Source organism: Somniosus microcephalus, chromosome 14 (assembly GCF_052327205.1).
Source record: "Somniosus microcephalus isolate GS21.2 chromosome 14, FLI_Smic_1.0, whole genome shotgun sequence".
Classification (NCBI taxonomy): Eukaryota; Metazoa; Chordata; class Chondrichthyes; order Squaliformes; family Somniosidae; genus Somniosus; species Somniosus microcephalus.
The window spans coordinates 92,957,352-93,100,248 of NC_141000.1; the positions used below are offsets into that span (position 1 = coordinate 92,957,352).

General features: G+C 49.3%; 1 protein-coding gene across 1 annotated transcript; it reads right to left on the reverse strand.

The window, feature by feature from the left end:
* Positions 1 to 1,680: 1,680 nt before the first annotated feature.
* LOC147107704 (NXPE family member 3-like) lies at positions 1,681 to 59,470 on the reverse strand. Its single transcript, XM_086006929.1, has 5 exons — positions 59,312 to 59,470; positions 31,136 to 31,923; positions 30,644 to 30,717; positions 15,575 to 15,784; positions 1,681 to 5,097 (listed from the first exon to the last, which is right to left on the reverse strand). The coding sequence occupies exons 1-5, from the start codon at positions 59,423 to 59,425 to the stop codon at positions 4,547 to 4,549; spliced, it is 1,737 nt and encodes a 578-aa protein (XP_085863055.1). The 5' UTR covers positions 59,426 to 59,470; the 3' UTR covers positions 1,681 to 4,546.
* Positions 59,471 to 142,897: the final 83,427 nt, after the last annotated feature.

Here is a 142,897-nt window from a genome sequence, read left to right on the forward strand (position 1 = left end):
TATGTGTGGTGGCCGGGAATCGATAAACAAATCGAGGACCTGACCATGAGCTGCTCAGGATGCCAGAAAGTCCAAAATGCACCACCACAGGCCCCTCTACACCCATGGGAGTGGCCCTCATCTCCATGGCAATAGGTGCATATTGATTTTGCTGGTCCATTCATGGACTCAATGTTTTTAATAGCCGTGGATGCGTACTCAAAAAGGCCTGAGGTCATCAAAATGTCCTCCACCACCACGGAGCAAACTATTGCAGTCCCACGGACCATTTTTGCCAGGAATGGCTTGCCAGAACAGATTTGCTCCGACAACGGACCACAGTTTGTGTCCGAAGTGTTCCGGAGGTTCTTGAAAAAGAATGGGGTAAGGCATTACACATCCGCCCCGTATCATCCAGCCACAAATGGATTGGCTGAGAGGTTCATACAAACCTTTAAGAAGGCAATAAAGGCTATGTACAATGACAACATTCCGCTGCAGCACAAGGTGGACAATTTCCTGTTCGCCTACCGGAATGCGACACAAGCAGTCACCAACCAGGCCCCAGCCATGATGTTCTTTAACCGAAGGTTAAGATCTCGCCTGGATTTGCTCTGACCAAACGTACGAAGAGATGTTGAGAGTAAGCAATTCCAGCACATCCATGAGAAGCCAACAAGGAGCTTCAATGTAGGGCAACCAGTCTTGGCCCGCGACTACCAAACAGAAAAATGGCAGCCAGGAACGATATGCACACGGCAGGGCCCACTAATGTACACAGTGGATGTTGGGGAGAGCATCATGAGACGCTATGCTTACCAGATCCTAGAGTCACAGGAACAAGTCAACCCCATGCCTCGCCCATACGTACCTGGTGATGAACCCGACGTACAGGTAGCATCTACCCCAGAAACAGTAGCATCGGAAGCTGATAAACCAACCGACGACAGGGGGCCAGAATCACCTCCTCACCAAGAACAAGACACTCGGGAAAGGCGCTATCCAGAAAGGATCAGGAAGCCTCCCCAAAGACTGAATTTATAAATAGACTATTTTCAGCTAATGTTGCATGTGAAAAGTGTTAATTGTAATTAGTTTGATATTTAATTGTTAAATGAGTGTTATGGTACTGTTAACCTAAAAGGGGAGGAATTGTAATGTATGCACCTTTAAGGGGGGCGAACTACTTTTTACAGCTCATGTATACTGTAGTACCGGCTGTGACCACACCTGTATATAACGTTGAGTAGTAATCTGTACAGTTCAGCTGCAGTCTGAGCCACGTTGAGTAAACACCGTTTGTACCATTCTCCGCAGTCTGTGTCTGATTATACACGGACGTAACAATTATTACTACTCCTAGTCCCATTAGGGCTACACCAGATCAGGCGTATTCCGCAGACGTTCACTTTCAACTAAAGTTTGAGATAGCTGAATCCTAAAGACGCCTGATTGGGTCTAAAGGTCCAGATTATCTCTCCCTAAAGGAAAGGAACAACTTGAAGATGTTACCGTCCTCCAGATAGCACTTTCAATAAGTTTAGCTAGACTGTAACCCTCCGGATATTATGAGGGTCTGGAAAACTCACCCAGAATTCTGCAACTCCTCTCTAAGCAGCGTACAGAGATTAGTTTGCGAGTTTGATACAGAAGTATTGTGAGACATTTCTAAAAATATATAGATTTATTAATGAACTGGCATGTAATTACAGTAGGTGTTTCAATCGCAACATTAACAGTTCCAAAAACAGAAAGCTTACAATTCTATTATCAGAGGTCCTTATTTTCAAATCTTAACTTCGCTACTTTTTACAGTTCATAGTCTTTATTCCAGGATATCCACCAAAATCAAATACCTTTGATACCCAAGGTACAAAGAGGTGTAGACTTACAGAGCCTGCCTCTGAAGCCGAGAATCGGTTTGCCCCTTTACAGCGAATCTATCGTCCCATTTGAAAGTTCAATATTTATATCCTTTCTCGGTGGTATTTCCATTGAAGTTTTCTGCTGATGTAAGCTAATTATCTCTAGTCATTTTTCTGCTGAGCCCTGCTATTCTTACAGTTAGATCAGCTGGTAGCATTAAGAATTACATCTCTACCCTAGGTGTTCGAAGCTTATCATAAAAAAATGGTGTAACCAGCAGGTGCATCTATTTGATGTCATTTTTACCAAGGTCTTCTGTTTCTGTCTTTTTACATCATGTAAATTAAAACACCTCAACCAGGGTGATCTATGCAATTCTTATTTACCTCAGCTAGTTGCAACACAGAAACATGTCTCCTGTGTTTCATTTGACGTCATTTTTATGAAGGCATATGTTTCTTAATTTTCTGTGTTTCTTTCCGAAGTGTAATTTAGGACACCTTAACAGGGACTACCATTATCTTTTTTCCAATGCTGCAGACTTCAGGAGCCTCCAACCTCCTGTTTCAATAAGGCTATTGATTCAGTGTCAACAACTTATCTTATCTCAATAGCCTTATGCTGTTTACAGCTTTAGATTGTTGAGGCTTCCAGATTTCCAGACCTAGTATGTCATGTTTCAATAAGGCTAGAATTCTTTCATAGAATAGTGTACTTTTCTGAAAATGGCTTATTCCTTCACAAACTCAGTTTCTCTCTCCACAGATGCTGCCTGGCCTGTTGAGTATTTCCAGCATTTTCTGTTTTTATTTCAGATTTCCAGCATCCGCAATATTTTGCTTTTATGTTCCTTCCTCATTCTCCGTATCCTGAGCTTTCAATTAGCTTTCGTCATTTATCTGAGGCAAAGCTTCATTGATAATAAGGGAGGTGGAGTTTGCCACACTCCCAGCACCACAAAAGAGTGTTCTACTCCACCTTGCTTTGGGAAAAGCCCCTCTGCAATACAGTAAATAACCATGTACAGCAGTTCCTTTAAAAAGACAAACTGCATTACACTTGCTCCAGTCATAATGAATCATTTGTACACGACAAAAAGCCAAACCTTATTTAATTACGAGCCCAATGAGTAGTCCCACACTTGAATAATGCAAAATTTATCATTTGTTTTTTTTTTTTAAATTGACATCTATGTTTTTTAAAAATGCACATTAATTCTAGGCAGTTACAGAAACCTAAGAGTTCTGATGGCATTGTTTAGATTTTGATTCATATGATCAGCAAAACCTGCTTGGATCAAGTTTAATACTGTCGGGGTGAAATTCGATAACGCCCGAAAATGGGCAGGGGCATCACGGGGTGGGATTTGCTTGCGCCTGTTTAGAAATCGCAGGCAGCAAGTCAATTTGGTGTTGCCTGCTAATTGGAATGATTATAGCACACTGCCCAGCAATGAACACGTTGCTTCAGGCTGTGCGCTCAGCAGGAGGCCTATTGTCACATCGCAGTAGCGACGCTGAGTTCTCTTAAAGCAAGGCTGACATTTTTTAACGCAGTCTTGAGCCCTTAAAGGTGAACTGCCTTCTGAAAAAACATTGAAAATCATTCAAAAATAGGCAGTCTCTAGCCCTTAAAGCTCAACTGCCTTCTGAAATAAGAACATTAAAAATCATTCCAAACTGGACAGTCTTCATTTCTTAAAACTGTACTGCCTTCTGCACGTAAAAATTGGTAAAAGTGCTTCAGCACTAACACAAATGGCTCAACAGGCCCGGGAAAGGGCACCCAAGGTCTCAGATGCAGCACTCCAGCTTTGTGCAGGAGGCCAACACTGGAAGAGAGGTCCTCTACCAGGAGCACCTCCAGAAAGAAGGATGTGGGACCAGATCCGCCCGAGGCTGTCACTGTCAGCAGTGTCACCCCCAGGACCTGGCTCCAGTGTCCAAAGAAGATTCATGAGCTCAGACCAGTGCTAAAGTTCAGTGAATGCATCTTCTAAAGCCATCTCCTACCAATTGCATCATTAGACTCACACTCTGCTTTCAAGTAGTAAAATATCCTAAAGCACTTCCCAGGAATGTTATCAAACAAAGTTTGACACAGAGCCACATACGGAGATATTAGGACAGGTGACAAAAATCTTGGTCAAAGAGGTAGGTTTTAAGGAGCGCCTTAAGGGAGGAGAGAGAGGAAATGGCGGATAGTTTTATGGAGGGAATTGCAGAGCACAGGCAGCTGAAGGCACGACCGCCAATGGTGGAATGATGAAAACCGGGATCTGCAAGAGGCCAGAACTGGAGGATCTCAAAGAGCTCGGAGGGCTGTAGGGCTGGAGAAGGTTGCAGAGACAGGGAGGGCCGAGGCCATGGAGGGATTTGACAACAAGGATGAGAATTTTAAAATCGAGGCACTGCTGGACTGGGAGCCAATGTAGATCAGAGAGCATGGGATGATCGGTATGAGCACGGAACTTGGTGCAAGTTAGGATACAGGCAGCAGAGTTTTGGATAAGCTCAAGTTTGCAGAGGGTGCAAGGTGGGAGGATGGCCAGGACAGCATTATAATAGTTGAGTCTAGAGCAAGCAAAGGCATGGATCAGGTTTTCAGCAGCAGATGAGATGAGGCAACTGCAGAGACGGGCGATGTTCTGGAGGTGGAAGTGAACAGTCTTGGTGATGGAGCTGGTAGCTCAGCTCAGGAATCACTTTTGAAAAGGGCAGACATATGAAAGAAACACATCTATTTGATTCTTTATAATGACTCTCTGCGGGTGCAGCTTATGTGGCAGGTAATGTGCTATTGTCATTTCCCACGCATCCACAAATGCCACGTTGATGCCTGTGAACATCTTTCTCAACACTAAATCAAGCTGATAGGAGTACCAGTCACTGTTGTAGAAACTGACTTCTTGTGGAAGGGCCTGGACATTGGCAGTCTTTATCACAACCAGTGTATCCGGATTCCTTCCTAGCAACTGTAGAATTGACCTCCGGATATTCTGTAGTCTTCGGATATACACTTCCACTGGAAAAGTGCTGAAATGGGACCATAAGGTGATGGCTATAACTGTGTTTTTTCCGCCTTTAATTTCATCCAGTTCATTGGAAATGTAGTGCAGGTCCTGGCTCGAAACGGTGTTGAATCGGATTGGTGGGCCGTGAGGATGAAATTCCACCATGATGCTGTTTTCCAAGTCCACAGCAAGGTGAGGGCCAATATTTTTAGGATTGCCAAGATCAAATGTTTTGAGACCTAAAACAGAAAATATAACATTATTTAACAGACTAAGCCACAATATTGCTGATGTTAACAGATATAAAACTAGGTAGAGGACATCATTTCACACATCAGAGCACCAAAATGGAGCCACAGATTTACCACCGTGTCAATGTAATAGATGAGGAAAGAGATAAAAATCTTACAGTGGAAACTTGCAGTAAGTACAGACTGACAAACTGGCAAATAAGAGTATACCACATATATTATATTAGTTTGTTTCCATCTATTTTGTAAATTATTTAATCTCCTGTTAAGTTTCTTCCTTGTAAACTAGTGGACCATTCTCCAATTGAGTGGTAAGCAGACTGGTGGCCTGTTCCCAGGGCTCTGCCAATGCTGGTCTATTTGACCTCAAAGTAAGACTGGTGAGAGTTAACTGTGTCAGATTTTCTCTTCCTCCCTCTGAGAAATACTTCTATCCAACTGGGCGAATGGAGATTCGAAGCTCACTCTGTGCAAACACTGAGAGGAATACACACTGGTGAACTTCACTGTTAACTGGGCAATGCTCAATAAGAATTTATTTTGAGTCAACTCAGTAAATTAATAAATTGCTAACGGGGCGCTACTGCGGGGGTGCTAACGGGGCGCTACTGCGGGGGCGCTACTGCGGGGGCGCTACTGCGGGGGTGCTAACGGGGGTGCTAACGGGCTGCTAACGGGGGTGCTAATGGGGCGCTACTGCGGGGGTGCTAACGGGGCGCTACTACGGGGGTGCTAACGGGGCGCTACTGCGGGGGTGCTAACGGGGCGCTACTGCGGGGGTGCTAACGGGGCGCTACTGCGGGGGTGCTAACGGGGCGCTACTGCGGGGGTGCTAACGGGGCGCTACTGCGGGGGTGCTAACGGGGCCTTAGCGCCTGGCCTGAACAATGGCAGGAAGGGGAGGCGTGATGCATTCGGACGGCCGCTGTAGGAGCAGTATTTAAAGGGATCAACATTCGCTCTCATTTTAGTGGCCAATCAATGTTGCCTTCTCAGTTTCACATTGCAACACAGCTGTTTTCAGTGAGTTAAACGTTTTTTACTTTCAGGAGCGTTCTGGCTGATAAAAATTTGTTACTTTCATTCTGCTAAGGTTTCAAAGTCCTACACTTGGTTACATTAATGGGGGCTGTACTGGCACTTGACCTCGCCCTCCAGCATCAACGTCGGAGGCAGCGGAGGCAGAGACAAAGATTGGAAAATGTGGCCAGAGGGAGGAGGACCAACAGGGCTCTCAACAGGAGGCCTTACCCTCTCAGGGTATTCCGGGAGCACTTCACCTGCATAAATTTAACTGAGGAGCAGTGTCTAAGAAGGCTCTGCTTCAGCAAGGAGCTGGTCACAGAGCTCTGCCACCTCCTGCGGCCAGACCTCGAGCCTCAGATCAGGACAACCACGGCTCTCCCAGTGGCAGTCAAGGTCACCATCGCCCTCAATTTCTACACCAGCAGTTCCTTCCAGTCTGCAACAGGAGACATAACTAACATCTCGCCGTCCGTCGTCCATTGCTGCATCCGGGAGTTCACAGAGGCCCTCTACAGGAGGAGAAGGGACTACATTTCCTTCCCCCATCACCAGAGAGAAGCAGGACGAGTGTGCTTGTGGCTTTGCCAGGATAGTGGGCTTCCCCATGGTGCAGGGCGCCATTGACTGCACCCACATGGTTTTGCAGGCACCCCATAACAATCCTGAGGTCTTCCGTAACCGCAAAGGCTACCACTCACGTAATGTGCAGTTGGTGTGCGACCACAGATAGCAAATCTTCAATGTCAATGCCCACTATCCTGGCAGCAGCCACGATGCCTTCATCCTGCGCCAGACCGGGGTGCCAGCAGTCTTCCTGCCACCATGTCAAGCTCGCGGCTGGCTGCTCGGAGATAAGGGCTATCCGATTTCCACCTGGCTCATGACTCCCCTCCGCAACCCCAACACTCCTGCCCAGCATTCATATAATGAGAGCCATGCTGCCACCAGGAACATCATCGAGCAGGCCATCGGAGTGCTCAAGCAATGGTTCCACTGCCTTGACCACTCGGGAAGAGCCCTCCAGTGTTCCGCTGAGCTGGTGTCCCTTTTCGTCATGGCGTACTGCATGCTGCACAACTTGGCCATCATGAGGGCCCAGCCCTTGCCACCAGGCATAGCGGGGCCACCTCAGGAGGAGGACGAGGAGGAGTCGGAGGAGGAGGAACAGGAGGAGTAATAGCACCTCAGCATCCCTACCAATCTGCTGGAGCACAGATTGCTGGCCTGCTGCGACACCGTGAAATCCCCAGTGGACTGTGGTGGACCCAGCGATGATGGCAGCAGTCAGAGCTTGCATGGCATCAAGCTGAGACTGCATGAGCGCAGTCTGAGACTCGATGGCAGCAACCCTACATTACAACACTAAGACATTGCATGGCTTCCGCCTATGCTGCAATGGATGCTGCCACATCACCCATGACACGAGGCATGAGGTCTGGGCCCCCACAGTCTCTCAGGGAGTCCACCATCCTTTGCAGACTGCCAAGGATGGGCTCGATGGTGTGCGTAGAGCTCTGTGCAATGTTGGAGGTGGACTCCTCCACGCTCCTTACCATTGCCAACAGGCTCTCAGGCACCCTTGTCATTGCACCTATCATCTCGGTGTGCATGCCCATTACCCTTCTTGTGAACGCCTCCCCATCAAGGTCCTCATCTGAGTCTTATGCAGCAGAACTCACCGTCCCAGGAGCTGGCTCCCAAGCTACCCTTTCCCCCTGGCCTTGCTACAGCCTGTTCATCCCTGGTGCATCACCCAGTGCAGACCCCTCTACTAAACTTGCCTCTAAAGATCACATAGTGCCAGTATCTGAGGTGGTGCCTGCGGGTGAGAGATGCAGTGACGCGGTGCTTTCTTCCTCCTCCTCTTCCCCCACCTCACGCTCACTGGGAGGCTCTGGGACATGCTGGTCAGCTGGTTGCTGATTATCTGAAAGCATAAAGGCACAAGACTTGCGTTAAGGTGAGGGAAGGGGGGCATCAAGGGAGCAAGGAATGCAGACAGTATAATTAGCTGGAAAGTGGGAAAGCCTTGTGGTGTGAGGTGAAAGTGGGATGAAAGAAGGAAAGGGGATGAACATACCGTTGTTGCCCCCAAGGAGGTCCACCACCAAGGAGGCCCAATGACTCTCAGCACTCGCTCCTCCAGATCTGTAAGCTGTTGGATGTCCGCTTCGCTCCCGCCTGTTTGTTCCTGCTCCCTCCTATTGTAGCCCAGCTTGGCCTGCAAGAGGAAGCAAAGTGTGTGAGTGAATGTGCAGTTATGTGTTTGGGAGATGTGCCTGCCATAGTTGAACAGCTGTGATTCTAGGCAAGGCATGAGATGTGGATGTGAGTTTTAGTAGGTGGAGATGCTTGGTGGATGAGTGGTGGAGTGGTGGTTTGTGCAGTGTGTACAGACTGAGGTTCAGATGCTGGTATGTAGGACTTGTTGAAGCATGTACTCACCCTGACCACCCGAGTGAGGTCTTTGAAACTTTTACGGTACTGTGTGAGGGTCCTGAGGACCACACTGCTGGCTAAGATGTCCTGGGCTACTTCCTTCCATATTGCCCTGAAGACCTGGGGCAATGGCCTCCTACCAGTGGCTGGGAACAGCACTGCCCTCCTTTCAACTGCCGCGACCAATGCCTCCAATGCCTGGTCGCTGAAATGCGGAGCTCTCTCCCTGGGACAGGGATCAGCCATGAGGATAAGAGGTGTAGCTGTTGAGTTGCCTTCAGAGCCAGCAATGTTGAGAATGAGGTTGTGCAGAATGATGGAACCTCCCCTTTAAGAACTGGAAGGAGCCAATGTGATAGATGAGTCCTGATTGGAGTGCACCTGAAATTGGTTATCGCTCTGCGTGTAGCGCCCCGCTCTCTCTGGGTGTAGCACCCCACTCTCTCTGGGTGCAGCGCCCCACTCTCTCTGGGTGTAGCGCCCCGCTCTCTCTGTGTGTAGCGCCCCGCTCTCTGTGTGCAGCGCACCGCTCTCTGTGTGTAGCGCCCCGCTCTCTGTGTGTAGCGCCCCGCTCTCTGTGTGTAGTCCCTCGCTCTCTGTGTGTAGCGCCCCGCTCTCTGTGTGTAGCGCCCCGCTCTCTCTGTGTGTTGCTCCCCCTCTCTGTGTGTAGCGCCCCGCTCTCTGTGTGTAGCGCCCCGCTCTGTGTGTGTAGCGCCCCGCTCTCTGTGTGTAGCGCCCCGCTCTCTGTGTGTAGCCCCGCTCTCTGTGTGTAGCCCCGCTCTCTGTGTGTAGCGCCCCCGCTCTCTGTGTGTAGCGCCCCGCTCTCTGTGTGTAGCGCCCCGCTCTCTGTGTGTAGCCCCGCTCTCTGTGTGTAGCCCCGCTCTCTGTGTGTAGCGCCCCGCTCTCTGTGTGTAGCGCCCCGCTCTCTGTGTGTAGCGCCCCGCTCTCTGTGTGTAGCCCCGCTCTCTGTGTGTAGCGCCGCTCTCTGTGTGTAGCGCCCCGCTCTCTGTGTGTAGCGCCCCGCTCTCTGTGTGTAGCCCCGCTCTCTGTGTGTAGCGCCCCGCTCTCTGTGTGTAGCCCCGCTCTCTGTGTGTAGCGCCCCGCTCGCTGTGTGTAGCGCCCCACTCTCTGTGTGCAGCGCCCCGCTCTCTGTGTGTAGCGCCCCACTCTCTGTGTGTAGCGCCCCGCTCTCTGTGTGTAGTGCCCCGCTCTCTGTGTGTAGCGCCCCGCTCTCTGTGTGTAGCCCCGCTCTCTGTGTGTAGTGCCCCGCTCTCTGTGTGTAGCCCCGCTCTCTGTATGTAGCACCCCGCTCTCTGTGTGTAGCGCCCCGCTCACTCCGTGTGTTGCTCCCCGCTCTCTGTGTGTAGCGGCCCGCTCTGTGTGTGTAGCACCTCGCTCTCTGTGTGTAGCCCCGCTCTCTGTGTGTAGCGCCCCGCTCTCTCTGGGTGTAGCGCCCTGCTCTCTCTGGGTGTAGCACCCCACTCTCTCTGGGTGTAGCGCCCCGCTCTCTCTGGGTGTAGTGCCCCGCTCTCTCTGTCTGTAGCGCCCCGCTCTCTCTGTGCGTAGCGCCCCACTCTCTTTGTGTGTAGCGCCCCGCTCTCTCTGTGTGTAGCGCCCCGCTCTCTGTGTGTAGCCCCTCGCTCTCTGTGTGTAGCGCCCCCGCTCTCTGTGTGTAGCGCCCCGCTCGCTGTGTGTAGCGCCCCGCTCTGTGTGTGTAGCGCTCCGCTCTCTGTGTGTAGCGCCCCGCTCTCTGTGTGTAGCCCCGCTCTCTGTGTGCAGCGCCCCGCTCTCTGTGTGTAGCTCCCCGCTCTCTGTGTGTAGCGCCCCGCTCTCTGTGTGTAGCCCCGCTCTCTGTGTGTAGCCCCGCTCGCTGTGTGTAGCGCTCCGCTCTCTGTGTGTAGCCCCGCTCGCTGTGTGTAGCGCCCCGCTCTCTGTGTGCAGCGCCCCGCTCTCTGTGTGTAGCGCCCCACTCTCTGTGTGTAGCGCCCCGCTCTCTGTGTGTAGCGCCCCGCTCTCTGTGTGTAGCACCCCGCTCTCTGTGTGTAGCGCCCCGCTCACTCTGTGTGTTGCTCCCCGCTCTCTGTGTGTAGCCCCGCTCTGTGTGTGTAGCGCCTCGCTCTCTGTGTGTAGCCCCGCTCTCTGTGTGTAGCGCCCCGCTCTCTGTGTGTAGCCCCTTGCTCTCTCTGTGTAGCGCCCCGCTCTCTGTGTGTAGCGCCCCGCTCTCTGTGTGTAGCGCCCCGCTCTCTCTGTGTGTAGCGCCCCGCTCTCTGTGTGTAGCGCCCCGCTCTCTCTGTGTGTAGCACCCTGCTCTCTGTGTGTAGCTCCCCACTTTCTGTGTGTAGCGCTCCGCTCTCTGTGTGTAGCGCCCCGCTCTCTGTGTGTAGCGCCCCCGCTCTCTGTGTGTAGCGCCCCGCTCGCTGTGTGTAGCGCCCCGCTCTCTGTGTGTAGCGGCCCGCTCTCTGTGTGTAGCCCCTCGCTCTCTGTGTGTAGCGCCCCGCTCTCTGTGTGTAGCGCCCCGCTCTCTGTGTGTAGCCCCGCTCACTGTGTGTAGCCCCGCTCTCTGTGTGTAGCGCCCCGCTCTCTGTGTGTAGCCCCGCTCGCTGTGTGTAGCCCCGCTCACTGTGTGTAGCGCCCCGCTCTCTGTGTGTAGCGCCCCGCTCTCTCTCTGTGTAGCCCCGCTCTCTGCGTGTAGCGCCCCGCTCTCTGTGTGTAGCCCCGCTCTCTGTGTGTAGCCCCGCTCTCTGTGTGTAGCGCCCCGCTCTCTGTGTGTAGCGCCCCGCTCTCTGTGTGTAGCACCCCGCTCTCTGTGTGTAGCGCCCCGCTCTCTGTGTGTAGCGCCCCGCTCTCTGTGTGTAGCGCCCCACTCTCTGTGTGTAGCGCCCCGCTCTCTGGGTGCACCGCCCCGCTCTCTGTGTGTAGCGCCCCGCTCTGTGTGTAGCGCCCCACTCTCTGGGTGCACCGCCCCGCTCTCTGTGTGTAGCGCCCCGCTCTGTGTGTAGCGCCGCGCTCTCTGTGTGTAGCCCCGCTCTCTGTGTGTAGCGCCCCGCTCTCTGTGTGTATCCCCGCTCTCTGTGTGTAGCGCCCCGCTCTCTGTGTGTAGCGCCCCGCTCTCTGTGTGTAGCGCCCCGCTCTCTCTGGGTGTAGCGCCCCATTCTCTGTGTGTAGCCCCGCTCTCTGTGTGTAGCGCCCCGCTCTCTGTGTATAGTGCCCCGCACTCTGTGTGTAGCGCCCCGCTCTCTGTGTGTAGTCCCTCGCTCTCTGTGTGTAGCGCCCCGCTCTCTGTGTGTAGCGCCCCGCTCTCTGTGTGTAGCGCCCTGCTCTCTGTCTGTAGCGCCCCGCTCTCTGTGTGTAGCGCCCCGCTCTCTGTGTGTAGCCCCGCTCTCTGTGTGTAGCACCCCGCTCTCTGTGTGTAGCCCCGCTCTCTGTGTGTAGCCCCGCTCTCTGTGTGTAGCGCCCCACTCTCTGTGTGTAGCGCCCCGCTCTCTATGTGTAGCCCCGCTCTGTGTGTGTAGCGCCCCGCTCTCTCTGTGTGTAGCCCCCTGCTCTCTGTGTGTAGCCCCGCTCTGTGTGTGTAGCGCCCCGCTCTCTGTGTGTAGCCCCGCTCTGTGTGTGTAGTGCCCCGCTCTCTGTGTGTAGCGCCCCGCTCTCTGTGTGTAGCCCCGCTCTCTCTGTGTGTGTAGCGCCCCGCTCTCTGTGTGTAGCTCCCCGCTTTCTGTGTGTAGCGCCCCGCTCTCTGTGTGTAGCGCCCCGCTCTCTGTGTGTAGCGCCCCGCTCTCTGTGTGTAGCGCCCCGCTCTCTGTGTGTAGCGCCCAGCTCTCTGTGTGTAGCGCCCCGCTCTCTCTGTGTGTAGCCCCCCGCTCTCTGTGTGTAGCGCCCCGCTCTCTCTGTGTGTAGCGCCCTGCTCGCTGTGTGTAGCCCCCCGCTCTCTGTGTGTAGCCCCCCGCTCTCTGTGTGTAGCGCCCCGCTCTCTGTGTGTAGCCCCGCTCTCTGTGTGTAGCGCCCCGCTCTCTGTGTGTAGCCCCGCTCTCTGTGTGTAGCGCCCCGTTCTCTGCGTGTAGCGCCCTGCTCTCTGTGTGTAGCGCCCCGTTCTCTGTGTGTAGCGCCCCGCTCTCTGTGTGTAGCCCCGCTCTCTGTGTGTAGCGCCCCGTTCTCTGCGTGTAGCGCCCCGCTCTCTCTGTGTGCAGCGCCCCGCTCTCTCTGTGTGTAGCGCCCCGCTCTCTCTGTGTGTAGCGCCCCACTCTGTGTGTAGCCCCGCTCTCTCTGTGTATAGCCCCCACTCTCTGTGTGTAGCCCCGCTCTCTGTGTGTCGCGCCCTGCTCTCTGTGTGTAGTGCCCCGCTCTCTGAGTGTAGCGCCCCGCTCTCTGTGTGTAGCCCCGCTCTCTGTGTGTAGTGCCCCGCTCTCTGTGTGTAGCCCCGCTCTCTGTGTGTAGCACCCCGCTCTCTGTGTGTAGCCCCGCTCTCTGTGTGTAGCCCCGCTCTCTGTGTGTAGCGCCCCACTCTCTGTGTGTAGCGCCCCGCTCTCTATGTGTAGCCCCGCTCTGTGTGTGTAGCGCCCCGCTCTCTCTGTGTGTAGCCCCCTGCTCTCTGTGTGTAGCCCCGCTCTGTGTGTGTAGCGCCCCGCTCTCTGTGTGTAGCCCCGCTCTGTGTGTGTAGTGCCCCGCTCTCTGTGTGTAGCGCCCCGCTCTCTGTGTGTAGCCCCGCTCTCTCTGTGTGTGTAGCGCCCCGCTCTCTGTGTGTAGCTCCCCGCTTTCTGTGTGTAGCGCCCCGCTCTCTGTGTGTAGCGCCCCGCTCTCTGTGTGTAGCGCCCCGCTCTCTGTGTGTAGCGCCCTGCTCTCTGTGTGTAGCGCCCAGCTCTCTGTGTGTAGCGCCCCGCTCTCTCTGTGTGTAGCCCCCCGCTCTCTGTGTGTAGCGCCCCGCTCTCTCTCTGTGTAGCGCCCTGCTCGCTGTGTGTAGCCCCCCGCTCTCTGTGTGTAGCCCCCCGCTCTCTGTGTGTAGCGCCCCGCTCTCTGTGTGTAGCCCCGCTCTCTGTGTGTAGCGCCCCGCTCTCTCTGTGTGTAGCGCCCTGCTCGCTGTGTGTAGCCCCTCTCTCTGTGTGTAGCGCCCCGCTCTCTGTGTGTAGCCCCGCTCTCTGTGTGTAGCGCCCCGTTCTCTGCGTGTAGCGCCCTGCTCTCTGTGTGTAGCGCCCCGTTCTCTGTGTGTAGCGCCCCGCTCTCTGTGTGTAGCCCCGCTCTCTGTGTGTAGCGCCCCGTTCTCTGCGTGTAGCGCCCCGCTCTCTCTGTGTGCAGCGCCCCGCTCTCTCTGTGTGTAGCGCCCCGCTCTCTCTGTGTGTAGCGCCCCACTCTGTGTGTAGCCCCGCTCTCTCTGTGTATAGCCCCCACTCTCTGTGTGTAGCCCCGCTCTCTGTGTGTCGCGCCCTGCTCTCTGTGTGTAGTGCCCCGCTCTCTGAGTGTAGCGCCCCGCTCTCTGTGTGTAGCCCCGCTCTCTGTGTGTAGTGCCCCGCTCTCTGTGTGTAGCGCCCCGCTCTCTGTGTGTAGCCCCGCTCTCTGTGTGTAGCGCCCCACTCTCAGTGCGTAGCGCCGCTCTCTGTGTGTAGCGCCCTAAGTTAGGTGATTAGTGCTTGATTTAGCGATCCATTTCTTTCTTGGAGCGCTAACAAACAATTTAGCTTGAGGTCAGAAGGATTAGCGCCTGGCGGTAGGTCTCTATCTTTTTAAAAGTTAGCACCCCAACCGAATTTCTAGCCCATATATAGGACTAGGGGGCATATCCTAAAAGTTAGAGTGAAATTAGGAAACATTTCTACACACAAAGGGCGGTAGAAGTTTGGAACTCTCTTCCATAAACAGCAATTGATGCTAGATCAATTGTTAATTTTAAATCTGTGATTGATAGATTTTTGTTAACCAAAGGCATTAAGGGTTTTTGGGAAAAGGCGGGTATATCGACTTAGGTCGCAGATCAGCCATGATCTCATTGAATGGCGGAACAGGCTCGAAGAGCTAAATGGCCTACTCCTGCTCCTATGTTCTTATTCACGGGACATGGGCGTCGCTGGCAAGGCCAGCATTTATTGCCCATCCCTAATTTCCCTTGAGAAGGTGGTGGTGAGCCGCCTTCTTGAACCACTGTATTCCGTGTGGTGAAGGTGCTCCCACAGTTCTGTTAGGAAGGGAGTTCCAGGATTTTGACCCAGTGACGATGAAGGAACGGTGACATATTGCCAAGTCAAGATGGTATATGACTTGGAGTGGAACTTGCAGGTGGTGGTATTCCCAACTACCTGCTGCCCTTGTCCTTCTAGGTGGTAGAGTTGGGAGGTATGTCGAAGAAGCCTTGGCAAGTTGCTGCAGTGCATCTTGTAAATGGCACACACTGCAGACACAGTGTGCTGGTGGTGGAGGGAGTGAATGTTTAAGGTGGTGGATGGGCTGCCAATCAAATGGGCTGCTTTGTCCTGGATGGTGTCAAGCTTCTTGAGCTTCTTGGAGCACCACTCATCCAGGCAAGTGGAGAATATTCCATCACACTCCTGACTTGTGCTTTGTAGATGGCAGAAAGGCTTTGAGGAGTCAGGAGGTGAAAACTCGCCGCAGAATACCCAGCCTCTGACCTGCTCTTGCAGCCACAGCATTTATGTGGCTGGTCCAGTTAAGTTTCTGGTCAATGGTGACCACCAGAATATTGATGGTGGGGGATTCACCGATGGTAATGCCACTGAATGTTAAGGGGCAGTGGTTAGACTCTCACTTGTTGGAGATGGTCATTGCCTGGCAATTGTTTGGCGCAAATGTTACTTGCCACTTAGATGAGTCATTTAAGATTGGTTGTTTTCATAAGTTCAGCCATTTCTCATCAGTAGTTTTCTAACTAATTTTCTTGGTTCAACTTTGTACTTGAGCCAATTATAAAAGCATAATTGACAAATTTCAAGTGTCACATGTGCATTTAATGTGTGATCCATGCTACATGCAAAATGATAGACCGACTAACCAACCTAACCTGGAATAAATTCAGTCAAATATTCAAACCACTGACGTATAGTGGAATCTCCAAACAGATAAACTATTTTTCTACGAAGACAGTCTGTAATTCTTGCAGGAGTGTCAAAGCGGCGAATGTTGCAGGTTGTTGACATCCACTGGTCCTTATAATAAAAGCCAGATGGTGATACCATAGGCTTTCCCCGGACACAGTCTCCCAGAACTGCGGCTGAAAATAAAGAGATCGAAGATACAGGAATCGTGATGCATTATACCTTAGGTTATCAATACATTTTCATTTGGCAAATCACAGTTTCCATGGCTATGACAAATCCCAGCATGACCATTAGCTGTTACCACAGAACGTATTACATAGCATTACATAGAATATACAGCACAGAAGCAGGCCATTCGGCCCAACCAGTCCATGCTCCACTCGAGCCTCCTCCCATCTTTGCTCATTTAACTCTGTCAGCATAACCCCTATTTCCTTCTCTCTCGTACGATTATCTAGCCTCCCCTTTAATGCATCTATTGTAGGAACGTGGGTTCCTAACTAAAAGACTGAGTTCTACTCAGGCGATCAAACAAAACGAACTTTAATGAAACAAACAGGCTTTAACAAGAAACTGCAGGATAACATCGAATGCAGGTCTGCTCTCTCTGGAGGCTCCACGAGGACTGCCCCTGCAGTCCCGTGGCTGACATCATCACGTCATCACGTTTTCCCGCCAGTGGGGGATCACGTGATGAACGGCGTGACATCATCACGTTTTAGCTGCGCTGTTAAAGTAACCAAACTCTGTACAGTTAAACAGCATAAATAAAGATACAGACTCAGACTGTAGCTAACATGTTGTTAAAGGAATTATATACAAACGATCTGAGTCCTTTGGTGGCTCTGCCACACTATACTATTTGCCTCAACCGCTCGCTGTGGTAGCGAGTTCCACATTCTCACCACTCTCTGGGTAAAGAATTTTCTTCTGAATTCCCTATTTGATTTCTTGGTGTCTATCTTATATTGATGGCCTCTATTTTTTGTTCTTCCCCAAAAGGGGGAATACTCTCTCTGTGTCTACTCTATCAAAACCTTTCATAATTTTAAATACATTTAGGTCACCCCTCAGCCTTCTCTTTTCAAGAGGAAAGAGACCCAGGCTGTTCATCCTTTCCTGATAGGTATACCCTCACATTTCTGGTATCATCCTTGTAAATTTTTTGTACCCTCTCCACTGCCTCTAATATGGTGACCAGGACTGTACACAGTACTCCAAGTGTGGTCTAACCAAAGTTCGATACAAGTTTAACATAACTTCTCTATTTTTCAATTCTATCCCTCTAGAATTAAACCCTAGAAATACACATACACAAAAAAAATTATCCAAGCAGTATGCTGAACAATGTTGTGCCAATGGGTAAATGCACTCCTGGTGTGGCACTGATCTATCTAGGTAAGGAGGTCCCACTTTTGATCTCCTGCTCCCTCGAACTACTGCTCGTGCCACATCCTGAGATCCACGCTCAACGCCATGCACCTCCACATGACCAATCTCGACCTCCGTCTTCAGCAGCACCGACGCACTCTATCTCAAAGCTGTCCTGGTCCACTGTTCCATTTCATCCTTCGCCTCATCAGGCGTTTCAACAGAAAACTTTTTCTCTTCCTTTCAGATGTCAAGGATCGCAAGCTTCAACAACTCTTGGACACCACACCCCTCCGGAACCACCTTCCCCTTCACTTTCCTCAGAACCAAATCCCTTCTTCCAATCTCACACCCGGCCATGTTTTCACCATCCCCTCTGACCTTCCCCTCTCTGACCCCACAAAGGCGTGAGCTTCATCCCCTTATGCCTCAATCTCAATGAATTTCGAGCTCGGCACAACATTGAGCTCTTTTGCTGTCGCCTTCATCTCCATGCCCACTTCTTTGGCCAGGAGCCTTCCCCCTGCACAGTGGACCCTTTCTACTGCTTTCAGATTTCTCATTCTACCTGGACCCCTCCCTCTGGCCTTTTACCCTCTCTAGATTTTTTCATTGCTAACTGCCGGCGTGACATCGGCCGTCTGCATTTCTCTGCTCCCCTCACTCACTCCAACCTACCTCCCTCTGAACTTGCAGCATTCCATTCTCTCAAATCCCACCCCGATATTGTCATTAAACCTGCTGACAAAGGTGGTGCTGTTGTTGTTTGGTGAACCAACCTCTACCTTGCAGAGGCTGAACGCCAACTCTGACACATCTTCCTTCCTCCCCAAGGACCATGACCCCACTTCCGAACATCAAGCTATCATTTCCAAGACTGTCACTGACCTCATCTCCTCTGGAGATCTTCCCTCCATGGTTGTCAACCTCATAGTCCACCAAACCCACACAGCCTGCTTCTACCTCCTTCCCAAGATCCATAAACAGGGCTGCCCTGGTAGACCCATCGTTTCAGCCTTTACTTGCCCCAGGAACTGATTTCTTTCCATTTCGAATCTACTTTTTCTCCCCTTGTCCAGTCTCTTACCACCTGCATTCACGACTCTTCCGACGCCCTCCTCCACTTTAACAGTTTCCAATTTCCTGCCTCCAACTGTCTCCTTTTCACTATGAATGTCCAATCCCTCTACATCTCCATCCACCGCCAGGATGGCATGAGGACGCTCCGCTTCTTCCTTGAACAAAGGCCCAACCAGTCTCCATCCACCACCACCCTCCTCCACCTGGCTGAACTTGTTCTCACATTGAGCAAGTTCTCCTTTGACTCCACTCACTTCCTTCAAATTAAAGGTGTTGCTATGGGAACCTGCATGGGCCCTAGCTATGCCTGCCTGTTCATGGGATATGTGGAACATTCTTTGTTCCAGTCCTACTCAGGTCCCCTCCCTCACCTCTTTTGCTGGTATATTGAAGATTGTATTGGTGCTGTTTCCTGTTCTCGCACTGAACTAGAAAATTTCATCCACTTTGCTTCCAATTTCCACCCTTCCCTCACCTTCACATGGTCCATCTCCGACACTTCACTTCCCTTCCTCGACTTCTCTCTCTCCATTTCTGGAGATGGACTGTCGACAAACATCCACTATAAGCCCACTGACTCCCACAGCTACCTGGAATACACTTCCTCCCACACCGCTTCCTGTAAGGATCCTATTCCATTCTCCCAGTTCCTCCGTCTCCACTGCATCTGTTCTGACGATGCCACCTTCCATACTAGTGCTTCCACATGTCTTCCTTTTTCCTCAACCAAGGATTCCCCTCTACTGTGGTTGACACGGCCCTCGACCATGTCCGTTCTATTTCCCGCACTTCTGCTCCCATCCCTTTCCCTCCCTCCCGGAACCACGATAGGGTTCCCCTTGTCCTCACCTTTCACCCCACCATTCTCTACATTCAACGGATCATCCTCCACCATTTCCACCACCTCCAGCATGATCCCACCACGAAACCCAACTTCCCCTCCCCGCCTTCAGCATTCTGAAGGGACCACTCCCTCCGCGACACCCTGGTCCACTCCTCTATCACCCCCAACACCCCTTCCACTTCCCACGGCACCTTCCTGTGCAAGTGCAGGAGATGCAACACCTGCCCTTTTACCTCCTCCCTTCCCACTGTTCCAGGTGAAACAGCGAATTACTTGTACTTCTCACAATTTAGTATTCTGTATTCGCTGCTCACGAGGCGGTCTCCTCTACATTGGGGAGACCAAACACAGATTGGGTGACTGCTTTGTGGAACACCTCCGTTCAGTCCGTAAGCATGACCATGAGCTTCCGGTCACCTGTCACTTTAATTCTCCGCTCCAATCCCACTCTGATCTCTCCGTCCTCAGCCTTTTACACTGTTCCAATGAAGCTCAACATAAGCTCGAGGAACAGCACCTCATCTTTCAATTAGGCACTTTACAACCTTCTGGACTCCTCTCTGGCCACAGGGGAGGTGCCAGAGGACTGGAGGACAGCTAACATAGTACCATTATTCAAGAAGGGTAGTAGGGATAAACCAGTGAATTACAGGCCAGTGAGCCTAACATCAGTGGTAGGGAAATTATTGGAAAATATTCTAAGGGACAGAATTAGTCTCCACTTGGAGAGGCAAGGATTAATCAAGGATAGTCAGCATGGTTTTGTCAGGGGGAGATCATGTCTAACCAATTTGACTGAATTTTTTGAGGGGGTGACTAGGTGTGTGGATAAGGGTAGTGCAGTTGATGTAGCCTACATGGACTTCAGTAAGGCTTTTGGCAAAGCCCCGCATGGGAAACTGGTCAAGAAGGTAAGAGCCCATGGGATCCAGGGCAATTTGGCACATTGGATCCAAAATTGGCTTAGTGGCAGGAAGCAGAGGGTGATGGTCGAAGGTTGTTTTTGTGACTGGAAGCCTGTGTCCAGTGGTGTACCGCAGGGATCGGTGCTGGGTCCTTTGCTGTTTGTAGGGTACATTAATAATTTAGATATGAATGTAGGAGGGATGATCAGTAAGTTTGCAGATGACACAAAAATTGGTGGAGTGGTAAATAGCGAGGAGGGAAGCCTCAGGCTACAGAACGATACAGACGGGTTGGTCAGATGGGCAGAACAGTGGCAAATGGAATTTAACCCTGAAAAGTGTGAGGTGATGCATTTTGGGAGGACTAACAAGGCAAGGGAATGCACAATGAATGGTAGGACCCTAGGAAGGACAGAGGATCAGAGGGACCTTGGTGTGCATGTACATAGATCCCTGAAGGCAGCAGGACAGGTAGATAAGGTGGTTAAAAAGGCATATGGGATACTTGTCTTCATTAGCCGAGGCATAGAATATAAGAGCAGGGAGGTTATGATGAGCTGTACAAAATGCTAGTTAGGCCACAGCTGGAATATTGTGTGCAGCTATGGTCGCCACACTATAGGAAGGATGTGATTGCATTGGAGAGGGTGCAGAGGAGATTCACCAGGATGTTACCTGGGCTGGAGCGCTTCAGCTATGAAGAGAGACTGGACAGGCTGGGGTTGTTTTCCTTAGAGCAGAGAAGGCTGAGGGGGGACCTGATTGAGGTGTACAAAATTATGAAGGGCATAGATGGGGTACAGGAAACTTTCGATTAACCGGCCACTAAATAACCGGAAATGTCGGTTAACCGGCAAAATTCAGGAGTCGGTTCAGATAACTTTTTTACTTTTAGTTACTTTTTTTTACTCATTTCTGGCTGTGTAAGCGTCTAACTGAAGCTGTTGCTAAGCTACAGAGACGCTTGCAAGCTGTGCTGATTGTTTTGAAGCTGTTGCTAAGCAACAGGGTTTGTTGCTAGACACGGAGCTCAGAAGCTCCGTATGTTTTAACTATAGTGCTCGATTCTCCGGCAATGTTGATAGACCGGCATCAGCTCGGTCCCGTCCGTGCCGGATACCAGAAAGTTTCCTGTAGATAGAAAGGAACTTTTCCCCTTAGTAGAGGGGTCAGTAACCAGGGGGCATAGTTTCAAGGTAAGGGGCAGGAGGTTTAGAGGGGATTTGAGGAAAAGCTTTTTCACCCAGAGGGTGGTTGGAATTTGGAACTCACTGCCTGAAAGGGTGGTAGAGGCAGGAACCCTCACAACATTCAAGAAGCATTTAGATGAGCACTTGAAATGCCATAGCATACAAGGCTATGGGCCAAATTCTGGAAAATGGGATTAGAATAGACAGGGCTTGATGGCCAGCGCAGACACGATGGGCCAAAGGGCCTCTTTCTGTGCTGTAAAACTCTATGGGGGGAAAATTCAGTTGGTTGCGCCACCTGTTAGCGCCTTAAGAGGGCACTAAGTGGGGTGCAAACCAACTAGCGCCCGGGCGTGGCACTGCCCACACCTCCCTCCAAATTCAGCGGGAGGTCAGTGGTGGCGCTAACCGGTAGCGTTGCACCGCTGGCAATGATGTAATTGGTGTGCGCAGTGCCCCGCTCACGCCCCGGCCGTGATCTTCGGGAGCGCCCCCCTGATTTACCGCTGGACGCTATGTCCGACAGGGTCAGGGGGGCGTACCTGCGGCCGGGGAGGCGCAATTTAAAGGCGAGGTGCGGGGCGGCCATTTTTGTTGCTGGCCGCCTGCCAGCGCCTGCCTGCGCTCCCGTCCCCGGCCTCCTGAACCCCCCACCCCCCGCGGAGTGTCGGCTGCGCTCCAAGAGCACGGCACTTCTCTTGGGTGCCGGGCTCTTTTGCCTGCACTCCCGATCCCCGGGGGCCCAGCTGGGCCCCAGGTCATGCTGCACAAGGCCCTCCCCTTTAAGAAGGGGAGGAAGGCCTGCAATACCGCAGCGCGACGTGCCGCAGTGTGCCGTAGCACCACGATATTCACTTGCAGCACCCCAAGAGGGAGGCAGGGCGTTTCCAGTAGCGCCCCGCTTCCTTCTTGGGGCGCAGCCACTCAATTTCCGGTGCGGGGGCGCTAATTTTTCCGGGTTAGCGCCCCCGCGAAGTTAGCGCCTTAATTGGGGCGCTACTCAATTTTTAGCCTTATGACTCTATGGGCTCGATTTTCAGTGTGCCGTGGTGTCGGGTTTGGAGGCATGCGGGGGGTTAAATCCCTGAAATCGGGGGTCCCGACCTCATCCCACCCCCAACCCGCATCCATGCCAGTTTCAAAGGAGGCGGGTACCCGCCCCGCACTGGGACCTGCCTGCCCAAGGCGGGAAGGGATCAGTGCCAATTAACTGCCTGTTAACAGGTAGTTAACAGGCAGTTTTTAGCCTAATCCCTATTTTTAAGCTTGAACTGTGGGATTCCCGACGGCTCCAAGCCACGCCAAGTTGGAGGAGTCGGGCCGTCGTGTTGAAGGGCTTGGAGGGGTCGAGATGTCGGTGTTCAGGTGAGTGATGGGTGCATGAGTGCAAAGGTAAGTGTGTTTGGTGTGTCTAAAGTGATTAAATAAGTTTTACATACATTTTCTTACCTTTTCAGCCTTCCTTCCTTTAGGTTCGGGGAGTCCCTCATCTCACCGGCACAGAAAGCAGAATGGCTGCGATCTCTCAAAAGTGACAGCCTGCAGCTTTCTGTGCAGGAGAGATTTCTAACTGAGTCTGTGGAAAAGGACTCATGTTAGAAGTAAGACTGTCAGTGTTTGACAGCTTCAAACAGCTGTGAAACACTGATATTTCATCTGTCAAAACGTCGTGACAGATGAAATTTCAGTCTGTGACGTCACCTGTTGCCGGGTGGCCCTTAATTGGCCTGCTGAGCCCGCTGGGCAGGCTCAACAAGGTCAATCAAGTTAAAATCACGTGGATTGGCCGCATCTCGGTGGAGGCGGGACTACAACCCCGAAAGTTGTAGTCCCGCCTCCAACCCGACTTCTGAATGAAAATCCAGCCCTATGACTCTATCAAGTTCAACAATTTCAGACTATAACCTCGGCCCCTATATTTTTTTCCTTTTTTTTCATTTTTCTCCTTTTTCCTCTCACATGGCAGCTGTTGATGATTCTGCCATTGGCATTTAGACCTCATCTAGGATCATATTTTGTTTCTTAACTTGTCCCATTACCATCACCTTTTGTCTTGCACCATCATCCCTTTTGTCTTTAAATCTCTCCTGTCTTCCAGCCTAACACAAACATTCCCTTAGTTCTTCCTCCCCTCCTCCCTTTCCCTGCCCCACTCAGAGGGTTATATATCTTTGGAATTCTCTACCCCAGAGGGTTGCGGATGCTCAGTTATTGAGTATATTCAAGGATGGGCTCGATAGATTTTTGAACTCTAGGGGAATCAAGGGCTCTGGGGATCGGGCAGGAGAGTGGCGTTGAGGTCGAATATCAGCCATGATCTTATTGAATGGCGGAGCAGGTTCGAGGGGCGGTATGGCGTGCTCCTGTTCCTATTTCTTATGTTCTTATATCTTCCTTTCATTCTATTTTTGAGTAACGAATAATGGGCTAGATTTTCAGTTGATAGCGCCAGCAGTTAGCGCCTTAAGAGAAGTGATTTTCGGGCGCTATGCGTGTAGCGCCTGTGCGCAGCGCAGATTGCGCCCCGCCCCAAATTAAGTTGCCCGTTAGCGCCGGCGCAAAGTTTAGCGCCCGCCCGGATGCGCGCGCAGAAAATGACGTCACATCCTCGTGCAACGCCCTTTGTGCGCCCCGATTCCAAACTTCAGTCGGACCGCCCCATTGTGCGGCTGGCGGCCGGAGCGTTTGGAAAAAGGAACGCAACACAACCAGCGCGGGCCCCGGGGGGCGCAAATTAAAGGGGACATGCTCTCCAGTATAAAGGCCAGCCTTTTTTCAGAAAACACTCTTGTGCAACGCATTTCTGGAGACACAACAAGGAGGATAGCTAACTGGTTTCAAGCAGCAAGAGCTCAGGTATTTTTGGACTCAGGCCAGAGCGCTGCAAGTGGCCTTTTGGAAATTTGAGTGTTTGCCAGGATTTGATGGGGGTCGCATGGGGTGCCAACGCGGAGCTGCAGCTCCATGTCCGTAGGGCTCGCAGACGCATTGTGAGAGGGGCAGCCCTGGCTAGAGGCAGAGGGGGCTACAGGCGTCGGCCACGTAGGCCTTACCCAGTCAGGCTATGCCGCCAGCAGCGCTCCTACCTAAACATGAGTGCCGCGCGATGTGTTAATAGGCTCCGATTCCGAAAGGAGGTGATTGCAGAGATCTGCCACCTGCTTCGCCGAGATCTGCGGCCAAAGCTCAGGTGCAGGACGTCTCTGTCGGTGGAAGTGAAGGTGACGGTGGCATTGAACTTCTATGCCACCGGCTCCTTCCAATACGCTGCTGGGGACATAGCAAACATCTCCCAGTACGGCGCGCATCGCTGCATCCGCCAGGTGACCGAAGCACTGTTCAGAAGGAGAAGCCAATTCATCTCCTTCCCCATGGCCCTGAGAGCCAGCATCAGCGCGCATTGGGATTTTCCAGACTCGGGGAATTCCCCTTGGTGCAGGGCGCCATTGACTGTACGCATGTGGCTTTGCGGGCCCCTCTGGAGCATGGCGAGCAGTATCGCAACAGGAAGGGCTACCATTCTCTGAATGTGCAGCTGGTCTGTGACCACAAGCAGCGCATCATGGCAGTCAATGCCAGCTTCCCAGGCAGCAGCCACGATGCCTTTATCCTGCGGCAGAGTACTGTGCATGACATGTTCCAGGCACAGCCTCCCCCAAGAGGATGGCTACTCGGGGACAAAGGCTATCCTTTGTGCACCTGGCTCATGACCCCGCTCCGCGCGCCCAGGACCGCTGCTGAAGAGGCCTACAACGAGAGCCATCAAACCACCCGCAACATCATCGAGCTAACTATTGGGGTCCTCAAGCAGCGGTTCCGCTGCCTTGATCGCTCCGGAGGAGCTCTCCAGTATTCGCCGGACCGGGTCTCCCAATTTGTGGTGGTTTGCTGCATGCTACACAACCTGGCTATCCGCAGGACTCAGGCACTGCCACCTGACGTTGGACCAGCACCTCAGGAGGAGGAGCAGGAGGAGCATGAGGAGGAGGAGGAGGAGGAGCAGGAGTACGTTCCCAGGAGGGAGCGACCAGGGCCAAGGGCCGCACGACGCCACCTTATTACACGGTACTTCTAAGCCCCCTGTCAGGGAATGGCCAGGGGCCATGAGGGAAGATGAATGCAGCCGCTCCGCAAGCCCTCAGCCGGCGAAGCCAACAAACACTAAGAAGAACAACCATGGAGACTGCATGAATAAAGATAATTTTTTATTACACAAAAATGAAAAGCCCTTCCCACATGAATCCCCAAAAACAATAAACGGGCCCCACAAAAAGCCCAACAAATGACTCACTCCCACAAACTGGGGAGGAGTCACTCCACCTTTCTTCAAACCGGGCCTCAACGTCGGCCTAACGCAAAAAATAAGCCCTCCAACAACACAACCATGGGCAAAATAAAGATGGCCACCGCCATATAAAAGGAAAGCTGGCCACACCCTCTACTGAGTGGCCCGCGAGGGCGAGACCTTGCCCAGCCTTTTGCCTCCCCTGCCCGGCCTGCTGCTCCTTCGCAAGCTCTGCCCAGTGGCTGCTGCGAGGCTGGGGGAAGGTGCCTGAGGCTCAGATGCCCTTCCGCCAGATGCCGCTGGGGGGCGGCCTACACGGCGTTTGGGCCTCGAGGGGCCGTCTGCTGAGTGGCGCACCTGAGCCTGGCCACCATCAGCTGCAGCCGCTTGCCCTTGACGCTCCAGTGGGGGAATGGCGGCGACGGATGGCGCAATGTGGGCCAGCTGGCGTCTGGGATGCGCTGGCTGGTGCTGTGGCGCGGTGGCACTCGGCCGGGCCCGCACTGCAGGATCCGCAACAATCAGCCGAGGGGCGGCTTGCTGGGATGGTCCAGCGCGGCGGCTGCCCTGGCGATGCCTGCCTGAGACAGCGCGTGTGGCAGCAGTGAGTGCCCCTGTTGTCCTGGTGTGCGCGCGCATCACATCCGCCAGGGTCTTGATGGCATCAGTCAGCATGCGGCCACTCACGGCAGTTGCTGCCCCGAACTCGCGCACACTGGTCGCCAGCGACTCGATGGCCTCAGGCATGCGCCCCACCACGCTCATGAGCTCCGTGTGGCGCCGGTCCGAATCCTCGGCCATCTTATCCAGCTTCCGCACCTCCTCCGAGGTGAAGGTGTCCGGACTGGAGTCGTGACTCTCCCGCTGGGGAGGAGGGGGCCGAACTAAGGGACCCTTGCCACGTTGGTGGCGGCGAGTGTGCCGATCAGCAGCACTCCCCTCTGATCCTTCCCCCCTTTGGGGGGAAGGCCGCGGGCCACGCGCACGGCTCCTGGGTGGCTGGACGCCACTGGTCCCAGAAGCTGCATTGCCCTGCGACAGTTCCTCCAGGCACTCGTCCAGTGAGGAGGTGTCAAGCATTTCCTCCTCTCCTGCGGGACGTGACTGTTCCCCCGATGGTCCGGCTTGCTCCTCCTCCTCCTCCTGCTCGGAGGTGCTGTCACTGGCAGCTTCAGGGTCCTGGTCGTCACCAGCTGAAAGCAGGAATGCACAAGAGTAGCTTCAGAGTGAGGAGACGGCGTCAGCGAGGGAGTTAGGACTGGTGGCATTCAGTGCATTGGTGGGACAGTGGCAAAGGAGGTAGCTCGGATGGGCCAGTGTGACGCGAGAGGGCCAAAAGGCGAGGTCCTTACCATTGCCGGGCAGCGGAGGGTCAGATACTCCGCACGCTGTGGGGACGATCACACGGGCTCCCATGAGCACACACACGCGCTCCTCCAGCCGAGTGAGCTTCTGCAGCTTGGCGCGGCCACCCCTGGCACGGGCCTGGCGATTAAAGGCTACTTTAGCCTGCAAGAGAAAGGACGGGCTGTAAGTGCGCAGTGTAGCCCTGATGTAGTTTGCACTGCCTCCCATGGTGGAATAGCTTGGCCAGAGTGAAGCCCTGATGTAGTGTGCACTGCCTCCCATGGTGGAATAGCTTGGCCAAAGTGTAGAGTGCCGAATGGCCATTTGATGCTCATGACTGTCCCAATGCTGCTGGCTGAGGGCTGGCCAATAGGACTTTCAGCTCCCTTTGCCCATCATGTCAGGTGTACATGCAAGAATGAGGAGGAGACTGGAAAGGCTACTCACCTTGACAATCCTGGTCAGGTCGTTGTATTTTTTACGACATTGTTTGTGGGTCCTGGGGGCATCGCCGGTGAACGTCACCCTCTGGGCGATCTGCTTCCAGGCTTTGGTGTAGTCGTGGTGGGTTGGATTCCTCCCACTCTCTGGGAACAAGATCTTGCGCCTCACCTCCAGAGCTGTGACCATTATGTCCAGATCACCCTCTGAGAAGCGCAGGGCATGCTGACGGGCCTTCTCTGGCGTTGCCATGACTCCCTGGGGCTGAGCAGCAGTGTTGAGGCCTCTTTGCAAGGCTGCAGTGTGCAGGGCGTGGCAGCAGACCAATTCGTCCCTTCCCCCTTTAAGAGCTGGTCGGCGCCACGGGGTCTGCTGTCAGTCCAAAAATGACCGCACCCGCGCTGCGCCCCGCCTGGGCGCTATCCCTCTGGACCGCCGGCTTAGCGCCTAAAGATAGTAGTGGAACGCCTCTTTTAGCGCTCCACCAACCTCTTAGGGCGAAGCCACTGAATTCCCGGCAACGGGGCGCTACTTTGGGGCGGGCGCTAACTTCGGGCGGGCGCTAAGGTTAGCGCCCCAAAACTGCCTATACTGAAAATCTAGCCCTAGATGTAATATCTCCAAGTTTGCAGATGACACAAAGCTGGGTGGGCGCGTGTGCTGTGAGGAGGATGCCGAGAAACTCCAGTATGATTTGGACAGGTTGGGTGATTGGGCAGATGCATGGCAGATGCAGTATAATGTGGATAAATGCGAGGTTATCCACTTTGGTGGCAAAAACAGAAAGGCAGATTATTATCTGAAAGGCAATAGATTGGGAGAAGGGGAAGTGCAACGAGACCTGGGTGTCCTTGTGCACCAGTCGCTGAAGGTAAGCATGCAGGTGCAGCAGGCGGTTAAGAAGGCAAATGGTATGTTGGCCTTCGTAGCGAGAGGGTTTGAGTACAGGAACAAGGATGTCTTGCTGCAGTTGTACAGGGCCTTGGTGAGTCCACACCTTGAGTATTGTGTGCAGTTTTGGTTGCCTTATCTGAGGAAGGATGTTCTTGCCATGGAGGGAGTGCAGCGAAGATTCACCAGGCTGATACCTGGGATGGCAGGAATAACGTATGAGGAGAGATTGGGTCGATTGCGCTTATACTCGCTGGAGTTTAGAAGAATGAGAGGGGATCTCATTGAAACTTATAAAATTCTAACAGGACGAGACAGGCTAGATGCAGGAAGGATGTTCCCGATGACGGGTGAGTCCAGAACCAGGGGTCACAGTCTAAGGATAAGGGGTAAGCCATTTAGGACAGAGCTAAGGAGGAATTTCTTCACCCAGAGAGTGGTGAACCTGTGAAATTCTCTACCACAGAAGGCAGTTGAGGCCAATTCATTAAATAATATATTCAAGAAGGAGTTAGGTATATTTCTTAAGGCTAAAGGGATCAAGGGATATGGGGAGAAGGCAGGGACAGGGTACTGAGTTTGGATGATCAGCCATGATCTCATTGAATGGCGGAGCAGGCACGAGGGGCCGAATGGCCTACTCCTGCTCCTGCTCCTATCTTCTATGTTTCTATGTTTCTATGAATACACGTACCCAGATCTCAGTAGAAACAACAGCAACAAATTCCAAGTGTGAAGCAAAATGCCGAACTGAAGTTGCAGTCTATGATTTATTTTCAATGTAACATTCTCCCAGAACTAAAGAGGGACAACTGGCATAAACTTTGGTGCTCTCTTGCTGATGTCCCACATACCTGCTCCCCAGAAACAGACTCCTTGGGGATGATTTTCACTTTCAGCTGCAGCAGAAAACAGGTAGCAGTGGATCGGTCACCCATTATAGACCTCGCCTAATGTCCCTTTCCATTACATCGTAACCAGAGAATCACCTGCAATGGCTTCTCTTCCCGCTCCCGCACTGTTACATCTGGCGTTCCCCAAGGATCTATCCTTTGCCCCCTCCTATTTCTCATCTACATGGTGCCCCTTGGCGACATCATCCGAAAACAGTGTCAGTTTCCACATGTACGCTGATGACACCCAGCTCTACCTCACCACCTCGTCTCTCGACCCCTCCACGGTGTCTAAATTGTCAGACTGCTTGTCCGACATACATTTCTGGATGAGCAAAAGTTTTCTCCAATTAAATATTGGGAAGACCGAAGCCATTGTTTTCGGTTCCCGCCACAAACTCATTCCCTAGCCATTGACTCTCTCCCTCTCCCTAACATCTGTCTGAGGCTGAACCACACTGTTCGCAACCTTGGTGTCATATTTGACCCTGAAATGAGCTTCCGACCACATATCTGCAGCATAACAAAGACCGCCTACTTCCACCTCTGTATCATCGCCCGTCTCCGCCCTTGCCTCAGCTCATCCACTGCTGAAACCCTCATCCATGCCTTTGTTACCTCTAGACTTGATTATTCCAATGCACTCCTGGCTGGCCTCCCACATTCCACCCTACGTAAACTAGAGGTCATCCAAAACTCGGCTGCCCGTGTCCTAACTCACACCAAGTCCCGTTCGCCCATCACCCCTGTGCTCGCCGACCTACATTGGCTCCCAGTTAAGCAGCGCCTCGATTTCAAAATTCTCATCCTTGTTTTCAAATCCCTCCATGGCCTCGCCCCTCCCTATCTGTGTAATCTCCTTCAGCCCCACAACCCCCCAGAGATATCTGCGCTCCTCTAATTCTGCCCTCTTGAGCATCCCTGATTATAATCGCTCAACCTTTGGTGGCCGTGCCTTCTGTTACCTAGGCCCCAAGCTCTGGAATTCCCTGCCTAAACCTCTCTGCCTCTCTACCTCACTTTTCTCCTTTAAGACACTCCTTAAAACCTACCTCTTTGACCAAGCTTTTGGTCATCCTGCCCTAATTTATCCTTATGTGGATCGGTGTCAAAATTTTTTGTCTTAAAATACTCTTGTGCAGCACCTTGGGACGTTTTACTATGTTAAAGGCGCTGTATAAATACATGTTGTTGTTGTTGACATTGTTAACAGGTCCACAACCAGCAGTTTTTCACCTGTGCCCAAGGTGAAAATTACCCCCAATAATCTTCTAAATATTGCAGTAGTATTACTGCACCAAATGGAAAGTAAAACCAGATTTATATTTATTTCTTCAGGGATGTGGTTAGGAACATTATATAATTTCATTAATTTCTCTGATTATAACGTGTAATATCCCACTTTATAAAGTTTAAGGTTGGATTTGCTACACTGCAGGAAATGCAAGTTATATTTTGAAAACCCTAAACATTATTCACACCACATCAGAGCAATTTGATAAAAATGTGTCCATTTACAGGTAGAAAACATGAATTTTCAGTTGAATGTTCTTCCAATGAATGAGTTTTTTTTAAAATAGCAGTGCATAAATCCTACTTGCTCTAAATAATGTTGTACCCAGAACGATAATCTAATTCAGTAAACCACTAAATGGGTCATTTCAAAAAGAGCCCCCAATTCCTGAGAATTTTCAGCAAAGAATTACTCCACTATTCTGCTTAATCATACTCCCTCTAAGATACCAAACCTTCAACTTACTTATCACGAACTTAAATCTATCTTACCTGCCCGAGGTGAAGGCTCTATGGTTATATAACCTTTGGCACTGGGTAATATGGGCTTCTTGATGTTAACTTCACTGAAAATGCAAACATATTGTAGATGAAGCCATTGTATCAATGTAAAAATGAATACACACAGCAGATAGCCCAAAGCTAATTCCAACTATCCTATTCCTCAAACATTTATCTGAAATTTATTTCAACAGATTAGATTTATTACTGTCATTCTTTCCATGTATAACCAGTGTCAGTTTCATTCATAAAGTTAACCTTGAAATGACAAAGTACATTTATCTCTCTCTCCGTAATCTATGCTTTCTATGGATTGAACTTATGATTAAGGAATGAATAGAACTGATCTTTGTTCTTATAATGTTCAAGTTTTTAATTGACATTCCAGTATTGGGAAGTCTGGTTCTAGACCTCGTACATATATCACAATCAAAATAGGAGAAGGAAAATCAAAATATGAATAAAAGAATGCAAGTGACATACCTTTGGAAATAACGACCTTCTTCTCCAATTAAGAGGACTTTCTCATATCCTCTTTTAGCATGGTTAATACGAGCAGTGCAGGGGAGCTTCGTTGGTTTGTAACAGAACCAGGGCTCCCCAGTCCTGACATCAGTAAAGTTACAGAGTGGTTTAGTTTGAGGCAAACAAAGATTACACACAGTGGTCTCTGAAGTGCCCCCAGATTTGAAGGCACTTTGAAAAGACACTCTATCTGGCTGTTCCTCACGTAGTCTTTCAAGTGCTTGGATCCCTTCACTGGGATGAACTAAGGAAACAGACACTTCAACTTTCCCTGGCCAAGATAAATTAAAACTTAGATAGTAAAATCCATTTTGGTTATCTATAACTGTTCCTGCTGAACCGGCTTTTAAAGCTGGGGTGTGGATCCGGCCTTGGAGATAGTCACCCCCATATTGCTTTGGGTTTCCTTCAAAATCATTCATACGCAGCATCACTTGTAAATGATCTCCAACATAGAAAGTCTTTCCAGAATTTAAAATAACAAAGCGAGCATGTGATGGGTCGCTGCTTTTCACAAAGGGTACAGCAGACTTGGGTGGTTTTGGCCATTCAATCATTTTCATAAGGATTGTCCCCTCTGACCTTTCTTCAGGGGTGAAGCTCTGATTCTGGTAACCACACTGCACCAATTTGTGTGTCCAAGGGGTCTTCCTTGTTTCCTCTTTCTGCCTCATTGCGTGATAAAACTTTGGAGTTGGATATCTCCTCCATTTGGACTCTGATCCAGAAATTGAATCTTTAGCAAACTATGAAAAGGAACAACATTTTTAATGAATATGTTTTCTATTGTAGGGTTCGAAAATCCACAACCACGTTTTACCAAAAATTAGATTGCCCTATACAGTTTAAAACCAACATTTTCGGCCAAGGCAGAGGTCCCGACAAGCAGGCTGGGATATGTCTGGGACATCCGAATACAGGGGACTGTGGCTCAGAGGTGAGCCATAGATGTCGGCCAATCGAAGCAGAGTGCATTCTCAAAGGCCAATCAGGGGACCGAGTCAGACCTGAAGCGAGGAAACCCCCGGCCAATGGGGACCACCGGTCCGGGTTTGAATATGTGACTCACCCCTAATCGGGTTATGAATACAAGCCATCATCACCTTAATCAACTCTGACTAGGGACAATAGTCTTATGATCACTACAGTTAAGAGGTGGCCCAAACTAATCAAGTCCCAGGACTGACACAATGGGGCAGCAGACTTGGAGGAGCCGATGTGCACTCAAAACAATACCCCTGTCCTCACACCTACCTGTATAAATATGGAACACAAGAAGGACCAATGCTGAGAGAGAACTATTACCAGAAGAACAAACAGGAGAGCGAGTTAAGACGCTGAGGGAAAAGACGAGCCCGGGAGGGACGAGCTGGGGCGAACTAACATCTAAAGAACTCCAACCGCGCTGAGGAGAAGATCCACCATCAGGCCCCAGGCTCAATCGGTATACTGAAGGTTTACTCCGCTACCAGACGGCGCAACATCGCCGCAAGAAGCCGTACCGTATACCAACTCCCGTTCCGGGGACCTCGACAAGAAGACACCAACAACCGAAGTGGCTGTGGAAGACGGCATTCACTCCAGTCATTTCGGGAACCTTTTCCATCAAGCACAAACCAACCAACGACAACCGACCGAAAGCGCAATCAACAAAACCAAACTTCGAGAAACCCAACCAGACGCAGCAAGGTCCTCTCTGAGGTTCGGGGTACGGCGAACCCCGAGGCACAGGTCGAATTCCGACGACGACAGCAACAACAACAACCCAACAGCCGCACTCAAAATTCCATCTGTCAAGGGAGGAGGCTGTGAGTATAATCCAAGGGCCTGCAACTGTCAGTCTAGTTTAGGTAGGAAAGTGGGTTGGTGGGATTGGACTTGGTAAAGATAAAACTGTGTAAACATTCTCGTTGTGTCCGTTCTCTCTCATATTTTATTTATATAGTTATAAATGTGTGTGTGTGCTTATTACGTTTGTGGTAGAACTCACCTTGGCAAATAAAATTGGTTGTCACCTGTTCTTTTCCAAGGACTACTTGTCTCCGAGTGTCTATTTAAAGTGCATCGTTCTCCACCCAAATTCTGGAGTTAGAACCAGATAGGGGCATTAGGGTGCTTTGAACCCGCCAAACAAGGGAACAGCAGACTAGGGAAAAGAGAAAGGACTCCAGGAGCACTTGGGCTCAGGAGTACCCCACAGATTAGGTATAAACTGTGCGGGTTGCTGTTGGATCCGTGGTTCAGTGGATAAATAATCACACGGGTGCTGTACATTAACAAATAACAGGTCTTTACTGGAGGAGGGTAATCTCTAGACTGGGGTACAGAGGCATGCGCAAAGCTTATATACCGGTGTGGTCACTGCCGGTACTACAGTATACAGGAGCTGTAAAAAGTAGTTCTGACTTAAAGGCACATACACTACAATTCCTCCCCTTTTAGATTAATAATAACCCCCTTAATATTCAAATAACAATTACATTTTTACATGTACATTAAATAACAAATGTCCATTTATAGATTCAGTCTTTGGGGCGGCTTCCTGACCCTTTCGGGATAGCGCCTTTCCAGAGGTTCTTGTTCTTGGTGCAGTGGCGATTCTGACCCCTTTTCATCGGGTAGTTCATCGGGTTCCACTGCTACTGGGTCTGAAGTAGATGCTACCGGTATGTCGGGTTCATACCCAGGTACTCGAGACATGGGGTTGACGCGTTCCTGTGACGCTAAGATCTGATCGACGTGGCGTCTCACAATGTTCTCCCCGACACCCACTGTGTACATTAATGGCCCCTGCCTTGTACACATCATTCCGGGATTCCACTTCTCTGTTCGATAGTCACGGGCCAAGACTGGTTGCCCTACATTGAAGCTCCTTGTCAGCTTCTCATTGATGTGCTGGAATTGTTTGTCCTCAACATTTCTTCGCACATTTGGTCTGAGCAAGTCCAGACGAGATCTCAACCTTCGGTTAAAGAACATCATGGCCGGGGTCTGGTTGGTAACTGCATGTGTCGCGTTTCAGTAGGCTAATAAGAAATTGTCCATCTTATGCTGTAGTGGAATTTCCTCGTCGCACATGACCTTTATCGCCTTCTTAAAGGTTTGTACGAACCTCTCAGCCAATCCATTGGTGGCTGGATGATACGGAGCGGATGTGTAATGCCTTACCCCGTTCCTTTTCATGAATTTTTGGAACTCGTCGGACACAAACTGTGGTCCATTATCAGAGCAGATCTGCTCTGGCAAACCGTTTCTGGCAAATATGGTCCGTAGGACTGCAATCATTTTCTCTGTAGTGGTTGAAGACATCTTTATCACCTCAGGCCACTTTGAATGAGCATCCACTGCTATTAAGAACATTGAGTCCATGAATGGACCAGCAAAATCAATGTGCACCCGTTGTCATGGAGAGGAGGGCCACTCCCATGGGTGTAGAGGGGCATGTGGTGGTGCATTTTGGACCTTCTGGCATCCTAAGCAGCTCTTAGTTAGGTCTTCGATTTGTTGATCGATTCCCGGCCACCACACATAAGCCCTAGCAAGGCTTTTCATTTTCACTCCCCCCAGATGACCATCATGTAGCTCATTGAGCACTCTCTCCCTTAACTTGGGTGGAATCACCACTCTGGATCCACACATCACTGTCCCCTGGCATACTGACAGCTGTTCTCTTCTGGATGAGAATGCTGGCAACAGTGAGTCGCCATGTGTTGGCCATCCCCTCACCGTCAATTCATATACCCGTGACAGCGTCGGATTATTGCGGGTCTCCTTCTCTATATCCGCGTTTGTTACTGGCAATCGTTCAATTATCGACGAATAAAATATCTCGATAGGGTCCACTGCTAGTGCTTCCTCCACAGTGGGCAGTGGCAGGCGCGATAGCCCATCAGCGTTCCCATGCTGATTCGTGCCTTTATATTCTATTTCATATTGATTCGCCCCTAGAAACAGGGACCATCTTTGTAACCGCTGTGCAGTCATTACTGGCACGCCCTTCTTAGGATTAAACATGGAGATAAGTGGTTGGTGGTCAGTCAGCAAGGTGAACTTCTGCCCGTGCAGATAGTGGTTGAATTTTTTTACTCCCCATACTAGGCTGAGGGCCTCCCTGTCAATCTGGGCATAGTTGCGCTCGGCTGAGGTTAGTGACCGAGACGCAAAGGCTACTGGCCTCTACAACACGTCTGGGAATTTGTGCGACAGCACCGCTCCAATGCCGTAGGGTGATGCATCACATGCCAAACGAATTGGTAGTGCTGGGTTGAAATGGGCCAACACCTCTTTTGATGTGATCAATTCTTTACACTTCTGGAAATCTCGTCTCCGTTCGTCATCCCACTTCCATGGTACCCCTGTTTGCAGTAGGGTGTTCAGCGGGTGTAATACCGTAGACAAATTTGGTAAGAACTTGTGGTAATAGTTTACCAGCCTGAGGAACGACCTCAGTTGTGACACATTTTCCGGTGCTGGAGCCTTGACTACTGCCTCAATCTTCTCAGGGGACTTATGTAACCCCTCTTCATCGATGACGTGGCCGCAATACGAGATCTGTTTCTGGAAAAACTCGCACTTGTGGCGATTAGCTCGTAGCCCATACTCCTTTAATCTGGTGAGCACCTTCTCCAAGTTAGCGAGGTGATCACCGTCATTTTCGCCCGTGACCAAGATGTCGTCCAAATAACACTGGGTCCCTGGAATCCCTTGCAGGACCTGATCCATCGCCCTTTGCCAGATAGCCGGAGCCGAGGCTACTCCAAACACCAGCCGGTTGTATTGATAGAGACATTTATGAGTGTTGATCGTAAGGTAATGTTTCGAAGCTTCTTCTACCTCCATTTGCAAGTACGCCTGAGCTAGATCAATTTTGGTAAAGTGTTTACCACCAGATCTTCCGGATCCATTCACGTCCTAGCAGTGGTGGTCCTCCATTTGGCAATACATATATATCCATTTTAGCTATTTCCTGGCCTTTACATGTCACTTTAACCCTTATTTTTCCTTTGGGGTAGACTTTTTGCCCCGTATATGTCTTCAAGACAATCTCTGTAGCTTTCAAGGGTATGTGTGAAAATAGCCGCTTGTAGTCTCTTTGATTTATGACTGTTAGAGCTGACACTGTGTCCAATTCCATTTCCACTTGGACTCCGTCTATCTTGAGTGTAACCCAGATAGTCTGGTGATCCTCCATTTCGGTTACATTATGTAGTTTCAGGCAACCCAGCTCCTTGCTTCCGGAGTCTGTGTCACTTTTCTGTTCGTCTGAACCACTGTCCATCACCTGGTGTACCTTTTTGTACTTCTCCTGTGGAGATTTCTTACTGTTGGTTTTCTTCCCAGACCTGCAGACTCTTGCTATGTGTCCTGTTTTCCCACACTGTCTGCACACTTGGTCCTTGAACCAACAATCTTTCTGGTCATGTGTTGTTCTGCCGCAGCGATAGCACTTCCCTGTTCCATAGGTCATTTCGTTGGTGCCATATTCTTGCGGTCTCCGTTGTATCTCTGCAGCGCCCCTTGCGGCTGCTTCGTATGATACTGCCATACTGAAAGCTTTGTCCAGCGTAAGGTCCTTTTCTGATAGAAGCCGTTTCTGGGTTCCTTCACTTTGTAGCCCACACACAAACTTGTTCCTTAACGTGTCTGCTAGTCCCGCTCCAAACTGGCAGTATTTCGATAGCTTGCGCAGTTCCGTTAGGTACTCAGCATTGCTTTCGTCTTTGTGTTGGTCCCTTTTATGGAACTTAAATCGTTCTGCTATCAGCAGCGGTGTGGGGTTTAAGTGGTCCTGTAGGATTTCTATTATGCTTTCAAAATTCTTGTTTACCGGCTTCTCTGGGGTTATTAGATTTCGCAGTAACCCATAAGTTTTTGCACCCATGCAATTTAACAGAACCAGTGCTTTATTAGCATCTGGCACTTCATTCGCCCTGCAGTACACCTCAATACGTTCCACATATGTCGCCCAATCTTCGACTTCATTGTCGAACGTAGAGATACTGCCACTCTTCGGCATCCTTGGTTGTGCGTTAACTATCACCAATGGTGCCTCCCGCGCTTCCCCTTCTTCTCCGCTAGCACAAAATGGCGTCTCCCGCGCTTTCCTTCCTTCCCGCGCTCGCCCTTCTTCTCCGCTGCAGCTTCTCAAAATGGCATCTCCCGCGCTCTCCCTTATTCTCCGCGGCTCAATGGCGTCTCCCGCGCTCTCCCTGCTTCTCCGCGGCTCAATGGCGTCTCCCCTTGCTTCGCCCCGCAGACCCTGATGAGCCCGTGATCCCTGGCTGTGCTCTGCGCGTTCTTCTTTTGATATTTTTCGACGCCGCTCAGTCTAGAACCCGGCTGTTTCTTACCCTCTCTCTCTCCGGTTGCTTTATTTTTCCTCAACGCCGCTCGGTGTTCAACCCCCGGCTGCGCCCTGTGCTCTTCACCCTCTGTCTTACCCCGTCGACGCTGCTCGGCTCTCTCTCTGCCGTCGGTCGGCTCCAGCCGCCGCTGCTCGGGAAGGGTCTGCTCCGGACCTGTCGTCCGTCTCTTACTGCTCGTTGTGGCTGGGGAATCAAGCCCGGCTCTCCACAACCTCCCCAGTGAAGTTGGATCTCTGCCTGACTGCTGGGCGGTTGCTCGTGGTCGACGCCCGTGTTCCTGGCCTTGACTACTTTTTCTTTTTTTTCTTTTATGTTGCAGGTAGATTCGAATCGACACTTGTCGCCACTGTTGGATCCATGGTTCAGTGGATAAATAATCACACGGATGCTGTACATTAACAAATAACAGGTCTTTACTGGAGGAGGGTAATCTCTAGACTGGGGTACAGAGGCATGCGCAAAGCTTGTATACCGGTGTGGTCACTGCCAGTACTACAGTATACAGGAGCTGTAAAAAGTAGTTCTGACTTAAAGGCACATACACTACAGTCGCCACCATATTTTAGTCCTCCTCTATAAGCTGTTGTTCTCTATCTCCTTAGAGGGTGTTTAGTGACACCCGACCTGCAGGCTAACATAAGCTGCAAGGATATAAAGGAGACCGAGGCCCAATACATCAACAGGCACTAAAGACCCCTGCAATTGGGCAGAGCAGAGCCCCATCCCCTTATACAATGGCGAGCCAGGTAGGAGTCCAGTGGGAGAATGAATGCACGACCTCGGAAACAGTGGTTTTTGGTAAATCTAAGATGGAGAAGAGAATCTCCGCCTACGCTATTTCCAAGGTAGACTTCACAAAAGAGTGGGTACAGAACCTAAGCAGGGCACCACGTCCCGTGGACGCGGCGGCCCAGTGGACGGCAGGATCAAAGCATAATAGGAAGATAGAAAAGGCAATCTGGCTCATATGCCTGACAAGGCAGGTCCGGGCATCGGACTGCGAGATAGCCAGGATTAGCAAGGAGCTGCGAGAGGCGCTGCTCACCTCAGAAGCTAGGGAAGCCACAGGTCAGAGGATCATGTTAGAGCTGTTTGAGGAAAGGGAAAAAAAGGCCAAAGAGGAGGAAGCCTCCCGCAGCCAGCAACAATACCTGCAGGGGCAGGTGACCGAGGCTAAGGCTGGGGAGCGCAAGGTTATGAAGTTGAACGTTACTTATGTGCAGAAAATTGAAGAGCTGGAAGGCCAGCTGAAAGATTTGCAGGCGGCATATAGAGTTAACTGCAAGGAGGGTTTCGAGAAAACAGATCACGGGCCTTGCAGAGAACGGGTTCAGTCACTGCTCTAATCTCTTGCCCAGGCGAAGGGCACGATCTGTTTGTTAGAGCCAAAGAGGGCTGACAACAGATCGGAGCATTGGGGAATAGTAGAGGACCCGGCTGCGAAGGACAGCCAACCGCCTCCCGAAGCACCGGTAGGTCCGGTCGAGCCACGGGGGGAACCAAGGGTGTAGACCAGGGAGCCCACAGGGCGGGGGACCGAACAGGGAGGCCGGCCCAACCAAAAGGGTATGGGACCGGACAGGTAGATCCGGTCCAGCCCAAGGGGTATGGGTCACCCACGGAAGGAGTTGGGTCTGTAGGATCGGAATCCGAGGCAGAGGAAGAGGTGGTAGAGGAAATAGAGACCCCAGCTACGGAGTCTGCAGTGGGACCTATGTGTCCAGTGGTCCAGAAAAAGTACGGGCCTCCACAAGGTGCACAGGCCCGTGGGCCACTGGACAGTGAGTTTGTAGTCCTGCACGCAGCTCCAGCTCTGAAGGCCATGATTGCACATATCCCCACGCTCACCAGAGGGGGGGTAGATCCATCTGTACATTTCTCTAACATCGCACAGGCGGTACAAATGAACAATTGTGATGACCAAGAAGCAGTAAAGATGCTGCTATTCTCAATAGAGGGGAGGGTGTACCAGGCCCTCCCAACAGCCTGTAGAAAGGGGCAGGTCACCCCAGAGCGGTTACAACGGGCCATCTTAGAAGCCCTGGGGTGTAACGATGGGAACCCCCTTGACAGGCTCAACAAGACCAGCCGGTTACCTGGGGAAGCCCCGCAGGTATACATGGACAGGCTGTGGACGGTGTACCGTGCAGCCTGTGGCAATATCCTGGATAGAGAGGCTCTTACAGCGGACCAGCGTGAAGTGTGGTTCCGGATGATTATCGCAAACAGTGTGCCCTGTATTAAGACCTGGGCAGATCTCTGGTTCAACCCCAGAGACCCTAACCTCACCGAAGAGGCGGTGGCGGAAAGGATGTCGGTTACCCAGCGTAACGGGGAAACCCCAGATGAAAAGCTGGATAAACCCACAAAGGGGCGAGTGCACGAAGTGCACTCAAACCCTAATCCAAAAAGGGAATGGTATCAGGAGGGCAAGCACCCGTCCGATAAGAGGGGAGTGTGTTACGGGTGTGGGAAGCCCGGCCACTACCGAAGTAGTTGTAGGAGCAATCCACCCCAGGCACAGGGAGGAAGGAACCCTCCCGCGACTGCCCCGTCCGGAGGAAAGGACAGGCAAACGAAGTTTTTGAAAATGCAGTGGTAGCACTCCGACAGCTGATGGCAGGGATGGGACGCATAAATGTAGCCGTAGGAAGGGAAATCCCCACGGCTCCACAACCACGGGAACAATGACTACAGCCCACGCAGCCTGCTTACTTGTGCCCACTAGATTATGACTCATGGGGTAGACCGTGGGTGAAGATGGAGGTGGAGGGAGCACGGGGAACCTACCTGTTGGACACGGGTGCTTCCAACACCATCGTCCATGCGGAGGATCCAGGGGCTTCGCCTCTATCCAGCGGGGTGCCCCATGAACCAGTGGGATTCACGGGGAATGAGAAGACAGGGTACTTCTCACTCCCGCTTACGCTTCAGTTAGGCGCACTTACTGCGAAGTGGAAGTGTGTCCTGATGAAGTGGGAGCAGGCTGACAAGGGGATACTGGGGGTTGACTTTGTAATCGCCCACCAGATCCTGGTGGACTTGCGGAACCATTGTCTGTGGGGAACCGTAGACCCGGGGACCAAGAAGGGAGTTATGATGATTGACAAGGTGCAGGATAAGGGGACTCTCTGTACAGTGAAGCCAAAGGGAGTCTACGACCTGGAGCTTCTGGCCAGTGGCACCCCAGCCGAGTACAGGGCCTATGTGCGAGCCAATCTCGCAGTATTTGCCACCCACAAGCACGACTGTGAGAGAGTCACAGGTGTGGAGGTCAGAATAGATGGGGATCCCATGTCGAGGCCCCAAAGACAATACAACTCCCTGAGAGAGGCGGAAGCCGATTTAGAGGTGGCGCTGGGTTCGCTAGTCGAGCAGGGTGTTCTGAGGCCCATAGCCACCCACGTAAACTTTCCCCTTTGGCCGATCAGGAAACCGGACAACTCGTGGAGAGCCACGGTGGACTATCAGGTGCTCAATAAGAACATCCCAGCTTGCGCTCCCACGGTGGCGGCGGTTGCAGACCTGATCCGAGAGATCCCTGCTTCAGCCACCACGTTTACGGTGCTAGACATCTCAAACGGCTTCTGGTCGATCCCTGTGAGGAGAGAGGACCAATACAAGTTTGCTTTCACGTTCAGGGAGCAACAGTATACTTGGACCTGCCTCCCACAGGGATTCCACAATAGCCCTAGCATCTTCCACCAGTGCATGGCCAATTGCCTAAAGGGTTTCAGCCAGCCAGGACAGCTGGTGCAGTACGTGGACGACCTGCTGCTCTTCACAGAGAGCAGGGAACAATACGGTCCACTGCTGGCTGAGCTGTTGGCTGTGCTGAAAGACGGCGGGTTTAAAATAAACCCCAAGAAGGCCCAGATCGGGTTGAGGGAAGTCAAGTTCCTGGGTTTAACCTTAAGGGCAGGAGAAAGGGGCATTGATGAGGCCCGAAGGCGGACAGTGCAGGAACTCCCGGTACCGACCAACGTGTCCGGAGTTCGATCTTTTCTGGGGATCACGGGCTATTGCAGGGACTTCATCGAGGATTATGCAGCCACGGCAGCCCCCCTGCTCAGGCTCCTCCACAAGGGGGTTGAGTGGGAATGGGACGACGGCTGTCAGGCTGCATTCCTTCGATTGAAGCAAGATTTGCAAAAAGCACCTGCACTGGGAGCAATTGATGGGGGTGAGGATTTCTTTTTGGAAGTGGCAGCCAGCGGGGACAGCCTGAGTGCCGTGCTTTTACAGGAAAGGCACGGACGGCTGAGGCCGGTGGTGTACTCCTCTAGGGTCCTCACGGATGTGGAGAAAGGGTACTCGAACTGTGAGAGACATCTGTTGGCTACTCACTGGGCAGTGAAGAGGTCACAAGTCTTCACAGGAGTATCCCCTATCACACTCCTCACCCATCATACCCTGACCCAGATGCTGCTTGATGGGAGGATAAAAGATGGGACGGTCCGCAGTGCAAGGATCACTCGCTGGACCCTCCTCCTCTCCCAGATGGCGATCAGGGTCAGAGGTCTCTGTGAGCCAAAGCTCGCAGCCAACCTTACTTATGCAGGGGAACCGCATAGATGCTCAGTAGAAGGAAGGGGTGTGGGATGTCGACTTCGGATTTCGGGCAGGGATACATCCCACAGGCCGCGAGATCTACGTCGATGGGTCAAGTTCAGTGTCCGCGGGTACAAGACTCACGGGTTGTGGAGTTTGGGACCCCAAGGCAGGCATAGCCTTGGCACTTAAACTCCCCAGCACCCTGAGCGCCCAGCAGGCTGAACTCTCGGCGGTGATGTATGTGGTCACTCACCCCGAGGAATTCCCCACCCCATACACGATTTGCTCAGACAATATGTTCACATGCAATTCGTGTACAGAGTATCTGGCGATTTGGTCCCGCAGGGGGTACATCTCCGCGGATGGGAGACCCCTGGTTACCAAGCCCCTGCTAGTGAGGATAGTGGCAGCCCTAGGGAGTAGTAGAGACGTCTACATCCATAAAGTAAAAGCCCACTCTAAGACTGAGCCATGGGCAGAGGGTAACCAGCGAGCCAACCTGCTAGCCAGAGAGGGAGCACAGACCGGTCGCTTCTGGGACCCGTACGAGAAAGGCAGTGTAGTAGCTGTCAGAGGCCAGCCGAGGGCACCAGGGAGCGCAGGGGTAGGATTGGCCCCGGACCTGAGAATGGTCCAGGCGCAGGATCCCGTCCTCAAGGCGGCCATAACAACCATCCTCGATGGAGGAAAAGCAGAGGGCCCGGATGATACAGCGGACGTAGCTGTGAAGGAAGGGATGCTGTTCAAGGGGGACAAGTGGGTGGTCCCAGTGCAACACCAGCGGGAGTTCCTACAACTGGCCCATGAGGGCCCAGGTGCAGGACATCCCGGGCCAGAGTCCACCTGGCAGAAGATGGAACAGGCAGCGTGGTGGCCAGATCTCCGGACTGACGTCCGCGACTTCTGTGCAGCCTGCCTGGTGTGTGCAGCAAAAAGCCCAGACCCCCAGAAAAGAAAGGCATCCATGGGGCACATAAGGCGGGTAGAGGGACTATGGCAGTCGATCCAGGTCGACTACATAGGACCCCTACCGACCGCCCAGGGAGGATACAAGTACTGCCTGGCGTTGGTAGACGTATTCTCCAAGTGGGTGGAGGCCTTCCCCTGCCGAACAGCCACCGCAATAGGGACGGCCAGGATCCTGGTCAGGGAGGTGTTTTCAAGGTGGGGACTGCCACAGTTTGTGGAGTCCGACCAGGGGAGTCACTTCACTGGCCAGGTGATGCAGGCCACCCTAAAGGTACTGGGAATTAGGGCAAAATGGCATGTTGCTTACAACCCCCAGTCCTCAGGTCCAGTGGAACGCCTGAACCGCACCATTAAAGAAAGACTCCGCAAGGAGACAGGGGACTCACCGAACAAATGGGTAGAGGTCTTGCCTCTGGTCCTCATGGGAATTCGAGCCAGTCGATCGAAGAGCACAGGGTACTCGCCCCATGAGCTGATGACCAGACGGCCCATGAGGACCCCGGTACACGTATTGGTGCCCGGCCTCACCGAAGGACAGCTTCGGGAAACAGACCGGGACCGCTTTGCTGGGAATCTGCTGGAACGACTGCAGCAGGTTCACTGGCAAGCGGCCACCAATATGGGGAAACAGCACCGCAGCAACAAACTGCTGCTGGAACCCCGCAAGCAGCAGGACTGGGAAGTCGGCGACCAGGTCATGGCCCGCAGCTTCGCCAGAGTGGGGTTGTTCGAACCATTGTACATGGGTCCTTATAATATCGTCGATAAGGCCAGCCCAATGGTTTATGCGGTCCAATTACCCCGTCGGGTGAAGTGGTACCACATCAACCAATGTAAGCGGTTTGACTCCACTAGGGCAGGAAGGAAGAAGGTCCCCAAACCCAGAGAACCCCCAGAAGTGACAGAGGACGCCCCGGTGGAGGTGGCAGCTTTGACAGAGGTCGATGTCGGCCCGAAAGCTATGCCGCCCGGGATGGTCCTCTGCCACTGTGGAGACATCACACAACTTGACAGACAGGCAGGAAGGATAGGACAGGAAGTTCAAAGTCAAGGTCACAGGGAGGCTGGAGTTTAGTGTGAAACCGACGCGCAGCCAAGGGAAGCCCTGCAGTCCGCAGCAGAGAAGAGAATTGTGTTAAGCATAGCAACCAGAAAAGCAAAGGAAGGGGAGGATCAGTGGGAGGACGAAGGGATACTGCCCATGATGTGGGACTTTGTGCCACCAGTGAGGCGTAGTTCCCGGGCGGTCCGACCCAGGGTGACTTGGTCCCCCGTGTATCCATCCCCAAATACAAGGGTTCAAAAGCAGAGGAAGCGCCGGAAGGGTAAACTCTGTACTGTGAGGGGTAAGTCCCTGTCACAATCCCCAGAACGAGCACCAGACACAGGAGGACAGTTGAAGGAGGTCCTCCTGCAAGCCCTACGGAAGGGGGTATCTCGATCCCCTGGATAAGGTCAACAGGATGACCAGGAAAGGGGAGGCAGTTACAGAGACTGACCTGGCCACCCGGAGATGGGTGGCGTTGTACATAGCACCTTTTTGATAGTTGAGGTGATTTTGCAGTGAGGTGATGGTGTTTTGGTTAAGCAAGGAAAACAAAAACTTGGCGCTACTCCAGTCGAGCCTGAAGAAGTCTCAGGCAGGACTGTGTTTTTCAATTTGTGTTCCAGAAGATGTTCCGGACCATCGTGATGATACTCACCTACATGGGGACCTGCACCGGACGCCGAGGGGACACCGAGAAGTCCCTGGTGTACGGGTGTTCCGGGGGCAGGGCGCCAACCGTAACCACGGGAGAAGGTGTTATGTATTGTGTGTTCTCCTCCCACCTGTGGTGGCGCTGTCACAGGAGATAAATGGTTGGGTGTTCTCTCGGTTAAGTTTAGCTCTCTTTGTTCGGAACTTTCCAGAACTTCCTTTTCTTCCAATAAAGCACTTCATGTTTGAATCTCTGAGTTCTGAGTCCTAAATTGTGTCTAGGTAGAAAGGTACCAACACAACAAGTGGCGACGAGGATCGGATGAATCTGTGTTGTGGGAACTTTCTTGTTTTCGACTACAAAACACTCGGAACAGAGATTGCAGCATCACATTAACGTTGCGGCAGTGAGTAAACAGAAATTTTAATTTGAAACGTGAGATGGCTACTATATTAGGAAACATCGGTGATTTCGATGAAAATGTGGAGCAATGGAGCGCATATACGGAACGTTTTGACTATTTTGTATTGGCGAATGCGGTGGCAAATGAAAAGGTCGTGCCTACCTTTTTGAGTGTAATCGGGCCGAAGACATTCAATTTACTTCGCAGCCTCGCGCAGCCAGATAGGCCAGGAACTAAAACATATAAGCAACTAGTGGAAATTCTTGGAGCACATTTTTCACCAAAACCTCTGGTTATTGCTGAGAGATTTAGATTTCACAAATGGAATCAAGAGGAGGGGGAATCAGTGACGATGTTTATTGCTGCTTTAAAAAGGTTATCAGAACACTGCGAGTTCAAGGAGGTGCTGAAGGACACCATTAGAGACAGACTCGTGTGTGGTCTGCAAAATGCAGCCACACAGAAGCGCCTTCTTACTGAGGACAACCTTACTCTTGAAAAGGCCATTAAAGTTAGTGTCTCCATGGAGATGGCGGAAAAGGAGGCTCACCAGTTGAGTTCAACAGGGAGAGTTCACAAGGTGTCGTCTGAGCCTAAAGGTGCACGGAACGGCACATGTTACCGTTGTGGGAAAACAGGCCATCACGCTAATGACTGCTGGTGTACGGAGCTGGAATGCCGAAATTGTGGCAAAAAGGGTCACATTGAACGCGCCTGTAGAGGTAAAAAAAGAACAGACAGAGCTGGGAAGCATGGAAGCAAACTGTCTGTAGTTGGACAAGAGAGGAAAAAGAGTGTTCATTCAGTGCAGAATGATGGAACAAGCAAAACAGAGGGGAGCGACACCTCTGAGGAGGAAGAGGTGCACATACTGACGGTTGCAGGTGATTCAAATGGCTACTGGGTGTCACCACTGGTGGAGGGACAATCAGTGCGGATGGAGGTGGACACAGGCACGGCTGTGTCCCTTGTTTCAGACACTGTCTACAACAAAATGCTAAAGCATCTTACCCTTCAGCCAGCAAACATTGTGCTAAAGACGTATACCGGCGAACCTGTGGCCATGAGAGGCACCATTGAGGTGACAGTTAAATTGAACGGACAGACTGCAAAACTGCCACTATATGTGGTAAAGGGAAATTACACATCGCAACTGGGACGTACGTGGCTAGAGAAAATCACGCTGGACTGGCCTGCAGTCCACATGATGTCAAAAGGGGAGTCAGGTCTGACTGCAGTGTTAAACAAACATGCAGAACTCTTCAATGGGGAACTTGGGAGCATGAAAAAGATCAGCGTGAGACTGGACATTAAACCTGACAGCAAGCCGAAGTTTCACAAAGCCCGATCTGTACCCTATGCAATTAGGCCAAAAGTTGAGGCTAACTTGGAGGCCTTAGTCGAGAATGGAGTCCTGGAGCCTGTGAGCGTGAGCAAATGGGCCACACCCATTGTTCCTGTCCTGAAAAAGGATGGATCTGTTCGAATCTGCGGGGATTTTAAAGTGACTATTAACCCGGTGCTGTCTGCGGAACAGTACCCTCTTCCCCTCATTGATGATCTTTTTACGGGCCTGGCCGGAGTGCAAAAGTTCAGCAAAATAGACTTATGCCAGGCTTATCTACAAATGCATGTCGATGACAAATCAAAGGAGCTGCTGACAATTGTGACACACAAGGGGCTATACAGGTACTGCCGCCTTCCATTTGGAATTACGTCGGCCCCTGCTCTATTCCAAAGGGCAATGGATCAGATTTTGAGTGGACTGCCAGGAGTCCAGTGCTACCTGGACGACATCCTTGTCACTGGGACAAATGAGGATCATCTTCTGAACTTGGATGCGACACTACAACGACTGAAAGAGTACGGACTCAGAGTTCGTAAAGACAAATGTGAATTCTTTCAGTCTTCAGTTGAGTACCTGGGGCATGTGATTGACGCTACTGGCCTGCATAAGGTGCCGTCAAAGGTCAAGGCGATCATGGAGGCCCCAGCACCCCAGAATGTGAGCCAGTTACGTTCATTTCTGGGGCTACTTAACTACTATGGGAAGTTTATTCCAGACTTAGCAACATTGCTGAAGTCGTTACATCAGTTGCTATGTCAAGGCAAAACATGGAAATGGACTGAACTGTGCAACGAAGCTTTCGCCCAAGCAAAGAAAGCATTGCTGAATTCGGAGGTCCTGACACACTTCGACCCAAAGCTACCCATGCAGCTAGCATGTGATGCATCACCATATGGTGTGGGAGCAGTCATATCCCACATCATGCCTTCGGGTGAAGAGAAACCTATCGCCTTCGCATCACGCACCTTGAACAAGGCCGAGAGTAACTATGCACAGATCGAGCGGGAGGCCTTGGGAATCGTTTTTGGAATTCAAAAATTTCATCAGTACCTGTTTGGGAGAAGGTTCACACTCCTGACGGACCACCGTCCATTGACTTCAATCTTCGGGCCCCACACCGGAATTCCGTCTCTCGCTGCAAGCAGGATGCAAAGGTGGGCTTTACTGTTGTCAGGACACACATACAACATCAAATATCGCAAATCAGACTTGCACGGCAACGCAGACGGTCTCTCGAGGCTACCCTTGCCTGTTACTCCCCCAGAGACTCGTCAGATAGACATCTTCTACTTTAGACAAGTGGAGGGAGCACCTGTCACTGCAGTTCAGGTGCGAAGGTACACCCGCAACAATCCAGTCCTGTCTGAGGTAATGGACGATGTCATTCGAGGGAGAGCGATAGGAGATTCTCCTAGTTTGAAACCTTACGTTTCAAAAAGAAATGAGCTCTCCGTCCAGGCAGGTTGTCTTCTTTGGGGATGCCGTGTCATCATTCCGCCACCTCTGAGGGAACCTATACTGCAACAACTTCGTACAGGCCACAGTGGGATGGTTCGGATGAAGGAAATGGCAAGAAGCTACTTCTGGTGGCCAGGTCTCGATGGGAATATTGAGGAGAAAGCCAAAACATGTTCCCCATGTCAAAGGGTCCGGAATGTTCCACAGCTGGCAACCCTACACCCCTGGGATTGGCCTGCAGAAGTGTGGCAGCGAGTACATGTGGACTTCGCCGGTCCTTTCGAAGAGAAGATGTTTATGGTGGTTGTAGACGCTCGTAGCAAGTGGCCGGAGGTCGCGGTGATGAGGTCTACCATGGCAGAGAAAACAATTGAGAAACTTGGCGAGATGTTCAGCCGTTATGGCTCACCGGAACAACTCGTAAGTGACAACGGTCCACAATTTGTATCACAGGAGTTTGCAACCTTCCTGCATGTGAATGGTGTCCAACACATCAGGTCTGCGCCCTATCATCCCTCTACTAACGGCCAGGCAGAAAGGTTTGTGCAAACTTTGAAGCACACCTTGAAGGCATCGCAAGGTCAGGGCTCAATCCACCAACGTCTGAACAGCTTCCTGTTGTCCTACAGGAACGAGCCGCATGCCACAACCAAAACTTCCCCCGCTTCGCTCATGATGAAGAGGCAGTTGCGGACAAGTTTTGACTTACTCAAATCTCCAAGGGCAGAGCAGGTTGTCCATCGTCAACAACAAGCTCAAGTTGAAAAGAGAGAGAAAAGAGCCAAGGAGAGACGGTTTCATCCAGGAGAGCACGTCCTAGCTCGAAACTACAACACTGGACCGAAATGGGTTCCTGCTACGGTGATCGCGCAGACGGGCCCTGTGTCTTACACGGTTGAGGCTGCTGAGGACGTCGTCTGGAGAAGACACACAGATCAACTGTTGCTAGGAGCAGAGACAGCCACAGAGGCTCCAATGGCTGGTTGGCCTGAACTGTTTCCGGATGATACCGCAAACCAGCATTCTTTGCCACAGTGCTCTTCTCCAACACAGGAAGTCAAAGAGACTGTTCCACCTGTGCAAGCTCCTGACTTTCAACTGACACAGGCACCTTCTCCATCCAAGCCTGTGTCAATGCCTACTGCTGTGGAAGCCAGTGATGACCGCCGGTATCCTGTCAGAGAGCGGCGGCCTCCAAGACGCTTGGATCTGTAGGCTTAGTGACTTACCCACAAGACTGGGGCAGAATAAACCCCAGGGTAAAGTCAGAGTTTGAGGCAGTCTACCTCTACCCTAGGTTCGTTGAGTGCATTGAAAGTAACTTACCTGTTGAGGAATAATGTGGACCTTCCATTTAAGAGGGGAGGAAATGTTATGTATTGTGTGTTCTCCTCCCACCTGTGGTGGCGCTGTCACAGGAGATAAATGGTTGGGTGTTCTCTCGGTTAAGTTTAGCTCTCTTTGTTCGGAACTTTCCAGAACTTCCTTTCCTTCCAATAAAGCACTTCATGTTTGAATCTCTGAGTTCTGAGTCCTAAATTGTGTCTAGGTAGAAAGGTACCGACACAACAGAAGGGATCATGGAGGCAGAAGACCAGGCCACCTACTTCCATGAGGGAAGATGGCCTGGGTGGTTGGGCTCGAATTCCACCCGGTATTCGAGCCACAAGAGCTTTACTTACGGAGAGGCCTCCATCCCCTGTCCGAACATCGAGGTGGCCACTTCCCGGGTTAGGGTGACAGAGGGGAAAAGGGTGTGTTTGACATGTAAGGAGGATGTACCTTTAGGACGCTGGTGGTGGCTCAGGAAATTGAGCACGGACATCGAGGACAGGAGCTCAGACTGGGAACGTCTGAGCAACGATACCTACCGGGCCATCACGGGGTCACCGGGGGAAGTCACTGTGTGTTGGGAAAAATGGTGGGCCTACGACGAAGGGATGTACGTATGCCTATGGGGATCAGCCCAATATGCCCAGCGGGGCTGTCCATCACCTTTGCCAGGTGGTGGCAGGACACAGGGTACGGGATGGAGTGGGATAGAAGCGGGGAAGCTTGCGTCACCCCTCATATCCGAGTGCCCACCAATCCCACCGAGCTCCTGGCTCAGGTGAGGAAACCCCTACCCACGCCCAAACCCACTGACGCCCACGGATGTCCGACCACCCCTAGGGGACCTGGGAATGGGTTGGTATTAGTACCGACGGGTAAGTTGGTGTACCAGGGAGTGCACTACACAGTTGCATCTGTGGTCCTTAACCTAACAGAAGTTCGCCTACCTGCGTTCTGCCCCCGGAAAACCGAGTTGCTGTATCAGGCTCTGCTGAGGGAGATGTTCCAAAGCTTCTATGAGCTGGATTTCGGGGACATCAGTGTGGCAGACCTGTACACAAAAGAAGACACGACCGAGAGGGGCAGACAGCGCAGGAGGGTTATGAACAATGTTTTCACTGGGTTTAATACTGGGGCCTCAGTTATGAACAGCCTGGATGATGTGCAGCTGGCCCTACAGATTAATGGGCTAAAGTCTCAGCTGCGCAGCATCCTAGGGAAGGAGAATGATGTTTTGGGCTCCACGCTTCACGAGGGGGTGGCTATGACTGTGCACCTGAAGGAGATTGTCGCTCAGCTAGAGGCTCATGCTCAGACGATAAACACCTTGATTAAGGAGGACCGGCTGGCCTCCGATCAGGCGGCACAGAATGAGGTGTGTGTGCTCTATGGGGCCTGGTTGCTGGGAGAGGGCCGCAGTAACTTGGAAGACCTTAGGCAAGGTCGGGTCACCTCCTGGATCAGCAATCGGCACCTGGAGGCACTACACCCCTATAGCCACACCCTCAGCCCATGCCAGCTCCGAGTGGCGTCGGAGGCCTATCCTGTCCCGGTTGACTGTGGGAAATCCAACCACACGATTATGGGTGTGGTTGTGCGAATGCCAGTGATGGGGTCATCCTCTAGACCAGCACCCCTGTATCGTGTGGAGAATGTCGGGGTCATTCGTGGGGGGGTACACGTCTGTTTCACAACGGTCCCACCCTATGTCATTGCGCGGGAGCACACAGTGACGGGTACTGACCTGTCTGGTTGCCATAGCCGGGGAGCACAGGTGATACTGTGTCCCCAGCACTTGAACGCCTTCAGGAGGTCACAATGCGGGTTTAGCGCTGCTGGGGCAGAACCTATAAATTGCACGATGGAGGTAATGGCGCCTGGCCATGTGCCTCCACAGATAGCATATGTAGGTGGTGGGACATATTGTGTCGCCACGACTGCCCACCGGTATAGGCACGGCCCGAGTGAGTGGTGTGATATACCGGACGGCAGCTTTTGCTTTAAACCTAGGGCAGAAGTTCAAGTAGCCCAGGAAAGGATCATTCCAATCCCGGAACCCTCCACAATTCACCTCACGGTACAGCACAATGTAAGTGACTTGCAGAGCTATGTTGCCCGGTTTGGGTACACTATACCACTCTTACCTGAGAAACTCACTGCCTTATTGAAGGCAGTGGACCTCAGTCAAAAACATTACTTCACCCTTGAACAGAAAAACAAAGACATAGCTCTTGGGATTGCAGACATACAGTCACCCGCGTGGTGGGAATGGGGAACAAGGGTAGATATCCCTGTCTGGCTTCGCGTGGCCTCCCACACGCTGGTAATAGTACAACTGGTCATTGTAGTGTATCTCATTATTGTGGTAAACCACTGTTTGTATTCCACTGTGTACATGCCTGTACATGCCTCGGCTGACTCCCCCCACGAATCCAGGCATAAATGTGACTGCTCCACAGCCCCTTTGTATTCTGGACCGGTCGACCACTCGAGGCACACCTTCATTCTCTTGTTAATAAAAGCCTGTTAATTACTCGCTTAATCTCAGTCTTTTGAGTTATTGATAGCGCATCAATTTTATTAACAAGATTTTTATAATGGAGAAGATCCTCACACCAGCATGCCTGGACTTAGATCATCGGGAGGCGGACTCATCCACCAAGTTTACTCACTGGCTTAGGTGTTTCGAAAAATTCCTGACCGCCTCCGCTGCAATCAAATCGGACGAGGACAAACTGGATGTCCTGACCTCCAAAGTGAACTACCGAGTGTACTCGGTCATCCAAGACGCGACCTCGTACGCGGATGCTATCAAGCTCCTCAAGGACCAGTACACGCGCCCAGTGAACGAAGTGTACGCCAGGCACCTTCTGGGGAGTCGTAAACAACAACCTGGGGAATCGACCAAGGAATACCTTCAGGCACTGTCTGTGCTTGGCCGGGCCTGTGGTTGTAAGGATGTAAAGGCCGCCGTGTACACAGAGGAACTTATCCGGGACGCTTTTGTAGCGGGCCACAGGTCCAATTACACCCAACAGCGACTGTTGGAGCAGAGTGACCTCGACCTCAACAAGGCCTCTGAACTCGCACTATCATTGGACGCAGCCTACCGGGGCATGGATGCCTACTCCTCTGCACCGTGGACGCCGCGGGGAACGACAGCCTGGGACACGGTAGGACCGTCTCATAGCACCGTGCCACCCCAGCCACATCCCAGCAACGGCCCAACTACCGCAGCAGTGTCCCAAGGCCAGACAGCAGTGCCCCAAGGCCAGAAATGCTACTTCTGTGGCCAGGCAAAACACCCCAGAGCGCGCTGCCCGGCGAAAAATGCGATCTGCTCGGGCTGCGGGAAGAAGGGACACTATGCCAGCGTCTGCAGGGCCAAAGCCACCCCGAACCCCAGCAGCGCCGCGTGTGGGCCGTGCGGGCCGCCATCTTGGGCCTCCCCAGCCATGTGCGAACCACCGGAACAGCAGCCATTTTGGACGCCTCCAGCCACATGGGGATCATGGACGCCGCCATCTTGGACGACAGCCGGGACGCAGCAGGCCCCCAACACCGCCTCATCTGATACCCGCAGCGACACACCGACCCCTACGCTGGCCTCCGTTACACTGGACCAAGCGAGACCGCACCAGCTGGCCAGTTCCACAATGGACATTAAGGTAAATGGTCACGAAACAATCTGCCTTTTTGACTCTGGGAGCACGGAGAGCTTCATCCACCCCGACATGGTGCAGCGTTGCTCTCTCCCAGTCCTGCCTGCGCACCAGCGGATTTCTATGGCCTCCGAGTCCCAGTCGGCGGACATTGGCGGCTACTGCGTGGTGACACTCGTAGTAGACGGGACTGTGTACGATAATTTTAAACTTCTGGTCCTGCCCGACCTCTGCGCTGCCGTTCTACTGGGGTTAGATTTTCAGTGCCACCTTAAAAGTGTTACGATGGCGTACGGTGGACCCCTCCCCCCACTCACAGTCCACAGCCAGCAGCTTCCAAATTGCCCGCCGCGCACCAGGTGCAACCTCTTCACACTCAGAGTCACCCCCCCCCCCACTGTTTGCTAACCTCACCCCCGACTGTAAGCCCATCGCCACAAAGAGCAGGCGATACAGTGCCGGGGACAGGGTTTTCATTAAAACCGAAGTGGAGCGGCTCCTGAAGGAGGGGATTATTGAGGGCAGCACCAGCCCCTGGCGAGCCCAGGTTGTGGTCGTTAAGACCGGCGAGAAGCAGCGCCTGGTCATCGACTACAGCCAGACAATAAATCGCTACACCCTGCTGGACGCTTACCCACTCCCCCGCATAGCTGATATGGTCAACCAGATCGCGCAGTACCGCGTCTTCTCTACCATTGACCTGAAATCAGCGTACCACCAGCTCCCTATCCGCCCTGAGGACCGCCAGTATACCGCCTTTGAGGCAAACGGCCGCCTCTATCACTTCCTTAGGGTTCCCTTTGGCGTCACCAACGCCAAAGGGAGATGGACCGGATGGTCGATCAAAATGCGTTGCAGGCCACTTTCCCATATCTGGACAATGTGACCATCTGCGGCCATGACTTGCAGGACCATGACGCAAACCTTGAAAAATTCCTCTGCACCGCCAAACTCCTCAACCTGACGTATAACAAGGAGAAGTGCATATTCCGCACAACCCGCCTCGCCATCCTTGGCTGTGTTGTGGAACACGGAGTCATTGGCCCCGACCCCGACCGGATGCATCCCCTTATGGAACTCCCACTGCCCCACTGCCTCAAGGCCCTGAAGAGGTGCCTAGGGTTTTTCTCCTATTACGCCCAGTGGGTCCCCTACTATGCGGGCAAGGCCCGTCTGCTGATCAAGTCCACCTCATTTCCCGTGACGGCAGAGGCCCGCTTAGCCTTCCACCGTATCAAGGAAGACATTGCCAAAGCCACCATGCACGCAGTGGACGAATCCATCCCCTTCCAGGTAGAAAGCGACGCGTCCGACTTTGCCCTGGCCGCTACCCTCAATCAGGCGGGGAGACCCGTGGCCTTCTTTTCACGAACCCTCCAGGGCCCGGAGACCAGACACTCCGCTGTTGAGAAGGAGGCCCAGGCTATTGTGGAGGCTGTGCGTCATTGGAGGCACTACCTGGCCGGAAAACGATTTACCCTGCTCACTGACCAGCGTTCAGTTGCTTTCATGTTTAACAACAAGCAGAGGGGCAAAATCAAAAACGACAAGATCTTGAGGTGGAGAATCGAACTTTCCACCTACAATTACGAGATCTTGTACCGGCCTGGGAAGCTCAATGAACCCCCAGATGCTCTATCGCGTGGCACCTGCGCCAGCGCGCAGATCGATGGACTGCGGGCCCTCCACAATGACCTTTGCCACCCGGGGGTCACCAGGTTCTTCCACTTCATCAAGGCCCGCAACCTGCCTTACTCCATTGAGGAGGTCAGGACCATGACCAGGAACTGCCAAGTCTGCGCTGAGTGTAAACCGCACTTTTATAGACCAGACAGGGCTCACCTGATAAAAGCCACTCGCCCCTTCGAGCGCCTGAGCGTTGATTTTAAAGGGCCTCTCCCCTCCTCCGACCGCAATGTGTACTTCCTCAATATTATTGATGAGTACTCCCGTTTCCCGTTCGCCATCCCCTGCCCGGACATGACCATTGCCACGGTCATTAAATGTCTGAACGACCTCTTCACCCTGTTCAGTTTCCCCAGCTATATCCATAGCGACCGGGGCTCATCGTTTATGAGCGACGAACTCCGTCAGTACCTGCTAGCTAGGGGTATTGCCACAAGCAGGACCACCAGTTACAACCCCCGGGAGAACGGACAGGTGGAAAGAGAGAATGCGACAGTTTGGAAGGCCGCCCTGCTAGCCTTAAAGTCTAGGGGCCTTCCGACCTCCCGCTGGCAGGATGTGCTCCCCGATGCGCTCCACTCTATTCGGTCACTGCTCTGCACTGCCACTAACGCCACCCCTCATGAGAAAATGTTTGTCTTCCCAAGGAAGTCCACATCGGGGACATCGCTACCGCCATGGCTGACGTCCCCAGGGCCGGTCCTACTGAGAAGACACGTGAGGACCCATAAAATGGACCCCCTGGTCGAGAGGGTCGACCTCCTCCACGCCAACCCCCAGTATGCTTACATTGCGTACCCGGACGGGCGGGAGGACACAGTCTCCATAAGAGACCTCGCACCCTCGGGGGCCGCAGTAACCCACTACCCACTACCACCCCCCCCCCACGATCCGATATCCAGCCCCAGCAGACGGCAGGCCTGGGCCCCGCGACCCACTCGACATCTACGAGGACTACACACCAGTGCCCCAGCCTACGCGGGACTCGACGCCGGAAGCTTCACTACCCCTGCCGTCGCCACGTCGATCACAGCGGCAGACAAGACCTCCGGAGAGACTCCAATACACTAACTTTTAATACACTTCACCCCGCCGGACTCAATTTTAAACAAGGGGTGAATGTGGTAAACCACTGTTTGTATTCCACTGTGTACATGCCTGTACATGCCTCGGCTGACTCCTCCCACGAATCCAGGTATAAAGGTGACTGCTCCACAGCCCCTTTGTATTCTGGACCGGTCGACCACTCGAGGCACACCTTCATTCTCTTGTTAATAAAAGCCTGTTAATTACTCGCTTAATCTCAGTCTTTTGAGTTATTGATAGCGCATCAATTATAAACACCTGCAAAGCCAGAAGAGCCCTCAAATTATTCAACAAGCAGCAACAGAAGGACAGCCCAGTATAACCATGAGAAGAATGCCCTTTTGTTTCCAGGCATTCTTTCCTTGTCGGAAACAAAGAGGACCATTCTGATGCACTGTATCGCAGCACTACTCGCACCCGGAGCTGACTAATACCATACAATACGTAAGCTGTCAAAACTTATGTACGGCAGATCACACAGTACGAACTTACGCCATCACAGATATATATCTTATATACTGTATGGATATGGTGAAAGCTGTACAACTTTGCAGGAAAGGACGCAAGGAACACACGCGGCATGGGGTATTTTGTTATGCTCTATGTAATGGAAAAATGTAATACCTTGTTCTGATGTATACCTGAAAGAGAATATGATTATTTTTTTTTGTTTTTTTGTTTTTACACTAACTTCGTAAGGGTTATCAGTTAGAGTAAACAACGGGGATGACTGACACTTGGTAGGCCTTTGGATTTTCTTACATGCCAATTGACACATCCCAGCTATACCCGGTTGTGTCATGATGGGGGACTGTAGGGTTCGAAAATCCACAACCACGTTTTACCAAAAATTGGATTGCCCTATACAGTTTAAAACCAACATTTTTGGCCAAGGCAGAGGTCCCGACAAGCAGGCTGGGATATGCCTGGGACATCCGAATACAGGGGACTGTGGCTCAGAGGCGAGCCATAGATGTCGGCCAATCGAAGCAGAGTGCATTCTCAAAGGCCAACCAGGGGACCGAGTCAGACCTGAAGCGAGGAAACCCCTGGCCAATGGGGACCACCCGGTCCGGGTTTGAATATGTGACTCACCCCTAATCGGGCTATGAATACAAGCCATCATCACTTTAATCAACTCGGACTAGGGACAATAGTCTTGGGATCACTACAGTTAAGAGGTGGCCCAAACTAATCAAGTCCCAGGACTGACACAATGGGGCAGCAGACTTGGAGGAGCCGATGTGCACTCAAAACAATACCCCTGTCCTCACACCTACCTGTATAAATATGGAACACAAGAAGGACCAACGCTGAGAGAGAACTATTACCAGAAGAACGAACAGGAGAGCGAGTTAAGATGCTGAGGGAAAAGACGAGCCCGGGAGGGACGAGCTGCGGCGAACTAACATCTAAAGAACTCCAACCGCGCTGAGGAGAAGATCCACCATCAGGCCCCAGGCTCAATCGGTATACTGAAGGTTTACTCCGCTACCAGACGGCACAACATCGCCGCAAGAAGCCGTACCGTATACCAACTCCCGTTCCGGGGACCTCGACAAGAAGACACCAACAACTGAAGTGGCTGTGGAAGACGGCATTCACTCCAGTCATTTCGGGAACCTTTTCCATCAAGCACAAACCAACCAACGACAACCGACCGAAAGCGCAATCAACAAAACCAAACTTCGAGAAACCCGACCAGATGCAGCAAGGTCCTCTCCGAGGTTTGGGGTACGGCGAACCCCGAGGCACAGGTCGAATTCCGACGACGACAGCAACAACAACAACCCAACAACCGTACTCAAAATTCCATCTGTCAAGGGAGGAGGCTGTGAGTATAATCCAAGGGCCTGCAACTGTCAGTCTAGTTTAGGTAGGAAAGTGGGTTGGTGGGATTGGACTTGGTAAAGATAAAACTGTGTAAACATTCTCGTTGTGTCCGTTCTCTCTCATATTTTATTTATAGTTATAAATGTGTGTGTGTGTTTATTACGTTTGTGGTAGAACTTACCTTGGCAAATAAAATTGGTTGTCACCTGTTCTTTTCCAAGGACTACTTGTCTCCGAGTGTCTATTTAAAGTGCATCGTTCTCCACCCAAATTCTGGAGTTAGAACCAGATAGGGGCATTAGGGCGCTTCGAACCCACCAAACAATGGAACAGCAGACTAGGGAAAAGAGAGAGGACTCCAGGAGCACTTGGGCTCAGGAGTACCCCACAGATTAGGTATAAACTGTGCGGGTCGCCACCGTATTTTAGTCCTCCTCTATAAGCTGTTGTTCTCTATCTCCTTAGAGGGTGTTTAGTGACACCCGACCTGCAGGCTAACATAAGCTGCAAGGGTATAAAGGAGACCGAGGCCCAATACATCAACAGGCACTAAAGTCCCCTGCAATTGGGCAGAGCAGAGCCCCATCCCCTTACACTATTGTAGTTGCATACATGTTATTTTGCAATACACATCCTCCTCCAGCGTCTAAATGGGGTAAAGGGCAAAGGGATCTAGGAGTACAGATACACAAATTTATAAAAGTAGTGATGCAGGTTAATAAGGCCATTAAAAACAGTAAACAAAGCACTGGGTTTATTTCTAGAGAGATAGAATTGAATAGCAGAGACGTTATATTAAACATGTAGAGACCACAATTGGAGTGCTGTGCACAGTCCTGGTCTCCATATTATACAAATTATATAGATGCGCTGAGGAAGGTTCAAAAAAGACTTACAAGGATGATACCGGAACTGTGAGTTATACCTATCAGGAAAGATTGAACAGGCTCTTTTCTTTAAAGAGAAGGCTGAGGAGTGACATTCTAGAAATGTTTAAGATTTTGAAAGGGTTTAATAGGGTAGAGAAGATGTTTCCACCTCTGGGGGAGACCAAGTCAAGGGGCCATAAATATAACAGTCACTAATAAACCCAATAGGGAATTCCAGAGAAACTTCTTTACCTTGAGAGTGTTTAGAATGTGGTACTCACCACCAAGAGGAGTAGTTGAGATGAATAGTATCGATGCATTTAAGGGGAAGCTGGATAAATAGATGAGGGAGAAAGAAATAGAAGGTTATGCTGATATGGTTAGAGGAAGAGGGGTTGGAGGAAGCTCGTGTGGAGCATGGACCAGTTGGGCCAAATAGCCTGTTTCTATGCTGTACATTCTATGTAAAAAGAAAGAAAGACTTGCATTTATATAGCACCTTTCATGACCACTGGACGTCCCAAAGCGCTTTACAGTCAATTAAGTACTTTTTAAAAATTCTTTGCCATTCTATGTCATCAAAAAAGAAGCAAGGAAAGGTAGTTCAGATCACAGATTTCTTCAGGATTGCTACACCATAACTAAATGGGTTATATACTTAAATGAAGCAATATACATTAGGGGTTTTATATTTTCAGACTGCCTCTCAGACCAGGAGAGAGAACAAGTCTGTAGAATGTCTATAATCCATCAGCGTTCCCACTCCTGATCACTATCCAATGAGCCACGTTGGAAGAGCATGTGTGGCATAAGGTTGGGCTTCACTATGATTTCACAAGAGAAAAAATTGGTTTTATCATTCTACGCACCTTTGTATTACGCAAGTTTAGAATCAGCAGCAGTATCATCAGTACCAGGAACATGAAAAGGGGCCGGAATATGGAGAAGGGAAGATCAGTTTTTTTTGTGGCTTGTTCATCCATATTGGAAGGTCACTGTGCACTAGTGCGTAATCCGTCTGTTTAGAACTTCTGCTTTGTAAATCTGCAACAAAAAGCACTAAATAAATTTAACATCAAGAAATCACTGGGACCTGATAGTTTCCATTCAAGCATCCTGACGGAAGCCTCTGACTATAATTTCCCAAAATCCTCTAGACAGTAAAATTGTGCCAGAGAACTGGAGGGGGGCAAATGTGGCATCCCTCTAATAAAAAAGAGACCGGGATAAGCCAGGTAATTATAGGCCAGTCAGTCTTACTTTAGTCGTTGGTAAACTACTAACCTAGATCACTAAGCACTTGGAGAAACACAAGTTAAAAGTGCCAGTCAACACCGATTTCTTAAAGACAGTTTATGCTTGACTAACCTCATATATTTCTTCAATAAATTCTAACAGAGAGCATACCTAAAGAATATACACTTTAGGGAGGGCATGAAGTCTTTGGAGCAGGTACAGAAGTGATTTACTAGAATGGTTCCAGGGATGAGGGATTACAGTTACATGGCTAGACTGGAGAAGCTGGGGTTGTCCTCCTTAGAGCAGAGAAGGCCAAGAGGAGATTTGATAGAGGTGTTGAAAGGTTTAGATAGAGTAAGTAAACAGAAACTGTTTACAGTGGCTGAAGGGTCGATAACCAGAGGGCACAGATTTAAGGTGATTGGCAAAAGAATCAGAGGCGACATGAGGACAAACTTTCTTATGCAACGAGTGGTTAGGATAATAATAATAATAATAATCAACTTTATTTTCATTGTTAGTGCACAAGTGCAGTACAACGAAATGTAGGCTTGCGGCTCCCGAGAGTGTACATTTAGATTAAGACATTTAAACATTCAACATACATTTGGCTTGTAATACATTGGGGCAGTAATTCGGGTCGGTGGCTTGTCGCGCGTGCAAGCCCCCGATATGCACTTACCCAACGCGCCTGCCGTTCACCTCCAGGGACGCCTGAAATTCCATTTTGAAACAGAAGAATCCCGGGCAGCGTTTGACGTCACGCCGCCCAGGAGTGCAGCCAGCGCGAAGCCTGGAGCGCGCTGTGCAAGTGAGACGCGCCCCTTAAGGTCTCATTGTAGTAGGACACGCCCCCAATCTCTCCAAGCATCTGCAGAGGACTTTGTAGTTACACAGCTGCAGGGAAAGTAAGTTATCTGCTATTTTATGAATGTTTTGTGAACTTTTATAAAATTTTAAAAACGTTTACATTATTTTGAAGAATCTGAAGTAGTTTTAAACAGAATTAAAGCAATTTAAAGACTTTTAAAAGCCCTAAAAGAATTTTTTTATTCCATTTATTTATTTAGCAATGTCGTCGTCATACGTGTCTTCACACTGTTCCCTTTGGGGAACTGTATGAAGTGGTGGAAGGATTTATGGCCATGATTAACGCTCATTCCGTGACCGTAACCATCTTTGAACCAGCCATTAGGGTGGTTAGTCCTATGGCGGGAGGGTTTTACGGGCTCCCACAAGCTATACAAGGAGGGGGGGCCACCCACACCCACGGACGCAAATATCCCGCTGGATGTCAACCCAGAATTTAGAGCCGGAGCTCCGACTCCACTTGCCGGGACTGTCTGGAGCGGGGTTCGAAACCCTACCCCGTCTGGCCCAGCGGCGGGGATCCTACCGCTACGCCAAAGGCCCAATCCGATTAGCAACGTGAAATGGCTGGAATGAGCACAATTCACGGCATTAAAAGAACTCACAATTGAACTGATGATGACCTCAGCAATCTCCTCAACGAGGTGGAGGCGCAGCGCCTGCTCATCATTGGTAATAAGAAGTCAAAGTCGCCGTAAAAAGGACAGATGATAGCTTGGTCTTTCAAGTGGCAGCATAGGGCTCCAGTCACGGGGAGGGAAAAGGCGCAGGAAACATATGGGTGTCACCTTTTGTGCGGAGTGGGCCTTTTGCGTAGCGGTAAGCATCCCCGCCGCTGGGCCAGAAGGAGTAGGGTTTCGAACCCCGCTCCAGACAGTCCCGGCAAGTGGAGTCGGAGCTCCAACTATAAATTCTGGGTGGACATCCAGCGGGATTGTTGCGTCCGCGGGTGTGGGTGGCCCCCCCCCTCAGATGGGTTGTGGGAGCCCGTAAAACCCTCACGCCATAGGATTAACCACCCTAATGGCTGGTATGAAGATGGTTATGGTCACGGAAGGAGTGTTAACGTGGCCAGAAATCCTTCCACCACTTCATACAGTTCCCAAAAGGGAACAGTGTGAGGATACGTACGACGATGACCTCTTGCGCAATGCACCTCCTCGGACCCTCAGTCGCAGATGTGAGGGGGCAAATCGTGCAATTGTTAAATTTTTCATTTTATTGACATGTAAAATGTTGGCCCAGTAATTCCCTTCCAAACGCGCGAGTACGGTCGGGGTACTTACGCGTCTGGCCGGAGGAAATGCCGGTTTTCAGTATGCACAGCGCATGCGGGGAAAACCGGCATTTCCTGTCCTCTGAACGAAGGGGTTCAGAGGCAGAACGCGTGCGACTGTACAGGCAGCGCGTGCGCAGTAAAATTCGCCGCTTTCATTCATGCTTTCAGTGAGGTCAAGTCCTTACAACTTACACATGAAAAAAGCATGAGTACAGTTGCTCCAGAGGCTACGGAGGAAGATATTTCTTATCATGGAGCTTCTGAAAGGCAATATTTTTGTTTGGGAAAGGGAGGAAAGTTATTTTAAGAAATGCTGAGGTAAGTTTTAAAGTTTATTTTTGTTTTTTAAAACGGGTTTTCAGTACTGTAGGTAGAAGGATCAATTGTGGCTATGTGAATTGAATTTGCTGTGTTTATTAAATGTAAAAATGACTCCAACATTTTTAAGAAAGAAACTTTTCATCAGTAATATATTCTTTTAAGTAATTATGTATGTATGTCTGTATATATTCCTTTACGTGTATGTATATATTCCTTTACTTATGTGTATGAATGTATGTATTTAATTATGACTTTCAGAGAAAGTAACTTATTGGAAAATCATAATTAAAATTATACATTCATACACATAAGTAAAGGAATATAAAACATACATACATATACGTAAAGGAATATATGCGGACATACATACATAATTACTTATTACTGATGAAAAGTTTCTTTCTTAAAAGTGTTGGAAATGTTACATTACTCATTTTAGAACACTCATTTTCACATTCAATTCACACAGCCACAATTGCTCCTTCTACCTACCGTACTGAAAACCCGTTTAAAAAAAAAAAATTAAACTTTAAAACTTACCTCAGCGTTTCTTAAAATAACTTTCCTCCCTTTCCCAAACAAAAATATTGCCTTTCAGAAGCTCCACGATAAAATATATCTTCCTCCGTAGCCTTGGAGCAACTTTACACATGCTTTTTTCAAGTGTAACTTGTAAGGACTTACCCTCACTGAATCCATGAATGAAATCGACGAAGTTCACTGCGCAAGCGCTGCCTGTGCAGTCGCACGCACTGTGCCTCTGAACCCCTTCGTTCAGAGGACTGGAAATGCCGGTTTTCCCCGCATGCGCTGTGCATGCTGAACGCCGGCATTTCCTCCGGCCAAACGCGTGAGTACACCGACCATACTCACGCGTTCAGAGAGGAATTACTGGGCCAATAACATAAACATAACCATAATAAAGTGCATTGGCAGATGTGCAGGCTTTAGAGTTTATTTGTGGAGTTCAGTAGGATGACAGCCCTGGGAAAGAAGCTGGGAAAGAATGCACTGCCTGATAGGGTGGTGAAACAGGTTCAATAGTAGCCTTCAAAAGGGAATTGGATAAATACTTGAAGGAGAAAAATTGCAGGGATATGGGGAAAGAGCGGGGGAGTGGGACTAACGGGATTGTTCTTCAAAAGAGCCGGCGCTGACTTGATGGGCCGAATGGCCTCCTTCTGTGCTGTACTAGTCTATTCTATTCTATGTAGTTGATGTGGTTTATACAGATTTACAAAAAGCATTGGAAGAGATACCACAGAAAGGACCGATAGCAAAGGGGAGCACGGGAGGGGGAGGAAGGTGGGGTGGGGAGGGGAGTGGCGAGGGGGAGGGGCAATGGGGAGGGATACCAGGAGAGGTTTTCCTCAGGGACCAAGATAAGAAAGAAAAAACTTGCATTTATAGAGCACCTCTCATGACCTCAGGACATCCCAAACCGCTTCACAGCCAATGAAGTACTTTTGTAAAATGTAGTCACTGTTTTATTGTAAGGAAACATGGCAACCAATTTGTACACAGCAAGGTCCTACATACAGCGATGTGATAAAAAGGGTTTTTTATGATTTTTGTTGAGGGATAAATATGGGCTTCGACCCGAAGGATTCCCTCATTCTACTTTGAACAGAACCAAGGGATATTTTACATCTGCCTGAAATGGCAGATGAGGCCTCGTTTTAACATCTCATCTGAAAGAGGGAACCTCTGACAGTGCAGCAGTCTCAGTACTGTACTTGAATTAAGTGTCAGCCTGGATGATGTGCTCAAGTCTCTGGAGTGGGTCTTGAATCCATGACTTTCTGACTCAGAGGCATGATTATCTCAAGGTGGAGGCCTCTAAGAAGTCTGGGAGGGGTTGAAAGACCGGAGTTTGTTTTTTTAAGACTGGGTGAGGGGGGGTTGGTGGAGGTGGAGGGTGTAATGTATATACCTTTAAGGGGGGGAACTACTTTTTACAGCTCATGTATACTGTAGTACCGGTAGTGACCACACCTGTGTATAGCACTGAGTAGTAATCTGTACAATCAGTTCAACTGTGAGCCACATTGAGTAAACACCTGTTGTACCGTTTCTGCTGCAGTCTGTATCTTATTATACACGGACGTAACATTGGAGACGAGGCAGGTTCGAACCTACCTGCAACTCTGCATCACCTCCCAGGGATTCGTTCCTGGAGATCAGTGGATTGGAGGTCAAGGCCAGGGACTCGGGCGTCGACCACGGGCAACCGCCCAGCCATCCAGCAGAGACTCGAGAATTGCGGGGGAGGCTGTCGAGAGCCAGGCTTGGCTTTCCAGTCGAGGTGGTCCAGCGAAACGGGCTGGCAACAGGTACTGCGCAGACCCTTCCCGGACAGCGACGGGCTAGAGCCCGACCGAGCGGCACAGCAAAGGGCCAAGCAGCGTCGACGGGGGACAGAGAGAGAGAGGGCAGAGCGCACAGGGCACAGCCGGTGCTCAGGGGCCGAGCAGCGTCGGAGAGAGGGAGAAAGAGACGCGCAGAAACCCGCGAGGCGCCGCCATTGCCACGAGGACCACCGAGAGCGGCGTTGGCAGCAGCGCAGGAGAAGCGCGTGAAACCTACAGGGCGCCGCCATTGCCACGGGAACCGCCGGGAGCGGGGGAGGAAGGAAAGCGCGGGAGACGCCATTTTAAGCCATTGGGAGACGCCATTTTAAACCACACCCAAAATGCCGAAGAGTGGCTGTATCACCGCATTTGACAATGAAGTCGAAGATTGGACTACATATGTCGAACGAATAGAGGTGTACTGCAAGGCAAATGAGGTGTCAGATGACAAGAAAGCGTCGGTATTGTTAAATTTAATGGGTGCAAAGACGTATGGTTTATTACGAAATCTAGTAACCCCAACGAAGCCAATGGAAAATGTAATGTATGTAGCTTTAAGGGGGAGAACTACTTTTTACAGCTCCTGTATCCTGTAGTACCGGCAGTGACCACACCTGTATGTAAACCCTGAGCAGTGATCTGTACAGTCAGTTGCAGTTTGAACCACATTGAGTAAACACCTGTTGTACCGTTCTCTGCAGTCCTTTTCTTATTATTACACGGACGTAAAAGTGGCGACGAGCAGATTCGAACCTACCTGCAACTCTACATCACCTCCCAGGGATTCGCTCCTGGAGAACAGTGGAAGAAGGTCGAGTCCAGAAGCACGGGCGTCGACCACGGGCAACCGCCCAGTCATCCAGCGGAGATTTGAGCATCGCAGGGGAGGCTGTCGAGAGCCAGGCTTGGCTTTCCAGTCACGGTGGTCCAGCGAAACGGGCTGGCAACAGGTACTGCGCAGACCCTTCCCGGACAGCGATGGGCTAGAGCCCGACCGAGCGGCACAGAAAAAGACCGAGCAGCATCGATGGGGGAGAGAGAGAGGGCAGAGCGCACAGGGCGCAGCCAGTGTTCAGGACCGAGCGGCGTCAACGGGGGAGAGAGACGAGAGAGAGCAGAGCGCAGCCGGTGGTCAAGGGCCGAGCAGCGTCAACGGGGGAGAGAGGCGCGCAGGAAAATGCGAGCTGCTGCCATTGCCACAAGGACTGCAGAGAGCGGCATTGGCAACAGTGCAGGAGCAGCGCATGAAACTCACAGGGCGTCGCCATTTGCCACAAGGACCGCCGAGAGCGGCGTTGGCAGCAGCGCGGAAGACGCTATTTTAAGCCGCAGCGGGGAAGAAAGGAAAGCGCGGGAGACGCCATTTTAAGCCACAGCGGGGAAGAAAGGAAAGCGCGGGAGACGCCATTTTAAGCCAGTCTAACCACACCCAAAAATGCCGAAGAGTGGCAGTATCACAGCATTCGACAATGAAGTCGAAGATTGGACGACATATGTCGAACGCATAGAAGTATACTGCAAGGCGAATGAAGTGCCAGATGACAGGAAAGCGCTGGTATTGTTGAATTCAATGGGTGCAAAAACGTATGGCTCACTACGAAACCTAGTAACCCCAGAGAAGCCAGTAGAAAAGGATTTTGAAAACATAGTGTCAATCCTACAGGAACACTTAAACCCCACACTGCTGCTGATAGCAGAAAGATTTAAGTTTCACAAAAGGAACCAGCATAAAGATGAAAGTAAAATAAGGGTGAACGTTATATATAACGGTAAGGAAACACCAAAAATGGACCTATATGTATTGCCACATTGAGGACCACCACTACTAGGACGTGAATGAATCCGGAAGATACAGCTAGATTGGCATTCCATACAAGCACTGACTGTAGATGCCAAAAAGGATGACGACGTCACACCTGGACGACTGCCAAAAATGCTAATTGACGCACAAGAAGTGTTCCAGCAGGGACTCGGAACACGAAAAGGCATAACAGCGATGATGAAAATAGAGGAAAATGCAAGCCCAAAGTTTTTTAAGGCCAGACTGGTACCTTATGCGATCCACCCAGCCGTCGAAGCAGTGCTGGAAGGTTTGGAACGTTCAGGAGTACTGTCCAAATTGGACTGGAGCGAGTGGGCTACACCCATCGTTCCTGTAATGAAGAGGTCGTTGAGTAATACGCCTGGGGAACCAAAGAAGGTTCGCATCTGTGGGGACTTTAAGGTGACAGTGAACCCAATCCTTCACACTGTACAATATCCGCTTCCGCGGATTGAAGATACTTTCACCTCGCTATCTGGAGGGAAACGCTTCACTAAGATTGATCTGGCCCAGGCGTACCTGCAAATGGAGGTAGAAGAAGCCTCGAAACAGTACCTCATGATCAACACTCATAAAGGTCTCTACCAATACAACCGGCTGGTGTTCGGGGTAGCATAAGCTCCGGCTATTTGGCAAAGGGCAATGGAAGAAGTCCTGCAAGGGATTCCAGGGACACAGTGTTATTTGGACGACATCCTGGTCACGGGCGAAAATGACAGTGATCACCTCGCCAACCTGGAGCAGGTGCTCACTAGATTGAAGGAATATGGGCTCCGAGCTAATCGCCACAAATGTGAGTTTTTCCAGAAGCAGATCTCATATTGTGGCCACGTTATTGATAAAGAGGGGTTATATAAGTCCCCTGAAAAGATTGAGGCAGTAGTCAAGGCTCCAGCACCGGAAAATGTGTCACAACTGAGGTCGTTCTTCGGGCTGGTGAACTACTACCATAAGTTCTTGCCGAATTTGTCTACAGTACTACACCCACTGAACACCCTACTGCAAACGGGGGTACCATGGAAGTGGAGTGACGAATGTAAACGAGCTTTCCAGAAGAGCAAAGCATTGATCACATCAAAAGAGGTGTTGGCTCATTTCAACCCAGCACTACCAATGCAGTTGGCGTGTGATGCATCACCCTATGGCATTGGAGCGATGCTGTCGCACAAATTCCCAGACGGCTCGGAGAGGCCAGTAGCCTTTGCGTCTCGGTCACTAACCTCAGCCGAGCGTAACTACGCCCAGATTGACAGGGAGGCCCTCAGCCTAGTATGGGGAGTGAAAAAGTTCAATCACTATCTGCACGGGCAGAAGTTCACCTTGCTGACTGACCACCAACCACTTGTCTCCATCATTAATCCAAAGAAGGGCGTTCCGGTGGTGACTGCGCAACGGCTACAAAGATGGTCCCTTTTTCTAGGGGCGCACCAATATGAAATCGGGTATAAGGGCACGAAACAGCATGGAAACGCTGATGGGCTATCACGCCTGCCACTGCCTACTGCGGAGGAAGCACCAGCAGTGGATCCTGTCCAAATATTTCATTTGACTATAATTGAATGCTTGCCAGTAACTAACGCTGGAATAGAGAAGGAGACCCGAAATGACCCGACACTGTCTCGGGTATATGATTTGACGGTGAAGGGATGGCCAGCACATGGCGACTCACTGTTGCCAGCATTCTCATCCAGAAGAGAACAGCTGTCAGTATGCCAGGGGACCTTGATGTGTGGATCCCGAGTGGTAATACCACCCAAGTTAAGGGAGAGAGTGCTCAATGAGCTTCACGAAGGTCATCTGGGAGGGGTGAAAATGAAAAGCCTTGCTAGGGCTTATGTGTGGTGACCGGGGATCGATGAGCAAATCGAGGACCTGACAAAGAGCTGCTCAGGATGCCAGAAGGTCCAAAATGCACCACCACTTGCCCCTCTACACCCATGGGAGTGGCCCTCATCTCCATGGCAACGGGTGCAAATTGATTTTGCTGGTCCATTCATGGACTCAATGTTTTTAATAGCCGTGGATGCGCACTCGAAATGGCCTGAGGTGATCAAAATGTCCTCCACTACCACGGAGAAAACTATTGCACTCCTACGGACCATTTTTGCCAGGAACGGCTTGCCAGAGCAGATTTGCTCTGATAACGGACCACAGTTTGTGTCCGAAGAGTTTTGAAGATTTATGAAAAGGAATGGGGTAAGGCATTACACATCCGCCCCGTATCATCCAGCCACAAATGGATTGGCTGAGAGGTTCATACAAACCTTTAAAAAAGCAGTAAAGGCCATGTGCGATGACAACATTCCACTGCAGCATAAGGTGGACAATTTCCTGTTAGCCTACAGAAATGCGACACATGCAGTCACCAATCAGGCCCCGGCCATGATGTTCTTTAACCGTAGGTTGAGATCTCGTCTGGATTTGCTCAGACCAAATGTACGAAGAGATGTTGAGAGTAAGCAATTCCAGCACATCAATGAGAAGCCGACAAGGAGCTTCAATGTAGGGCAACCAGTCTTGGCCCGCGACTACCGAACAGAGAAATGGCAACCAGGAACGATATGCACACGGCAGGGGCCACTAATGTACACAGTGGATGTTGGGGAGAACATTGTGAGACGCCATGCTGACCAGATCCTAGAGTCACAGGAACAAGTCAACCCCATGTCTCGGCCATACGTACCTGGTGAGGAACCCGACGGACAGGTCGCATCTACCTCAGAAACAATAGCATTGGAAGCTGATGAATCAACTGACGACAGGGTATTAGAATCGCCTCCACACCAAGAGCAAGACACTCGGGAAAAGCGTTGTCCAGAAAGAATCAGGAAGCCTCCCCAAAGACTGAATTTATAAATAGACTATTTTCAGTTAATGTTGCATGTTAAAAGTGTTAATTGTAATTAGTTTGATATTTAATTGTTAAATGAGTGTTATGGTACTGTTAATCTAAAAGGGGAGGAATTGTAATGTATGTACCTTTAAGGGGGAGAGTTTTGAAAGACGTAGTAACGATACTAAAGGAACATTTAAACCCCACACCGCTGTTGATAGCAGAAAGATTCAAGTTTCACAAACGGAACCAGCATAAGGATGAAAGCAATGCTGATTATTTAACAGAACTGCGCAAACTATCGAAACACTGCCAGTTTGGAGCGGGACTGGCAGATACCTTAAGGGACAAGTTTGTGTGTGGGCTTCAAAGTGAAGGAACCCAGAAACGGCTTTTATCTGAAAAGGACCTTACGCTGGACAAGGCTTTCAGCATTGCGGTATCATATGAAGCAGCAGCACGGGGCGCTGCAGAGATACAACAGAGACCGCAAGAATGTGGCACAAACGAAATGTCATATGGAACAGAGAAGTGCTATCGCTGCGGCAGAACAGCACACGACCAGAATGATTGCTGGTTCAAAGACAAAGGCCTAGAAATTCAGTCGCGTTTGCGCCCACTTATGGGCTATAGAGTGGTTTGCGCCGGAAGTTTTTTAGCGCCCGAAATTCAGTTGGTCCCTAACATCGGCGTAAGCCGGTAGCGCTGCGCCGGCACCGATGACATCATCGGTGTGCGCAGCGCCCCGTTTCCAATGGTAATCCGTCCCGATGGCCAAATTCAGTTGCGGCCGCAAACAGCGTTTGCAAAACGGTGCCTTGCAGCTCCGAGAGGCCGGCGCATAAAGGTGGAGGGGCGGCCGGCCGCTTTCCCGGCGGCTGCCTGGCCGCACCTCCCTCCCCGGACTCCTGCACCACCCCCCCGCGGCATTGGTGTGTGACTCCCGCGAGCCCGGCACTTCTCCGTGGTGCCGGGCTCATTTGCCAGGGGAATCCAGCGGCGATCTCACGGCTGCAGGCAGCTCCTCCTTAAGAGAAGGAGGAGGCCTGCAGTACCCCAGCCTGCCGCACTGCATCGGGTGCCGCAGCGGCAGCTGGACGCCTGAAACTGACATTCTTCGCCCCAAACGAGGCGGCCAAACCCTCCAATAGCGCCCGCCTCCGTCTTGGGGCGGCGCAACTGAATTTCAGGCGGGCGCTACGGGAATCCGGGCGAGCGCTAAATTTCGGGCGCTAAAGACCTGGCGGGGCTATACCTAATTTCTAGGCCAAAGTGTGCAGACAGTGTGGAAAAGTAGGACACATAGCACAAGTCTGCAGGTCGGGAAAGAAAACCAGCAATAAGAAACCTACCAAAGGAAAGTACAAGAAGGTACGTAAGATGACGGAGAATAGTTCAGACAAACAAAAGAGTGATAACAACTCCGAAAGCTGGGAACTGAGTTGTCTGAAACTACATAATGTGATCACAACGGAGGATCACCAAACCATTTGGGTCACTCTCAAGATAGCAGGAGTCCAGGTAAAGATGGAATTGGACACAGGATCAGCCCTAGCAGTCATAAACCGACGGGACTACGAGCGACTATTCTCACACATACCCTTGAGAGACACAAAAATTATTTTGAAGACGTACACGGGGCAAAAAGTCTGCCCCAAAGGAAAAACAAGTGTGACCGTTATATATAACGGTAAGGAAACACCAAAACTAGACCTGTATGTATTGCAAGATGGAGGACCACCATTACTGGGACGTGAATGGATCTGGAAAATACAACTGGATTGGCATTCCATACAGGCACTGACTGTGGCTGACAAAAAGGATGACGACGTCACACCTGGGCGGCTGTCAAAGATCCTAACTGACGCGAAAGAAGTGTTCCAGCAAGGACTCGGAACACTAAAAGGCATGACAGCGACAATTAAAATTGAAGAAAACGCAAGCCCAAAATGTTTTAAGGCCAGACCGGTACCTTATGCGATCCGCCCAGCCGTCGAAGCAGAGCTGGAGAGTCTGGAACGTTCAGGTGTACTGTCCAAGGTAGACTGGAGCGAGTGGGCTACACCCATCGTCCCTGTGATGAAAAAGTCGTTGAGCAGCAAGCCTGGGGAACCAAGGAAGGTTCGCATCTGTGGGGACTTTAAGGTAACAGTGAACCCGGTCCTTCACACCGTACAATATCCACTTCCGCATATTGAAGATATTTTCGCCTCGCTATCTGGAGGGAAACGCTTCACTAAGGTTGATTTGGCCCAGGCGTATCTGCAAATGGAGGTAGAAGAAGCATCAAAAAAATACCTCACAATCAACACCCATAAAGGTCTCTACCAATACAACCGGCTGGTATTCGGGGTAGCATCAGCTCCGGCTATTTGGCAGAGGGCAATTGAACAAGTCCTGCAAGGGATCCCAGGGACCCAGTGTCATTTGGACGACATCCTGGTCACGGGCGAAAATGACAGTGATCACCTTGCCAACCTGGAGCAGGTGCTCACTAGATTGCAGGAATATGGGCTCCGAGCTAACCGCCCCAAATGCGAGTTTTTTAGAAAACAGATCTCGTATTGTGGCCACGTTATCGATAAAGAGGGGTTACATAAGTCCCCAGAGAAGATTGAGGCAGTAGTCAAGGCTCCAGCACCGGAAAATGTGTCACAACTGAGGTCGTTCCTCGGGCTGGTAAACTACTACCATAAGTTCTTGCCAAATTTGTCTACAATACTACACCCACTGAACACCCTACTGCAAACTGGGGTGCCATGGAAGTGGAGTGACGAATGTAGACGAGCTTTCCAGAAGAGCAAAACACTAATCACATCGAAAGAGGTATTGGCCCATTACAACCCAGCATTACCAATTCGGTTGGCATGTGATGCATCACCCTACGGCATTGGAGTGGTGCTGTCGCACAAATTCTCGGACGGCTCAGAGAGGCCAATAGCCTTCGCGTCACGATCACTAACCTCAGCCGAGCGTAACTACGCCCAGAGTGACAGGAAGGCCCTCAGCCTAGTGTGGGGAGTGAAAAAGTTCAATCACTATCTGCACAGGCAGAAATTCACCTTGCTGACTGATCACCAGCCTCTTGTCTCCATTTTTAATCTGAAGAAGGGCGTTCCGGTGATGACTGCGCAACGACTACAAAGATGGTCACTTTTTCTACGGGCGCACCACTATGAGATTGAATATAAGGGCACGAAACAGCATGGAAATGCTGATGGGCTATCACGCCTGCCACTGCCTACTGCGGAGGAAGTACCAGCAGTGGATCCTGTCGAAATATTCCATTCGACTATAGTTGAATACCTACCGGTAACTAACGCTTGTATCGAAAAGGAAACCCGAAATGACCCGACACTGTCTCGGGTATATGATTTGACGGTGAAGGGATGGCCAGCACATGGCAACTCACTGTTGCCAGCATTCTCGACAAGGAGAGAACAGCTGTCAGTGTGCCGGGGGACCTTGATGTGTGGATCCCGAGTGGTAATTCCACCCAAGTTAAGGGATAGAGTGCTCAATGAGCTTCATGAGGGTCATCTGGGAGGGGTAAAAATGAAAAGCCTAGCCAGGGCTTATGTGTGGTGGCTGGGAATCGATAAACAAATCGAGGACCTGACCAAGAGCTGCTCAGGATGCCAGAAAGTCCAAAATGCACCACCACAGGCCCCTCTACACCCATGGGAGTGGCCCTCATCTCCATGGCAACAGGTGCATATTGATTTTGCTGGTCCATTCATGGACTCAATGTTTTTAATAGCCGTGGATGCGCACTCGAAATGGCCTGAGGTCATCAAAATGTCCTCCACCACCACGGAGAAAACTATTGCAGTCCTACGGACCATTTTTGCCAGGAATGGCTTGCCAGAACAGATTTGCTCCGACAACGGACCACAGTTTGTGTCCGAAGAGTTCCGGAGATTCTTGAAAAAGAATGGGGTGAGGCATTACACATCCGCCCCGTATCATCCAGCCACAAATGGATTGGCTGAGAGGTTCGTACAAACCTTTAAGAAGGCAATAAAGGCTATGTACAATGACAACATTCCGCTGCAGCACAAGGTGGACAATTTCCTGTTCGCCTACCGGAATGCGACACATGCAGTCACCAACCAGGCCCCAGCCATGATGTTCTTTAACCGAAGAAAATCAAGAAAACCAAAGAAATCATTGTGGACTTCAGGAAGTCTAAAGGCGGAAGTCACACCCCCATCCACATCCATGGGGCTGTGGTGGAAAGGGTGGACAGCTTTAAGTTCCTCGGAGTCCACATCACGGAAGACCTCTCCTGGTCCCTCAATACCTCCTCTCTGGTGAAGAAGGCCCAGCAGCGCCTATATTTCCTAAGGAGGCTGAAGGGATGTAACCTGTCACCACTGATCCTCTCTAACTTTTACCGCTGCACAATAGAGAGCATCCTGACGAACTGTATCACAGTATGGTATGGCAGCTGTAGCTACTATGACCGGAAAGCCCTGCAGCGGGTAGTCAAAACTGCCCAACGCATTACCAGCACCCGGCTACCGACCATAGAGCACATATACCAGAAACGCTGTTTACGGAGGTTGCGGACCATCATCAAAGACCCTACCCACCCCAGCCACAGTCTGTTCGCCCCCCTGCCATCTGGGAGACACGACAGATGCATTCGCACCTGTACGACCAGATTTAGGAACAGCTTCTTTCCCAGGGCCGTCATCCTACTGAACTCCACAAATAAACTCTAAAGCCTGCACATCTACCAATGCATTTTATTATGTTTATGTTAATGTATTACAAGCCAAATGAATGTTGAATGTTTAAATGTCTTAGTCTAAATGTACACTCTCGGGAGCCGCAAGCCTACATTTTGTTGTACTGCACTTGTGCACTAACAATGACAATAAAGTTGTTTATGATTATGATTATGATTAGGTCTCGTCTGGATTTGCTCAGACCAAACGTACAAAGAGATGTTGAGAGTAAACAATTCCAGCACATCCATGAGAAGCCAACAAGGAGCTTCAATGTCGGGCAACCAGTCTTGGCCCGCGACTACCGAACAGAAAAATGGCAGCCAGGAACGATATGCACATGGCACGGCCCACTAATGTACGCAGTGGACATTGGGGAGAGCATCGTGAGACGCCATGCTGACCAGATCCTAGAGTCACAGGAGCAAGTCAACCCCATGCCTTGCCCATACGTACCTGGTGATGAACCCGACGTACAGGTAGCATCTACCCCAGAAACAGTAGCATCGGAAGCTGATGAACCAACGGACGACAGGGGGCCAGAATCGCCTCCGCACCAAGAGCAAGACACTCGGGAAAGGCGCTATCCAGAAAGGATCAGGAGGCCTCCCCAAAGACTGAATATATAAGTAGACTATTTTCAGCTAATGTTGCATGTTAAAAGTGTTCATTGTAATTAGTTTGATATTTAATTGTTAAATGAGTGTTATGGTTCTGCTAATCTAAAAGGGGAGGAATTGTAATGTATATACCTTTAAGGGGGGGAACTACTTTTTACAGCTCATGTATACTGCAGTACCGGCAGTGACCACACCTGTATATAGCACTGAGTAGTAATCTGTACAATCATTTCAACTGTGAGCCACATTGAGTAAACACCTGTTGTACCGTTTCTGCTGCAGTCTGTATCTATCTGTCTATCTATCTATCTATCTATCTATCTATCTTTATATATATATATAAAACGGTATGTCTCTCTGTCTGTCTTTCTGTCTCTCTGTCTGGCAATACAATCAAAAGTTATAGAGCGTACCTACACGTGTGTTACATCAAAAGAAAACTTACGATTCCAGAACGGTCGTAAGCGTATTTACGTTTCGGTGAGACAAAAATTGTGCCCGCGGTATCCAAAAAACGTTCAAAATTCCGCTCATTGTCTGCTCATTAGCATTGAGTGATGTCGAGGTCGACCAATCGTACGGTCGAGCGACCTGACGGTCGACCAATCGCTGCGTGGCGGGGGCGGGTTCCTGGCGCGTGCAGGCGGGCCCTCCTAGATTCGAGTGACGGGACGATTGACCAATCCTATGCTTCGGTGACCTGACGGTCGACCAATCGGTGCGTGTGTGGGTGGGCCTTATCGTTCTGAACCGAGGTGAGTCGCCGCCATCTTGATTCCAAACTTTTCATTTCTTTTTCCCGCTTTCTGCGTCTTTAAAAAAAAAGTTGCTTTTAAAACACATATTGTTTTTTAAAAAGTTAATTACTTTCTAAATCTTTTATCTGATCTCATTAATTTTCCTACCTTTCCCCATTTTTGCAGGTAGGCCTCGAAGCCTGGGCGTCTGTTGCCAGCCATGCTGGACCCTAGGCAATTGTTTTGTGGCAAGCTCCTCCCACCCCTCACCCCCGACCCCCCCGCTGGGCCCGATTCCGAACCAGCGGCCAGCCATCTTGGTAAAGGCTGGCTGGGCTCACTGCAAGCTCCTCGTGCTTCATTCGCGCACGCGCTGCACGGCGCACGCGCACCTCCACACAGAGCGCGGCCAGAGGGAAGTGAGCAGGTTAGCGGGGGGGTGGGGCTCGGGAGGGGAGGGGGAGCGGGAGCGGAGAGGGTTACTCCGGCAACCGAGCTCGCCAGCCGCAATCGGCCGTCTCAAGCCGCTCAGACCCAGGCCTGGTCCCAGAGATCGGGAGGCAGAGAGGGGAGGAGGGTTACCAAGGCAACCGGGCCCGGCCAGCTGCAATCGGCCGTCTCAAGCCGCCTCAGGCCCTGACTCGGGAGGGCGGGGCTCGGGCTCACCGGGGCGCTGCGCTCGGCATGTCAGTGCGTGGGGCGGCACGGAGCTCAGCGGAGCCATCGCCGGCAGAGTGGAGAGGGTCTGCTAGCTCCCCCCCTCCCTTTCTCCCTCCCTCCTTCCCCCACCCCTCCTCTCCCCCCTCTCCCCCTCCCCTCCCCCCTCCCCTCCCCTCCCCCCCTCTCCCCCTCCCCTCCCCCTCCTCCCCCACTCTCCCCCCTCTCCCTCCTCTCCCCTCCCCCCTCCCCCCTCCCCCCCTCCCCCCCCTCTCCCCCCCTCCCCACTGGGGGGAGAAATACGGTATCGCCCTGTTTGGGGTGGGATTATCAGCCAGGCGCAATGTTTAGTACCTGGCGCTAATTCTTGCCTCCGACTACAAGCTTAGCTTTTATCGCCCCTGGAGGTGATTGGAACACTAAATCAGACACTGCACACCTGTCTTAAGGCACAAAGGCTGAGGAGCGAGGCGCTAACTCAGAGCGCTGGCACAGCTCATGTGATGTCAGTCAGCAATGGAACACAGACACACTGTCGCCGGCTAGTTCTTAAAGGGGATTGGGTCGATCTTGCTCTCCATCCACACCCTGCTCTTTGCAGCCTTAAATCTAGGCCTGGGGAGACCTGTACATCAAATCTGTTGGAAAGAACAATGGAGAGCCTCAGGAAAGAGCTCAGAGTGCAGCCCCCATAGACTCTATTAAATCGATGCAAGGGAGATCAAATAAAAAAGAACCTGCAAAGTGCTGCTCAGTGCCCAAAACTCCTCAACACAGCTTTGAATATTTCCTGCAGTCTCTCTCTCTCACTCAGAATGCGTGGTGAAAAGATTTTGCCGACAAAAAAAGTCAGGAAGTGGTCGCCTTTATATAGCGCTCCCCCAGTCCCTTCCAAACTGCAAAACGTTCCCCTCAACCTGTTGTTGCTAGCGGCAGGCGGTAGACAGCAATGGAACACAGACACACTGTCGCCGGCTAGTTCTTAAAGGGGATTGGGTCGATCTTGCTCTCCATCCACACCCTGCTCATTGCAATATCCGGTCCGGGGCACTACCGGGCCATTGCATGCTCGACTGACGTCACGATCTGCGGGTGCAGGAGATTGTGGCAGAAGTGTTTACCGCCGCCGCAAAATGTCTAGTCAATTTCATGAGCAGCGCAAACATCGCCGCGCACGGGCGCTAGATGCTTTGCGCCACATTAGCGCCCTCTTAAGGCGCTAAAGGGAGGTGCAAACCAACCGAATTTTTCCCCCTAGCTTCTCTAAACTGCATTTCCACTACAGATTCAGGATGCTGCAAGTCTTTACACAAGTCTCCATCCAGTCTGACCTCATTACCTCTCACACAATTGACAGATCGCTTCTGTCACCTCTACTTCATCTGCCATCTATTCCATCAGCATGGGTGACCTTGGTCCTCAGAATCCCACCACGATCAGCCCCAACACCAGCAGCACTAGGCACATCAGCAGTACTAACAACACCAACCTTCTCAGCAATCAACTGATGCTGCATAGGACCGAGGGATTCAGCACCCAACCACACTGCTGCCCGGGAGGCCAGGGATGGCCTCACCATGGCCAGATTTACTTCATTTGACGCTGTACACCCTGGCTGCCATATGATGCTCCAGATTGGCACCACCCCACAACAACACCATAAAGTATCCCTACAATGCCCAAGCCATTCCTTTCACACTCATCACCATAGCGGGGGTACCGTTATGTCTCACCATTCACTGCAACTCACTAAGCCACTTCCAAAGGTGCACACAAATCTGTCTAAGAACGCAAAGTGTTGAAAATAAAGGTTTCAATGTTTGACACCACATTAACAGAAACTTTACATGAACATTGCATAAAACACCCAAGTGCCTACCCTTGTATGTTGTTAGTTGGTATGATTGCACTAGGATGAGGGTGAGGGTGAGGGGTGGCTAGTGAGATGGGGATGTGATAATGTAGATAGAGAGGGATGGGTGGAGGTGCAAGGTAATTTGGTGTGAGTAAGGATGTGCAGGAGTAGGGTAGGGAAGGAAGAGTGATGGGGATGTGATGAGAGGCGCAGCAGGATGAGGTTGAGTGTGGCTTTGTACTGACGTTTCATGATCTACTGAGATCATTGAAACATTTGCGGCACTGCACCCAGGTCCTCCTGACCACATCCCTGCTTGTGTCCTCCTCTGCAATGTGCAACCTGGCTGTGCTGATCTCCTGGGGATGTCTCTTCCACCCATTGGAATGGAAGAGAACCTCCCTGTGTGCTGTGACTCCCTCCATAAGCAGATGGAGGTAGTCATGGGAGAGCCTGGGTGCAGCCCTGCACCTCTGTGCAGTGATTGTCAGTGTTTGCAGCACCTCAATGCTGTAGAACACTGACAGCACAAATGTCAAAATTAATTTGGCCATAGTCGCTTAAAGGAAACCAGCTGATGAGGCGTCATCAAAAGACGTCACCAGACCCGCTTCCTCTAATTGGCCAGCAAACACGCTGGGCAGGCTTAACAATCCCAATCAACATAACTTTATTTCAGAGGCTGGGATGGAGCCAACAGCAGAGTCGGGATGCACCACCGACATCGCCCGCCACAGACCCGCCGAGGTTCGTAAGATCGCAGCCAGATTATCGCAACCTCGGCGTCCTATTTGAACCTAAGCTGAGCTTACGACTCCAAAACCTTTCCATCACAAAGCCTATTTCCACCTCTGTAACATCACCTGTCTCCACCCCTGCCTCAGCCCATCTGCTGCTGAAACTGTCATCCATGCTTCTTTTTAACCTCCAGTTTCGACTATTCCAATGCATTCCTGATCAACCTCCCATCCTCCATTCTCCATAAACTTGAACTAATCCAAAACTCTTCTGCCAGCATCCTAACCTGCACCAAGACCCATTCACCATCACCCCTGTGCTCACTGACCTAAATTGGCTCCCAGTCCACCAACACCTCGATTTTAAAATTCTCATTTGCATGTTCAAATTCCTCCATGGCCTTGCCCTTTACTATCTCTGTAACCTCCTCCAGCCCTATAAACCTCCACGAATTCTGCATTCCTCCAATTCTAGACTCCCGGCTGCTTTTGCGCTAGCCATTGGTGGTCATGCCTTTAGTCTGCCTCTACCTCTCTCTCCTCCTTTAAGGCGCTCCTTAAAACCAATCTCTTTGACCAAGCTTTGAGTCACCTGTCCTAATATCTCCTCCTTTGGCTCAGTGTCATTTTTTGTCTTATTACACTCCTGTAAAGCATCTTGGGAATTCGTCCTGCATTAACGGTGCTATATAAATGCAAGTTGTTGGCGTGCATTCGAAACAAATTACTAATATTACATAAAATGGCCTAGAATTTCCTGGAGACTTGCATTGTAGGTCCCATTTTATGCGCAAAGGAGAGATCGCAACTTCCTTGCAATAAAACTACTTTTATCGCCATTACCACATACTAAAATGATGGTGCTGGTGGTCCCTTGGTGCTCTGGCAGCAGCATGACATATGCATTTAAAGGATCCATCAGCAATTCAATTTACTATTTTTCAAGTAAAACTACAGGAAATTATTTTGGCCACCTGCTGGGAGATTTATATCGATTTCACTGCCTTGGTAAATTAGTCACCATTTTATTATTGGGCTATGATTTATAGAATGAATTTAAAATGTGGCTACGCTGCTTCTGATTCGATGCAATATATTCAAATTACAAATCCAGTAAATTTTGGACAAATTCGCAATGGTGAGATAGGTGTGTAAAACAGTGACATTTACAGCAATCTCACCATTGCAGGAAACTCTGGGCCAATGTATGTTGAGGAACAGAATGATGTGTGTGGAATAGGATATACAGTACATGCTACAAGTGTAGGATTCGCAAAAATCCATGAAATACAGTATACGAGTAGGGCCCCTGAAGTGGCCACATTGTGAGAACACAGAATGGAGTGGGCAGTTCTCATGGTCCAGTTCAAAAGGACACACACACAGTACCTTAAAGCAGTCTGAGTCATCATCGATTAGAAGAATCCAGAACCTTACTGTTTTTGATATTGTAATGTGGTTACAGCAGTAAACAAAACTATTAGCACCTGGAGGTGCGCTAATCGCTGGCAGAGCGGTAACCAATCTCAGAAACCGCTGAGCACACACAAACGGAGGGACACTAAACGGATTCCCATTATGGCAAAGCGGGAACCGATCTCAGAAACTGCTGAGCACACACAAACGAAGGGACACTAATCGGATTCCCATTAGTTCGATTTGCGAGCAGTTAAAATTAATGTGCTTGCTTTTGTTAAAGCAACCTTAACAAAGGAAAACGGTTGATTTGGCGCCAAGATTAGGGCCAGAAAAGAGTATAACCGTTCAGGTAAATCGTCAGCAAGTCAGTCTAAGATTCGACCAGAGTAAGGAAGACTCCTCCGGAGACGGTTCACACCGTGAAGTCCAAGTCCAGTTACCATCAGGAGTTCGAGGACCGTGCGGAACAGAAAACGGCTCGAGGATTTCGGAGGACTTCCAAAGTTTGTACAGGCGAGCGAGTCCAGGAGCCGGTCCCATAAGGAAGGTCGGAGGTCCCGGATGACACCAAGTAACAGGGTCCAGGAGCCGGTCCCATAAGGAAGATCGGAAATTCCAGACGTAACAAGAAGTACCAAGGTCCAGAAGGGTTTTGAAATTCTGGTGAGCATAAAGGCCCAACTCTACCTAACTGACATAATTGAGGTATATTCAGTAACGGGAGGGTTTGTAACGTTAAGGGTATTTGTAAGTCAGGAGTGTGATTTATCCCTCGATGTGTCCGTGCGCTTCCCTCACCCCCGCTTTTAGCTTATCGCTATTTTAGAACTGTTTATATGCTTTAAAGTTATTTTTCTCAGTGTATAACTTAGTCCTCTGTGAGAAACGTTAATTTTCATCTGCATTTATTCTTGCCATTTTTCTCTGTGTACATTCTCTTTCAAAAATAAAGATCGTTTTGATTTAAAACTCAATCTATCTCATCTGACCATTTGTCTCCCGAGTCACGAGTTGGGCCAACACACAAAGGTTGTCTGGCAATAAGCCCAGTGTCTAGAACCGTGAGGGGGGAGCGCTTCGAAACCGCTCACGAGTAGTGCGAAAATCAAAACTGATTTAGCACAGCATAAGCTCGTTAAAACGACCCCTTACACAAGTTGACTCAATAACTTATGTTCAAGTGCCACAAATTACCCAATGTTCATTGTCATCAATTCTGTTTGCTAAATTAAGCAAAAGAAAATGTAACTTGAAAATGGGAATGGAACTGATGCTGGAGCCTTCAATGTCATTACTGTGAAACTTTACCCTCGCAGTGGCAATTGCCTCAATTGTGAATTAACTTTCAATAAATCACTCCAAAAGCTTTAATTCTTTCCTTTCTCATCCACAGTTTTGCTTTTTATCAGTAAAGGAGCTTCAAGGCTGGACTGTTTCAATACAAAAACAGAGGGATCAAAGGATCCAATCCTGATTTCACATAGGTTATTGCCACAGAGTGTCAAAACAGTAGATGCACCCCAAGAGCTATCAGAATGTAATTTTAGTGGCATTTTATAATGTTTTTCAAAATTTAAACAGATTAATAACTGGTATCAATATAAACCCCGAGGCCTAGAAATTGAGTTTGCGCTGCGCCAGGGCTTTAGCGCTGGAAGTTAGCGCCGGCGCTAAAGCCCTTTGCGCGTGCCAAAAATTCAGTAGCGCCACGCCCAAACGGCTGCCGGCGCTACTGAAGGGTTTTAGCGCCTGAAAACTGGCGCAACGCGCCGATTGCGGCGCTATTCCGGCACTGCGGCGCCCGCTGCGGTGCGGCAGGCTCGGGAAGTGCAGGCCTCCTCCTTCCGTTAAGGAGGAGCTGCCTGCACCCGGCCGCGGCCCGCGCAAATCTCATCAAAAATGAGCCCGGCACCTCGGACAAGTGCCGGGCTTGCATCTGTTCCGGGGGGTGGGGGGTGTGGGAGAAGTCCGGGGAGGGAACTGCGGGCAGGCGGCCGGCGGGAAAGCGGCCGGCCGCCGCGCCTCCTTAAAGCGCCGGCGCAGACTCCGGCAACACTCGTTTGCCCGAGTCTTAGTTGCGGCTGCCACTGGCGAGGCGGCCGCAACTGAATTTTGGCTTGGGGCCGGGTTACCACGGCAACCGGGACGCTGCGCACACCGATGACGTCATCGGTGCCGGTGCAGCGCTACCGGTCTACCGCCGCGGAAGGGCGCCAGGCAATTTAGGAACCGGCGCCAATTGCAGCGCTAGGCCCTCTAGCGCCGCAAAATCGGTGCTAAGGGCACTGAATTTCTAGGCCCATATCTTCTCCATCACAAAGACTGCCTACTTTCACCTACAAACATTATTTGAATGGCCTCCCATCCTCCACCTTCTATGAAGTCCAGATTATCCAAAACTCTGCACCCTATATTCTAATCCCCAACAAGTCGTGCTCACCAGCCACGTAAAAGAATCATAGAATCATAGAATGGTTACAGCACAGAAGGAGACCACTCGGCCCGTCGAGCCCATGCCCTGCAATTTTTTTTCCTTCAGGTACTTATCCAATTCCCTTTTGAAAGCCGTGGTTGAATCTGCCTCCACCACCCTTTCAGCAGTGCATTCCAAATCCTAACCACTCGCTGTGCAAAAAAAGTTTTTCCTCATGTCGCCTTTGGCTCTTCTGCCAATCACCTTAAATCTGTGTCCTTTGGTTCTCCATCCTTCCGCCAATGGGAACAGTTTCTCTCTATCTACTCTGTCTAGACCCCTCATGATTTTAAGCACCTCTATCAAATCTCCTCTCAACCTTCTCTGCTCTAAGGAGAACAACCCCAGCTTCTCTAGTCTATCCACGTAACTGAAGACTCTCATCGCTGGAACCATTCTCGTAAATCTTTTCTGCACCCTCTCTAAGGCCTTCACATCCTTCCTAAAGTGCGGTGCCCAGAATTGGACACAATACTCCAGTTGAGGTCTGATCAATGCTTTATAAAGGTTCAATCATAACTTCCTTGTTTTTGTACTAGGGCTAGATTTTGCCAGCGCTCAGAGGGCGGGTTTGGAAGCCGGTCCGCTGTCAAAATAGCAAAGATTGACAGCGGGTAGGAAATCCGCTGTCAATCCGCCTCCATGCGAGTCTCCCAGGTGTCGGAGAACTGACCCGACACCAAGTGGCAGGGGAGACAATTGAACTCATTGGGGCAGAAATTCCTCCCCAAACGCGTGAGCACGGAAGGGGTATTCACGCGTCTGGCCGGAGGAAATGCCGGTTTTCAGCATGCACAGCGCATGCGCTGAAAACCAGCATTTCCTCTCCTCTAACCCAAGAGTTGAAGAGGCTAGCGCATGCGCTGTAGGGGGCAGCGCGTGCGTCTTGGATTTCCTCCGTTTTGGGGGATTTGCGCATGTCTAAAGGCCTCCGGTCTTTACGCTTGTAAAAAGCACACGTAAGTATTTATTTTTACAGGTAAGCGGTGTTTTAGTGTAATTTAGAATTTTTTTTCCACAGGTTTATTTTTTTAAAGAATCTACAATAAGGTAAGTTTAGTTTTAGACCCTTTTTATTAAAAATTTATTTAAAAAAAAAAAAATTATTGTTTAAATTTTTTTTAAAAACTTATTCATACTTAATTTAATGATTGGGATGTTTTTTAAATTTTTATTTAAAGTTTAAATAGTGTTTTGGGCCCCCGTAGTTTTCATGAGTTTGACAGTTCTTACTCTCAAACTCATGAATGAACCTTCCCCTCCCCTGATTGGTTGTACAGTGCTCACCTGATCCCAGCCGGCACATCACACTAACTACGCCGCTGGATCAGGTAAGCACTGCGCGCTGACATCTGAACCAGGCCTGTGACAGGAAATGCAAGCAGGCCCGGGCTTCAGATGTCAGCGCGCAGGGTGAGTGCAGATCGGGGGCTTGCACGCGCGGCAAGCCCCCGACACCAAGTTCTGGGCCATTAATTGAACTCATTAAATGGCTTGTTAACAGCCAATTTAATGGTATTTTGAGGCTTCCTTCCAATTTTAGGTGATTCCCCCATGGGTTACCCGCTGCTTGGGGAACACGTCAGCTCACCCTGGTGTGGTTTGAGTCTGCTCTGATGTATGTGATAAGTTGACAGCTGCAGAAGTGGTGTAAAGGATGCAATGTTGCAGATAGTGAGTTTAAGAGTGCAGAAACTGTTGGTTACTGCATTTGTAAGAGCTTGCAAGTGCTTAGAGGCAACTGTATGTACAGTGCCACCTCATTGGAACAACCTCTCTCACCATTGACAAATTGCTTCTGAGTAAGATTCTATAAATGTATTAAAACCGTTGCTAATGTGTGGAGATCGAAATTGTGAATGAATTGTGAGATGATAATGGACGGACTCTAAATGGAGGAAGTCAGCATGTGTTCCTTTGTCTGTAAGGATTCAAAATGGAAGTGGGTCAGCATATGGTCCTTTGTTTGTGAGACCACGTGGACAGGAAGGGGAAACACCAGATGAAAAGGAAGTCCCGCCCCCACATACATCACAGGAACATGGGTGTATCATGCAGAAGGAGCTCCAATCAGGGAAGTTTGGGAGTGAAACTGACCTATCAGAGGTAGGCAGATGAAGAAATACGAGGGGGCCCATGCCGGAGGGCACTATAAAGGAAAGACACAGAAGTGGGAAAATTAGAAAGACAAAGGGGGCTGTTGAAATGGCCAGTTGATGTGAACAGCCTGCCACTTTTTCCCGACTGATCACCCATGGAGGAGTGTATGTATGTGTGTGTGAAAGTTAGACGTGGAATATATATATTACCAGGGTGATATATTGCTGGGGGTACTTTTATGTATGAAATTGTGGGCATATGAATTGCCGGGGATCCTAAACTGTGAAGCATATGAATTGTTGGGAATACTTCTATGTATGGATTTATTAAACTGTGGGCATATGAATTGCCGGGGCGAATTAATAAACTGTGGGCCTATGCATTGCTGAGGGTGCTTCTACGTAAGCTTGAACTTTTAAACTGTAATGTGAATAATGATAATTTTATTTATAACAAATTATCTGTCAGTGTTACGCTTATTTGTAATTCTCGAGGTCCGATCAGTAGTTAGGAGGAAGTCCTACAGAATTGGCGACCACAAAGGGACCTTGAGGGAAAAAGCGTTTTTTATAACAATGGCGGATAAGCAAGGGCAAAATGTGAATGAAGCAAAATAAGCAAAGGAATGGGCAGAAGTTCTGTTAGGAAAGGAGGCATGGTATAAGGCGATATGACTGTTAGCCAATCAAAGGCAATCAGTTCAAAATGAGAGAGAGTGGCAGGTAAGAGGGAAAATGAAATAACAACAGAAAATGCTGGAAAAACTCAGCAGGCCAGGCAACATCCGTGGAGAGAAATTAGAGTTGACGTTTTGGGTTGAAACCCTTTTTCAAAGCTGGAAAGGAAATGAAATAGATCGAAGGCAAGGCTGCGATAGAACAAAAGAAGTAAAGGGACATTAAGAGGTATTCAAAACCAGACGAGATGGGAAAACGATCTAAGTTGCAATCTGAAAACTCAGCAAAGGAAGAAAAAAACAGGGTTTTGGGAAGCAGGGAAAAGCTGCTGAGATGAAGTTTTAAGAGAAGAAAAAAATGGAAACTTAAAGTTTTACCGACACGAAGCTATTAGTGTCTGTGCCGAGACAAATAAAACACAAGATTTGCTGAGTGAAAGGAACCTTAAAGAATGCTGGAATTTCAGTTTGCGTGAAAGTGTGTGTTAAAGTGTGGAAGTTTTCCTGATTATGCGTTTTAAGAAGTCACAGTATTCCTTTTGTCTGCAAGTCTGTTTCTTGAAAGAAAGTGTCTGGTGTGTTTCCTTCAGCTCTACCCACTTTTCTGTGCTTGGAGCTAAAGCCGTTTAACCCTTTGTTGGATGTTGGAATAAGGACAAGAGAAAAGAAAAGGTTCTGTTCCTTTTTCGCCTTTCAGTGTAGTGATGTTTGAAAAAATGTGTATGAATGTTTCGAGCATTTGTGTTTGCCAGCATATAATGGGGGCTGCATTGGGTGCCAACGCTGACTTTCAGCCTTATGCCAGAAGGGCTTACAGACGCCGTGAGAGAGTGGCAGCCCTGGCTAGACGCAGAGGGGGCAACAGGCGTCGCCAACTGAGGCCTTACCCACCCAGGGTATACCGCCAGCAGTCCTCCTATCTGACCATGTCTGCCGCGATGTGTGTAAGGAGGCTGCGATTCAGAAGGGAGGTGGTTGCAGACATCTGCCAGCTGCTTCAGAGAGCTCTGCAGCCACAGCTGATGCGCAGGACGTCTCTGTCGGTGGCAGTGAAGGTGACGGTGGCTCTCAACTTCTATGCCACCGGCTCCTTCCAATCCGCTGCTGGGGACATCGCTGACATCTCCCAGTTCGCCGTGCATTGCTGCATCCGCCAGGTGACCGAAGCCCTTTTCAGAAGGAGACATCAATTCATCTCCTTCCCCATGACCCTGGACATGCAGCAGCAGCGTGCAGTGGGATTTGCAAGAATAGCGGGCTTCCCCATGGTGCAGGGCGCCATTGACTGCACGCATGTGGCTTTGCGGGCACCTCTGGAGCATGCCGAGGATTACCGCAACCGGAAGGGCTACCATTCCCTCAACGTACAGCTGGTGTGTGACCACAGGCAGCGCATCCTAGCTGTCAATGCCAGCTTTCCAGGCAGCAGCCACGATGCCTTTATCCTGCGACAGACAACTGTGGCTGACATGTTCCAGGCACAGCCTCCCCCAAGAGGATGGTTTATCAGGGACAAAGGCTATCCTTTGTGTACCTGGCTCATGACCCCGCTCCGCGCGCCCACGACCCCTGCTGAAGAGGCATACAACGAGAGCCATCAAGCGACTAGGAACATCATAGAACAAACAATCGGCGTCCTCAAGCAATGGTTCCGCTGTCTCGATCGCTCCGGGGGAGCCCTCCAGTATTCGCAGGAGCGAGTCTCCCAATTCGTCGTCGTTTGCTGCATGCTGCACAACCTGGCTATCCGCAGGACTCAGGCACTGCCACCTCACGTTGGACCCCCACCTCAGGAGGAGGAGCAGGAGGAGCATGAGGAGGAGGAGGACGAGGAGTACCAGCCCAGGAGGGAGGCACAAGGTCCAAGGGCCGCCCGTCGGCGGCTTATTGAACGTCACTTCTAGGCCCCCTGTCAGGGAATGGCTTGTGCCAATGAAAGAACATGATTGCAGCCGCTCCGCAAGCCCTCAGCCGGTTAAGGCAACAAACACTTCAAAGATCAAACATGGACAATGTTAATAAATAAAATGCTTTATTGTACAAACTCAGGGCCCTTCCCACATGAAAACCAAAAACAGACGAAACCCCCAAAAAACACTCAAACACATTACTCGCTCCCACAACCTGGAGAGGATTAACAAAACAGTGCAACTAAAATGGCCGTCATCCTCGGCCTTCGTAAAAAACAAACATCACATCCTCGGCCTCAAAAAACAAACATCCAATTCTCGGCCTCAAAAAACAAACATCCAATTCTCGGCCTCAAAAAACAAACACAACTGGCCACACATTCGACTTTTTGGCCCGCTAGGGCGATGCCTTGGCCATCTTTGTGTGGCCCCTGCCCGCCCTGCTGCTCCTCCTCAAAGTAAGGCCATTGGCTGCTGCAAGGCTGGGGGCAGGCTCCAGAGGGGCACATGTCGTGATGGCAGATGCCCTTGGGGGTCGGCCTAGTCGAGGTCTGGCCGTCGAGCGGGCGGCTGTTGAATGCTGCAGCTGTGGCTGGCCAGCATCAGTCGCTGCAGCAGCTCCTGGCAGCTCCACTGGGGGAGTGGCAGTGGCGTCTGGAGGAATGGGGGCAAGCTGGCGGGTGGCAGGCACTCGCTGGTCACCTGAGACACTGGCACTCGCCCAGGCCAGCACTGCAGCATGCGCACCAATCTGCCGAGGGACAGACCGCTGTGCTGCTGCAGCGCGACGGGTGCCCTGGCGATGCCTGGCTGACACAGCGAGTGTGGCAGCAGTGAGTGCCCGTGTTGACCTGTTCAGTGACCTCATCAGAGCACCCAGTGACTGCACGGCACCACTGATGAGCTGCCCACTCGCTGCCTGAGCTGCCCCGAATGCCGCCCGACTCGCTGCCTGATCTGCCCCGAATGCCGCCCGACTCGCTGCCTGCTCTGCCCCGAATTCCGCCAAACTGATGGCCTGTGAGGCCCCGACGTCGGTGACACTCCGAGAGAGGGACTCGATGGCCTCAGGCAACCGTGCCACTACCCCCATGAGCTCCGTGTGCCGGCGCTCCGAGTCCGCGGACAAGTCCTCGAGGCGTTCCATCTCCTCGGCGAAGACCATCTCCGGACTGGAGGCCGGACTCTCCCTCTGGGGAGAAGGCCGCCGAGCTGGCCGACCCTTCCTGCGTTGGTGGACGCCGCTGGGCCCAGCAATTGGACTCCCCTCCGACCCTTCCCCCCTCTGGGGAGAAGGCCGCCGAGCTGGCACCCCCCTCCCGCGTTTCTGCAGGCCGCAGGTCCCATGAGCTCCCCTCCCCTCCGACACTTCCGCCACGCTCCCCTCCAGGGAAGACGTGTCCCCTACATTCGCATTGGTTGCCACGGCTGAGGGTTCCCCTGATGGGCCGCCTTCCTCTTGCTCCTCCTCCTCCTCCTCTTCTGAGGGGCTGTCACTGGCAAGTTCAGGGACCTCCTCCTCACCATCTGAAAGCAGGAAGGCACAAGAGTAGCTTTAGAGTGAGGAGAGGGCGTCAGCGAGGGATGCATGAGTGGTGGCATTCAGCGCATTGGTCGGACAGTGGCAAAGGATGTAGATCTGATGCGCAAGTGGGACGAGAGAGGTCCAAACGTTGATGTCCTTACCATTGGTGCCCAGAACAGGGTCGGCATCTCCACATGCAACGGGGCCAATCACCCGGCCACCCATGATGCGCTCCACGCGATGTTGCAGCTCGGTGAGCGGCTGGATCCGGGGTCGGCCTCCCCCGGTCGCAGTCCGGCTCTTCCTATTATTGGCCGGCTTGGCCTGCAAGAGAAAGGACGGCCTCTAAGTACAGTGTGTCGCCCTGATCTTGTGTGCACTGCCTCCCATGGTGGAATAGCTTGGCCAGTGTGTTAAGTGCAGAATGTGCAATTGATGTTCATGCCTGTCCCATAGCTGCTGGATGAGGGCTGGCCATTAGGGCTTTCAGGTCCCTTTGCCCATAATGTGAGGTGCACATGCAAGGATGAGGAGGTCACTGGAAAGGGTACTCACCCTGACAATCCGCGTGAGGTCATTAAACTTTTTGCGGCATTGGACACCGGTCCTGGGGACCTCGCTGTTGGCTGACACCTTGCTGGCGACATGCCTCCAGGCTCTCCGGTAGGCGCGGACCGGCGCCTTCCTGCCATTGTCTGGGTACAAAATATGGCGCCTCTTCTCCACACCACCAACCAGCACACTCAGATCACGCTCTGAGAAGCGCTGCGCTCGTTCACGGGCCTTCTGCATGGCTTCAGGCGCTATTTGGGTCCAGCAGCAGTGTTCAGGCCTAGCTGGAGGGCTCCACTATCCAGGGCGTGGCAGCAGACAAAGTCGACCCTTCCCCCTTAAGAGCTGGCCGGCGCGAGGGTGTCTGCTGTCAATCACGAGATGGCCGCACCTGCGCTGCACCCGGCCTCGGTGCTCTCGCTCAGCACCTCCGGCTTAGCGCCTAAAGAGAGGCGTCCAGCGCCAGTTTTAGCGCTCGAGCAAACTCTTAGGGCGAAGCTAATGAATATCGGAGAAGTGGCCTCGATTTGGCGGCGGGCGCAAACTTTAGCGGCCGCCCGACTTTACCACCCCAAAAGTGGCTACAATGAATTTCTAGGCCTTTGTGTTTTGTAAACATTTTGGGCATTGTTAAATTTTTAAGCTTTTTAATTTGAGTGGATGTTTCCCCACATTGACAGAAGGGAATCAGGAATTGACAAATTAATCCATTGGGCTGGTAGGAAAGCAGCAATGGATTTTCTGTTTTTTCCTTTTAAGCAGGGAGCCAGATGAGTGTTCACGGTGTAAGATTACCAGGTGGGTAGAAGTCTTCCTATGCAAGTCGGCCACAGCCTCATGGACAGCCAAGACCCTCGTAAAAGGGGTATTCTACAGATGGGGACTTCCTCCATGGTCGGGTCAGGCCAGGGAAGTCATTTTACAGGTTAGGTAATGCAAGCCACTCTGAAATTGCTAGAAATTGAAGGGAAATGGCATGTAACCCACAACCCATGATCATCGGGGATTGTAGAAAGAATTAACTGTACATTGAAGTCAGCCTTGCGAAAGGAATTAAATGAACAGCACACTAAGTGGGATGAGGTACTTCCCTTAATCCTTATGGAGATACGTAGTAACAAATCCAAAGGAATGGGTCACTCCCCTCATGAATTGGTAATGGGGGGACCCATGCGAACCCCCACACAATTGTTGGTCCCCACTCTGATAAACAAATTAAGGAGGTGACTCAGGACAAATTCCTGAGCAACCTGTGGGGAACTTTAAAGGAATTGAACTTGAGAGCCGCCCACAACATTGGGAAGGCACACCAACACATATGATTACACTTCGCTCTGAGTAAACCCCAGGGAGGAGAAATTCAGTATCGCCCCGTTTGGGGCGCCATTATCGGCCGTGCGCAAAGTTTAGCGCCTGGCGCTAATTATCGCCTCCGACGGAAAACTTGGCTTTTATCGCCCCTGGAGGTGATTGCAGCGCAAAATCAGGCGCTTCACACCTGTCATAAAGCGCAAAGGCCGAGGAGCGAGGCGCTACCTCAGGGCGCTGGCGATGCAAGGAAGGGCAAATCAAAATAAACCTGCAAAGTGCTGCTCAGTACTCAAAACTCCTTCACACAGCGTTGAATCTCTCCAGAAGTCTCTCTTTCTCTCTCTCTCAGAATGCGTGGTGCAAAAATGTCACCGACAAAAAAAAGGCAGGAAGCGGTCGCCTTTAAATAGTGCTCCCCTAGTCCCTTTCTGACAGCATAATGCTCCCCTCAACCTGTCGTTGCTAGCGGCAGGTGGTAAGGCAGGGGGCGCCACTCAATATCCGGTCCGGGGCGCTGACGGGGCGTTGCGCACTCGACAGACGTCACAATCTGCCGGCGCAGGAGATCGTGGCGGTAGTGTTTAGCGCTGCCGTAAAATGTCTAGTTAATTTCGCGAGCGGCGCAAACATCGCCGCGCCCGGGCGCTAGTTGCTTTGCGCCCCATTAGCGCCCTCCTAAGGTGCTAACGGGAGGCACAAACCAACTGAATTTTTCCCCCAGGAGTGGGAAGTAGGGAGCCAGGTAATGGTACAAAACTACGCGAGAGTAGGAGTTTTTGAACCCCTCTACAAGGGGCCGTATAACATTATTGATAAAGCTAGTCCTATGGTATACATGGTTCATTTACCTAAGAGGATCAATTTGGGAAGGAAAAAGGATGATGGAAATGTTCTGAGCCTCAGGACCCTGAGTGAAGGGTTAGATGTGAGTGTGATGTGGTGGGATGATGATCCAGGGATCCTCTTGGAGCAGCAGGAACACAGCAACCTGCAGCAGTGTCCACGCCTTTGCAGGGTTAGGGACCACAATCCGCTCTAAGGCGGAGTAGTCGCCAGTTGTAAATCAACCCAACATGGACCCCACTGGGAACAACATCGGCACCCTCAGGAGGAGGTGGGAGCAAACCAAAAAGGAAATGATGCTGAATGTGTGAATAAGAGTATGTGAATGTTAACTGTGTTATGTGTTACAGAAGCTCCAGGATAGGGAAACTCCTGTATGCATTGAGCGCTTTGATGCTCGTAGTGGATGGAATTGAACTATATCAGGAATCACAGCAGCTCGGAAACAGCACCAATGGAACCATAAACTCACTGGATACAGGGTTTTCTGTTGTAAATGAGATGAATGTAGCAATTAAAAATCAAACTATAATATGTTATAATTGGACAGTGAGGGTAACAGGGCAGAGGGTGCATGAGGGGCAAAGGATTTGTTTAAAATGCTCAAATGAGACCACCCCAAACGGGACCACCCTAGAACTTTGGGTGAGACCACAAATAACCTGATATTGAGGAAGGCAAGAGGAATCGTAGCTACCCCATTAATTGATGGGACAAGTTACTGTTGGACAAATTTCTGGTCAAGTAATCAAACAGGAGTATATATGTGTGTAAACAGAAATTTTTCCCATGATGATCCTCAAATTGAAAATCGTTATGATAACATACAATATCCTGATCAGTCAAAAGAAGTCATTCAATTAAAGGCGAAAGAGAAACCAGTGCCACCCGATGAGGGGAGTGAAAAGTGCCCCACCCCATCCCCTGCTCCAATTAACGGATTGGTGTTGGTTCTGAGTGAGTTGTCAATGTTACATAATGTTGTATTAGATGCACGGGAGGTTATTATCAATATGTCTAGTCGTGCCTTGCTGACGTGGTGCAGTGAACCCACTAGGTATTGACTAAGAGATAGGAAAACGCAGTTAATAAAAACCTTTTCGAAGGAAAATAGCAATCAAGTGACCACAGGGAAGGAGCCTCAAGTCCCCAAATCCCCAGCACAGAGGAAAAAGCGCAGTGTGCTCAATAATATAGCAACACTGTGGAATACCGTGTTAGGATGGGTACATACAGGGGATATTATGAATTGCCGGGGCGAATTAATAAACTGTGGGCATATGCATTGCTGAGGGTGCTTCTACGTAAGCTTGAATTTTTAAACTGTAATGTGAACAATGATCATTTTATTTATAACAAACCTATCTTTCATTGTTACGCTTATTTGTAATTCTTGAGGTCCAAACAGTAGTAGGAGAAAGTCCTACATCTATCATCTCACCTGCAGCTGCCATCTATTGCAGCAACATCGGTGGCCAAGAAACTATCTCACCTTGCTTCTCTGATTCCTTCCACACTCAGCCCCAACACCAACATCACCAGGCACACCAGCAGCACCAACAATAACACCAACCTTTTCCACCATCACCTGATGCTACACAGGGCAAAGGACATCAGCCCATAACAACATTGCTGCCCGGGAGACCAGCGGCGCCATCACCATGGACTGATTTACTTCACTTGATGCTGTAAACCCTGGCTGCCACATGGTACACCAGGTTGACACCATCCCACACCAGCACTGTAAAGCATCCCTTTAATGTCCAAGCCATTCCATGCACACTCATCACTATAGTGGGGCGGGGGGGGAGTGGGGCGTAAGTTATGTCTCAACATTCACTGGAACTCAGTAAGACACTTCTCAAGGTGCACCCAGACCTGTCCAATAAAGAGCAGTGTTGAAAATATAGATTTCACTCTATGACAACACATTACCAGAAACTTCACATGGACATTGACTAAACCTTTTACCATTGTATGTTGTTAGTTGGTATGCTTGCAGTAGGATGAAGGTGAGTGTGAGGGGTGGCTAGTGAGATGGGGAAGTGATAATGTAGATATAAAGGGATGGATGGAGGTGCAAGGTAAGTTGGTGTATGTAAGGATGTGCAGGAGTAGGGTATGGAAGGCAGAGTGATGAGGATGTGTTGAGTGGCACAGCAGGGTGAGTTTGAGTGTGGCTTTGCAGTAACATTTCGTGATCCACTGAGATCATTGAAAGGTTGGCACGACTACAGCCAGAGACTCCTGACGGCATCCCAAAATTCAATAAGTTTGGTCAAGCAAAACTTTCCCTTTTGAAATTCATGTTGACTATTCCTTATTATATTTATGGTTTCTAGATGTTCTTCTATTTTCTCCATTATTTTTCCTACCACCGATGTTAAGCTGACTGGTCTATAATTCCCTGGACATGTTCTATCCCTCTTCTTAAATATCGGTATTACATTAGCCATGCACCAGTCCTCTGGCACTATACCTTTTTCTAATGAATTATTAAGTATGCGTAGTAATGCCTCTGCTATCTCTTCCCTAGATTCTTTTAAAATGCATGGATGCAATCCATCCGGACCAGGGGTTTTATCCTCTTTGGGCTGGATTTTGTCAATGGGGACATGATGGAGGTGGGACTCCCACTTTTTGGGTTGTAGTCCCGCCTCCATCAATTTGTGGTCAACCCACAACTCTGTGAAGCTGTCAAACACTGACACTCCGCAGACTCAGTTAGAAATCTCTCTAGAACAGAAAGCAGAGGCTGCAACTTTTGACAGCTCGCGGCCATTCTACTTTCTGTGCCGGTGAGATGAGGGATTCCCGAGACCTGAAGGAAGGAAGCCTGCATTAGTAAGTAAAGGTAAGTAAAACTTATTTAAACACTTTACACACACCAAACACACTTACCTCTGCACTCATGCACCCATCACTCACCTGAACACCGGACATCTCAAACTCTCCAAGCCCTTCAGACCGACGGTCCGCCTCGCTAACTTGGCGTAGTTTGGAGCTGTCGGGAAGCCCACACTTCAGGGATAAAAATAGGGATTAGGCCAAAAACTGCCTGTTACCTACCTGTTAACAGGCAGTTAATTGGCACTAATCCCCTTCCCGCCTCGGGGAGGCGGCTCCCAGCACAGGTCGGGTACCCACCTCCTGGGAAACGGGCATGGAGGTGGGTTGGGGGCAGGAAGGGTTCATGCCCCCCCGATTCTGCAATTTTAACACCCCACACGCCTCCAATCCCACCTCCACGGCCCTGGGAAATTCGAGCCCTTTGAGTTTGATTAAATTATTTAATATATCCCCATTTTTAATTTTAAATGCACTTATCTCGTTACTAATCTCATCATCCAATGTCATGTCCACCTGTTCTATCTCCCTGGTAAATACTAAAGCAAAATAATTATTTAATATTTCTGCCATCTCTCTATCGTTACCTATGATATTATCCTGACTATCCCTTAATGGCCCTATTCCCATCCTAACCGTCCTTTTTTATTGATGTGCCTATAAAATATTTTACTATTTTGTTTTATGTTCCTTGATCATTTAATTTCATAGTCCCTCTTTGCCTCCCTAATTGTTTTTTTGACTTCTCTCCTAATCTTTTTGTATTCTCTCTTATCCTGCACTCCCCTACTGTCTATGTACTTAAAGTATGCCTCTCTCCTTACCCTCAATTGTTCTCTTATGGCTTTATTCATCCATGGAGTCTCATTATTGTTTAGTTTGTTTTTCCTTTTAGCAGAATATATTTTTCCTGCACTATGTTGAACACCATGTTACCCATTGCTGTTCTACATTGTTGTTTGCCAATATTGTTGCCCATTTTTTTCCCAAGTTCTATTCTCAGCCTCTCAAAATCAGCTTTTCTCCAATCTATTAACCTCATTTTTGTCATACTTATGTCCATTTCAATTATCATCTTAAAGCGTATTATATTATGGTCACTATTGCCTATATGTTCCCCTACCTTTACTACTCTTATCTGCTCTGGTTCATTCCCCATTACTAGATCCAATAGCGAATCCTCCCTTGTTGGGCTTTTTACATATTGGGTTAGAAAGGAGTCCTGTACACATTGTGGGAACTCCATTCCCTTATCCCCTTTACCTATCTCTTCTGTCCAATTAATATTGGGGTAGTTGAAATCCCCCATGATTATTATTCTATGTTTTTTACTCATTTCCCTAATTTATCTGCATATCTCTTCCTCCACCTCCCTTCCACAATTAGGCGGTCTGTAGACAATGCCTATTAGTGTGATTGATCCTTTATTATCTTTTATCTCTATCCATATGGATTCTATTTTTGTCTTGTTGATATCAGCGTCACTTTTTTCTACTGCCATTATGTAATCCCTAATAAGTACAGCTACTCCACCTCCCCTTTTTTCCTCCCTATCTTTTCTAAATAAGTTATACCCTGCAATGTTTAATTCCCAGTCCTGATTTTTCTATAGCCGTGTCTCAGTAATCCCTACTATGTCTGGTTCCTCGCAACGTATGATTGCCTCCAGCTTCTGTGTTTTATTATGGACACTGTGTGCATTGCTGTACAGACAGTTTAACTCATTTTTAATAGGATTTCCTCTCATTTTATGTTTAACCACCTTTTTAGACTTCTGTTCTATAACTCCCTTGCCATGAATGTCCACCCTTACTTTATACTTTATTCTTTCATATGTTCTCTTTTCCTGTTTTGTTTATATTTAGGCTGGTTGCGTTTCTTGTAGATCCCTCCCCCCATCTTACTAGGTTAAAGCCTTTGCCACTTCCCTATTTACCCTTTCCACTAGGACACGGGTCTCATCCCCGTTCAGGTGGAGCCCATTCCATCGGTACAGCTCCTTCCTGTCCCAGAATTGGTGCCAGTGTCCCATAAAAAGGAACCCCTCTTTCCCACACCAGCCCTTTAGCAGCCAACAACAACAACTTGTATTTATATAGCGCCTTTAATGTAGTAAAATGTCCCAATGTGCTTCACAGGAGTGTAATGAAACAAAATTTAACACCGAGCCACATAAGGAGGTATTAGGGCAGATAAATAGGTAGGTTTTAAAGAGCGTCTTAAAAGGAGGAAAGAGCGGTAGAGAGGCGGAGAGGTTTAGGGAGGGAATTCATGAGCTTAGGGCCTCAGCAGCTGAAGACACGACCGCCAATGGTCAAGTGATTAAAATCAGGGATGCGCAAGAGGCCAGAATTAGAGGAGCGCAGATATCTCAGAATGTTGTAGGGCTGGAGGAAGTTAGAGACATAGGGAGGGACAAAGCCATGGAGGGATTTGAAAACCAAGGAGGAGAATTTTAAAATAAAGGCGTCACTTAACCAGGAGCCAAATTAGGTCAACGAGCACAGGGGTGATAAGTGAACAGAACTTGGTGTGAGTTAGGATATGGGCAGCAGAGTTTTGGATGGGTTTAAGTTTCTGGAGGGTGGAAGATGGAGGTCAGCCAGGAGTGCATGGAAGAGTCAAGTCTAAAGGTAACAAAGGCATGTATGAGGGTTTCAGGAGCAGATGAGCTGAGGCAGGGGCAGAGTTACAGAAGTGGAAATAGGCCATCTTAGTAATGGCGCGGATATATGGTCAGAAGCTCATCTTGGGGTCAAATACGACACCAAGGCTGCAAACAGTCTGGTTCAGCCTCAGACAGTTGCCAGGGAGAGGGAGGGAGTCAGTGGTTAGTAAACAGAGTTTGTGGTGGGGACTGAAAACAGTGGCTTCAGTCTTCCCAATATTTAGTTGGAGGAAATTTCTGGTCATCCAGTGCTGGATGTCAGGCAAGCAGTCAGACAATTTAGAGACAGTGGAGGGGTAGTGAGGTAGGGCTGGGTCTCGTCAGCGTACATGTGGAAAAGGACATTATGTTTTCAGATGATGTTGCTGAGAGGGAGCATGGAGATGAGAAATAGGAGGGAGCCAAGGATAGATCCTTGGGGGACACCAGAGCTAAAGGTGCGGGAGAAAAGAAAGACTTGGATTTATATAGCGCCTTACACGACCATCGGACATCCCAAAGCCCTTTACAGCCAATTAAGTCGTTTTTGAAATGCAGTCACTGCTGTAATGTAGGAAATGCGGCAGCTCATTTGCGCACAGCAAGCTCCCACAAACAGCAATGTGATAATTACCAGATAATCTGTTTTTTAGTGATGTTGATTGAGGGATAAATATTGGCCCCAGGGCACCAGGAATAACTCCCCTGCTCCTCTTCGAAATAGTGTCATGGGATCTTTCACTTCCACTCGAGAGTGCAGATGGGGCCTCGGTTTAATGTCTCATCCGAAAGACGGCACCTCCGACAGTGCAGCACTCCCTCAGCATTGCACTGGAGTGTCAGCCTAGATTTAGGTGCTCAAGTCTCTGGAGTGGGACTTGAACCCACAACCTTCTGACTCAGAGGCGAGAGTGCTACCCACTGAACCACAGCTGGCACAAACACTGAGCCACACAGAGCAGAAAACCCCTCAGCTTTGAATCGCAATCCGGCTTGGAGTTGGCCTCTGATGGCCAGGCAGCACTGGGGAAATAACAACAGGCCTTGAGGCCCCCTCAAGGAGGGAGAGTGGCCAAGACTGCGGCTCCTGATCAATGTTCACCGAGAGCCGAGGCCCCGGTTCCCCCCCCACCCCCTTTAGTGGGAGGAGAAGCCATTACAGGCGATTCCCTGGCTACGACTGGATAGGTAGGAATGGTACCAGGTGAAGGCAGTCCCACCCTGCTGAACAACAGAGGAGAGGTGTTGGAGGAGGATGGCGTGGTCAACCGTGTCAAAGCCTGCAGCCAGGTTGAGAAGGATGAGGAGGGATAATTTACCAAGGTCACATAGGATGTCATTTGTGACTTTGATAAGAGCAGCTTTGGTACTGTGGCAGGGGCGGAAACCTGATTGGAGGGATTCAAACATGGAGTTCCAGGAAAGATGGGCTCAGATTTTGGAAGCGACAACACGTTCAAGAACTTGAGAGGAAAGGGAGGTTGGAGATGGGGCGGTGGTTTGCAAGGATGGAGGGTTAATGGGTGTTTTTTTGAGAGGGGTGATGATGGCAGATTTGAAGTGGAGGGGGACAGTACCTGAGGAGAGAGAACCGTTAACAGCATCAGCTAAGGTGGAGACCAGGAAGGGAAGTTGGGTGGTCAGAAGTTTAGTGGGAATAGGGTCGAGGGAGCAGGAGGTGGGTCTCATGGACAAGTTGAGCACAGAGAGGGCATGAGGGGAGTTCGGAGAGAAACTAGAGAAAGATATAAAAGGGTATAAAAAGGGGCGGGCTTAGTGCTGCAGGCTGAGTGCAATCGCATTGAGTTTAAGCAGACTTTGGTAAGTGGCAGAAAAAGTCTTAAGTGCATTTACTGAATTTTAGTGAGTAAAAAAGTGAATTATTTGAAGTAAGTTTAATTTTTTAGAGTAAATTAAGCTGTTGGGGAGTTTAAACCGGAAGTAGAATCCGGGTATAAAAAGGGGCGGGCTTAGTGTGGTAGCGCTGAGTGCGGTCGCATTGAGTGTAAGTAGAGTTTGGTAAGTGGCAGAGTTCGGGCAAGTGGGAGGTGAGGGGGTGCTTTTTGCTCTGTTTTGCTTCCCTCGCTCAGGCTAATCCAACACTGCGGACACGGAGCAGCGAGACAATTCAACCGGACAGGTCCCCCAGACAGCTTCCACGAGGTAGGTTGGTGATCAGCTGGTTGATAGGTTCTCTTCCTTCTCTTCTATACCTTTAAGTTGGTAAGTCCTATTAAATAGTGGTGTAATATTATCATCTATATCGGGGCAGAGGGTCTTCATAACTAATAATAAGAAATTTAATTAATTACACAGATATGGGTGAACAGGTGATGTGTCACCGTTGCGAAATGTGGGAGCTGATGGACCCCATTGAGGCTCACGGTGATTACATTTGCGATAAGTGTTTGATGCTAGAGGAACTCAAGCACCATGTTAAAGAGCTTGAGACCGAGCTTCAGACACTGCGACACATCAGGGAGGGGGAGAAGTTCCTGGACTCTATGTTTCAGGAGGTCGTCACACCTGTGAAATTAATTACTGCAGATGTAGTCCGTGGTCAGGGACAGGATGGTGTGACTACGAGTGAGGAAGGTACAGGGATCCAGGATGTAGTGTTGAAGGAGCCGCAGCCCTTGCTCTTGTCAAGCAGGATTGAGGTTCTTACTCCCTGTGAGGGCAGGAGCGGGGACTGCAGGGAGGATGAGCAACCTGGCCACAGCACCATGGTACAGGGGGCCATTCAAGTGGAGGGAGTAAAAAAAAATGTTGTAGTGGTAGGGGATAGTATCATTAGGGGGATAGATAGGGTTCTCTGCAGTCAAGAGCGGGAGTCCCGAAGGCTGTGTTGCCTGCCCGGTGCCAGGGTAAAGGACATCTCTTCTGGGCTGGAAAGAAACTTGGAGTGGGAAGGGGAGGATCCAGTTGTCATGGTCCATGTTGGTACAAATGACGTAGTTAGGACAAGGAAGAAGGTTCTGTTAAAGGAGTATGAGCAGCTAGGGGCCAAATTAAAAAACAGAACCTCAAGGGTAATAATCTCTGGATTATTACCTGAGCCACGAGCGAATTTGGCTAGGATAAATAAAACTAAAGAGTTAAATGTGTGGCTCAAAGACTGGTGTGGGAGAAATGGGTTTTGCTTCTTGGGACACTGGCACCAGTACTGGGACAGAAGGGAGCTGTTCCATTGGGAAAGACTCCACTTGGCCAGTGCTGGGACTAGAGTCCTGGCGAATCATATAACTAGGGCTGTAGAGAGGGCTTTAAACTAATTAGTAGGGGGGAGGTTTCTAGAGAGCAAATAACAGAAATGACAACGGAGAAGGTCATAGACTTAGGTAGCAGTGGGGAAATTAAAAAACAGAACATGTCAGGAAGGGACAGAAGGCATGGAGTAAAAGGTAAAGTAGTAAAAGGGGAAAAAACAGGAACTAAGTGTCACAAAACATATTTGAAAGTTCTTTATCTGAATGCACGTAGCATTCATAACAAAATGAAAGAGTTAACGGCACAAATAACTACATATGGGTATGATCTTGTGGCCATTACAGAAACATGGCTGCAGGGTGACCATGACTGGGAATTAAACATACCAGGTTATTTAACAATCAGGAAGGACAGGCAGGAGGGGAGGGGAGGTGGGGTGGCTATGTTAATAAAGGAAGGAAGCACTATAATACAGAGAAATGATATTGGGTCAAAGGAGCAGGATAGTGAAACAGTTTGGGTAGAGATAAGGAATAATAAGGGGAAAAAAACACTAGTGGGCGTAGTCTATAGGCCTCCGAACAGTTGCAACTCTGTTGGACGGAGTATTAATCAGGAAATAGTTGAGGCTTGTAATAAGGGAACAGCTATAATTATGGGGGATTTTAACTAACATATTAACTGGACAAATCAAATTGGGCAGAGCAGCCTTGAGGATGAGTTCATTGAGTGTATTAGGGATGGGTTTCTTGAGCAGTATGTAACTGAACCGACCAGGGGGCAAGCAACCTTAGATTTGGTCCTGTGTAATGAGACAGGATTAATTAAAAATGTCCTAGTAAAGGATCCCCTTGGAATGAGTGACCATAACATGGTTGAATTCCATATTCAAGTAGAGGGTGAGAAGGTTGGATCTCAAACAAGCGTGCTGAGCTTGAATAAAGGAGACTATGAAGGTATGAGAGCGGAATTGAGTAGAGTGGACTGGGAAAATAGATTAAAGGGTAAGACGGTACATGATCAGTGGTGTACATTTAAGGAGTTATTTTACAACTTCCAAAAAATATATATTCCACTGAGGAAAAAAGGGTGTACAAGAAAAGATAGCCATCCGTGGCTAAGTAAAGTAATTAAGGATAGTATCCGACTAAAAACAAGGGCATATAAGGTAGTCAAATCTAGTGGGAGGATAGAAGATTGGGAAGTCTTTAAAAGACAGCAAAAAATAACTAAAAGATTGATTAAGAAAGGGAAGATAGATTATGAAAGTAAATTCGCAAAAAATATAAAAACAGATAGCAAAAGTTTCTATAGTTATATAAAAAGAAAAAGGGTGGCTAAAGTAAATGTTAGTCCCTTAGAGGATGAGACCGGGGAATTAATGGTGGGAAATATGGAGATGGCAAAAACGCTGAACAAATATTTTGTATCAGTCTTTACGGTAGAGGATACTAAGAATATCCCAACACTGGACAAACAGGGGGCTCTAGGGGGAGAGGAGCTAAATACGATTAAAATCACTAAGGAAGTGGTACTTGGTAAAATAATGGGACTCAAGCCGGATAAATCCTCTGGACCTGATGGCTTACATCCTAGGGTCTTGAGGGAAGTGGCGGTAGGGATTGTGGATGCATTGGTAATAATTTTCCAAAACTCCCTGGACTCAGCAAAGGTCCCGGCAGATTGGAAAACTGCTAATGTAACACCCTTATTTAAAAAGGGTAGTAGGCAGAAGACTGGAAACTATAGACCTGTTAGCCTAACATCTGTGGTTGGTAAAATGTTAGAGTCCATTATTAAGGAGACAGTAATGGGACATTTGGATAAATATAATTTAATAGGACAAACTCAGCATGGTTTCATGAAGGGGAAGTCATGTTTGACAAATTTGCTTGAGTTCTTTGAGGAAGTAACATACAGGGTGGATAAAGGAGAACCAGTGGACGTAGTGTATTTAGACTTCCAAAAGGCATTTGACAAGGTGCCACACAAAAGATTATTGCTCAAGATAAAAAATCACGGGATTGGGGGTAATATTCTGGCGTGAGTGGAGGATTGGCTCTCTAGCAGAAAGCAGAGAGTTGGGATAAATGGTTCATTCTCAGACTGGCAATCAGTAACTAGTGGTGTTCCGCAAGGGTCAGTGCTGGGTCCCCAACTCTTTACAATCTATATTAATGATTTGGAGGAGGGGACCGAGTGTAACATATCAAAGTTTGCAGATGATGCAAAGATGGGAGGGAAAGTAGTGAGTGAGGCGGACATAAAAAACCTGAAAATGACATAGACAGGCTAAGTAAGTGGGCAGAGATTTGGCAGATGGAATACAATACTGGAAAGTGTGAGGTTATGCACTTTGGCAGGAAAAATCATAGAGCAAGTTATTATCTTAATGGCAAGAAACTGGAAAGTACTGTAGCACAAAGGGATCTGGGGGTCCTGATGCAGGAAACTCAAAAAGTTAGTATGCAGGTGCAGCAAGTGATCAAGAAGGCCAATGGAATGTTGGCTTTTATTGCTAGGGGGATAGAATATAAAAATAGGGAGGTATTGCTGCAGTTATACAAGGTATTGGTGAGACCGCACCTGGAATACTGCATACAGTTTTGGTGTCCATACTTAAGAAAAGACATACTTGCTCTCGAGTCAGTACAAAGAAGGTTCACTCGGTTAATCCCGGGGATGAGGGGGTGGTCATATGAGGAGAGGTTGAGTAGATTGGGACTCTACTCATTGGAGTTCAGAAGAATGAGAGGCGATCTTATTGAAACATATAAGATTGTGAAGGGGCTTGATCGGGTGGATGCAGTGAGGATGTTCCCAATGATGGGTGAAACTAGAACTAGGGGGCATAATCTTAAAATAAGGGGCTGCTCTTTCAAAACTGAGATGAGGAGAAACTTCTTCACTCAGAGGGTGGTAGGTTTGTGGAATTTGCTGCCCCAGAAAGCTGTGGAAGCTACATCATTAAATAAATTTAAAACAGAAATAGATAGTTTCCTAGAAGTAAAGGGAATTAAGGGTTACGGGGAGCGGGCAGGAAATTGGACATGAGTCTAGGTTCGGAATGGTCATGGCCCTGTGGGTAGTGGAGCAGGCCCAGGGGCCGTGTAGCCTGGTTCTGCTCCTACTTCTCGTGTTCTAATTCTGTGTTAGATTTCAGGAGATGGTTTTATTCCTGTTCCTGGCTGGGGTGGAGATCGCCTTTACAGAAGGTAAGTACTGTAGAAAATATAGGGACAGGGTGATCTCCTGGAAGAGTTTCGATCGCCTAGATGGGTCGGAGAGGAATTTCCCAGATTTTTTCTCCCAAATTGGCCATTGGGTTTTTTATCTGGTTTTTCGCCTCTCCCGGGAGATCACATGGGTTCGGGTGAGATGGAGAGTGATAGAAGATTTGAAGTTAGGATCAGATCAGCCATGATCTTATTGAATGGTGGAGCAGGCTCGAGGGGCCGATTGGCCTACTCCTGTTCCTATTTCTTATGTTCTTATGTTCTTATGAGAGTTCAGGGCTAGGGAGGGGGGGAACTTAAGGAAGTTTGGCCCGGTGGGCTAGGGGAAGGCAGGCAAGTGGCCGAGGCAGCTGAAAGGATGGTCTCAATCTGAGAGACAAAGAACTCCATGAGCTCCTTGCACTTGTTGTTGAAGGTGAGGGTGGAAGAGGCAGGGGAGAGGGGTTTAAGAAGGCAGTTTGCAGTGGAGAAAAGAAGCCGGGGGTTATCTTTGCATTCCAGGGTGATCTCGGAATAGTGAGCAGTCTAGGCAAAGGAGAGCAGGACCAATCCAGCTGTCTAATTGCTTGTGCTTTAATATTTAACTTTGGATGAACACCCAAATAATTAATTTAATACAGTATGGTATCCTAGCTGGAGATTGCTGCATTTCTTAGCTTTTGAGCCATTAACATTAAGGAATCAATACATTGGGCATTGATTGTGCCACTACCATATCTCCACTTTCCTCACTGTGGCAAAGGAATTCGCCAGCCAATTTATTGCATAAATTCACCACAGGAGGATCAGGTTGTACAACGGTCTAACCTACGGCATTCGTGATGTTCCATCATCAACTCCTGCAGGCTCTTCCCCAGAAGTTGAAGATTACATAATCGTATTCTTCATTACCCCCTTACATCAGCCCCCAGTTTTTCTATCCTGGGCAATGTTCAATGCAGAAACCATCCAACTCAATTTCAGTGAACATTTATATTACCAAAGATCATACCACCTCTGTGCAATTCGAATAGTCCGAATCAGAAGAGTGCTATGCATGTGCCTAAAGTTTGCTTCCAGGCCAATCTTTTGAGCATGGGGGAATAAGAGGGCCAACGGTACGTTTAAATAAACTCCAGGGATTCCTCCGAGCACATTTCAAACCAGATTCTCAACACCTCACTAGAATCATACTTCAGAGTGCAAAAAAAAGTCTTGAGACTAACAAAATCACTTAGCAACAATTCTGATAGTACAACACAACACATTCTTATAAATCCAAAAAAAGCTGTAAGAAAAATTTCCTTAAGATTTCAATGGGGTAGAAACGATCTGTGCAAATGTAGACACGTCACGACAATTTTGATTGTAGGAAAGAAAATTGACTTTCCTTGTGCAATTTTTCTGATGCTTTCTTTTGGGGTTTTTTCAGCTGCCTATTCACTCCAAGCTACTTCTAAAGCAGTCTTGTATCTTCAATTCCACTGCAGATAGGAAGGCTTAGTGGTACTTCTGCTATGCAAAGCCTATCAACATACAATCCATACAGCAAAATGTGCAGTAAACACTCTAAACAGTGGACTGAATGGTTAAGGCCAGTATGAGGCCAGCAAGTAATTCAAAGAACTGTGATAACTTACTATAAATGTCGATACAAATTTATAAATCACAATTTTAAAATATTCCGTTTGGGATAGGAGAAAAAAACCCAGATGGCTGCCAGTTTCCCAACAAAAAGTGACTACCTAGCTTTGGAGGAGGACTTGAGATATCCAGATTTGTTGCACAGAGGCACAATCTCACTTGTAACCCAGGATTCCAAGTCCAAATCAACAGTTACTCCCCAAGGCTGCAGCTTTGCATTTTGCATTTATCTTTCTGCGATAGAATAGTGTCCATAGCCAGAACTTAGAACACATGGATAATCTGAAAGTCCGCTTGTTAAACGGTGGGTATAGTTTGTACTTGTACCAATCTCTGATTGTATTTGCACAGTAAGGGTTTACACTCCTTAGGTGGAACCCATTATTCCAAGCAGGTTTTGCACATCATTGTAATAATCATTGGAAAGACAAGTGGAAGAACAATGGATATGCAAGGAGCTCAATCAATTCAATGGTTGAAACTCAGCAATGGCAATGTGAGAATAGCTCCATCTACTCTGACATTCAAGGATTGCAAATCCATTGATCATGCCAACGATTGGCCTGGCAACAAGGCTAACAAAGTTCCTGACCTCCAAATAGTGATCTTCCTGAAGATTCCAAAGCCCCATAACGTTCACACTATGGCATCACAGTAATAGAAACAACAGCATAAAGTTTGGAAGTCAAGGGCCAAATTATTGAAGAAATAAGCATCAGTTTTATGGATTTAATAAAATACATCAATCAAGATTTATTTTTAACAAAAAAACATTTTTCTTCCTTTCTGGCATCAAGGGCCACAAGCTTCTATGCCTCTCCTGAACATGCTTCCCCTTCACATTTTTCTAACCGTATCCCTCCTTCCAATCTCACCCTTTGTCATGTTTTTCACTATCTCCTCTGACCCCGAACAATCAGTCCTCAGCAAAAGTCTCAGCTTCATCCCCTTATGCTCCCCCCTCAATGAATTTCAGAATGCCGAGCTCTTCTTCTGCTGTCTTCGCCTCCATGTCCTCGTCCACTTTAGCCAGGAATCTTCCCCCGCACAGCAGACATTTTCTCCGATTTTCAGAATTCTCATTCCACCTGAACCCCTCTGGCCTCTTACGCTCTCTTGATCTTTTCATTGAGAACTCCCGGCATGAAATCGGCCATCTCAATTTCTCTACTCCTCATATTCACTCCAATCTTTTTCCCTTTAAACTTGCATCCCTGCGTTCTCTCGGGTCCATCCCTCACATTGTCATTAAAGACAAGGGAGGTGCTGTTGCTGTTTGGCGAAAAGACCTCTATTGTGTGGATATTTAGCTTCATTGCTCCATTCCACCATAGTTCCATTCTTCTTGGTCTTACTTCTGAAATTCCCATGTCCCAGTGGACAGCTTAACCTGAATTTAATTCTGCCAAGGGGTTCATTAAGTTGAAAACGCAAGTCTATCTGCTATTTATGGAAATCCAAAAGCAGGAATAGATTCAAAATAAGGAAAACTAATGTTATTAGACAATTCAACTAAAATTTCTCAGCAAAAGGGTAATGAACAGATGGAGGAAACTGACAGTGCAGGCAACTGAACAGTAAACTTTAAGAGGACGGGTTCAAGAAAAAGAGAAGTTCCTGGCATTTGAAAGGATTCTTAATTTAAATTAGATATCTTAGGAGAGAAAGGAATTTGAATATGCAAGTTGCATGGATTAATGGTCTTCTCCTGCCTGAAATATCCTGCTACATAACTTCTCAGCCAATCTTATATCACTTGCCAGCTGCTAGGTAAATCTGAACAAGTCTTGATGGTTTCACCACTTCAAAGCTTTATAACTCTCCTCGCATACAGGTTCTGAGCGCCAAATTGCTCCAGGAAGCAGCATCAAGCACAGGAAAGGGTCTTTCCACAATAAAGGGAATTACGAGGGTATGAGACGGGAATTGGGTAAGATTGATTGGGTGGTGTTTCTGGGGGGATTGACAGTGGATAGACAATGGCAAGCATTCAAAGATAGAATGGAAGAATTCCAGAACATGTTTATACCGGTTTGGCATAAAAATAAACCTAAAAAGGTGGCTCAACCGTGGATAACGAGGGAAATTAGGGACAGCATAAAATCAAAAAAAAGGGCATATCAACTGGCAAAAAAAAGCAGCAGACCGGAAGATTGGGGGCAGTACAGGATACAGCAAAAGAGGACAAAGGGATTAATCAGGAAGGGGAAAATAGAATACGAAAGTAAACTTGCAGCAAACATAAAGACAGACTGCAAAAGCTTTTATCGGTATATCAGGAGGAAAAGACTGGTAAAATCCCAAGTCGGTCCCTTGCAGTCCGATTCGGGAGAATATATAATGGAGAATAAGGAAATGGCAGACCAATTAAACTCATACTTTGGTTCTGTATTCACAAAGGAGGACACAAATAACCTCCCAGGAATATCGGCAAACATAGGGACTAATGAGAGGGAGGAGCTGACAGAAATTAGTATCTCTAGGGATATGGTGTTGGGTAAGTTGAGGGGACTGAAGGCCGACAAATCCCCGGGGCCTGATAAACTACATCCTAGGGTACTTAAGGAGGTGGCCCTGGAGATAGCAGATGCTCTAAGGATCATCTTCCGGAACTCCATTGACTCGGGAACAGTACCCGTGGATTGGAGGGTAGCTAATGTTACCCCAATATTTAAAAAGGGGGGTAGAGAGAAAGCAGGGAATTATAGACCAGTAAGCCTTACATCGGTTGTGGGCAAAATGCTAGAGTCCATTATTAAGGATAAAATAGCGGAGCACTTGACAAATGGGGAAAGGATCGGACAGAGTCAACATGGATTTACAAAGGGTAAATCGTGTTTGACTAATCTGCTGGAATTTTTTGAGGAAGTAACTGGTAAAATAGATGGGGGAGAGCCAGTGGATGTGGTGTACCTTGACTTCCAGAAAGCCTTCGATAAGGTTCCACACAAAAGATTATCATGCAAAATTAAGGCTCATGGGATTGGGGGCAAAGTATTAACGTGGATAGAGAACTGGCTGGCGGATAGAAAACAGAGAGTTGGAATAAACGGCTCGTTTTCGGAGTGGCAGGCAGTGACCAGCGGGGTGCCGCAAGGATCTGTCCTGGGACCCCAGCTGTTCACAATATATATAAATGATCTGGATCAGGGAATTGGATGCAATATTTCCAAATTCGCTGACGACACTAAACTAGGAGGAGGGGTGGGCTCTGATGAGGATGTCAGGAGGCTACAGTGCGATTTGGACAGGTTGGGGGAATGGGCGGATACGTGGCAGATGCACTATAATGTGGATAAATGCGAGGTTATCCACTTTGGGGGTAAAAACAGGAGGGTAGATTATTATCTAAATGGCAATAGATTGGGAGATGGGGAAGTGCAGAGGGACCTGGGTGTTCTTGTGCACCAGTCACTGAAGGAGAGCATGCAGGTGGAACAGGCGATTAAGAAGGCAAATGGTATGTTGGCCTTCATATCAAGGGGGTTCGAGTATAGGAATAGGGATACCTTACTACAGCTGTACAAGGTGCTGGTGAGACCGCATCTGGAGTATTGTGTACAGTTTTGGTCGCCCCATCTGCGGAAGGATGTTCTTGCCATGGAAAGAGTGCAGCGGCGATTCACCAGGCTGATACCTGGAATGGCGGGAATGACCTACGAGGAGAGATTGAATAGTTTGGGCTTGTACTCACTGGAGTTTAGAAGATTGAGAGGGGATCTCATCGAAACATATAAAATTATGGCAGGCCTGGACAGGCTGAATTCAGAGAGAATGTTTCCAATGGCAGGGGAGCACAGAACCAGGGGCCACAGTCTAAAAATAGCGGGCAAATCATTTAAAACAGAGATGAGGAAGAATTTCTTCACTCAAAGAGTGGTGAGCCTGTGGAATTCCCTGCCACAGAGGGCTGTGAAGGCTAATTCAATAAATATTTTCAAGAGAGAATTGGATATATTTCTGAAGGCTAAGGGGATTAAGGGTTACGGAGAAAAGGCGGGGACGGGGTACTGAACTGGTAAGATCAGCTAAGATCTCAGACGAAGATCAGCCATGATCTCATTGAATGGCGGAGCAGGCTCGAAGGGCCGAATGGCCTACTCCTGTTCCTATCTCTATGTTTCTATGTTTCTATGAAAGACAGTCAGCCAGTTAATGCTGCTATTTGTGTGCTTCCTAGAGGCAAGCTCAAGAGTAGCAAAAGTAAAGCCCTATTAACAGACTGCTTCCTGTTTACTGAATAGGTAACATCAGGATGCAAGGCAATGAGGGAATAATGCTGTCTTTATAGTACTCGCTTAACTAAACCAGTTGTATTGACAGCTGTTCTTGAAAGGAGGTCTAGGATACCAGTTTTCCAAACAAAACTGTCACTTTTATTTAGCTAACAGCTGAAAAAGCCTTGTTCAGTTAGGACTCAGAAATAGGTAACATCATCAATTGAAATCTCTCACTTAACTTATTTTAAAAAGAGGAGTGTGCATTCAGGTAAATGCTGTGCTACATATTTTAATATATTTCTATCCATTGACACAACTACTAACCATGAATCAATAAAGACGGATTCCATTTTATGCTCGTTACCCTCCTGAAAAAAGCATGCAAGGGGGAGGGTAATTTAAACAGTGGGAGCTGGCTGGTTTACGATGATGAACATAGGGCTTAACATATAAAATAGCCAATGTTACAAAATAAACTAAACGATTACCCTATCAGCGCAAGCTGTAATAAAATTGCACGTCAGTGAATCATTCTGCTAATCAATGCCATATTCATTGATGCTGTCCTATGTCAGTTCCTTCACATCAATTAAAAACTGAACCTTTACGGCGGCTCCTCGTGACAATGCAGCAGCTTGGTTTCCCAGGATTGCATGGAGTGTACAGCGCAGGGGCAGGCTATTCAGCCCAACTAGTCTATGTCAGTGAAGCAACATGAAGTGAGGAATATGGTCAAGTGAAGATATTGATGCATGAATAGCAAATGTCATTAAAATTCACAGTTGGAAACTTTTCATTTTTATGACAAACAGCAAAATCTTGTTTACAGTCTTGGTAAATCATTTTGTGTTTGTATTTTAAAACATCGTAGTTACTAATAAATCCAATAAGAAACCTCTTTACACGAGAGTGGTTAGAATGTGGAACTTGCTACCACATGGGGTGGTTGAGGTAAGAAGCATAAATGCATTTAAGGGGAAGCTGGATAAGTGCATGAGGGAGAAAGGAATAGAAGGATATGGTGAGATAAAGTAGGGTGGGAGGAGGCTCGTGTGACGCATAATCACTGACGGACCGGTTGGACTGGGTGGCCTGTTTCTGTGCTGTGGATTCTGTGTGGCCTTGGGAGGTGGAGCTGCTGCATTGTCACGAGGAGCTGTTGTGAAGCAGTTTCTGTGATAGTTAGTCATTGTGGGTGGTAAAAACAAATGGTTTCTTTCAACAGTGTTTGCTGTTTGTTGCTGGAGGATGGTTGTGGTAAACCACTGTATTGTATATTGCCACCTCTGGGTGGCGCTGTGTATGGAGGCATGCCTCAGCTGACTCCACCCACCACTGTGTGGGTTTCATTCAGACTTGTTCAGTCACTCACGAAGAAGCATGGTCTCTTCTTAGCTAATAAAAGCCTTATTCATCTCTTCTTTCGACTCGTCATCTCTTCTTCGACTCATCACCTTTTATGAAGTAATTGATAAGCGTATCAATTTTATTAGCTAAAAGTTAAATGGCGACACCTGAGGAGCAACAACAGCAACGGATACAGCAGACATTGCTGAGAGCCCTCAGACCACCACGCCTGGACCTCGACCCTCAAGAGGTGGGTGCATCAGCCAAGTTTGAACACTGGCTGAGCTGCTTTGAATCCTTCCTCGCAATCTCACAGGTTACAGAGGAGGATCACAAACTGAAAATTTTGACCGCCCAGGTGAGCCATCAAGTATATATGCTAATCCGGGACTCTAATACGTACGTGGCGGCCCTCGAGCTACTAAAAGGGCAATATACGCGCCCAGTGAACACAATTTACGCCCGACACCTCTTGGGATCCCGCAGGCAGCAACCGGGAGAATCGGTAGGGGCATTTGCACGGGCGCTACTGGCACTCTGCAGAGACTGCGATTGTAAAGCGGTAACGGCTGTGGAGCACGCGCAGGGACTCGCCTGTGATGCCTTCGTCAGGGGCCTCCAGTCAGACCACACCCGGCAGAGACTGCTAGAAAGCAAGGAACCCGACCTGAAGACGGCCATTGCCCTTGCGCTCTCGTTAGAGGAGGCCCACCGAAACCTCGAGGCATACCCCCGTAACGGCGCCGAGACATGGCAATCGAAACCGTGGGACACGGGACCGCCGCCCCCGGCACCAACCGCTGCAGCGACCCAACCGAGACAGCAGCCTCCGGTAAGAACTGCTTCGATGCCCAGTAACCAGGCCCAAAAATGCTATTTCTGTGGCCAGTTAAAACATCCCAGAGCGCACTGCCCAGCTAAGACAGCTACCTGCTCGGGCTGCGGGAAGAAAGGCCATTACGCTAACGCCTGCAAGGGGAAGCCAGCCAGCAGCGCAGCGTGCGGGCCGTGGGAGCAGCCATCTTATCCGCCATTTTGTGTACCCCCGGCCGCATGGCATCCGCCGCCATCGTATCCAACGCACTCAACCGCCATTTCGTCACCGGAACCGACCACCGTCTCGGCGGATGACTATAGTGACTCACTAAGCCACATACTGGCCTCCGTGACGCTGGATCAAGCCCTCCCTCACCATCTATCCAGCTCCATGATGGATATCGCGGTAAACGGCCGCGCCACCAGTTGCCTGATCGACAGCGGGAGCACAGAGAGTTTCGTCCACCCCGACACGGTACGTAGCCACTCCCTCACGATTCTGCCAACGCACCATCGCATTTCTATGGCGTCCAAGTCCCAGTCAATGGACATCAGCGGCTACTGTGTGGTGACCCTGTCAGTAGGGGGCACTGAATATAAAAAATTTAAACTGCTAGTCCTGCCCCGTCTTTGCGCTGCCGTCCTGCTAGGGTTGGATTTTCAGTGCCACCTTAAGAGTGTCACACTAGCATACGGTGGACCCCTCCCCCCACTCACAGTCTGCAACCAACAACTTTTAAATCGCCCGCTGCAAACCACCTGCAGCCTTTCCACATTAAAAGTCCCCCCCCCTCCCCTGTTCGCTAACCTCACCCGCGACTGTAAACCCATCGCTACCAAAAGCAGGCGGTACAGTGCCGGGGACAGAGCTTTTATCAGCTCTGAGGTGGAGCGGCTATTGAAGGAGGGCATTATCGAAGGTAGCACTAGCCCCTGGCGAGCCCAGGTTGTAGTCGTTAAAACCACTGCAAAACGCCGCATGGTAATCGACTACAGCCAAACCATAAACCGGTACACCCAGCTGGACGCGTACCCCCTCCCTCGCATATCTGATATGGTCAATCAGATTGCGCAATACAAAGTATTCTCCACCATCGACCTTAAGTCAGCGTACCACCAGCTGCCCATCCGCCATGAGGACCGCCAGTATACTGCCTTCGAGGCAAACGGCCGCCTCTACCACTTCCTTAGGGTCCCCTTCGGCGTCACCAACGGGGTTTCGGTCTTCCAAAGGGAGATGGACCGAATGGTTGACCAGAACGCGCTGCGGGCAACCTTCCCCTATTTGGATAACGTCACCATCTGCGGCCACGACCAGCAGGACCACGACGTTAATCTAGCAAATTTCCTCCGTACGGCCCAACGGCTGAACCTAACGTACAATAAGGAAAAATGTATGTTTCACACCAAGCGCCTGGCCATCCTCGGCTGCGTGGTGGAGAACGGAGTCATCGGGCCCGACCCCGACAGAATGCGCCCCCTAATGGAGCTACCCCTTCCCCACTGCCAAAAAGCACTGAAGAGATGCCTGGGGTTTTTCTCCTACTACGCCCAGTGGGTGCCCCTCTATGCAGACAAAGCCAGGCCCCTCATCAAAGCCACCTCCTTCCCCCTGACACCAGAGGCGTGTGCAGCCTTCACTCTTATCAAGAACGATATCGCGAAGGCCGCAATGCACGCGGTGGATGAGTCCATCCCCTTCCAAGTGGAGAGCGATGCCTCCGACTTCGCCCTAGCCGCGACCCTTAACCAGGCGGGCAGACCCGTGGCCTTTTTCTCAAGGACCCTCCAGGGCCCCGAGACGAGACACTCCTCCGTCGAAAAGGAGGCCCAGGCTATTGTAGAAGCGGTGCGTCACTGGAGGCATTACCTGGCCGGGAAACGATTTACCCTGCTCACTGACCAGCGTTCAGTAGCTTTTATGTTTAATAATAAGCAGAGGGGTAAAATCAAGAACGACAAGATCTTGAGGTGGAGAATCGAACTCTCCACCTACAATTATGATATCTTGTATCGGCCAGGGAAACTCAATGAGCCCCCAGATGCCCTATCACGTGGTACATGCGCCAACGCGCAGAGTGATAGGCTGCAGTCCCTCCACAATGACCTCTGCCACCCGGGGGTCACCAGGTTTTTCCATTTTATCAAATCCCGTAACCTGCCCTACTCCATCGAGGAGGTCAGGACCATGACCAAGAGCTGCCAAATCTGCGCCGAGTGCAAACCGCACTTCTATAGGCCGGACAGAGCAAGCCTGATCAAGGCCACCCGCCCCTTCGAACGCCTGAGCGTCGATTTTAAAGGGCCCCTCCCCTCCGCTGACCGCAATGTGTACTTCCTCAACATAGTTGATGAGTACTCCCGTTTCCCCTTTGCCATCCCTTGCCCAGACATGACCAGTACCACGGTCATCAAGTGTCTGAATGACATCTTCGCTCTGTTCGGGTTCCCCAGCTATATACATAGCGACAGGGGCTCATCGTTCATGAGCGACGAACTTCGGCAGTACCTGCTAACAAGAGGTATCGCCACGAGCAGGACCACCAGTTACAACCCCCGGGGGAACGGCCAGGTGGAAAGGGAGAACGCGACGGTTTGGAAGGCAGTCCTCTTAGCACTAAAATCTAAGGGCCTTCCGACCTCCCGCTGGCAGGAGGTCCTCCCTGCAGCGCTCCACTCCATTCGGTCACTGCTTTGTACTGCCACTAATGCGACCCCTCATGAGAAAATGTTCGTTTTCCCCCGGAAGTCTACATCGGGAACCTCGCTACCGGCATGGTTGACTTCTCCTGGGCCCGTCCTACTGCGGAGGCACGTGAGGACGCATAAAACGGACCCCCTGGTCGAGCGGGTGCACCTCCTACACGCCAACCCCCAGTATGCCTGGGTGACATACCCAGACGGGCGGGAGGACACGGTCTCCATACGAGATCTCGCACCCTCGGGTACCCCTGAATTACCACCGTTATCCCCCTTACCACCGTTATCCCCCTTACCACTGTTATCCCCCACCACCCCTCCCAACCCAACCCCTGCAGACGGCATGCCAAAGCCCCAGGAATCTTCGCCAACCACCCAGACACCAGACCCGACGTCGGATGCTGCAACACCACCGCCGCCACCACGACGATCAGGACGTCAGACAAGGCCTCCTGATAGACTTAACTTGTAGTACCCTTCACCCCGCCGGACTTCACATTAAACAAGGGGTGAATGTGGTAAACCACTGTATTGTATATTGCCACCTCTGGGTGGCGCTGTGTATGGAGGCATGCCTCAGCTGACTCCACCCACCACTGTGTGGGTTTCGTTCAGACTTGTTCAGTCACTCACGAAGAAGCATGGTCTCTTCTTAGCTAATAAAAGCCTTATTCATCTCTTCTTTCGACTCGTCATCTCTTCTTCGACTCATCACCTTTTATGAAGTAATTGATAAGCGTATCAATGGTGAATCGTGCATAATTCACTAAAATAACCCACAGTGCTGTTACATGCCCATTTGTTAATGAGTTGGTTGTTATGCTGTAACGTCGGACCTGTTGCTGCTGAAACCAGGAAAATATAGTTCATTAAGAACATAAGCATTAAATAATGCTGTTCATGGGCTGCAGGCAATAACCTGGTCTCGCTTTCGGTTGGCAAGCTGCTTAAGCTTGTTCTTCTGGACTACATCGCTGCTTGCAGGCACAAGTAGTGAGAGACTGGCTTATTCCATGTATCTGCAGTTGAAAGATGTGCAGGTTTGTAACGGGAGTTGTGCTGTTTTACAGGAATAAATTGAAAGGACTTGCACCTGAAATCTCCAACAAAAAAAATTAAACCAGCTTTCAGTTTAATGGGTGGACCCACAAACAGCCTCCCTGGGGGCCTTCAGTTTCAGCAGCTACTAAGTATAGCAATGAGCTAAACTGGCTGGAGCCGAGGGGATTGCCTTCAACAGCGCCTTTGCCTTTGTTACTACAGGGTTATAGCCTATGAACCCCAGGCAGAGAGGACCTGCAGGAAGGAGGGAGGAGGACAGTAGCAATATGTTTGTTTGTGTGTGTGATCTAGGCCGATGTAGCAGAGCCTGGTCTCCAATCGTCTTGGATCCCCTTGCCATTGGACCAAGACCTTGCTCTGTCAAGCCCGTGTGGTAGCTGGTGTGCAACGGCCACCCCACGTTAAAAGAATTCACGCACAGGCATCTTCCACCCTTTTAAAATGAAGTTCGGGACCTGGAATGTCAGGACCCCCATGGACAACCCCAACAGTGACAGAGGCAGTAGGTCCCACATTGGACTCATCAGTCACCTGAGAACTCATTTTTAGTGTGGAAGCAAGTCATCCTCAGTTCCGAGGGACTGCCTAAGAAGAAGAAGTTCTCACCCAGAGACAGCCACACCAGACTACAGTATCTCGTAAAATACTTATTCGTTTTGTCTGACCAAATTTAGTGATTGTGATATCCGAGTGGTAAGGTCCGAAACTGAGATAAGCGAGATCTTAAGGAACAAAACCCAACTGTTTATTACATGCTGTAGCAGAGAAACATCTCTTACAGGCTGCAAGCAAAACACAGGGGCCTAGAAATTCAGTATAGCCACTTTTGGGGCGGAAAAGTCGGGCAGCCGCTAAAGTCTGCGCCCGGCGCAAAGTCGAGGCCACTTCACCGATATTCAGTAGCTTCGCCCTAAGAGTTTGCTCGAGCGCTAAAACTGGCGTTCCACAACTATCTTTAGGCGCAAAGCCGGCGGTGCTGAGCTAAACCGCCAAGGCCGGGCGCAGTGCAGGTGCGGTCATTTCTTGATTGACAGCAGACACCCTGGCGCCGGCCAGCTCTTAAAGGGGGAAGGGTCGAGTTCGTCTGCTGCCACGCCCTGGACACTGCCGCCCTCCAGCTAGGCCTAAACACTGCTGCTGAACAGAAATAACGCTGGCAAAGATGCAGAAGGCCCGTGAACGAGCGCAGCGCTTCACTGGCCATGATTTGAGGGTGCTGGTTAGGGCTTTGGAGAGGAGACGCAAACACCTGTTCCCGGACAGTGGGGAGAAGCCTGCGACCAGCATCTACAGGAAAGCCTGGAGGGAGGTCGCCATCAGGGTGACAGCCAACAGCGAGGTCCCCAGGAACTCTATCCAATGCAGAAAAAAGTTCAATGACCTCACGAGGATTGTCAGGGTGAGTAGCCTTTCAAGTGTCCTCCTCATCCTTGCATGTGCACCTCACATTATGGGCAAAGGGACCTGAAAGCCCTAATGGCCAGCCCTCATCCAGCAGCTATGGGACTGGCATGAACATCAATTGCACATTCTGCACTTGACACACTGGCCAAGCTATTCGACCATGGGAGGCAGTGCACACCAGATCAGGGCTCCACACTGGCCAAGCTATTCGACCATGGGAGGCAGTGCACACCAGATCAGGGCTCCACACTGGCCAAGCTATTCGACCATGGGAGGCAGTGCACACCAGATCAGGGCTCCACACTGGCCATGCTATTCGACCATGTGAGGCAGTGCACACCAGATCAGGGCTACACACTGTACTTAGAGGCCGTCCTTTCTCTTGCAGGCCAAGCTGGCCCACAATCAGAAGAGCCGGACTGAGACTGGGTGAGGCGGTCCCCAGATCCAGCAGCTCACTGACCTGGAAGAGCGCGCGGGTCACCTCATGGGAGCCCGGGTGATTGGCCCCGTTGCCAGTGGAGATGCCGACCCTGTTCTGGGCACCAATGGTAAGGGCATCACCTTTTGGACCTCTCTCGTCCCACTTGCGCATCAGATCTACATCCTTTGCCACTGTCCGACCAATGCGCTGAATGCCACCACTCATGCCTCCCTCGCTGACGCCCTCTCCTCAATCTAAAGCTACTCTTGTCCCTTCCTGCTTTCAGATGGTGAGGAGGAGGTCCCTGAAGCTGCCACTGACAGCCCCTCGGATGAGGAGGAGGAGGAGGAGGAGGAAGAGGAAGAGGAAGGCGGCCCATCAGGGGAACCCTCACCCGCGCCAGGGGATGCCAATGTAGGGGACACGTCTTCCCTGGAGGAGAGCGTGGGGGAAGTGTCGGAGGGGAGTGTCGCTCCTGGGACCAGTGGCGTGCAGCAACGCAGGGGGTGTGCGGTTGCTCAGCGGCCTTCTTCCCAGAGGGGTGTAGTAGCTGGGCCCAGTGGCATCCAGCAACGCGGGAAGGGTCGGCCAGCTCGGCGGCCTTCTCCCCAGAGGGAGAGTCCGGCCTCCAGTCCGCCGACGGTCAACTCCGAGGAGCTGCGCCTCCTCGATCAAATGTCCGTGGACTCGGAGCGCCGGCACACCGAGCTCATGGGGGTTGTGGCACGGATGCCTGAGGCCATCGAGTCCCTGGCTCATAGTGTGGCCGAGTTCGGGGCCTCACAGGCCAGGAGTTTGGAGCTATTCGGGGCAGCACAGGACGCGAGTCGTGGCGAATTCGTGGCAGCACAGGCAGCGAGTGGGCAGCTGATCAGTGGTGCCGTGCAGTCACTGGCTGGTCTGATGCGGTCACAGACCAGGGCAGCACGGGCACTCACTGCTGCCACACTCGCTGCGTCAGCCAGGCATTGCCAGGACACCCGCCGCGCTGTAGCAGCACAGCGGTCTGTCGTTCGGCACATGGCAGCGCATGCTGCAGTGCGGGCCCGGGCGAGTGCCAGTGTGTCACTTGACCAGCGGCGGCCTGCCAGACGCCAGCTTGCCCCCATTCCTCCAGCCACCACTATCACTCCCCCAGTGGAGCTGCGACGAGATGCTGGTCCGACTGATGCTGGCCAGCCACAGCTGCAGCATTCACCAGCCGGCCCCTCGAGGCCCAGACCTCGTCTAGGCCGACCCCCAAGGGCATCTGCCGTGACGACATGTGCCCCTCAGGAGCCTTCCCCCAGCCTTGCAGCAGCCACTGGCCACGGTTTGAGGAGGAGCAGCAGGGCGGCCAGGGGCCGCCAAAGGCTGGACAAGGAATCGCCCTCGCGGGCCACAAAGTAGAGGGTGTGGACAAATGTTTGTTTATATTGGGATGGTTGTTTTGTTTCTGGGGATGGTTGTCTTGTTTCTGGGGCTGGTTGTTTTGTCTCTGGGGATGGTTGTTCTGTTAAGGCCGAGGATGAAGGCCATTTTTGTTCAAATGTTTTGTTATTCCTCCCCAGGTTGTGGGAGTGAGTCATGTTTGTGACTGTTTTTTGGGGGGTCTTGTCTGTTTTTGGGTTTCATGTGGGAAGGGCCCTGAGTTTGTTCAATAAAGCATTTTATTTATTCATATTGTCCATGTTTGATCTCTGAAGTGTTTGTTGCCTTAAGCGGCTGAGGGCTTGCGGAGCAGCTGCATTCATGTTCTTTCATTGGCACAAGCCATGCCCTGACAGGGGGCCTAGAAGTGACGTTCAATAAGCCACCGACGGGCGGCCCTTGGACCTTGTGCCTCCCTCCTGGCCTGGTACTCCTCCTCCTCCTCCTCCTCCTCCTCCTCCTCATGCTCCTCCTGCTCCTCCTCCTGAGGTGGTGCTCCAGCGTGAGGTGGCAGTGCCTGAGTCCTGCGGATAGCCAGGTTGTGCAGCATGCAGCAAACGACCACGAACTGGGAGACTCGCTCCGGCGAATACTGCAGAGATCCGCCGGAACGATCCAGGCAGTGGAACCGTTGTTTGAGGACGCCAATTGTTTGTTCTATGATGTTCCTAGTCGCTTGATGGCTCTCGTTGTATGCCTCTTCAGCAGGGGTCCTGGGCGCGCGGAGCGGGGTCATGAGCCAGGTACACAAAGGATAGCCTTTGTCCCCGATAAGCCATCCTCTTGGGTGAGGCTGTGCCTGGAATATGTCAGCCACAGTAGTCTGTCGCAGGATAAAGGCATCGTGGCTGCTGCCTGGAAAGCGGGCATTGACAGCTAGGATGCGCTGCCTGTGGTCACACACCAGCTGTACGTTGAGGGAATGGTAGCCCTTCCAGTTGCGGTAATCCTCGGGATGGTCCACAGGTGCCCGCAAAGCCACATGCGTGCAGTCAATGGCGCCCTGCACCATGGGGAAGTCCGCGATTCTTGCAAATCCCACTGCACGCTGCTGCTGCCTCTCCAGGGTCATGGGGAAGGAGATGAATTGGCGTCTCCTTCTGAAAAGGGCATTGGTGACCTGGTGGATGCAGCAATGCACGGCAAACTGGGATATGTTAGCAATGTCCCCAGCAGCTGATTGGAAGGAGCCGGTGGCATAGAAGTTCAGAGCCACCGTCACCTTCACTTCCACCGACAGAGACGTCCTGCAACTCAGCTGTGGACGCAGATCTCTGTGAAGCAGATGGCAGATCTCTGCAATCACCTCCCTTCTGAATCGCAGCCTCCTAACACATCGCGCGCCAGTCATGTTGAGATACGAGACCTGCTGGCGGTATTGCCTGAGTGGGTAAGGCCCACGTTGCCGACGCCTGTTGCCCCCTCTGCGTCTAGCCAGGGCTGCCCCTCTAACCCAGCGTCTGCGAGCCCTTCTGACATAATCCGGAAACTCAGCATTGGCACCCCATGCAGCCCCCATAATATGCTGGCAAACAATGAGATATCAGTGAAGGCGAATTGCCAAGCTCTGGCCTGAAGCCAAAAATACCTGTCCTAGTGTTGGCCCAAAGCAGTAAGCTCCCTTCCTTGGTTTTTTTCAAAAAATCCGTTGCACAAGAGTGATTGCTGCAAAATGGCAGCCCTTTATAGTGCAGGGTAAGTGCCCTTTAATTTGCGCTCCCCGCGGCCCGCTTCGGCTGTGTACCGTTCCACTCCACAGTCGTTAGGGCCGCCCAGCGCACAATGGGCCGGCGCGACTGAAGTTCCGGTTTGGGGCGCACAAAGGGCGTTGCACGAGGAAATGACGTCATAATCTGCGCGCGCAGCAGGGCGTGCGCAAAGACTTTGCGCCGGCGCTAAATGTCTGCTGAAGTTGGGGCGAGGCGCAGATCGCGCTGCGCCCGGGCGCTAAGCGCCTAGTGCTCGAGATCTACTCCTCCTAAGGCGCTAACGGCTGGCGCACGCTACTGAATTTCTAGGCCAGTATTTCTAACTGCACAAGCCAAGATGGAGGATTCACCTCTGAGTCATACCCATAATGCAATGCCACATTACCATACTAACTGGTGTACCAGGACATTACCTTAAACACTGGTGAATGCGATACCTTAATCTTTGGCTCCATCTGGTGGATAACTTAAACATTACATCCCAGATTACTATATCCCCCCCCTCTTAAGTTTACATTAATTTCTTAACAACATTCTTAAAAAGTCCCATAAGAAAACTCCTTTAACGATAGTCCATACTGAACGAATCTAGCAGGTCGTTATCAATCTCTCTGGTGGCTTGTGAGACCTTGGTGAACATCTTACAGTCAAGTCCCTGCTTGGTTGTGGTAGAGCCACCTGCTGCTCCTGAGCAGTACTCAGAGTATCTGACTCTGCTACGATGGTTTCCTCTTGATGAAGGGGTCCAGGTGGAACTGGCTCTGTTCGTGGTGGTGGTACCACCGATGCATTTGGATAACTGGGAGCCAACTTGTCCTCCGACTTCTCCTCTGGAACCTCCATTTTGATTTCCCCTTGTCTGGTCAGTATCTGATCAACATGTCTGTGTACTACCTGACCAGCTCCCACCATGACCGTATATGATACTGGACCGGTCATTGAGTCTATGATGCCAGGAATCCATTTTGGACCATAACTGAAATTCCTAGTAAGGACCGCATCTCCTTCTCCAAAACTGCGGCTCTTTGTCCTTCTGTCATGGTTCTCCTTTTTTTTTCATTTGTCGGTTTTCCACCTTCCTTTTTAGATCTGGGTGAACCAGGTCAAGAGTGGAGCGTAGTCGACGTCCTAACAACAGCTCAGCAGGAGAGAGTCCTGTGGTAGATTGAGGTGTTATTCTGTAGCTGAACAGAACTCATGACACCTTGGCTGCCAAAATCCCTTCCGCACTTTTTTTCATCATCTCCTTAAATGTTTGTACGGCTCTCTCCGCAAGTCCATTTGAAGACGGATGATATGGAGCTGAGGTCACGTGCACTATGCCATTGTTTCTCATGAACTCTTCTGTTTCTGTACTCACAAAACACGTGGCATTGTCACTTACTACGATCTCCAGTAGCCCTTGATTACTAAAACTCCTACGCAGGCAGGCTATAGTAACAATAGATGAAGCAGAATTTACAGGATACACATCCATCCATTTGGAATGTGCATCAATGATTATGAGGAACATCTTTCCCATGAATGGACCCGCATAATCTACATGTAATCTTCTCCATGGTCTATCCGGCCACTCCCAAGGGTGGAGAGGAGCCGCTGCTGGTGCCTTCCTGTGTACTTGACAAGTGCTGCATGTCTTGACTAGATTTTCTATCTCCTCATCTAGCTTTGGCCACCACAAGTAACTCCTTGCCAAGGCTTTCATACGCGAAACTCCAGGATGACACTGATGTAGTTGCCCTAGGATAGACTGTCATGCAGGCTGTGGAATAATCACTCGTGCTCCCCACAACACGCAACCATCCTGCACACTCAGCTCTGTCTTCCTGACACTGTAAGGTATGAAATCAGTCCCTTCCGGATGCTATGGCCAACCCCTCATCACATATTCTCCGACTCTAGACAGTACTGGATCTTTACCGGTCCAAGTCCTTACTTGTTCAGCGGTCACAATTGCCGTGTCCATGTCCTCCAACATCAAAACTCTGTCCTCTGGAGCTGCACGGATAGGTATACCTGGCAGTGGAAGATGGCTCAAGGCATCCGCGTTCCCATGGTACTTGCCCGCCTTGTAAACGATGACATATTCATATGCCCTCAATGTCACTGCCCACCTCTGGATCCAGGGTGACACCATCTGTGGTACTGCTTTCATTTCATTAAAAAGAGATAGAAGAGGTTTATGATCGGTGCATATGGTGAAGTTCCTGCCATATATGCACTTGTGAAACCTCTGTAACCCAAACATTACTGCTAATCCCTCTTTATCTAACTGGGAATAGTTTTTTCCGCCGGTGTCAGAGTTCGAGACATAAATCCTATTGGTCTTTCTGTTCCACCTTCCAAGCTGTGTGAAAGAACCGCCCCCACCCCGTAAGGTGAAGCATCACAAGAGAGAATGATGTCTTTCTCTGCATTGTAGTGAACCAGCACATCCGAGTGTGGTGTATGTGCCTTTAAGAGCAATTATGGTGTATGTGCCTTTAAGAGCCCCAGGTGTGCGTAATGCCGATAATTGCCACTTGGGCTATATAAGCCTGTGTATTGTGTATATCCTTTAGAAACCCCCCCCCCAGACTTGCTTAGTAAATACCTATGAACCAACTCCTGTCTTCAGTGTCTTTGTCTACACACGGACACTACAGTGGCGACGAAGTGGAAACGGACTTACCTGCAATTCAGCAGCACCTCAAGGACATCGATTCCTCCAGCGTCCAGAAGACTCAAGGAAGTAAGAGAAACTGTGGTTTCACCAGCTGGCCAAGCTGGTGACAGGTACTGCGCTAATCCTTCCTGGGCGTCAGGCTGGAGCTCCAGCGGCGGGGTCTACAGCTGAGACAGGCTGCGAAATCGGAGGCAAGCAATAACGGACTGGGAGGGTGCACTCGAGAGACGGCCGGCGCGGCAAGCAGGTCAGCGTTTAGACCTCCGTCGCGAACGAGTCTCCAACAGTGAATAAACGGAAACCACAGTAAAACAGCGTTGTTATCGGTAGCAGCGGCGGGAAAGCGCGGGAAGCGCCATATCGTTGCTACAGAGAAAAAAAAAAGCGCGGGAAGCGCCATATCTTTTCTGAAATGCCTAAATCTGGTAATATTGAGGCTTTTGATGGCGAAATAGAAGATTGGACCACATACGTGGAAAGAGTAGAGGTTTATTGCACTGCAAATGGAATAACAGATGAAAAAAAAGCTTCAGTACTTCTGAACTTAATGGGCGCGAAGACATACGGGCTGTTACGAAATTTAATCACTCCAGCCAAACCAAAGGACAAGACTTTTAAAGAAATTGTTGATACCCTGCAGGAGCATTTAAACCCAACACCGCTGCTGATAGCGGAACGATTCAAGTTCTTCAAGAGAAATCAACACAAGAATGAAAGTAACGCTGATTACCTAACCGAATTAAGAAAGCTATCAAAGTACTGCCAATTCGGAGCAGGACTATCGGATTATCTTCGAGACAAATTTGTTTGCGGTCTCTTAAGTGAAGGAACACAAAAAAGACTGCTTTCTGAAAAAGATTTAACATTGGACAAAGCTTTCAGTATGGCTGTATCATACGAAGCAGCAGCAAAAGGAGCTGCAGAGATACAACAAGAGACACAGGACTTCGGCACCCATAAAATGACACAGGAGTTCGGAAGATGTTATCGCTGCGGTAGATCCACCCATAACCAGAGGGACTGCTGGTTCAAGGGCAAAGCATGCAGGCAATGTGGTAAGATTGGACACATTGCACGGGTATGCCAATCTGGACAAAATAAATCCACTGACAGAAAACAAAAATCAATAAAGAAAAGTACAGGAAGGTACAAATGATGGCGGACAGTAGCTCCGAAGACCAGAATAGCGATAGCGACTCCGGAAACAAGAGACTAAGCTGTCTCAAATTACATAATGTACTTGCCAAAGAGGATTACCAAACCATTTGGGTTACCCTCACAATAGCAGGGTCCCCAGTTAAAATGGAGCTAGATACAGGATCAGCTCTAACCGTAATAAATCGACGAGATTACGAGAGGCTATTTTTGCATATACCTCTAAAAGACACATCCATTATCTTAAAAACATATACGGGGCAGAAAGTCTACCCCAAAGGAAAAATAAGGGTGCCTGTGGTATACAACGGCAAAGAAATACAAAAGTTGTATTTATACATTCTACAAGATGGTGGTCCACCGTTGTTGGGACGTGAATGGATAAGGAAGATACGTTTAGACTGGCACTCCATTCAGGCACTGACAGTGACCAGTAAGGAAAAAAACAATGATGACATCATACCTGAACGATTAAAAGACATCTTGGCCAACGCCAAAGAAGTGTTTCAAGAGAAACTAGGAACCTTGAAAGGCATCACCGCCTCAATAAAAGTGGAAGATACAGCAATTCCAAAAATTTTTAAGGCAAGACCGGTGCCATACGCAATACGTCTGGCAGTCGAGGCAGAGCTGAAGAATTTGGAAAAGGCAGGCGTATTATCCAAAATAGATTGGAGCGAATGGGCAACACCCATCGTTCCAGTCATGAAAAAAACATTGAAAAATAACTCTGAGGAACAGAAAAAAATTCGCATCTGTGGGGACTTTAAGGTGACTGTAAACCCGGACCTTCAAACGGTACAGTATCCTCTTCTGAGGATAGAAGATATTTTCGCCTCACTATCCGGAGGGAAACGTTTCACAAAAATTGACTTGGCACAGGCATATCTACAGATGGAGGTTGAGGAGACCTCTAAAAAGTATCTCACAATAAACACACACAAAGGCCTGTACCAGTACAATCGACTGGTTTTTGGAATAGCATCAGCTCCAGCTATCTGGCAAAGAGCTATGGAGCAAGTCCTGCAAGGGATTCCGGGGACTCAATGCTACCTAGACGACATCCTTATAACAGGAGAAAACGACAACGAGCACCTTGCCAATTTGGAGCAGGTGCTCACTAGGCTGAAAGAATGGGGCCTACGAGCAAATCGCCCCAAGTGCGAATTTTTCCAAAATCAGATATCATATTGTGGCCACATAATTAATAAGGAAGGGTTGCATAAGTCACCTGAAAAAATTGAAGCAGTTATAAAAGCCCCAGCACCTGAAAATGTTTCACAATTAAGGTCATTCCTGGGATTAATAAATTACTATCATAAATTTTTACCGAACTTATCAACTATTCTACACCCTCTTAATGATCTTCTACAGACAGGAGTGATTTGGAAATGGAACGAAGACTGTAAACGTGCCTTCCATAAATATAAAGACTTAATCACATCTGAGAAAATTTTGGCTCATTACAACCCATCACTACCAATCAGACTGGCGTGCGATGCATCCCCTTACGGCATAGGAGCGGTATTGTCCCATAGATTCCCTGATGGCTCGGAACGGCCGATAGCTTTTGCGTCACGCTCATTGAACTCAGCTGAGCGTAACTATGCCCAGATAGACAGGGAAGCACTCAGCCTGGTATGGGGAGTGAAGAAATTCAACCATTACCCACACGGACAAAAATTTACCTTGCTGACTGACCATCAACCCCTCATCTCCATATTCAACCCTAAAAAAGGTGTCCCCATTATGACGGCACAAAGACTACAGAGGTGGTCCCTTTTTCTAGGAGCACACCAATACAACATTGAATACAAAGGGTCAAAACAGCATGGGAATGCTGACGGTTTATCACGCCTACCGTTGCCAACGATAGAAGAGGCACCTACAGTAGACCCAGTAGAGATATTCCACTCTACCATAGTGGAATGTCTACCGGTGACAAATTCTGCCATTGAAAGGGAGACAAGAAATGACCCTACTCTCTCACGGGTCTACGATTTAACAGTGAAGGGATGGCCAGCACATGGCGAACCACTGTTGCCAGCATTCTCGCAAAGAAGAGAACAGCTGTCAGTGTGCCGAGGAACCTTGATGTGTGGATCCAGAGTGGTGATTCCACCCAAACTCCAGGATAAAGTGCTAAAGGAGCTTCACGAGGGGCATCTGGGTGGAGTGAAAATGAAGAACCTAGCTAGGGCGTTTGTATGGTGGCCAGGCATCGATGGAGACATCGAAGACATGACCAAGAGCTGCCTAGGATGCCAGAAGGTCCAAAATGCTCCGCCACAGGCCCCTCTACATCCATGGGAGTGGCCCTCATCTCCCTGGCAAAGGGTGCACATCGACTTTGCTGGTCCATTTATGGACTCAATGTTCTTAATCGCAGTTGATGCACACTCCAAGTGGCCGGAGGTAATAAAGATGTCCTCCACCACCACGGAAAAAACCATCACAGTATTAAGGACCATATTTGCCAGGAATGGGCTGCCGGAGCAGATATGTTCTGATAATGGACCGCAATTTGTGTCCGAAGAATTCAGAAAGTTCTTAAAGAACAATGGGGTAAAGCACTACACGTCCACCCCATACCATCCCGCCACCAATGGATTGGCTGAAAGGTTTGTCCAGACCTTCAAGAAGGCCATCAAGGCCATGGGTAATGAAGACATAAAACTTCAGCACAAGGTGGATAACTTTTTATTTGCATATAGGAATGCAACGCATATGGTTACTAACCAAACTCCCGCCATGATGTTCTACAATAGAAACCTAAGATGCCGACTGGATTTGGTCAAGCCCAACATCCGAAGGGACGTGGAGAACCGGCAGTTTCAGGGCATGAATGAAAGGCCAACTAGGGTCTTCCAGATAGGCCAACCGGTTTTGGCCCGGGACTACCGTACCGAGAAATGGCAGCCTGGAACTATCTGCACACGATTAGGACCACTGATGTATACTGTGGACATCGGAGACAGCATAATAAGGCACCATGCTGACCAAATCATCAAGTCATCCGAAAAGGGACAACCTACACCACCACTCTATACATCTAACGATGAAGTAGAGATACCCATATCTACCTCCGATCCGGTGATACTGGAGCCCGATGAACCCGACACTGGCCTTCAAGCCGAATCAGCCTTGCCAGAAGAACCTACTACACCACCAGAAACTACTAAACCCCCGAGGCGTTATCCGGACCGAGTCAGGAAGCCTCCTGAGAGACTAACTTATAATTAATTAATACAGCAATGTATATTATTTTGCATATAACATGTAATTAATAATTACTTAAAATATGATGTACTAGTTAGCTAGAAGGGGAGGAATTGTGGTGTATGTGCCTTTAAGAGCAATTATGGTGTATGTGCCTTTAAGAGCCCCAGGTGTGCGTAATGCCGATAATTGCCACTTGGGCTATATAAGCCTGTGTATTGTGTATATCCTTTAGGAAACCCCCCCCCAGACTTGCTTAGTAAATACCTATGAACCAACTCCTGTCTTCAGTGTCTTTATCTACACACGGACACTACACCGAGGACAGCATCAGTTTCTTGGACTGTTCAAATGAAACCCTCTGTTCCTCTTCCCACTGCCACTGTGTCTCCTTACGCAGAAGTTTGTGAAGAGGTGCTAACACTGTTGACAAGTTTGGTAAAAATCTGTTATAATAGTTTAGCAGTCCCAGGTAAGCTTTTAACTCAGTCACATTTGTAGGAGCTGGGGTCTCCTGCAGTGCTTGTACCTTCTCCTTGATTGGATGGAGCCCGGTGGCATCCACTCTGTGTCCCAGGAACACGGCCTCATTCCCCAGGAAAGTGCACTTACTCCTCTTGAGCCGTAACCCAGCCTTATCCAATCTTTGTAGTACCTCTCGCAGAGTGCTCAGATGCTCCTGGTCGGTTCTTCCCATCACCAGAATGTCATCCAGATAGATTGAAGCATGTGGGATCCCTTGCAGTACACCCTCGATAGTCCTCTGGAAAATAGCTAGACTAGATGAGACACCCTATTTACAGTCAATTTATAATCTCCACAGAGTCTTACCGAATTGTCCGGTTTTAAAACAGGTGCAATGGGAGCTGCCCATTCTGAACATTTCACGGGTTCCAGAATGTTCTCTCTCAAAAGACGGTCAAGCTCAGCCTCTACCTTCGGTTTCTTGGATACGGCACAGGTCGTTGTTTAAAAAACCTTGGCAGTGCCTCCTTGTCTACATAAATCTTAGCTGGGGGGCCATTAAATGTGCCAAGTTCTTCCTTGAACACGTTCTCATATTCAATCAACACTTCTTGCAAAGACAACTGTTTGCCTCCCTCCATTTGATTTATTGCTCCCCAATCTAATTTAAGTTCTTGTATCCAGCCCCGACCTAACAAGTTTGGTCCAGAACCCGATACTACAACTACAGGTAGCTGTTCCACGGTGTCCCTGTATTGCACAGTTACAGTAGCTGTACCCAATGTCACCACTCATTCACCGGTATATGTTTTAAGCTGCAGAGAGCAAGACATTAACTCTGGAACTTTTGCACGGTTCCACAATTTTGAGTACTCCTCCCTATTTATTATGGTTACGCCAAATCCTGTATCCACTTCAAAGTTGACCTTAGAGTCATTTACTGTCAGTTGCAACGTGATAGGATCCACTTTTGGAATGTTCTCTACCATACTATGCATTATGAACATGTCGTCTTCTTTCTCAGCTTCTCCGCTGATGTGATGTGCTCCCTGTTTTTTCACTTCTCTTTCTAGGTTTTGCTTTCCTCCCCCTTTTGGTTTGTATTCCTCCACGGTTGCTTTTGCCCTGCATGCACGTTTTATGTGTCCTTTTTTCCCACACTTGTGGCACTTTTCCTCCAGGAACCTGCATTCCCTCACTGGGTGATTGCCATTGCATCTATAACATGCCTTTACATGCTCACGTTGTGGTTTCTGATGCATATTTAACTTGTGCACAACCACTTGACTCCCAACTTGCTTTGTAGTAGCCCAGTCTGAACCTTGTATTTCTTTTACATCTCGGTTCGTTGTCTCTATGGCTTGAGCAAGTTCCAATGCTTTTTCATACGTAAGCCCAGTCTCGGACAATAATCTCCTCTGCATTCGATTATCCATTATCCCGCAAACAAGCCTATCTCTCAGCATGTCTTTTAGGTTGTTCCCGTAATTGCAATCATGTGCCAATTTTCTCAACACTGCTACATAGTCCAATACAGTCTCTCCCGGTTTTCTGTTCCGTGAATTAAATTTGAAACGCTGTACAATCTCACTCGGTCTGGGATTGAAATGTTCCTTCAGCAAGGCCATTAATTCAGCAAATGTACTGTCTCCCGGCTTTGCAGGACTGCATAAGTTTCTCATTAAACTATACGTCTGACTTCCGACGGAAGTGAGCAAAATAGCTCTCCTTTTCCCGACATCATCTATATCATTTGCTTCAAAGAAATGCATCAGCACCTCGCAGTACTCATCCCAGGTCTGAGTCTGAACATCAAAAGCAGAGATCTTTCCTACCATAGCAGCCATGATCAGTTATTCAGCGCTCTTTTATTTCTCTTCTTCAAGATGTGATCTGTTGACCCTCGTCGCCAATATGTGATATCCGAGTGGTAAGGTCCGAAACTGAGATAAGCAAGATCTTAAGGAACATAACCCAACTGTTTATTACACGGCGTAGCAGAGAAACATCTCTTACAGGCTGCAAGCAAAACACAGTATTTCTAACTGCACGAGCCAAGATGGAGGATTCACCTCTGAGTCATACCCATAATGCAATGCCACATTACCATACTAACTGGTGTACCAGGACATTACCTTAAACACTGGTGAATGTGATACCTTAATCTTTGGCTCCATCTGGTGGATAACTTAAACATTACATCCCAGATTACTATAGTGATCAATGCTTATTTATTTGGTTATTTATTTGGTTAGCATGAATATCATGACTAGGCCTATTTTGACCTGAGACAATGACCGGAATTTTCTGGTGTCCGTGTGGGTGGGACTGGAGGCGGGTCAGGAGGGAAAGTTGAAATAACTTGGAACGGATCGGGAACCCACCGTCATCCCGCCCCCGCACGCCTTTCCCTCGGTCATGGCAGCAACTCAAACGGCAGAGGTGGCCCAGCTAATTTAGATGATTATTAGGTACTTGTCAGACCCTTCAGTGTCTTTTTAATGCTACCTTTCAAACTTCCCTGGATGACCATGGGAATCACGCAGGTCTGGAACCACATCTGTGAACCTGAGGCGGAAATTCAGTGGGCATTGATCCAGTTCATTAATGCACAGCATAGAAAGCACAATAAATACTCCCACCTGATAGCTGGTAACTTTTCTAAGGCCGATGCTGTTGCTGCGTGCATTGTCAGAACAGATTTAGCTTTCTAGAGGTTGCAAGTGTTTTCAGCAAAGTCGAGATCCACTGTCACCTCATAGATAGAACCTATCACACCACTGACAGTTTGCTTCTGTCACCTCTACTTGACCTGCCATTTATTACAGAAGCATGGGTGCCGTTTATACTGTCTCGCCTTGGCTCTCCGAATCGGATCACGATGAGCCCCAAAACCAGCAGCACCAGGCACACTAGCAGCAGCAACAACATCACCACCAACCTTCTCCTCAAGGAAAGGGATGGAAATGGTGGTCAGGGAACGGGGTTTGTAGCAGGGACCAAACACAATGGCTTCAGTCTTCTCAGTATTTAGTTGGAGGAAATTTCTGCTCACTTTCCTCAGTAAGGTATCCAATTCCTTACCAGGTTCAGGTCACACATCACCCCTGTGTTTGCTGACCTACATTGGCTCCTGGTCCCCCAACCCCTCAAATTAAAAATTCTGATCCTATTGTTTAAGACAGTTCATTGCTTCACCGTTTCCTATCACTGTAACATTCTCCAGCCGTGTAATGGTTCGAGACATCTGTGTTTCTCCAGCTCTGACCTCTTGTGCATTCCCCACTCCCTTCACCCTCCCCCATCCCCTATCAATGGCTGTGCTTTTAGCTGTCTAACCCCTAAGTTCTGGAATTCCCTCCCTAAACTTTTCCACTTGCCTCTCCTTCTTTAAGACTCTCCTTATAACCTATCACTTTGAACGAGCTTTTAGTCACCCTTACTAATTCCTGGGATGAGATGGTTGTTCGACGAAAGAAAGACTTGCATTTACATAGCACCGTTCACAACCACCAGACGTCTCAAAGCGCTTTACCGCCAATGAAAAACAATTTTTTTCCCCCTGCCCTTTACTTTCAATTCATTCTCAATATTCTTGGCATTCTTTATAAAGAGGAAAGCCCACATGCCCTCTAGTGAAATCACTCAGTTTTGGGATGATTAATTTTAGGAGAACACTGATGATATAGCTTAAGATTTGTGACATTGGTAACTGGAATCAGTTACAGCCATTGGAATGGTAAAGGAGTTGAGGGTTATGGGGAGTGGGCAGGGAAGTGGAGTTGAGGCCAAGATCAGATCAGCCATGATCTTATTGAATGGTGGAGCAGGCTCAAGGGGCCAAATGACCTACTCCTGCTCCTACTGTAACATTTGCATACTGAATTATCATTGGCCCACAGGCATCTGTAAGGAATACCTATTATATTCACATGTGCTCACATGCTGAGTTGTCATTGGCCTGCAGGCATCTGTAAGGACTGCTATTGTTTAGAAGACCCAGGGGCCCGGACTCCATCTTGTCCACACGGTGCTGTATGTATGTTTGAGTTCACAGACCTGATGCTTCACTAAAATAGTTTAAACTGTAACACTCCGTTGTCCTGCAATTTATTATTTTTGTACAAAGTGTGCAAAACAAGACATGGTGTCAGAACAGGGGTTTGAAATGGACATCATTGGAGCTCCCTTACCTCAAATGAATTGAGAATCTTTGAACATACCTAGAGAATGGAGCAAGTTCAAGCAACACGTGGAGTTGATGTTTTCAGCTCCACTGAAAAGCAAAGGGGAGGAAGAAAGATGCAGCTACCTACTCCTATGGATCGAAGAAAAAGGGAGAGACATTTTTAACACATGGTCTCTCACCGCGGATGAAGCAAAGGTACTGAAAAATTATTTTGACCGTTTTGAAGCATATGTGATGCCCAAGACAAATATGATATTCGCTAGGTACAAGTTTCAGGAGAAAGTACAAGGAGCTAGTGAGTCGTTTGAACAGTTCGTGACTGAGTTAAAACTGTTGGTAAAAGATTGTGTATATGCAGATAAAGATGAGATGGTCAGAGACCACACCATGTTTGGAATACATTCAGCTAAAGTGAGAGAGAAACTTTTGAATGTTGGGTCCGGGCTAACGCTGGACAAAGCTATAGACATAGCTAGATCGCACGAGATAGCCCAAGCACAGTTGAAAACCATAACTGGCACCACGAGCAGCTCGAGTGAACAGACAGTGCACACAGTTAATAGATAGACACCAAAGAACACTGCCCAGAGAGTGTGTTTCAGAACAGAAAGAACAGCGAGAGTTCTAAAAATGGGCGACACAGACATAAAACGCTTCAAAAACTGTGGATATTGTGGAAACAACTGGCATGGAGAAAAGGAGTACTGCCCTGCCAAAGGAAGGCAATGTACTAAATGTGGTAAACGGAACCACTTTGCTAAAGTTTGCAGGACTGTTTTCGGAAAAACCGTACACACAGTGAGTGACAGCCAAATGCCAGATAGAGAGCCAAATGCAGAGGAACTGTTTATTGATTCTGTGTCACAGAAAAAACAGTTTTCAGAGACTGAGCAAGCCTATGCCGATATTGAGATAGGAAAACAGGGCAAAGAGCTTAAGTTTAAACTAGACACTGGATCTCAGGTTAATGTAATTCCTCTGAGTGAGTATCACAGCTTGAAGGATGAGTGTGAGCTACAGCCCACCTCACGCAGACTGACCGGCTATAGAGGTGAGCAGCTCATTGTAAAAGGCACATGCGTGATGAAGTGCAAGTACAAAGAAAGCGACATGATGCTGGACTTTTACATTATTGACACTCAAGCACCTCCAGTGCTAGGTCTAAAGGCATGTTTAGACATGTACCTTGTCAAGCTAGTACTATCATTGACAGCACCAGTTGAGAAGCAGACAGTCATGGAGGAGTTTGCTGACTTTTTCAACGGAATCGGACTATTCCCAGGTGAATGCACTATTCACCTTGACCCAGCAGCAACCCCTGTGGTTTGCCCACCGAGAAGGATACCACTTGCTCTATGTAGTCGCCTGAAGGAGGAGCTGCAGAGCATGGAGAATACAGAAATCATCGTCCGGGAAACAGAACCGACAGAGTGGGTCAACGCATTAGTAATGGTTGAGAAACCACGTACAGGCAAGCTCAGAGTCTGTCTCGACCCCAGAGATTTGAACAAGGCTATCAAGCGCCCTCACTACCCTCTACCAACACTAGATGACATCACACCCAAGCTAGTGGGAGCACATTACTTCAGTGTAATGGACGCACAATCAGGATACTGGAGTATCAAGCTCACGGAAGAGTCATCTAAGCTAACAACGTTCAACACACCATTTGGACGCTACCGATTTCTGCGTTTACCATTTGGTCTTATCTCAGCTCAGGATGAATGCCAGTGGAAGATCGATGAAACCTATGAAGGCCTCGATGGAGTAGTCGCAATCGTAGATGACATCCTCATCTATGGCAGGAATAGAGAGGAACATGACAGGAACCTTTGTGCGATGCTACAAAGATCACGGGAGAAAGGCATTCGGCTCAACCCTGAGAAAAGCATAATCGGATCCACCAAGATCAGTTATTTCGGGCATCGCCTCTCAACTGATGGCATTAAGCCGGATCCAGAGAAAATCTCCGCCATCAAGAAGATGGAGCCGCCGAAGAACCGCGCAGAGCTAGAGACAGTACTAGGCATGGTTAACTACTTAGCCAAGTTTGCCCTGAGCCTCTCCGAAATCAACGCACCCATGCGTCAGTTGCTCAAATAATCCAATGAGTTCCTGTGGGACAAACAACATGACACAGCATTTCAGAAAATGAAAGACCTAATCACCAGAGAACCAGGACAAGTTCTTGCCTACTTCGACCCCAACAAAGAGCTCAGACTACAAGTGGACGCGTCAAAGTATGGACTAGGTGCAGTATTACTGCAAGAAGGAAAGCCCATCGGCTACGCTTCCAGATCTCTCTCAGACAGTGAAATCAACTATGCTCAAATCGAGAAAGAGCTATATGCAATTCTGTTTGGATGTAAGCGTTTCCACCAGTACGTCTATGGCCGACAAGTCATTGTGGAATCCGACCACAAGCCCCTCAAGTCAATCATGAGGAAACCACTAGCCGCAGCCCCATCAAGGCTACAGGAATGATCCTTCAGCTACAGAAGTATGACTTCACAATCATTCACCATCCAGGCAAAGACATTCCTGTCGCAGACACACTCTCCAGAAAGTCTCTTAGCTACCAGGACAGCAGCCTCAGTGAAGGCATGGATGTGCAGGTGCACATGGTGTGCAACAGCTTACCTGTGAGTGACTCAAAACTGAAGGAGATCCGAGCAGAAACAGAGAAAGATGCACAACTCACACTGCTGAGCAAAGTCATACACGAAGGATGGCCTGAGGAAAGGAGGAAATGCCCTCAGAGCATATCTGAATTCTGGAACCACAGAGACGAACTGTCACAAATCAACAGAATCATCTTCAAAGGGGAGAAAATCATCATTCCTACCAGTCTCAGAGAAGAGATGTTGACAAAAATTCATGCTGGACATATGGGCATGGAAAAATGCAAACAAAGAGCACGTGACATTATGTTTTGGCCCGGAATGTGCAAACACATTGAGGACATTGCCGGAAAATGTTCCATTTGTCTAGAACGCCGCCCATCAAATGTCAAAAAGCCCATGATACCTCACCGTATCCCAGACAGGCCCTAGCAGGTCGTCAGCTGCAAGCAAGTGCATGCAAAACATGTACAGAGACAGCAACACCAAAAGAGATACTATGACAGGTCAGCTAGACTACTGCCGCCGCTGCACAATGGAGAATCCATCAGAATCCAGGAGCATGACTACTGGAAGCCAGCAGTCGTCATCCAGCCAGCTGACACTGAGCGATCGTATCATGTCCGCACCCCAAAATGACAGGTGTACCGCAGGCACCTCCTGAACACCAAGGAACAACACCGTCATTCCAACGAGAGGTCAAGCCTAGAGTTATCCTTGACTTGTGAACTGCCAAAGGGTGTAGGCGGATCGCTGCCCTAAAAAAACTGTACATCGTTATTGAAACGTTGAGATGTTTTCAGTGCTAGTTAAATGTTGAGTTTACTTATATGTTGATGCTACTGAGAACATTATGTAGAAGAAAGGTTCAAAAGTAATGCATAACATTTTTCTTTTAAAAGAAAGGGGATGTAACATTTGCATACTGAATTATCATTGGCCCGCAGGCATCTGTAAGGAATACCTATTATATTCACATGTGATCACATGCTGCGTTGTCATTGGCCTGCAGGCATCTGTAAGGACTGCTATTGTTTAGAAGACCCAGGGGCCCGGACTCCATCTTGTCCACACGGTGCTGTATGTATGTTTGAGTTCACAGACCTGATGCTTCATTAAAATAGTTTAAACTGTAATACTCCATTGTCCTGCAATTTATTATTTTTGTACAGAGTGTGCAAACCAAGACACCTACGTCTTATGTTAATCAGTGTGTAATCAAAAATCATCTTCCAATTTCCCTTTTATAAAATATGTTAGTGTATGTTCATTATAACATTGGGAGAAATGCTCGATTTATCTTTGAGTTTGCCTTGGTTCTAGAATCATTTTACTTGGTGCTTGAGACCTGATTTAACATCTTAAGCTTCAAATGTTCAGTTGCGTTATCCCATTGTGCTTTGGACGTGGAATGTTTGAATTTTGCAGTGTAGCATTTTTGGGGGTTTCTGTAATTAAGAAAAAATAATTAAACTGGCTCAATTAGAACAAACAAAATGACCCATCGGCATTGCCCTGTGAACTAGGTTGAATATTCGGATTCAAAAAATAATTCTGAAGCAGTGTTTGTGTTAGCTTCCTGCATTAATACCGCTGTTTCTTCTCTGATTGGGTTCATTTGTGCTTCAATCAGCTTGCCGCTTCAGTTTTTGTTCCGAACTGTCCCAATTTTGTGTTGTAATTTCTATATGGGAAGTAAGATTCTAAGAAAGGAGGTGAAGGGATTCGCAAAATTTCATATGTTCCCCCCCGAAGATTAATTGGAGTTATTAAAGAAACCTTGGAGTGACTGTGTTTTAAAAATCCAGGGCCTCTCAAAATGGCTGCGGTCAGACACATGGCCAAAGGGCCTGCGGTATCCATATGGATTTTCTGATAGCTTCACAGACTGCATGTTTAATTTGAACAATGCAGTGAGGCAAGCTCAGTTGTATTCACGCCCTGAGGCAGGTTATCAATTGTTTGCCTACACAATCTAAGTTCGGGCGGAGATAGTCCCAGTTGCTTGAGGAACATTCAGAACAATTGAGGAACATTCAGAACAATTAAGGACATTCAGAAAACAATGGAAAGGCAGTTGTGGTACTGATCGGTGCCATCAACATAAATGGGCCAAAATCAAGGTCCTCTTGTCTTACGTTTTCGAGCCCAAATCGGACAATGGAACGGACTGATGAAGCGCAATAATGACCCATTGCCGATAGGATATAACTGGGGCGGCCCAGCACCTCGCTCTCTCTCTCTTCACCTCGGCCCAGTGTCCTGTTTGTCTGCTAGCAACCAAGAAGGAAAATCATCTAGAAAGCATCGCAAGCACATTTCGACGGCAGCAGCGGGGCACAAGGGCCAGGCTTTTTCATCTGTTTCACCGGTGAGCATTATCTTTCTGGCCATCACAAGACAACCTAGCTAGGTGTAAGGGTGGGAGTTAAAGGGGTATTACAAAATTGTGATTTTAGAATTTTTCCCTCGTTGTGTCCGTTTCTTCTCCCATTAAGTGTAAAACTGTATTGCATCCATAGCGATTTCTTTTATCTTCTGTATAATACTGTTTTTCTTGTAGTGTTAGCTTTTCTAATTAATAAACATTGGTTTTCCTTGTACCAATCCACTGGTCTGTTCGTTTGTCCTTGTTACCACTCGATAAGTCCTGAGCTCAGAATCAGGAAGGGGAAAGCGATTCGCAACCGCACAGTGGGCAGGGCAGCTCAGGAAAACATAACTGGCTGACCTACAATAAGCCCCTGGAACAAAACCCCCTACAGAGGTTCTGAACAATTAAAGAAATGGAAATGATTGAGAGAGAAAGGCTTACTCTTAGGGAGTGGGAACCTCCAGATAAAAGAAAACTGAAAAGTATGTGGGGAAGGGAATAAAATAGAGGGAAGAAAAATGCCATGGGAGATGTATTATAAAAATAAATATATAAATTATTGAAGTTTTATTCACCTTTTTAAAAATCTGTACTGACCAAGCAAATAACAAAAATTAACTTCGGGCTGGATTTTGCCAGCCCTGGGGAGGCGGGTTTGAAGGTGGGACTGCCGGGAAAATGGCAGAATTTGGGGGCGGGTGCTCAACCCACCCCCAACCCGCCTCCGTGCCATCTTGCCAGGAGGCGGGTAGCCGTCCCGCGCCAGGTCCCGTCTCCTTGGAGGTGGGAAGGGATTACAGCCACTTAACTGCCTGTTAACAGGTAGTTAACAGGCAGAAAATAGGATAATCCCCTTTTTGCCCTCACAAGTGCGGGCTTCCCGAAGGCTCCGAAATCCGCCAGGGTCACCGAGGCGAGTAGTGGGTCTGCGGGGGTCGGAGAGGTCCAAAAGTGTGCCGTGGAGGTAAGTGATGGGTGCAAGTGTGGAGAGGTGAGTATCTGAGGTAAGTGGAAAGTCTTAGAAAAAGTGTACTTACCTTTGTTTCTTCCTGCAGGCTTCAATCAGTGGGTATGCGGAGGGTCTCGCACCTCCGCGGTAGAGATGACAGATGGCTGTTGCATTCTCCAATGCAACAACCATCTCATTTCTGCAAAAGAAAGAGGTTTGATGAGTTCTTAAGAACTCATCAAACTACAGAGAATGTCAGTGTTTGACAGCTTCACAGAGCTGTGAAACGATGACAATTCATCTGTCAAAAATTTTTGACAGATGAAATGCCATACGTTCTCTGTAACCGGCTTTCCCTTAATTGGCCTGCTAAACCTGCTGGGCAGGCTTAACATGGTCAATCAAGGGAAAATAGTGTGGGTTGGCCAGAAGTTGATGGAGGCGGAACTGAAACCTGAGAAGTGGGAGTCCCGCCTCCAAAAGCTTCCCATTGGCAAAATCCAGCCCCTCGAGAAAACACTTCAGATGTACAAAGCGTATATATTATCATAGTTGAAGCATACTAAAAATTGAAATTGCCATTTGCATGTCTGCATAACCTTTAGCCAGTTATTACAGAAGCTCAACATTTAAGTCTGGTTTTGTCATTTGATCATTATTCATATTTCATGTTTTTATATTTTCTGCAATCAAATCACCAGGGTACAATTTTTTTTATTTCCGAAGTAACAGAAGTCCAGGTCATTAAGATGCTTTCCATTTCAAACCTACAATAACGGTTGTGGAATAGGATTAGGTTACCTAAAATTAGTTATGTACCCTGGTTTTATTTGTGAAACCTACTGATGTACAACAGGCTTGCACTTAAATTTCTTCATTGCAATACATTAGATTTTCAACTGAAGGAAATATATGATCTGTATGATCAATTGACAGTTCTGATCAGGCAACTGCTGTAGACATTTAATAGAAATCCTATTTTATAAATATTGCTGACTGAGTAATTGTAAATGCAGAGTTAACAAACCTCATTAAATAATTCAATTTATACAGTAGTTTTCAAGTCTGTGCATCAGATGATGAAAAGCTCATAATCTTGAGAAGGTTGTATAGTGAGGCCTATATAATACCACTCTTTGAATTCTGTAGTAGAACTAAATCAGCTTAATCTACATTCTGTTGGCTTAGCAAATGCCCTGATTTATTCTTAAATGTTTGTTATGCTGGTTTGCAGATCTTATTTGTTCCTATGTTATTTGTTGAATGCTCTTGTCTATACACACTGTCTTGACATTGGGATGGTTAGTGCAAAACTCTTGCGCTTTCCGACTCCATTTCAGTCTATTAAAATGGTTGCCTTCACTATCAACATACCATTTCCATTAAGCTGCATTAACTTACATGGATTACTCTGAGCCCTGCAAGCACCTCCTCTTTTTGCTCTCATTTATTTTCTAGGAAATGGCACTGGGGTAGGCAGCCATGCGTGAAATACTTTACACAAAAAAAGTACCTCTTCCTTTCCCAGTGTTCTATGAATTTCCATTCTAACAACTTTCAAGAAAAATATATTCCACTGAGGAAAAAGGGACGTAAAAGGACAGCCATCCATGGCTAAGTAAAGTAATAAAGGATAGTATCCGACTGAAAACAAGGGCATATAAAGTAGCCAAATCTATTGGGAGGATAGAAGATTGGGAAGCATTTAAAAGCCAGCAAAGAATAACTAAAAGATTAATTAAGAAAGGGAAGATAGATTATGAAAGTAAACTAGCAAAACATATAAAAACAGATAGCAAAAGCTTCTACAGTTATATAAAAAGAAAAAGGCTGGCTAAAGTGAATGTTGGTCCCTTAGAGGACGAGACCGGGAAATTAGTGGTGGGGAACATGGAGTTGGCAGAAATGCTGAATAAATATTTTGTATCAGTCTTTACAGTAGAGGACACTAAAAATATCCCAACACTGGACAAACGGGGGGCTAATAGGGGGGGAGGAGCTAAACACGATTAAAATCACTAAGGAGATGGTACTCGGTAATATAATGCGACTTAAGGCAGATAAATCCCCTGGACCTGATGGCTTACATCCTAGGGTCTTGAGAGAAGTAGCGGTAGGGATTGCGGATGCATTGGTGGTAATTTTCCAAAACTCCCTGAATTCAGGAAAGGTCCCAGCAGATTGGAAAACTGCTAATGTAACACCCTTATTTAAAAAGGGAGGTAGACAAAAGGCTGGAAACTATAGACCAGTTAGCCTAACATCTGTGGTTGGTAAAATGTTAGAGTCCATTATTAAGGAAGCAGTAACAGGACATTTGGATAAGCAGAATTTAATTGGACAGAGTCAGCATGGTTTTATGAAGGGGAAGTCATGTTTGACAAATTTGCTCGAATTCTTTGAGGATGTAACAAACAGGGTGGATAAAGGGGAACCAGAGGAGTGGTGTATTTGGACTTCCAAAAGGCATTTGACAAGGTGCCACACAAAAGATTACTGCACAAGATAAAAAATCACGGGATTGGGGGTAATATACTGGCATGGGTGGAAGATTGGCTATCTAACAGAAAACAGAGAGTTGGGATAAATGGTTCATTCTTGGGTTGGCAATCAGTGACTAGTGGTGTTCCGCAGGGGTCAGTGCTGGGACCCCAACTCTTTACAATCTATATTAACGATTTGGAGGAGGGGACCAAGTGCAACGTATCCAAGTTTGCCGACGATACAAAGATGGGAGGGAAAGCAGTGAGTGAGGAGGACATAAAAAACCTGCAAAAGGACATAAACAGGCTAGGTGAGTGGGCAGAAGTTTGGCAGATCACAGAAATCACAGAAACCCCACAGTGCAGATAGAGGCCATTTCGGCCCATCGAGCCTGCACCGACACATATCCCACCCGATCCCCGTAACCCCTACACCAACACATATCCCACTCTATCCCCGTAACCCCACGTATTTAATCCCCCTAACACTAAGGGTCAATTTATCATAGCCAATCATCCTAACCCGCACATCTTTGGATGGAATATAATGTTGGAAAGTGTGAGGTTATGCACTTTGGCAGAAAAAATCAAAGAGCAAGTTATTATCTAAATGGAGAGAAACTGCAAAGTGCTACAGTACAAAGGGATCTGGGGGTCCTGGTGCATGAAACACAGAAGGTTAGTATGCAGGTACAGCAGGTGATCAGGAAGGCCAATGGAATCTTGGCTTTTATTGCAAAGGGGATGGAGTATAAAAGCAGGGAAGTCTTGCTTCAGTTATACAGGGTACTGGTGAGGCCTCACCTGGAATATTGCGTACAGTTTTGGTTTCCATATTTAAGAAAAGATATACTTGCTCTCGAGGCAGTTCAGAGAAGGTTCACTCGGTTGATTCCAGAGATGAGGGGGTTGACTTATGAGGAAAGGTTGAGTAGGTTGGGCCTCTACTCATTGGAATTCAGAAGAATGAGAGGCGATCTTATCGAAACATATAAGATTGTGAGGGGGCTTGATCGGGTGGATGCGGGGAGGATGTTTCCACTGATAGGTGAGACTAGAACTAGGGGGCATAATCTTAGAATAAGGGGCTGCCATTTCAAAACTGAGATGAGGAGAAACTTCTTCACTCAGAGGGTAGTAAATCTATGGAATTTGCTACCTCAGAGAGCTGTGGAAGCTGCGACATTAAATAAATTTAAAACGGAGATAGACAGTTTCCTAGCTGATAAGGGAATTACGGGTTACGGGGAGTGGGCAGGGAAGTGGACGTGAGTCTAGGTTCGGATCAGCCATGATCCTATTGAATGGCGGAGCAGGCCCGAGGGGCCGTATGGCCTACTCCTGCTCCTACTTCTTATGTTCTTATGTTCTTATGTAACTATTGTGATTGTATTCAGATAATTAAGTGCCAGGCAATGACTATCTCCAACAAGCGAGAGTCTAACCACCGCCCCTTGACATTCAATGGCATTACCATCGCCGAATCCTCCACCATCAACATCCTGGGCGTCACCATTGACCAGAAACTTAACTGGACCAGCCACATAAATACTGTGGCAACAAAAGCAGGTCAGCAGCTAGGTATTCTGTGGCGAGTGTCTCACCTCCTGACTCCCCAAAGCCTTTCCACCATCTACAAGGCACAAGTTAGGAGTGTGATGGAATACTCTCCACTTGCCTCAGCAACACTCAAGAAGCTCGGCACCATGCAGGACAAAGTAGCCCGCTTCATTGGCACCCCATCCACCACCCTAAACACTCACTCCCTCCACCACTGGCGTGCCATGGCTGCAGTGTGTATCATCTACAAGAGGAACTGCAGCAACTTGCCAAGGCTCCTTCGGCAGCACATCCCAAACCTGCGATCTCTTCCACCTAGAAGGACAAGGGCAGCAGGCGCATGGGAACACCACCACCTCCAAGGTCCCCTCCAAGTCACACACCATCCTGACTTAGAAGTATATTGCCGATCCTTCCTTGTCGCTGGGTCAAAATCCTCGAACCCTGTACCTAACAGCACTATGGGAGTACCTTCACCACACGGACTGCAGCGGTTCAAGATGGTGGCTCACCACCACCTTCTCAAGGGCAAATAGGGATGGGCAATAAATGCCGGCCTTACCATCGACAAACCATGAATAATTTTTTTAAAATTCTTGTGTACTTATGAGAGATAAGCAATAAATACTGGCCTTGCCAGCGACACCCAAAGTCAGTGAATGAATAAATAAAAAGAATTCAAAGTCTTTGGAGTGGGGCTTGAACCCACAACTTTCTGATTCAGAAGCAGGAGTGCTATCAACTGAGTCGCATTAAATAATAAATATTGTCCTAAATGTATTGAAGAATATTCAGATTAACCGGCTCTTCATCCATTGCTTGAATCTCGAGAGCTCAACTAACATGTTTGGTCGAAAGGATTTGTTTTCGGAGACAGCTGAGTTTAAGTGACGTTCATTGGATATCTATATATATAAAAGAGCTCTTCTGTCTGTCTGTCCCGATGTCTGTCTGTCTGTCCGTCCGTTCTCTATACGTTTGAAAGTTACAGAGCGTACCGACGCGCGCGTCGCCTCAAAAGAAAGCTTGCGATTCCGGACCGGTCATAGGCGTATTTACGTTTCGGCCGGACAAAAATCCCGCCCGCGGTATCCCAAAAACGTTCAGCGTTCCGCTCATTAGCATCTCATTAGCGACCGTGTGATGTCGAGGTCCACCAATCGGACGGCGGGTTCCTTCCTACAGTTGAGTGTCGAGTGACTCGACGATTGACCAATCCTACGCTTCAGTGACCTGACCGGTCGACCAATCAGTGCG

Excerpts from the sequence above, each read along its gene's own strand:
- LOC147107704 (XM_086006929.1), bottom strand. The coding sequence starts at position 59,425 with ATGGATGAACAAGCCACAAAAAAAACTGATCTTCCCTTCTCCATATTC. Across the intron at positions 30,718-31,135 it reads GAAGGTCGTTATTTCCAAAG|TGAAGTTAACATCAAGAAGC; the intron begins GTATGTCACTTG and ends TTGCATTTTCAG. Across the intron at positions 5,098-15,574 it reads TTTGACTGAATTTATTCCAG|GTCTCAAAACATTTGATCTT; the intron begins GTTAGGTTGGTT and ends TTTCTGTTTTAG.